General features: G+C 43.9%; 1 protein-coding gene and 1 non-coding gene across 4 annotated transcripts; one reads left to right on the top strand and one right to left on the bottom strand.

Annotated features, from left to right (window-relative positions):
- Positions 1 to 8,921: 8,921 nt before the first annotated feature.
- Positions 8,922 to 114,624, top strand: TRIM44 (tripartite motif containing 44). Of its 3 annotated transcripts, none has more exons than XM_032841041.1 (6): positions 8,922 to 9,741; positions 31,110 to 31,187; positions 33,170 to 33,235; positions 54,858 to 55,097; positions 67,973 to 67,992; positions 98,605 to 98,690. In XM_032841041.1, the coding sequence occupies exons 1-6, from the start codon at positions 9,073 to 9,075 to the stop codon at positions 98,621 to 98,623; spliced, it is 1,092 nt and encodes a 363-aa protein (XP_032696932.1). In that variant the 5' UTR covers positions 8,922 to 9,072; the 3' UTR covers positions 98,624 to 98,690. The 3 variants fall into 3 exon arrangements, with proteins under 3 accessions (XP_032696932.1, XP_032696931.1, XP_032696935.1); XM_032841040.1 differs by lacking the exon at positions 98,605 to 98,690 and adding an exon at positions 114,390 to 114,624 and having other exon boundaries at positions 8,928 to 9,741; XM_032841044.1 differs by lacking the exons at positions 33,170 to 33,235; positions 98,605 to 98,690 and adding an exon at positions 114,390 to 114,624 and having other exon boundaries at positions 8,932 to 9,741.
- TRNAG-GCC lies at positions 32,324 to 32,394 on the bottom strand. Its single transcript has one exon. It is a non-coding gene; the product is annotated as a tRNA-Gly (tRNA).
- Positions 114,625 to 144,179: the final 29,555 nt, after the last annotated feature.

Genomic DNA, 144,179 nt, shown 5'->3' on the forward strand with positions numbered 1-144,179 from the left:
CGTTGTCAGAGCTGCTGATGGAGTTAGTGCATGATTATTTCATGAAATTGGGGAGACGAAAGCAATAGATCTCTAAATGAATATTTCATGTAATATTCAACTTAAAACATTTTTAAGTTAATACGTTAAATATTACTAGTAGATGTTTAACATTTTCAGCTATATCCCCAAACACTGATACATTCAAGTTGGCTGTTAGAGCTTTTAGGGTCCTCATGAGAAGATGGGGGTCACATGGGGTCACCTAAGGTTTAGCATATGCAATGTTTTGTTCTATTGGGGACCAGCCTGTAGAGTGGGGGGGAGTAACAAGAGATGAAGTTGGGGAAGTGGGCCAGTGGTCAGATCAGGGATGATCTTGTGTGGCATGCTGCGTCTGCAGTAGGTAATGGAACTCTGATGAAATTTCAAAAGATCAGTGTGTCTTAGTCAAATTTGCATTTTGGAAGAATTATGTTGTTGGTAATGCAGAAGGGTAAGAATATCAACTTCTGGTGGAAATACAAGCGCACTGTCAGCGGCAGTCCCACTCGTCTTGTTTTGTGGTGGCATCCTCAGGGCCTGGAAGAGTGCATGATGGCTCATGGAAAGCCATCAAACCTTGGGAAATGAAGAAACGAGTGAATGAACCAATGACACACTCTGAAGTTCCTGTTCTTACCGCTCATCTCACCCTCATCAGTAGAAATGGGCTCAAGAATTTTCAGGATGGTTTTCCTACTTTTGACTCGGTGTCCCCTCTGGTTTAATGTCTTTCTCAAGTGGAGCCCCTTCTTCTAACCAATTCTACTCCTCTGATGTCTCATCAGTATAGTCTGAATGACTACTCTGGCAATCTACCACCTTAAAACTCTTGAGCTGGGACACCTGGGTGGCTCAGTTGGCTGAACGTCAGGCTCTTGGTTTCAGTTCAGGTCATGATCTTAAGGTCGTGAGATTGAGCCCCGTGTCAGGCTCTGTGTTAAGCATGGAGCCTCTTAAGAGTCTCTCTCTCCTTCTCCCTCTGTCCTCTTCTCATTCACACTCTTTCTACCAAGGGGGAAAAAAATAAGTAAAAATTTTAAAGAAATTAAAAACAACTTTTTTATAGTTTTTTTGTTTGTTTGTTTTTGTTTTGTACCACATAGTATAGTATAGTATAGTATAGTAGAAATACAAAAAAAAAAAATTTGTAGAAAGATTTAGGGAGCATATTTAGGGGGAATAAGTCAACTTGCCCAGAACCCTCTACTCTTAGTCACTTCATTATGGCATCTCTCGTAATACAAATTCCTTCATTTCTGTTTGGGGTTAGAAACTGAATCAGGATATTGAGAAAATTGTCTCACTCTAGGGACTAAAATAAAGTTGGATCATTATCCCAAACTGTATACAAAGGTGCCCTCCAGGTGGGCCTCGCTGTGAAAAGTGAAAACATGGAAAGATCAAAGAAGTTGTATGATCTTGAGGCAGAGCAGGACTTCTTAAACAAGACGGATCTGACTCCATCAAAACATCAGATTTCCACTCAAAAAGGACACTGCTATAGATAATGTTAATAGACGGGTGACAGATCAGAAGATACTTATAATGTCTAAACTGACTGGAGTTAATATCTGGACAGTACAAGAACATCTTGCAAAACAGTAAGAAAATGGCAGATCATTTAAAAAAAAGACAAAAGCTAAACATAGATTATTTATTGTAGAAGTAAGTTTTTAGGCACCACATGGGGCCACTCGGCCCTCAGCCAATCCGCAAACACCAATCCAACTGTGGGTTCTCTACTTATCTCCTTGTTCCTTGATTTTTCTAAGTAAGGCCAGACATGAAAGGCAAGCCAGTCATGCCGTGTTTCTGCAGTATTGCTTCTAACGCTCTGTCTAACTTCCTGTTGCCCAAAATCCCTCGGGAAGAGGGTTCCACTGCCTATGAGGCAATGTACTCACCCAATCCATGGATTGTTTTCCCTGGAATAAAGTTTTTGTTTTGTCATTTGACATCACATAACAAGAGTATGAAGAGCTATTCATCTTGACTAGTGACCCCCCGAAATACACGTATAATACCACTATGAGTTATCACTTTATTCCCATTAGGTAGCAAAACATTAGAAATTCAGGTAATATCAAATGTCAAAGACTGGTTGTCCAAGGTTTTAGCAGTCATAGCATTTGGAGAAGAAAGGAAGGAAAGAAGGAAGGAAGGAGGGAAGGAAGGAAGGAAAGAAGAGGGAAGGGAAGGAGAAACAAAGAAAAAGAAAGAGGGAGAGAGAAAGAAAAAGAGAAAGAGGGAGAGAAGAAGAAAGAGAGAAAGAACAAAGAAAAGAAAGAAAGAAGGAAAGAAAGAGAGAGAAAGGAAGAAAGAATTCTTGAGTGTCCTATTTATGTAAAGTTTAACACATACATAAACAAAACAATGGACTACTTTTTAAAGATATCTACATTTTCAAGGACATTAATCGAACATGTCAGAGAGAATTTCTGTCAGAAGAAGTTGAGGGAAAGGGAGATAAAGGGAAAATAAAATGAAGTTAAAACAAAGTGAAATGAAGTAAGAAAGCTCTCTTGCACGGACTGAAGGTCCTACACAGGCCGTGCACCTGTGTAGCGTGATTAACTAGTCCGTCTACACCTGAGTTCCAAAATAAATATATAAATGGAGAGAACAAGCCTCGGGGAGATTTCCCCTCATAATCCCTGATTTACAAGGGTATTGCATTAACTGCTGAAACACAAAGTCCTTAATTAGTTCCTGTCCATAGGTGACTGCTTTTCCAACTGGAGTAAATGCAAGGCAAATTTCAGGACTTTTCTCACTCCCGAGGAGTACTGCTCTTACAGATGATGAAGTGTTTGCCCTCCCTCCCTGAAGCCCACTCATGTAAAAGCCAAGACCACCCCTACGAAAACATTTCTGAGGAAAGAAGTTAGAAAACATGATTTTGCCAAGAAAAGAATTAGCATCACCCGGGGATTAGGGAGCTGGCTTGAAGACCGGGGAGGAAGTCAGAGATTAACTCACAACCGACTGGATGTTCTGTTTTTGTTTTGTTTTGTTTTTTAGTTTTCACTTTTTATTGCTTTAAGCAGCATACTTCCTATGTACACCTTTAAAAAAATTGTTTTGTTTTGTTTCTTATGACTGGGTGTTCTTTCAAGTAACTCTCTCCTCCCGCATGTTAAAATGGGGATGTCCACTATCAGGGACTTTGTAGGAAGTATCTAAAGAAAACTGAAACAAACACCGGACGGAATCTTGAATTCTGGGGCTGAATGAAATGATGATTATGAAAATGAGGTATTTTTGTTATTTGTTGTGGCTATAGAAGTTATTTAACGCTATTAAGCAAGTAAAATACTAAATGTGTTTTATGTATTAAGCAAGTAAAATATTAATTAAAATAGCTCCATCAGATCTAATCTGGGCTTGTCCTTACACATACTTTTTTTTTTTTTTTTTTTTTGAGGGGTGGAATGCTGAGGGCATTATAATATTAAGAAGAAGTGAACCATTCAGGGTGCCTGGGTGGCTCAGTGGGTTAAAGCTTCTGCCTTCGGCTCAGGTCATGATCCCAGGGTCCTAGGATCAAGGCCCGCACTGGGCTCTCTGCTCAGCAGGGAGCCTGCTTCCTCCTCTCTCTCTGCCTGTGTCTCTGCCTACTTGTGATCTCTGTTGTCAAATAAATAAATAAAATCTTAAAAAAAAAAAAAAAAGAAGTGAACCATTCACTTGTCAGAACTGGATGAAATGAAAGTCTCCAGAAGAGTGTTGGGCCAAGGCATCATTTCAACATTCAGCTTCAATGGGCTTTTGAGGAACAGAAAGAGGCCAAGCTTTAGAAGCTTTCTTGTTTATATTTCGGCCGGGCTGGGATTGGCTAGGGGATATGATATTTCAATGCACTGACTTTAATAGGAAAAGATGTTGGCTAATATGATCAGCATGAGATGAGATTGAGGTGATCTCAGGGCTTGGGGTGGGGGTGGTGGGGGGGAATAAAGCCAGTCACTAAAGTGACAGTCTAATTATGTAAGAATGGGACCAGCTGAGGGAGTGCAAATGCCTTCCCTGAAGCAGTGAACTTGGAAATTCCACATTTTCTCTTCCAACTTCTAGATGTTTTTTTCTGAAATTAAATGTACTATGTTATTTATCTTCTAAACACAGCTCATCTCTTTGGAACAGATAGAGAGATCTGAGTTTGAGTCCCAACGAGGCCATCTTTGGGCTGGATAACATTTAACAAGTTTCTTTGCCTCTCTGTACATAGGTTTCTTCATCTGTACAGAGTTTAAAATGTCTAATAATTGAAGAGCTATCACCCACATAAATTAACAGACTCTCTCTCTCTCTCTCTCTTTTTTTTTTTTTTAAATACAACATTTATTTCTACAAGTTCCACACATACTCACTGGCCAGGGTCAAACGCAAGCTGCCTTGTTCTCTACAAGAGTAGTGAGGAGTATCTTTGAGATGCCTTCCAGCTCTTGCTAACCATAATGAGAAGATAGCACCAATGTCAGTAAGACAGCCCCCAAGATGATTCAAAATTCTGGGGTAACTTATTATATACAAGTTTACAACGAATATATATTTTATTATGAAGAGTCAGGTGCTTCTGTAACAGAAACTTAAAATGTTGGAGTGGTTTTGGAACTGGGTAGGGAGAGAAGCTGGAAGGACTTGGGGGATAGTGTTAGCAAAAGCCTGAGGAGTCTTGAAGAAATTGTGAGCACAATCCTGATGGCTTTTGAGAAAGCTGTAGATGAAGGGTTAGGGAAAATAAGGGAAATATTGAAAACAGGAGGAAAACGGTCTCTATAATGTCGTGGCAGGAAGTTTAGTAACACTGTCACCTGTAGGAATGTGTAAGGTAGAAAAATGTGTCTAATTAATTGCATGTTCTAGCTAAGTGGATTTCCAGGTAGAGTGCTGAAGTTGATGACCAATGTCTTCTTCCCTATTACAGAAAAATGTGAGAAGAAAGAAAAAAAAAATCCAGAGAAGGACTAAAAAGAAAAATCCAGAACTTGCTAGACTTGAAAATTCTCATCTTCTCTAGATGAGGAATAATGCTAAAATGAAGAAATGGTTTCCAGTCAAAAATAAACTCTAGGATCCTGCAGGGAGCACACTGTCAAATGACAAAGCTGAGAGTGTAGCTATAAAACCCTTTGTTTGGACCTCAAAAAGATCTACAGCAGTAATTCAGAGAATCATTCAAACAATAGGGATTCAAAGAAGCTGATGAGTGTAGTATCTAAGCAGCTTCTGCAGAGGGACTTTTAAAAGTAGAGAAGGGCTTATCCAGAGAGACCTGTGGGTGTGGCTTCTGAGGAATGGAGTGGTGCCTCAATTACCTTCATAGGAGACTCACAATATTTGGAAAGATTCATACTAAGAGAAGCACTGCCAGCGTGGACTGAAGGGGACAGAGTCAGTACGAAACCTAAAGGGACCTTTTAACCCCCTAAATTCTACTGGTAGGAAGTAGACTGATAAACTACAGAGCTGCAAACATGGAAGATAGAAAAAGGGAGGATGACTCAGAGAGTGGAATCAAGCCCAAAGAGTAAAGTCAAAAGCCATGGAGAACCATTCCCTGGCATGAGTAGGACTGAGCCCAATCAAGGAATTTCTAACCTGTTTCCAAATGGATTTCAGGCTTGCTATAGACCAATGACTCTTTTACATCTCCTATCTTTTCTCCTTTTTGAACAGGAGTGTCTGTACTAGTTATCCTAAGCCTGCCCCACGTTGTAAGCTGGATGCAGGAACTTAATTATTCAGATGAAGAGGACCTATACTTTAGGAACTGCATTTAAGACACAAGAAGCTTCATCCCCAGCTGTACCTGATTTAAATAATAAAATTTTGGACTTTGAGCTGATGATGTAATGGGTTGAGATTTTAGGGGCTCTTGGGAGGAAGTAGACATATATTGCATATAAGAGAGATGTGAATCATTAGAGGCCAAAGGGCAGACTATGGTAGTCAGCATCAAAGATGGCTCCAAAGATTCCCACTCTTGACATTCATGCCCTTGTGTAGTATCCTCCCACGATGAATAGGGCTGATTTCTGTAACAGAGAGACTATGTTGGAACTGATGATGTGTGACTTCTGAGCTTAGAGCATAAAAGACACTGCATCTTCTACCTTGCCCTCTCTTGGATCATCACTAGCTTTGCAAGAATTCAGTTGCCATGTCATGAGGATGCTCGAGCAGCCCAATAGAAAGTGGTTGGCCTTCCCGACAATAGCCATGTAAGTAAGCCATCTTGAAAGCAAATCTTACTTTTCTAGTTAAGCCTTTATGTGACTATAGCCCCAGGTAATGTCTTCACTGAAATCTCTTAAAAGATTATGAGTTAGACCACCTAGCTAAGCCACTCCCATATTCCTGGCTCACAGAAATTATGCGAGATAATTAATATTTATTGTTTTAAGCTGTTACTTTTTGAGGTAATTTTCTATGCAATTATAGATTATATAACAAAGTTTCTGTCTCTGAATGCTACCAAAGATTCATGGGGAAATCAACCCATTCTGATTTCTGTGCAAAGCAGTACAGAAGGTCTGTCTCCCTGAGTCTGCCACACCTCATTGCCAGAATTTTATGAAGTCCGTTTTTAACAGTTCCATCAGCATCTTCCTCTTACCATAGAGGGTTCAAAGAAAAGATTGTGAAGTGTTCGATACTGAACAGCATAGTACAATCTTTTCACTTTCTGTCAGATAAAATTAAGAACAAACAACAACAACAATATGACCAAAAAAAGATATCCATCTCTCCCTACCAAACAGCCTGGACACAAAAATGTTCTTTTAAGACATTAAAAAATGTTTTCATTGAAAAAATATTTTCTAAATGTGATAACATTATGTTTTGCATAGGTTGTCATTTCCTTTTAAGCTCGGGGTGGTGGAAAAAGCCAAGCAAGAAACACTATTCACTAGGTATATTAATGTTGATATTTGAGTTGACATTTGTTGAATTTTTTTTTTTCCAAATGGTGCATCAGTCCCTGTTTCAAATGCAGACATAGAATTAATTTCCAAAGAAATGAACTGGAGAAAATAGAAATGAATATGGAATCAGAACAAAACAAAACTTCTGATTCTGCCCCCCCACCCCAACAGCCCAATATTCTATAGAATTGTTCTGAGGTTTAAAAAAACAAAAGATTTCAAAAATATAAATCCTTGACAAAAGCTGCACATGGATTAAGCATACATTATACATGTGGAGACATTGAAAATTATTTTAAATGATTTCTACCCCACCCCACGCCCTGGCATTTTTGTGAAAATCATATGGAAATTCTAGCTCAAAATTACCTAAGGGAAGTCAATGGAAAACAAACACTACTCCATTCCCCTCCATTCTGCTCAACCACACCTCAGCCTCAACCTGGACAAGTTCAAAATGCCCTTTTCCTCTCCTAAATACAAAACAAAAGCTCCAAAAAAAAAAAGAAAAAAGGGATGGATGTAGGGGTTGTTTGTACTACCAGCAGCCAGCCAAAAATACCTAATGTGTTAAAAATATGTTATGGGGCACCTGGCTGACTCAGAGATGAAGCCTGAAACTCTTTATCTCAGGGTGGTGAGTCTGAGCCCAACTCAGGGTATAGAGATTACTTAAATAAATACATTTTTTAAAAAGTGTTTAAAAAGTCCTTCAAAGGGTCATTATATGCACTACATATAATTTGTTCTAATAATAGTAGTTAAAATCTAGTGAATACTTCCAGAAGACAGGCACCTTTACATTTCATTCACAAAGGAGCTCCATCAGGTAGATATTACCATTATTTCTATTTTACCTATTTTTTTTTTTTTGAGAAGTGGAGAACGGAATGATCAATTAACGTCTCCATGGTCACAAAGCCAATTAAATTGTGGCACCAGGATTTGGGAGCCTTCAAGAGAGGATCTTCCAAAACCAGCTGTTAAAACGTCACAAAAAGATCTGGCCTGATTCTTGGGGCTTCAGTGGTTGGTTAATAAATAACAGTCCTTTTCATTTCTCTTGGAACCCAGTCTGGATGTAGGTTGTCTCCTTACATAAAGGAAAATGAGTGCACGTTGGAAGTCTCACTGGACAAATCCTCTCTCGCCACCTACTTCACCAGACATCTCAGAGGAACCCAAGGCAAGCTCTCAGAAAACGGCATAGAGGTTGCCACCCTCGAGATTCCAAGCCCCTAAGAAGCAGGAATGCAAATAGACTTCGCAAACAGACAAAGTGTAGTATTGCTTTAGATCGAAAACGTCTGTTTGCAGAGCCTGACTCTGAAACTCCCTGAGCCTGGGAAAACAAACACAACCCTTCCCGGGGCCGTCTGAAAATCCCAGAGATCAGGTACAGTCTGGTAAAAAAAAAAAAAAATCAACAGCCAGTCCCTGCACCTTGCAGAACACCTGGCGGTGGGGGCTGGGACGGGCGGCGACGGACCGTCGGGACAGAGACTAACATGCACGCGTACACCTGCCTAGCAGCCTTGAGAAGTCAGGTGGACACCTCCGGGGCCCTGGGAGGCGGAGCCCGACTCCCGCCTCGGGAGCGAGCGGGAGACCTCCTCCATCCTCCCCCTCCTTCCGCGGGGGCCGCGCGTCCCCTTCCCCGCCACCCCCTCCCCGGGCCGCGGAACGCGGAAAAGGGCCCTTGCCACTTTAAGTGACTCAGGAAGTGAAAGGAGGCCGCGGGCAGCGAAAGGGAAAGCGGAACCGGGGCGGCTGGGCCAACGGCGCGGCGATCTCGCCGCGGGCAGCGCGAAGCAAGGCGGCGCGCGGCGCGGGGGCCGACGGGGGCGCGGGCCCGCCGCGCCGGAAGTGCTCGCGCCGGCGGAGGAAGCGCAGCGGGTGCTGAGCCGACGAGCGGGCGGGAAGGCCTCTTGCTCCTCCGCCCGGCAGGGTCTGGCGGGAGCCGGCGGCAGCGGCGCCACGGCCTCAAGCCTGTCCCGATACCCGGCGCGGCCAGTGCCCGGGACGGGACCCGGGCGGCGCGGAGGTCGGGAGGAAGCCGCGAAGAGCTCCGGCGCCGAGCTCCGAGGCCCAGCGGCCTGGGCCGCGTCACCGCAGCCACATGGCCTCGGGAGGGGGCGCGGCCTTCGAGGAGCTGCCGCACGACGGCACGTGTGACGAGTGCGAACCCGACGAGGCCCCGGGGGCCGAGGAAGTGTGCGGAGAGTGCGCCTTCTGCTACTGCCGCCGCCACGCCGAGGCGCACGGGCAGAAGTTCCCCAGCCACCATCTGACCCCGTACGTCCACGGCGCTGCCCAGGCCTGGACCGCCGGGGCCCCGGGGCAGGGTGACGCGAAGGAAGAAGCCGGGGCCAAGGTGGAGAATGAGCGGGATCTAGAGAGCGAGGTGGGGGAGGAGAGCGAGTCCGAGGAAGACAGTGAATCGGAAGAAGAGAGCGAGACAGAGGAAGAGAGTGAGGACGAGAGCGATGAGGAGAGTGAAGAGGACAGTGAGGAGGAGATGGAGGACGAGCAAGAGAGCGAAGCAGAGGAAGACAACCAAGAAGGAGAATCCGAGGCGGAGGGAGAAACGGAGGCAGAAAGTGAGTTTGACCCAGAAATAGAAATGGAAGCGGAGAGAGTGGCCAAGAGGAAGTGTCCGGACCATGGGCTCGATTTGAGCACCTATTGCCAGGAAGATAAGCAGCTCATCTGTGTCCTGTGCCCTGTCATTGGGACTCACCAGGGCCACCAGCTCTCCACCCTAGACGAAGCCTTCGAAGAACTAAGAGTAAGTATTGGGCATTCAGAACATAGACCTAGAGGTCAGGACACCTGGGTTTCAGCTCACGTGGCCTGCTTGTGGCCACATTTGCCTTCACCATGACCTTAAAAAGCTAGTGTAGTCAACTTAATTGAGGCAGGGCTTACCCTCTTTTGGGTTGAACTCCTTTGAGAATCAGTTGCAAGTTCTGGACTCTGACTCGAGGAAAATATATGTATACACGAAGCCTAGTGTACGATTTCTGGAAAATTGCAAGCCTCTGGTCCGTGGATCCCAGTTAAAGCATTCTTTGGGAGTGTTGACCCCATAAGCCAATTCCCACAGCCAATTCCCATCACCGTTGTTGAGACTAGTGCCTGGACCCGGTAAGGCAGTCTCTTTGCCTCCTTGAGAATATGGGAAACTGTGCTTCAGCCAGATGAAACCAAGCAGACGGTTCCTTTGTAGTGAAGAGGTGGTGGTTTCCATATTAAGGTCATATGTGTCCCCGGTTTCTTTTAGGTTCTCCATGTGTGATAATTGTTTGGAAAGGAGGATGAGAGGTTGGAGACAAACTTAGAATGGGAATGGGAGTTCCTGTGTCCTCCATCTTTGGCAGGAGGACAGGACCTTCGTCTCTCTTGGACCTTGCTGATCTCCTAGAACAGTGTTTGGAAAGTCGTAGACATTATTAAATATTTTTTGGGCGAACAAATTTGCAAATGATTTGCCTTTTGTTTATGGTGTGGATGTTTGTAGTCAGAGAAATTGCTGGAGTTAACCAGGGAGGAAAGTTGGAGCAGAGTGACCAGTTCATTAGTGAATGTTGTCATAGTATGAGGACTTTTGTTTCCCTAAGCAACCTTGCAATTACTGGCACTGGGATAATAAATAGTTTGTTAACAAAAATCTCAACACAGGAGATTGTATTTTTTTTTATTGTAAAACACACAAAGTGTATAAAATCATATGCACAGTCTAACAAAAAAATTATAAAGCAAATTCTGATGTACTCTCTACCCAGATTAAGACATAGAATATTACTATCAATATTGAAGACCTCTGCTCTTTCCAATCATAACCATTTCCCTTCCCCATAGGAAACCATTTTCTGGACTTCTGTGGTAATATTTCCTTACTTATCTTTATACTTTTATCGCATATGTAGGCATTCCTAAACTTACTTGAGCTTGACACAGTTGATGTCGTATTGTGCGTTCTTGTGGGTTTTGCTTCATTATTTTCAGCATTGTGTCTGTGAGATTCATCCAGTGGGTAGCTGTGGTTTGTTCATTTTCATTGTGTAGAGTTCCATTTTATGATTATGCCACAAATCACCTATTCTGTCAGTGATGAGCATTCCATTTCCAGATTCTGAGGTTTCTGCCTATTATAAACAATATTGGTAGAGGCATTCTTGTTCTTTTCTCCTGGTGAACATCTTCATATATTTAAATGAAATGTAAACCTAGGAGTAAGATTGCTGGGTCACAGACTGGGTATGTCTTAAATAGCACCAGATTTTGCCAACTGTTTTCCAAAGTGGTTGTACCAGTTTGCGTTGCCATGAAGAATGTATGACAGTTCCTGTTCTGTATCATCACCGGCGCTTGATATTGGAGAGTTAAAATAAAATCTTTTTTTAAACATTTTTTTGAAGAATGTATTTATTTGACAGACAGAGATCACTAGTAGGCAGAGAGGCAGGCATAGAGAGAGGGGGGGAAGCAGGCTCCCTGCTGAACAGAGAGCCCGATGTGGGGCTCCATCCCAGGACCCTGGGATCATGACCTGAGCCAAAAGCAGAGGCTTTAACGCACTGAGCCACCCAGGCGCTCCGAGAATTAAAATTTTTGTCAATTTTGTGGATATGTATATCTTCTTGTGGTTTAAATTTGCATTCATCTAGTTACTCAGGACTTTGTGTATCTTTTGTATCTCACCTTTTGTGAAGTGCCTCATTCAGGGTTTTTTGTTCATTTTTCTCTTAGGTGGTCTGCCTTTCTCATTGACTTATAGAAGTTTATTCTGACTTCTTTGTTGTTTCTGTGGGTTGCAAATATCTTCTAGTCTGTTGTTGTTGTTTTTTTTTTTTAATTGTGCCTTGAGTAGAAGCTCTTCATGTTGATGTAGTAGAATTTATCAATAATTGTCTTTATTGTTAGTGCTTTTTGTGTCTTGTTCCACTTAACATTGATTTTCCCATAGTGGAAATAGGGGCTCAATTTCATTTTTTCCCCTTACAGGTAGCCAATTGCCCTAGCAGCATTTATTGAAAAGCTTGTCTTTTCTACACGGATCTGCTGTGCACGTGTCCATATGCCTGTGAATGTGTTTCTTGGGTCTTCTGTTCTGTACCATTGATCTGTTAGTGTATCTCTGTGTGAAAAACATGTTTTCTTGGTTACCATAGCTTTGTAACATGTCTTAATATCTGGTAGAGCAAGTCCTTCTATTTTGTTCTTCTAGAAGAGGGTCTCAGCCAATTTTGGCCTTATACATTTCTTAGGAGCATACTATAAAGTTGTATTAAGAAAGCCTGCAGAATGTTTTTTGTATTGCCTTGAGTTTATAAACCAATATATAGAGAATTAATACCATTCCAAGATAAAGTCTTCTCATATATTGAGGTCTAAATTGCCTCATGATAAAGTTTTATCTTTTTTTTTTTTTCCCCTGAAGGAACTTGTACATCATTTTGAAATTTATTCCTGGATACTTAAAATTTTATAGTATTGTAAAAAAAATTAAAAACTTTTTAACTGTATATAGGATAATGATAACTTTTATGTATTGATTTTTGTGTTAAGATGTCTGCTGAATTCTCATAAATATTCTAATGTGTAGATTCATTCTACATACATGATCATATTATCTGCAGAGAGGGACAGTTTTTGTTCTTTCCAATCCTTATATATGTTGTTTTTTTCTTGCCCTACTTTAGATAGGACCTCCAGTATAATGTTGAATAGAAGTGATAGTGGGTATTCTGACTTGGTTTTAACTGATGAATAATTTACAACATTTCACACTTAAGTGTGATAGTGGTTTGCTTTTTTTCACAGATATATTTCATCAGGATAGGAAAATTCCCTTTAATCTTGGCTTGGGAGTTTTTCTTAATTTTGAGTGGCTACTGAATTTTGTCAGGTGATTTTCCTGCATTTATCGGGGTGTTCATTTGATTTTATTCTTCTACTAGGTTAATGTGGTGAATTATGTCAATTGATTTTTTTAAATTTAAAAATCAGTAGTATGTTCACATGTCTCAGAAGTCTCTAGTTCACCTTTGTCTTTTTCACCTGGTTTTGTCCCCAACAACTATTAGTAACCACTTTTATTAGTTTTTTGCTCATCTTTCAAATGTTTCTTCTTGTTTTTGTACACAAAAACACGGGGTGGGGTGTGAAGGGTCTTATTTCCATCCCTTTACGTTACTGTATTTTACAATTAAAGCAGTTTTCATTTCTGGAATAAATGCAACTTGGTCATGGTGAAGTATCTTCATGTTTTAAAATTTGGTTTATTAATAATTTATGTAGGATTTTTTTTTTTTGTTTTTATTTATGGGAGAAATTAGCTTGTAAATTTTCTTTTCTGTACTGCCTGTATGAGATTTTGCTATCAGGGTTATGTTCGCTTCGTAGTATGAGGCATTGTGTATTGCTTCTCACATAGATTCTCTCTTTTAATGCTCTGGAAGTGTTTGTATAAGATTGATTGGTATGTCGTCTGGATCTGAAAAGAGAAAGAGATAATTTTGTTACTTTGTTTTCTACAGTATTTTTGGTGATGAATTCAATTTCTTTAATGGTTGTAGGTCTATCCAAGTTGTCTATTTTTCCTTAGGTCAGTTTTGATAAGTTACATTTTCCCAGAAGTTTGTCCATTTTTAACTTTTCATGTTTAACTTTTCAAATGTATTAGTATAAATTTGTGAACCATATTGTCTTACTATCTTTCTTTTTCGTACTGTAGCTATCCTCTTTATTCCTGTAAGAACAGTAAGCCTGTTGGTCATAATCTGTCTTTGATAATTCCAGTATATGAAGACTTTGTAGGTCTCCTCTGTTCTTTGTGTGGTTTTTTTTTTGTTTTTTTAAGATTTTATTTATTTACTTGACAGAGAGAGAGAGAGAGAGATCATAAGTAGGCAGAGAGGCAGGCAGAGAGAGAGAGAGAGGGAGAAGCAGGCTTCCTGCTGAGCAGAGAGCAGGATGAGGGGCTCCATCCCAGGATCCTGAGATCACGACCTGAGCCCAAGGCAGAGGCTTAACCCACTGAGCCACCCAGGTGCCCCTCTGCTGTTGTTTTTGATGGTATTTTTCACGTTTTTTCATTTCCTTTTGTGTTATGTTTGCACAGCTCTTCATTGCCTTTGAAAAATTATTTGTGGGGATTTCCCAAGCCTTGGCATGAAGCTGTATTCTTCGAAAGAGGATTGAGTTTGCTTGTGCTAAGGCCCAAGAGTACAATTTGTTTGGAACCCTCTTTAAACTAAATGAATTGCTTGAGATTTCATGGATCAGATTTTCAGGAGGTACCTGCCCAAGTTTGCAACTTCTTAAAGATTTCATTTTCAGGGCGCCTGGGTGGCTCAGTGGGTTAAGCCGCTGCCTTCGGCTCAGGTCGTGATCTCAGGTTCCTGGGATCGAGTCCCGCATTGGGCTCTCTGCTCAGCAGGGAGCCTGCTTCCCTCTCTCTCTCTCTCTGCCTGCCTCTCTGTCTGGTTGTGATCTCTGTCTGTCAAATAAATAAATAAATAAATCTTTAAAAAAAAAAAAAAGATTTCATTTTCAGGGCGCCTGGGTGGCTCATTCGCTCAGGTCATGATCCCAGGGTCCTGGGATCAAGCCCCGCATCAGGCTCCCTGCTCCACCGGATACCTGCTTCTCCCTCTCCCACTCCCCCTGCCTGTGTTCCCTCTCCTGCTGTGTCTCTCTCTGTCAAACAAATAAATAAAACCTAAAAAGAACAAAAAAAGAGATTTCATTTTCATCCAGCCTTGCAGCTCCGCACCTCCTACTGTTCAGCTCCAAGGCAACCCTCCCACAGTCCCCTTCAGAGGTGAGATAGCAGCAAGTTTCGTTTGTCTTTACCCTAGGATTTTACCCTGGTAGGGGTGAGAGCATCCCAAGTCCATGTGGAAAGGGTCTCTTTTAAATGTCTTACTCTGAGGGCACCTGGTCAGCTCAGTTGGTGGAGTATCCGACTCTTGATCTTAAGGTTGTGAGTTCGAGTCTTACATTGGGTGGAGACATTATTTAAAAAACAAATTAAAGAAAATGTCTCACTCTGAGCATGCCAACAGCTTTGCTTTCTCTCACCTTCTCCTCTTCCACCTCACTGTGCACCCCCTGTGAAATGCACAGCGCAGTTTAATGCAGATCAGTAATGTCCTCAGATCAAGAGCTGCTTCACGTGCTCTTCTTCTTTTTTAAAATATTTATCTGTATTGAGAGAGAGAGCGAGCACAAACGAGAGAGAGGGAGAGGCCCTCTCCCCACTGAGCAAGGTCCCCATGTGGCACTCGATCTCAGGACTCTGAGATCATGACCTGAGCTGAGGGTAGCTGCTCAGCCAACTGAGCCACCCAGACGCCCCTCCTGCACTCTTACTATGTCAACATTGGAACAGTATTGGTAACTAAACTATAGATATTATTAGAATTTCACCAGATTTTCCTCTAATAACTTTTGTTCCAGTACCCTGTGGTCTCATTACTTTTTTTTTTTTTTCTTTGCCTTTGATGACCTTGATAGTTTGGAGGAGTGCTAGTCCAGTGTTATGTAGAATGTCTCTTAGTTTGGATTCGTCTGATGTTTTCCTCATGCTGAAACTGAAATTAATGGGGTTTGGAGCGATATAAATTCTCTTTTTTGCTTTGCTTTTTTTACTTAGCAGTGTGTCTTGGAAATCACTCCATAGATATATCTGTTTGTTTATTTATTTATTTATTTATTTATTTTTACAGCTACAAATAACTCCATTGTACGTCATTCGTTTTAATCTTAATTTATGATACTCTATTTTTCAACTCTAGAATAGTTATTTGGTTATTTTTTAAAGCTCTATTTCTTTGAATCTTTTGGGATTTGGCTTTATGTTACATTTTCATGATTCTTTTCATGTCTCATAATTTTTCATCCAATACTAGACATTGTGTTTAAAAGAACTGTAGACACTAGAGTACTATTTTCTTTTCTCCCCCTCAGAAAGGGTATGCCATGTATTCTATTAGGCAGCTAGGATGAGAGGCTGATTATTTTGATCCAGTAAAGATTGGTGCTTGATCAGAGCTTGGTTGCAGCTTTAATTAGCTTCAGTGCATTCTGGTTTCAGATTTTTTGAGGCCAGTGTACATTTGCTTATTGGAAGAGAGTAAGGCTCCTGGAATATTAAAGGTAGCCCAGCATGATGATGGTGAGGGACCAGGGTCTTTGTTACGTTGCATTCATTCAGCAAGTATGTATGGAGTATTGCCCAAGGGCATGGGAGCTTGTAGCACTTGGGATATAAGAGTGAGCAGAATGGAAAAAGTCCCTAGTTCTATTGGAGCTTACATTATACTAGAAGGAAATAGAGAAAAATAAATTAGCAAATAAACATGTATAAGTGTTATAAAGAAAAAACGAAACAGTGCAGGGTTAGAAAGGGACAGAAAGTATCCTAGCTCTGCCATTTGCTTTTTGACATTGGGCAAGCTATGTAACAGTTTGGCCTTATTTCCGTATATCTGAAATGGGTATGAAGTTATGAAATGAAACAGGATTTTCATGTGGATAAAATGGTTTAGTTTGTGATAAGACACTTGAACAATGCTTAACACATTGTAAGTTCTCAGTTACAATGTAAGTTAGCTGCTGTTTTTATTACTAATATGAGGAGTCTGGTTAAACATACTTTTTTAAAAAAGATTTTATTTATCCATTTGACAGAGATCACAAGTAGGCAGAGAGGCAGGCAGAGAGAGAGGGGGAAGCGGGCTCCCCGCTGAGTAGAGAGCCTGAGGAGGAGGAGGATGGGAGCCTCGATCCCAGGACCCTGTGATAGTGACCTGAGTTAAAGGCAGAGGCTTAACCCACTGAGCCACCCAGGCACCCCTAAACATACATGTTTAGATAGCTTCATGCCTAACTGGGTCATGAGTGGCTGGTATTGGTGGAGGAAGGCCAGATTGTTGCCAGATTTACTTAGTGTAAAGCAAACTTCAGAATGGACAGAGAACCAAGGTGACTGTATGGAAAGAGGGACCTGAGGGCTGGGCCAAAAGAACCAAGGTGAGCACTTTGAAAGGACAAAATTTACACTTAGTCCTTGGAGTGACTTTTATTTTATTTTATTTTTTTAAGATTTTATTTATTTATTTGACAGTGAGAGCACAAGCAGGGCTGACAGCGGGGAGAGAGAGGGAGAAGCGGACTTCCTGCTGAGCAGGGAGTCTGATGCAGGGCTCCATCTCAGGACCCTGGGGTTGTGATCTGAGCCGAAGGCAGACACCTAACCATCTGAGCCACCCAGGCGCCCCTGGGATGACTTTTAAAGTCCTGCCTCTCCTCCTATGCTGTATTTATTTCTTCTTTGCTCGAGAGGATTCTGTCTCCAAGGATTTTTGTGGGTCCACATTTGAACTAACGTGTGTTCCAGCTTTATCATAGAAATATAGTTATACAGCCCAAATTATGACCTCTCTTTGAGTTACATAACCTCCCATTCAGATATGCAGGTTTCTCTTACCATAATTTCTGGCTCTGAAATGGGTCATTGGGTCTGACAAAGGAACTTGATCTGGCTTATGGATTTATTCATAAGAAAATTCTTATATTGTCAAGGGGATTTGCAGTCATAGCTACTTAATGAGTCATTTTTGTTGAACAATAAAAGTGCAATTAGATGTTCTCAGAACTCTAGACCAGTAGTTTAAAAAAAAATTGAACTTAATCTACAATGAGAGAGGTATATTTTACATTGTAGCTTTGTTTACACACACACACACACACACACACACACTTTTAAATAACTCAGATGGAACATTGTATGTCTTACGAGATATGATGTTTTCTGTTTTTGTTCTATTCTGTTAAAAACTTCTAGATTCTCGCACTAAACTGATTATATTGCATATTAATGGGTATGTCCTGTGATTTGAAAAGTATGTGTCCAGTGCACTGTAGAATCACTGAAGGAAAGGCAGAGTTATAAAATGGCTAAGGGACAAGTGGTAGGCAGAGTTCCCAGCAAATGCTTGTGAGCATCTGTGGAGTTCTTAACATGACTCTATTATGGGTAGATCTGAAGGGTTTGAAGCCACACCCTTTGCCCTCAAGTGTGCCTTTAAGATGGTTATTTGGGGAGAAGAATGTTTGGTTAAGGGCATGGGGAACAACTGCAGAGAAGAGCTAGTGAGGGAGCACTATTAGTGAGGTGGTTAGAAGGATCCAGGCATATGCTCCGAACAGCTGTGGCTTTAGGTATGTCAGTGCCGCATCCTGTAATGGTCCATGACTGGCTGTTTAGTCAGCTCGTAAGAAGTAGCTCTGGTAGGGGGGCAGAAGGTTGAAGGTCTGCCAAAATGTGCCTATTTATATTATTTTTAATTGTCTGAAGGGTTGGGTTATCTTCTAATAAAACCATGAAGCACTGGCCACAGAATGATTCTGTGTCTTATTTATTTGTTTAGAATAAGACACACTAAGACTAAGGTAAAGGGAATGGCTTCCTGTCAGTTGGAGCAGCCCTGTATGGTTCTGTGGAAGATTTATGAGAGAGGCCTGCAGTTCTGGGATTGCTCATGTGAGTCTACCCTTCAAAATGTACTTTCTTAAGCTGTGATAAGTCTTGAAGTTAATACAGTGAAGAGGACAGAGAGGGCCTTAACTTTCACGGAGTTCACCCTCCAGCTGGGGAGAAAGAGAGGTAATTTGGGATGGTAGTGTGTCCTGTGAAATCAGCAAGTCATAGTCGTGAGGGAGTGAGTGGCAGGGCAGTGGCATAGCAGACCATTTTGATGAGGTAGTTATGGAAAGCATCTCTGAGCATATGATTTTGGGTAGAGACCTGAGTTCATGAGATCTAGCAAAGATCTAGGAAAACCCTTCTTTTGTGTTGCCAGTTGAGTACTGCTTGTGCAAAGTTCAGTGATTCGTAGCAGAGACGATTGCTTTGGTTCCTGCAACTTTTCATGAAAGGATAGTTGGCTCTTGAAGTGAGAAGAATAACACAATTCTAGGAATTGTAATGTTCTGTTAGCACAGGTGACAGTAGTACTGTTGTGGAGGGAGTACCCTGTGGAGGGAGTATGAGCTTGTGGGGAGGGCCTGGAGGGCTTCTGCAAGATTAAACACAGGAGAAAAGCTGTCTCATTGTGCCCTGTTCAAGTGTAGACGCTTTGTATGATCTTCATTATTAAAGTTATACCTTATAATCTAAAACTTAAGAAAAATTGTGGGAAGGACACCTGGGTGGCTCAGTCCGTTGAGCGGCTGCCTTTGGCTCAGGCCATGATCTCAGGGTCCTGGGATCGAGTCCCTCATTGGGCTCCTTGCTCATGGGGAGCCTGCTTCTCCCTCTCCCTCTGCCCCTGCTCATGTGCACTCTCTCCCCCGTCACTCTCTGTCAAATAAATAAATAAATAAAATCTTTAAAAAAAAAAATTCTGGGAGAAGAGTGGTTAAGGCAGAAAGAATAGTGAATGCGAAGTTGGTTTTTTTTTTTTAATTTTATTTATTTATTTGACAGACAGAAATCACAAGTGGGCAGAGAGGCATGTGGGGAGGGTGGGGAAGCAGGCTCCCCACTGAGCAGAGAGCCCGATGCAGGGCTTGATCCCAGGACCCTGAGATCATGACCTGAGCCAAAGGCAGAGGCTTAACCCACTGAGCCACCCAGGCACCCCGTGAGTGCAAAGGTTCTAAGGTGGAGGTGAACTCTCGGTATTAGAGGGGCAACAAATAGGTCATTTGTTGGGGAGTGAAAGAGGAGTAGGAGGTGAGGTCAGCAAAGTAAACGGTGTGTTTCTCACCTTGGTATCACATTTCTGAATAATCTGTGAAGGGTAATTCTTCAGAAAATACCTGTGACTGGCCCCATCCCTGCCAGTTAAATCAAAATCTCCGGGATTTATCAGGTATTTTGTAGAAGGTCCTTTTATTGAGATTCGTCTTGTGTTCATCTCATGATTAGACTAGAGTTAGTGGTTTGGGGGAGGAAGACCACAGAGTTAAGGGTGCATACTATCAAGATCACTATCAGGGTTGGTGTCTGGGAGCCATAACAGATTAATAGCTTGCACTTATTATATATTACTTATGGTTAGGCACTGTTCTAAGCTCTTTATCATATTATTAATTTGATCCTCATAACAATCCTAGAGGTCCATTATTTATTTTTATTTAAAGATTTATTTATGTGAGAGAGAGAAAGCACGCGTGTGAGCATGAGCTGGAGGGGCAAGAGGGAGAGGGAGAGAGAATGTCAAGCAGATTCCTCACTGAGTACAGAGGCAATGCAGGGCTTAGTTTTGCCATCATGACTTGAGCTGAAACCAAGAGTCAGACACTTAACCAACTGTGCATCAAGGTGCCCCAAGGTACATTTTATTATTATCTCTATTTTAAGGAGGAAGGAAACTGAGGCATAGGGAGATCACATAACTTTCCCAGGGTCATAGTTGGAAAGTGGCAGAGCTTAGCCAGGAGTCTTAACAGCTGATTCCTGAGAAAAGGTCCAAGCTTTTCCTTCTCTCTCCCCCAAGAATCCAGTGCCTTCTTTTTCTCTTCCTGACCTCTTGATCAAAACAGAATGGGTTAATGGGGATTATAGATTACTAGATTATTGCTTTTCAGGGTAAGGTTGCTGATGAGTAGTCTTACTGTTCTTAAACCCCTCTGCGAATAAAGGACCGTGTGCCTGTGGCACCAGCTTTTCTTGGCTACAGCCCACAATACAGAAGTTGCCCTGTCTATTCATTGGTGTACCTTTTCTCCTCCCTTGCATCTGACCCAAGATTGGGAAGCCAGAGGTGAATCTGTGTCAGTGTTCAGTGTGTCTTCTGCTTGAACTTACAGTTCAGTCTGAGATGACCAGCTCAGTTTCATATTCCTGTCCCAGTTGGTTCTTTTAATATCCAGAGCCACAGTCTACTCTTGTGTGGCAGGTAGGAGCACAGGTGCTCATAGACTCTCTGAAGAGAGGACAGAAGATATACAAGGAATGGGTGGAACAAAAGCTTTGGTCCTGATACGTGGGGTAGAGAGGAGAATGCGATAGGAAACACAGAACTCTGGCCCTGGAGGACTTAAATCCTTTGTATGTGTGCTTTATTTTTGGTTTTGGTTGTGTGTGTATCACTGTCATAGGGATCAAGCCAACATGGCATCAAAGAAAAAATATTAATATTGATGTCCTTTACAGATGTCACAAAATGAATGAAGAATTAAAAAATCCTTCAAATATGCTAAAGCCTTAATCCATACCATAGGCCAGATAACCATATTCTTGTTGAACATTAATTATATATTAAACTCACTTCGGATGTGTTTAGCTAGTTTTTGATCAGGTAGCAGTGTAATCTGCTTTTAACTTCAGTAGAGTATTAGAGAAAATATTCATTTTAATGTTACAAGCTATAGCATATGGTTAACATTAAAGACTGGTAGTTTAAGTTAATCCTACTTATCTGAATAATTTTTGAGCATTTGTCGTGAGCTGTGTGATGAATATGGAGAATAAAGAAAAGCTTTTGACATCAGGAAGCTTATAGTCTAATAGGAAAGATAGTCTTTTCAAGTGCTTATTTGTGTGTAAATAGAGGAGCAGTACAAACATCAAGCTATGCGGGGCTCAAAGAAAAGAGAAATTAATTTCGGGTGAAAACACGGAATCAGGAAAACATGGAATCAGGAAAAATTTATGGCAGGAATGATATTCAAGGTGGACCAGATGGGTAGGATTTTACTAGGTAAATACAAACTAGACTGTTAGATAGCCCTCCTGTGTTCCCATAGCAACAGCCTATACACTTTCACTGTAGCATTAGTTACAGTATACTCTATCGATGTTACTTCTTTCCATGTCTGACATGGGTTATAAACTCTTCTGGGGTCACTACTTTAAGTTATCTTTATGTTCCCAGTACCTAGCACAGTGCCTGTTGAGTAGTAGATGTACATGGAATATTTGGTGAATATATGAAATGAAATATGTCATCTAGTCCCAGCGTGTTGATGAACTGAAAGAGATAGTATTGCAGAATCATTTAGTGTTTCAATGTTTACATTAGTTCACCTGCATCTAATACAAGGAAATAATTTGGAAAAATCCAAAATAATAGCAACTCAAACAAGATATTCATTTCTCTCTGTAAATGGAGTCTGTATATAAGCAGTTTAAGGCTGGTGTGGAGAAACTGTGACGTTCTTAGGAAGGTAGGCTCTTTCTAGCTCCACTCTGCTACCCTTAAGGTGTAGCGCTTGTCATGGACCAAGTTGACTGCCGGAGTTGAGCCAGCACGTCCAAGTTCCAGGATAGCAGGCATAGGAAAGTGAAGAAGGGCACGCCCTTCTGTTTTAAGGAAACCCCCCAAAAGTTGCACATGTTGCCGCTTATGTTTCACTGGCTAGAGTCAGTCCTGTGGCCTCATTTAGTTGAAAGGGAGGCTAGGAAACAGTCTTTTCTCTAGGCTACACTACGTCCAGCTGAAAGCTGGTGTCTGTTGCTAAGGAACAATGGGACAATGAATATAAAGGACCAAGCAGTCTTGCATCAGTCGGCTTTGCGGTCTATGAACTTGAGTACTTACTAGCTGTGTCGTGTTGGCTAATTCACTCAGCCCCTCTGAGTCTTGGTTTCCTCACCTGTAACATTGGCATAATAGTTGTTTCTCCTTGTCGGGTTATAGTGAGGAACAAAGATCATACGTGTAAGGAGCTTAGTTAGCATAGTGCCTGGAAGATAGTAAGCCCTCAGCTGTTGTGGCTCATTCTTAGTACCATTATAAAGCCATCTAAGGTTCTATTCCGAGTTCAGTTCCAAACCAGTTAGTCTGGCGGCAGTAGAAGTTCTGGACACCAAGTTTCTTTGGGTGGAAAGTGTTCAGCCCCCTCTCCTTCTGCTCCTTCTGCCTGCTTTATTCTGGTGGGGAGATAGGCTGGTGAAAAAGTTGTCTTTGAGAAGAGGCTCCTGTATGTTTCAGTGTCCTGCTGGTGCCTTATGCACTAGCTAACCAAAACACAGCTGGTAGGTCTAATTTTAGGTTCACAAGTCTTGCCGGTTGTCCTCTTTAAATTCTGTTTTACATTCTGAACTGTGGGAAATTTTTATAGAAGCAGAGGGGAGGCAGGGGCGATACGCTCTTTATTTTCTGGTTAGGAAATAGCCTCCATTTTCTTTCCAGGAGGCAGTCATGGGGAGAGAGATTATAGACACCCCTCTGTTCTCCTCTCTGTCCTTTGGGTCAGTATGAATGCTGGTGGGGTGTAACCTGTGTTGAGTGGTAGACTCTGACTTCACGTGTGTGAAGTATGAAAATACTGGTCTTCAGCTGAGGTTATAAAACTAAGACAGTCTAGAAACTCTGTCTGCTGTTGGATTTTGAGGCTCTTTACAGCGATGAGAGTATAGTAATAATAGTTATTGAGTGGTTTTAGTTCAGGTGCTTTTCACTCATTGTTTCCGTCGATCTCAGTACAACTCCCATAATACACTATGTTACTATGATTGTCATTTTTTGGATGAGGAAACTGATGCTCAAAGAGGTTGAGTTTTTTGGTAGGTCACCTAGCTAGTAAGTAGGAGGACTAGAGTTTAATCCCAGGTCTGATGCCCAAGTACGTGTTCTTTCCCCCCCATGTTGACTCTACTCCCCCATTTAAATTATTCCCACTTATATCTAAACTTTAAAGTTGTACTAACAGTCTTCTCATGTTTACCTTCCGTATGAAAGTACTTAATAGATACTTTCTGAATATTCTAAAACTGTTTCTTTTCTACCTGAAATTTTCTTCCTAGATATTTTACAAAGTATTTTGATTAATAACAGACTGTTTTGTCATTTTTTTCTGTTCAACCTTCTCTAGCTCAGTACTTGGTACTTAGTAGTGCCCCAATATGTTGTTATTCAATTAATAACAACAACAACAATGTTAACTAAAACTTACTGAGAACTTAGTATGTGCCAGGTTCTGTACATGTTACCTCATCCAATTTTTACCACAGTTCTTTGAGGTAGAGTATTTATTAAGATATTTTTATATAGTGTTCGAAGTTAGTAGCATGATGATTTTTTCTTTGATTCAGTCATTCAATCAGGTACAGTATTTGGAGCAGTAGGGAATTTACCAGTGAGTAATTCTAAATTCCTGTTTTCTTAGAGCTTATATGGTATGAGCAAAACAGACGTAAGGAAGTTCAACAGTAAAGTATTTCAAATGATGATAAGATAAATACTAGGAATAACAAACTAGGGGAAGGAGGAGGAGAATGACTGGATGGGGGAAAGGAGTGGGGAGCTATTTAAGGCTGTGAGGAGGAGTTGTTTGAGATAGTGACTTGGGTAGAGTTAAAGCCAGTGATGGGAAGCTCTGGGGGCATAGTGACCCAAATGGAAGGAATAACCTGTGAAGAGGATCCAAGATGAAGTGAGCTGCTGGGAGATAAAAAGGATGGGTGGAGGATAACTTAGTAAGGGTGGAGATGAGGCATTAGTAGTTGAGGTCAGATTACCTAGTAGGTCATGATGAGGACTTTGGATTTTATTCTGAGTAGCCACAGACTATTTAAGCAAGGGAGGGAGGGGTGTGACTTACGTTCTTAGAATTTCACTCTGGTGTCTGTGTGGAGGTGGATGGTAGGGTAGCAAGAACGAGAACAGTGCTGTTGCTTGGCCTGGGGAGTAGTACCGGTGATGAATGATGAAGAGTAGTTGGAGGTGGCATGTGTTTTTGAATTAGCTTGAGAAAGACTTGATGATGGGGTTCTCAGAACCAAAAATGATTTCAGATCTGAGCAACTGTATAAAGGTAGTTGCCTGACGTAGGAATGGACTTGGAGTTGGAAAATCAAGTACCAAAAAAAAAAAAATGTTGGTAAAGAATTTTTATACATGACATGGTGATAAAGAAATTCAGTTTTGGGGTGCCTGGGTGGCTCAGTGGGTTAAAGCCTCTGCCTTCGGCTCAGGTCATGATCCCAGTGTCCTGGGATCAAGCCCCGCGTCGGGCTCTCTGCTCGGCGGGGAGCCTGCTTCCTCCTCTCTCTCTGCCTGTTGTGATCTCTGTCAAATAAATAAATAAAAATCTTAAAAAAAAAAAAAAAGGAAATTCAGTTTCGTTTTCTTTTGACAAGGCCTTAGCTTTCTGATTTGATTCCTTAGGAGGACTTGTATATTCTATCTTTTGGGCCTTTTCCACTGTTTCCCCCCCAAAAACCTTTTTTTGTAAAAAAGTTGGGTTGTTTTTTTTTTAAAGCATGTTACCAACACAAGGCCAGTGGAATAGGAAAAAAAAACAAAACAGCCAGCCAGTATTCTTTCTGAATGCAGCATCTTCTGATTTTTTATAATACACAATTCAATATTTAGGAGCCAGTTTAGGATGTTTAAGTGATTAACATTTACAGTTCTACGGACAAATTACTGTTCTTTTGGTGCCCAGCTAGTTATTGGCATTAGACTAGACTAACTCCCATAAACCTACAGAGATAATTCTTGTCAGAGGACAAGTCAAGAGACACTTCCTGTCACCTACCATATTCCACCTTTGTTTCCGTTCCTCACGCATTTTCAAAGGACGTTTACATTAAAATGAACTGTACTACTGTTTTGTTTTTGGAGTAAATGGATGGACATATGTTTATGAGGTGTTCTCAACCCCTTTGAAGAGAGACATCCCAGGTTTTTGGAGTTCAAATACAAGAACCCTTGGAGGTATAAAACCTTCAGAGTGCTACTTCCAGGGATAGCAACTTCAGATGCCTGCAGGGAGTGGAAAGGTAGTGGAAATGCAGGAAGCAAACCCGGGGTAACTGTGGCAAACTGGAGGGAGCGCGCCTGGTGTAAAGTGGGTAGCTGCCGGCTTGGCTTCTGCCAGTTGCTGCTATTGGGAACGGGAGCCCAGTATAGTCCCATCTTTCAGATTTTCAAAAGAAGCTAGAAATCTTTTCTGTTAGGTCATATCTCCTGATTTTTAAATGCTGGCAACTTATTTAAAATTCCCAGTATGCTGTGTGGGATAAGACTCTACAAGTCCAGAAAAAAAAAAAATGTTCTGTAGGCTGTAGGCTGCAGGCTACAAATCTGTAGATTCTGATTTGGTCCATTTTCTTTCTTCACAGATTGAGAAATAGAAATCCAAAGATACAAAATGACTTTTCCAGGCTCACATAGATAGAGGCGGAAGTAGGAGTAGAGCCTGGGTCTTTTTTCTCTGGATGCAGTTGTCTTAAAATGGAAAGTTAAACTGTTTGGGTACTCAGAGGAAAAGTAATGTCTCTTTCCCAAGAAAAGTGCATGTACATTCTAAATTTTGTATACAGTTTTAGGGGTTTTAAACTCCCTGAAATCTGTACATAAACACCAGGTAAAGAACTCTCTCTTGTAGCTGCTGGTTCATATGTTTGCAGTGTAAGGGGAACAGTGCTCCAGTATTTATTTAAGCAGACTCACGTAGAGAGGCACTGTAGAAGCTGTAGGTCTGTCCTCCCTTGCTCACTCCCACCTTTATGTGTTCTAAATCTTAGACAGTAGGACCACCTTTAGCTAAGTCCAAGACCCTTCCTACTACTGTCTGCAATACCAGTCCCTCCAATCATTTCTTTTTTTTTTTTTCAAAGATTTTATTTATTTATTTGACAGAGAGAGAGAGAGATCACAAGTAGGCAGAGAGGCAGGCAGAGAGGGGGAAGCAGGCTCCCTGCTGAGCAGAGAGCCCAATGTGGGGCTTGATTCCAGGACCCTGAGATCATGACCTGAGCTGAAGGCAGAGGCTTAACCCACTGAGCCACCCAGGCGCCCCTGATTAAGAAATATCTTAAATTGCTAGTAAGTTTGAGCACTTTTTACACCTTTTAATATGTATCTTAGCCATTCTGCATTTCTGTTATGTTCGGATTTCTTTTGGGCTTATTTGACTTTTTCTTATTTATAAGAATACCTTTCTGTATTTCCGTATGTGTTGTTGACACCAGCCCCTTCTGTTGTATGTATGTAAATCTTTTTCATTTGGATAGTTCTGATCCTGGTTTTGATCCTGACTGACTAGCTTTGTGATTTGGCCGGGAATCATTTGACTTCCACAGAGCCGTTGTTGACCAGTGTAGTGAGAACACACCACCTCTTAGTTACTGTGTAATTGCGAATTGCCAGTGTGTATGAGCCCTGTGATTTGTAGGTTCCTCATTTGATTTCCATGAGCCATTTTCTCAGCTGTGAAGTGTGAATACCCTAAGTTTTTAGGTTTATCCTGAAATGCCAGTGAAAGAGCATATAAAAGTGCTTTGAAGAATAAAGAATAACATTTAAAGTGTAAGGCGTTTTGTCCTTTTCTTGGCTTTGTAACAACTCGTCCCTAGGAGTTGGCTTTTGTGAAGCATGCTACATCTTCACAGGTTAATCAGAATCTGAGAGGTGGGTGTCACAGCAGAGCACTTGTTTCTTTTTATTCTACACTCTTTCAGGGCAGGAAAGAGGTGTGTAAACAGATATGTTTACATTGAACTCCTGTGTTCTTGGAAGGTATTGGGTGGGATGGAGGTGGAGAAGAGCGATATCAGGAGACTCGGAGTTCACACCCATAGTGCTGGCTGCAAGGGCTGACACAGTAGAACCCGAACATTTATGGAACCAAATGTCTATAAGGTTAGAATTAGCCGCCCTTTGTTACTGTCACGGTCCACCTCTCAATTAGAACACAGGTTTCAGAGGCAATTGTTCTGCTCCACCACAGTAGGGAAGTATGAGGGTGTAATTTCTGACCCTGGTTATTACCTTTTGGCTGATGACTGCCTTTTCAGACAGATAATTCACTAAAACATGATAACCACCCTTTGCTCTGGGGACACTCAATCTCCGAGACCACCTTAGACCTAGATAACCCTGCGCCCCTGCCCTATGCTGCATGCTTTGGAGGGCCCTTCCTGTAGAGGGCCGTGCCTGTCCCCTTCTGGACGACTCTCCCAAGTACCCAGGACCCAAGAATTACCAGACAGAATGTCTTGAACCTGCTTTCGAGGCCTGCAGAGCCTTTTTCTGAGTCTGTCTTCCCAAAGATGGATCAAGCCATTAGCCTCTCCCCCTGATGTGTGCATTACTAGGTCCCAGGGGTGGCCAAGGGTGACTACTTAGTACACCCACAGCTGAGGTGTACTAGCGTGACATCTGTATACAAGGCTTCTCGAGGTGCAGAACGTGTGTGGGGGAAAGAAAGGAGGTGAATCTGGGGCCAGGGTCTTCCACTTAATACTTTTGCTCCAGCCCTGCAGCTGTTGGAGGCAGGTCTGCCCAGGGAAGCCTCCCTTTTCTGACCATCTGCTTATTTGACGAGTAAAACAAAAACAAAAACAAAAAAACACTGAGAATGTTTTCTTCACCAACCATTTTAGACACTGAGTATAGCTGACTCAACAGAGACCCCAGTTAGTCTCTGAGAATAATTCTCAAAGCAGGGGTATGGGTTGGAATGGGTAAATTTCCTGAAGGGAGAGTACCCGTGCACCTTCTGTCTCTCCCCTGGGCAGGCGCTGCTGATGCTTGGTGAAAAGGAGGGAGGATTCTGCTGACACACTGTATTTTTATAAAAGAAGGCTAAGGTTTCCCTTATCTCTCCACACAAGGCACATCTGCCTGCAAACGTGCTGTCTGCTTCTGAGGGATGCCTTCGTCGTTCTGTTTCTTTTCTGAATGTTTTAAGGCACAGTTTTGGTGCATTCCTTTCTGTTCTCTAGAGCCGGTGGGGGGAAGTCATAATATATCAGGGCTCTTGCTGAAGAGCTTAAAATGGGCGCTGGCAGCTGGGATGTGGGGGAAGAGAGCTTTCCAGAGACAAGTGACCTGCTTGTTCAGCCAATGAGAAGCAGGTTACAGAAGTGATATCACCAGACAGGCTTTATTGTCTGATCATCTCATAAAAGCAGGATTGTGTCTGGCAACTTAACCCTTTTTTAGGTACATCAGGTCTCACCCACTCTCTGGTATGTGACCTCCAGATTCTTTTTCCCAGCTGTCTGCTATGAGATCACAGAGATTAAAGATTTAAATTGGTGATGAAATTTGGAGAGTTGTAAACCACTATTTTAAAACTACAAACTATTAAAATTTAGAACCCCAGCTAGAATGGGAATGTCAGCTATGCTGTGTTTGGAGAGCATATCTAAAGCAGATACCCATCTAGTCATGTTACACCAGGCTTTTGCTGGATAGACTTGGGAGAGAAAGGGAGTTAGAGGGAAAACGAGACTGAGCCTTTAGTCTATTTTAATCTACATAAAGGGTCTTAGTAAGAATTTCCTGTTTTAGAGGAATTGGAATTGGTTCTGCAAATTTGGAAAATCGTATTGATTCTGAGACCAATTTTGAGTAACACATATTTGTAGTGTTTGTTTATATTGTACCTGTTGATTATCCTTTCCCCCATAAAAATGTCAGTCATTTTACTTCTTTGTGCTTCCATATCATCATTGGTAAGATGCAGGTGATGATCCTACCAGATCCTACACAGGAGTAGAGATAAGAAAATAAACTAATTTATATGATTTTGGAATGTCTACATATATGTATCCTAATTAGGTCATTCATGTCTTAAGATTGTGTATTCGTTCATTCATTTGTTCAGCCGGCTTTTTCAAAACCTTCTTGATGCTGGGCACAGATACAGAGATAGAAGCTGTAGTTCTTACTCTTAAGGAGTTTAAAACATTTTGAGGCAGATAGACAATAATAAAAATGTCTCAGGAATCTGTTGCATATACCGTGTTCCAGGTCCTTTTCTAAGCACCTTAACGTGTATTAGTTCATTTAATCTTACCATAACACTGTGAAGTAAGTACTGTTATTAGCTTCGTATTACAGATAAAGAAATAGAAGCAGAGAGAGGCGAAGTGACTTGCCTAAGTTCACGTGACCAGTGGTAGAGTTGAGACTTGAATCCAGGCTGTGTGGCTCTAGAGTGTGTTCTCTGAATCTCTCTTTACCAGTGCAGTAGTTACTAGCTGTATATAGCTTTGGAGGACTTGAAATGTGGTTTGTCTAAACTGAATAGTGTATATGTGAAATACACACTGGATTTCAAAGACTTAGTATGAAAAATGTATCTAATGTCTCATGTTGAAATCACATGTTGCAGAGATAATATTTTAGATATACTGAGTTAAGTAAAATCTATTAGAATTAGTTTCACTTTATTTTTGTGGCTACTTAAAATTACCTGTGTGGCTTGGATTTGTGGCTTACATTTCTCTTGGACTGTTCTACTCTAAATTGTTATAATACAGGGGTACCTGGGTGGCTCAGTCAGTTAAGGGTCTGCCTTCTTCGGCTCAGGTCATGATCCCAGGATCCTGGGATTGACCCTGCATCAGGCTCCCTGCTTGGTGAGGAGTGTACTTCTCCCTCTCTCTCGGTTGCTCCTCCTGCTTGCGCACACACGTGTTCTGTTTCAAATAAATAAATAAAATCTTAAAAAAAATAAATCATTGTAATGCAATAATTATAAGAGGAGACATTTGTTGAGCACTTCCTATGTGCCACATACTGGGCAATACCTTGACACTGTTCCAGTTAAGCCTCAAAATAACCCTATTTATTATTCACATTTTATAGAAGGGACAGGAGGTTTGGAGAAAGTCTGTAATTTACCTAAGGTTAATCCACTAGTAAATGACAGATCCCAGATTTGAAACCTTGTATGTCTGACTCAAAAACCTGTACTCAACCAGTACACTACACTGTAATACCATTTCCAATGAAATCTTTCATTTTCTTTGTTTTTATTTCTATAAGAATGTTTAATACTGCATACTTCTGTATTTGGTATGTAGAAGTTTACGTTAAAAATCACTAGGTCATAAAATGGACATCCTAGATCGAAATCTCTTCTCAGAGCCTCGGCCCTCAGTGAACGGTCAGCAGTGAACAGTTGAACCCTGAGATGAAGCAGTGAGTCAGCCTGTGCAGATGGCATCTAATTTTCATTCAAGTAGTTCTCTCAGGTCACTGGGCAATTTATGCCCCGACCCTCTTTGTCCAGTAGAGCGAGGAAGAGGGGCAGTGCAGCTTTCCTCAGTCATTTAGTTCTTTTGGCTAATAAGAAGAAAAAATTGCTTTTCATTTCATTGTCCCATGAAATGCTGTTTGTGTTTGAGAGAGCATCAAAATGCTAACGATCCCTGTCTTTTCTTTCTTTCAGAGCAAAGACTCAGGCGGACTGAAGGCAGCTATGATAGAGTTGGTGGAAAGGTTGAAGTTCAAGAGCTCAGATCCTAAGGCAAGTATTGTTTTGGAATTGATTGGGTATCATGTTTCGTTCTCCTTGAGCTAGGTTTGAGGGATATTAGTGATCATCTATCTGAACATCACATCGAGATCTAATAAAGCCTACCTGTTCAGAAGCCATGTTTTAATATGCCTGGAGATAAGTCATCTGTTTTTTCCCTTCTCTATGACTTACAACGTATAATCATTGTTTTCCCTGAACTGCGGACAAGTGCATTTTTAATCCTCCTGTACCGGGCCTTTGAGACTACTGTCTTCTGGGTCCATTAAACTCAGTCAAAGGCATCCATGGTACTGACCATCTTAATGGGGACTGGAACAGGCTCCAGACCCATCCAGTTGGTGTTCAGCACTAGTGTCTTGTCTCTCTCCTACTTACAGGAACCAGTGGCCACTGTGAATGCTTTTGTCCTCATGACCTGGAGTGTGGTCTGGGAAATGGTTTCAGCTTCCTGGCTTTCTTCGAAATATGTTGGGAGCTATAAGACTGATATTCTGGGAGACTCCATACCAGGGTGGGGGTGGTCTGGGATCAGAACATAACACAGCTTCCCTTCTCCTACCCAGAGACCTCCTGTAGCACTACTGGGTATTGGTCCCAGCTGGCTCTGCCTGAGAGTCAAAGCCTCTCACAATCAGATAGGGAAAGGAGCACAAATTTGTTTGACTTTTTGTATTCCCACCCCCCCTTTTTTTAATTTAAAGTCCTTTATATTGGGAAAAGACTAGCATTTCTTGAGTACTCACTGAGAGCCAGACACTGTGCTAGGAGCCTTACATATCTTTTTTAAAAATTGTGGTAAAATATACATAATGAAATTTACCACTTTAACCATTTTTTTTAAAAGATTTTATTTATTTATTTGACAGAGATCACAAGTAGGCAGAGAGGCAGGCAGAGAGAGAGGAGGAAGCAGGCTCCCCGCCGAGCAGAGAGCCTGATGCGGGGCTTGATCCCAGGACACTGGGATCATGACCTGAGCCGAAGGCAGAGGCTTTAACCCACTGAGCCACCCAGGCGCCCCTTATTTTTATTTTTAAAGATTTTATTTATTTATTTGACACAAAGAGATAGATAGATCACAAGTAGGCAGAGAGACAGGCCGGGGGCGGGGGGGATCTGCTGTTTGCATTGGCCGGGAATTGAACCCCAGCCTCCCGCGTGGCAGGCGAGAATTCTGCCATTGAACCACCAATGCTAACCATTTTTAAATGTGTAGTTCAGTGGCATTAAGTATTCGTATTGTGTCCAGCCATCATCACCACCTCCATCCATCTCCAGAACTTTTTCAGTCATTCCAAACTGAAACTCTCTACCCACTAACTTCTTTTCCCCCCTCTGCTCTTACATACTTATGATTTTTTGTAACAACCTGGTAGAGTAGCTTATTATTCCCATTTTATTGATAAGGACATGGAGGCTTAGAGAGGTAGGGCCATTTGCCTTGACTGTAGTATAATTTAGGGCTGGGATTCAAATTGACTTCACTCCCTGTGCTCTTTCTTTTATGTCACATTGCAGACCAAGCATTGGTGTTCATCTCCTTTCTACCATCTAATCACCTTGTGCCCCAATTTTCTAATCTGAAGCACTTTTGAGGCAGACTAACGATGATAGGCTTTACAAAAGGTGGCTTCAGTCTTCATTCTACAAAATAACTTTCTCTCCATACAGCATTGAAAGCATTGGGACATTGGTCATATCTCTTGTCTTCTGGTGTAGTTAGAACTCCAGAGATAGAGAGTATCTTGATAGAAAAAAATTGGTGTAACCTTTATCAATTTTCTTAGCTCAAAGTAAAGATTCCTGGTATAAGTAGTTTTCCTTTAGTGAAGATGAACTAGTTAATTATTAAGGATTACTGAAAGCTTTTTTTTTTTTTTTAACTGAGTTTTTCTGGTTTCTGGGGCAAAACAGCTATCCTGAAGGAGACAACTGTATTTTCTGTTTCTGCCCCACCCATATGCTTGTAGGCAGTGAAGAGCAAGAGGATGTATACAGATTACACTGAGTGGCTTCTGTGCATGATGATAATACAGGTAAAGTGCTTCGGGGTCCTTTATGAATGCATAGAATGCTTCTAATAGGAAACTTGCCAGAGGTGAAAAAATTGAATGATCCCATGAGAACAGCTCGTTGAAGCCTCAAGATTTTCCCATGGTACATCATGAGCTAAAGAATATTTCTTAGGACCAGACTTGATCTTAGATATGTACATACACACTCACCTCTTTTCTCTTCTCTTTATCTTGTTCTGGAATATTTCTACCAGTCTCCTTTATTTTCAGACCCCGTTCTGGTCTGCCATATGCATATACTGTATACCTGGAGCCAGGTTGAGGAAGGACTAAGGTAATTGCAGAATGACTGCAAGATCACAAACAGAGCTGGGGAGTGGGGTGGTGGAAAATGGGACACTCTATACATAATTTTTGCAACAAATAATTGTCTTCCAAGGGAAGTTTTTAATCTGTTCTGCTTTCCCTCAGAACTCTACCATCTCTTTGTTAAGTTGGCCTATTTAAGATGGGCAGAATCTCTCAGGCTTTATGACCTGTCATTTCCAGACACAGGAGCTTTTCATAGAAACACTGATTTGAGTCATGAAGCACTGAGCACTATCTCTGCCTCACTTCCTCTAGAATTCCCTAAAGCATCACAAAACTTCATTAGTCCAGACACTGAAATCTATTGGGGACTGAGTTAATGTTTACCTCCGAGTTTTGTCAGAGAGGAGTGGAAGATGACTAGATTAACCATTTTTTAAAATTAGGAAATAATATATGCTTATAGATTAGAAAATACAGATATCCATAAAGGAAAAGTCAAATGACTTTTCCCCAAGCTAACCACTATTAACAATTCGGTGTGTAACCTTCTAGACATTTTTCCATGTGGAAATATACTTCTAAGATATTTTACAAGAATTATACTGCACTTATGGTTTTAGTACATAGAATATTTTGGACATTCTTCTCTGTCATTGATTATTAATTTTTCTTAATGAGAAGCCTCATTTTGTCCAAAATATTTGTCAGATGCCCTTTTTTCTTCCAGACCAGTTGTTCTTAACCTTTAATGTTCATAAAAATCACCTGGAGGACCTCCAAACTGCAGAGTGCTGGGCCCACCCCTGCAGTTGCTGATTCAGTGGGTCTGGCGTGACTAGAGGCTGTGCTGACCCTGGTGATCTGGTGATGTTCCTTCTCTTTTATTTTGATTTTTTTTTTTCATTCCTTTCAGTAAATAATCAGAAGAGCCCTTGTAAATAAGTCTAGAAGGAGCAGGGGAGAGGAAAGGTATCCTGAGGCTGCCTCAGAGGCAGGGTTCCTGCAAGGCCCAAGAGAGTGAGAGGAGTTCTAGTCGGGATTTACGAGGATGATCAAGGCTCATGCTATGGGACAGGAGTGGGTTGAATTATAAAACCAGAGGAATAGCAGGAGACACCAAATCCCAGCCACTAGGGGTGAGCCTGAGAACAGGAACAGAGCCAGTGGTGGCTGGGAAATAAGGCACAGGTTAAGTTGTGTACATGCAGGTTGCTATGGTGAGCCCTGTTTTAAAGGATACATATCTCCAGGGATCTAGAACTTTCTATATAACGGAGAGAGTATTTTTTTAAAGATTATTTATTTATTTATTTGACAGAGAGAGAGAGGGAGATCACAAGTAGGCAGAGAGGCAGGCAGAGAGACCGGGGGAAGCAGGCTCCCTGCTGAGCAGAGAGCCTGGTGCGGGGCTCAATCCTAGGAACCTGAGATCATGAACTGAGCTGAAGGCAGAGGCTTAACCCACTGAGCCACCCAGGCGCTCCTGGAGAGAGTATTTTTAATACCAATCTTTAGTTTATTTAATTGAAAGTCTTTTAAATAATAAGGCATCCCAATGTGTGTGATATGGTCCAGTTTATAAACACATTTTTTTTCGGTCATACTTTTCAGAAACATTTATTGTGCCAAGTAGGGTTTTTGTTTGTAGATTTCTTATATTTATGCTAGACTTTAGGAAAATTAAAAGATGTAGTTAATCAGGTATGTGTGTATGCATATCTGTGTCCATTCCTGGGATTTTTAAGAAATTGAAGGTATTCTGGGTTATTTACAACTCTCCTGTGAAGTGACTGTGCAGTTATCTTTCTTAGTATACCCAGAGGAAACTGAGGCTCAGAAAGCACATTGATTTCTTTCCCTTCCTTCCCCTTGCCAAGCCTCTCAGAAAGCATTGAACCAAAAACATAACATGCTAAACTCAATCCAACTAATGTCTCATTATGCAGTTAATAACAGCCACTCTCTCTATTAGTATTGATTCCATCTAACATGTGCTGTTCCTTGTTTCCTATGGCTTATGTGCTCGAAACGAACAGAAACACAGCTGTGTATCATGAAATCATACTAATGTTACGAGAAGTTATTCTCAAGAAAAGTACCTTAAACTCAAGTCAAGTGGCTCATAGTATTCTCTCAGATTGGAGTGGGATTGAAGATGGGACTTAGCCATACTAATACTGCCTAAAACATATCAAGGTTTGTTTTTTTGTTCCAGTATCCGGTTTCTAAAGGTGTTCTTACTTAAGTTTAAAACAGGAGAGTTGTCTAACAACATGAAATTAAATAGATCTGAGAATTGTTTTATTTTTATTTAGCATTTACATAGCATTTTATAACTGCAAAAGAACTTTACAGCCCATTTTAGTAGCTGATATCATTGACATGGAACATAGCCCAGTCCTTCACTCTCCTGTGCTAATCAGACTCTTGTTAAAATGATAGGTTTTAGGGTACCTGGGTGGCTCAGTCAGTTAACTGTGTACCTTTGGCTCAGGTCATCGTCGGGGTTCTGGAATCAAGCCCTGTGTCAGCCTCCCCACTCAGCGGGGAGTTGGCTTCTCCCTTTGCCCCTCTCCCTGCTTGTGTTTTCTCTCTCTCTCTTAAATAAAATGAATAAAATCTTAAAAAAAAGAAAATCTTTAAAAAAATAGTAAAACTTTTATAAAAAGACTCATTAAAAAATGATAAGTTTTGCATGTACAAAGAGTAATGAGATATAAGCAAAACCTATTTGAATTCTTGTTGTTAGTGTCCTGTTGTTTCCCAGGGGGAAGCCAGGCCTCATGCTGTCCTTGCCTTGCCCCAGGACAGAAGTGTTCTCTAGGACAGTGTTTAAGCACCCAACTGAAGCAGAGAATTGAGCTGCTTCAGTTATCAAGTTGATTCATTTAAAAGTGTTCCTTTGGTTAGTAAGTTATTAGAATTATTGGCCTATTTATATACTTTTCCTAAAAAAAGAAGTTGTAATAGCATTCTTTAAGGGCGTGCATAGTGTTTTGTTTTATCTCTGTGCCCTCAAGCTCTAGTCTGGTGGGTACTAGGTGATGTAATAGTAATAGATATGCATGGTAATAGATGCGCATTATCCAGTACAGTAACACTGTGAAAGGAAATATTATTTGTCCTGTTTTGTGGAGGAGCAATCCAAGGTTTAGAGGGGTTAAAGAGCTTGCTGGTAAGTGATGGGACTAGGACTTCACATGTGTCATACTTCCCGTTCTTTCCCTGCCCACGATTGTTGAACCCATGGATGAGTAAATATAGAGGTATGTGCTGCCCTCCTTAGCAGTATGACTTCACTGACTATTTTTCCCTCACATTCTCCTTCTACCTGCCTTTACTGGATACTGCAGCCCGCAGTCCCAGGGTCCAGGACCGGAGAATGGCCTTTTCCGACAGACAGTATGGGGAGATGGGGAGAGCCGTGACAGCCGAGAGCATTTAGCACCGGCTAAATGAAGAACCGAGGCTAGTGCTTCGGTAGTTTCCCGTTAGTGATAGAAGACACCAGATGGGAAAGTACCTGTGGTGTCTCAGGCCCGAGCCGTGCTCTGAGGCATGGTATCCGCCAAGGACCAGATGTGGCCCCTTCTCATCCTCTGTAGACACTTGGGCAGTAGAAAGAGGAGAAACAAGCTCTTTGCCCTCCTTTACCATCTCCCTGCCTTTATGAAAACAAAATGAAACAACTTCCTGTTTTCCCCATCCCCCAATTATAAAAGTAATACATGCCATCTGTAGAAAACTGTGGGACAAACAGACATGTATATAGAAGAAGAAAAGAAATCTGCTACCTGCAGTCATTTGTAAACTTTGAGTACCTCTTTTTTCAATTTAATTTAATCTTATTTAAATTTAATTAATTAACATATGGTGTGTTATGAGTTTCAGAGGGAGAGTTCAGTGATCCATTAGTTGTATATAGTACCCAGTGCTCATTCCATCATGTGCCCTCCGCAGTGCCCATCACCCAGTTACCCCATCCCCCACCCACCTCCCCTCCAGCAACCCTCAGTTGGTTTCCTGTAGTTAAGTCTCTTATAGTTTGTCTCCCTCTCTGATTTCGTCTTACTTTATTTTTCCCTTCTTTCCCCTAAGACCCTCTATTTTGTGTCTTAAATTCCACCTATGAGTAAGATCATATGATGATTATCTTTTTCTGACTTACTTCGCTTAGCATAATACCTTCTAGTTCCATCCACATGAGTACCTCTTTTTTTAAATGCAGATTCTTGAGCCTCACCCAGAACATCTAATTTGGTAGTTCTGAGACTGCTTTTTTAGTATACAGCCTTGATGATTCTAATGCACATGGTCAATGCATCACACTTTAAGATACATCTATGAGAAAACTGGTTAATATCATGGTGCTTTGCCTTTCAAATAGAGAATTAGTATTCTCTCTCTAGATAATTATTGTTCTATGTGTGTAAGTATATATACAATTGGATAACTGTATGTATTTTTGTGTGTATAGACATGCATACATAGTTTGTATCCTGCTTTTTTTCACCTGACGTCATCCCTTATAAACATTTTTATCATTTGAATACACTTCAGTCTTTGAACTGCCCCTTGGAAAACTAAAATCCTGAAGGCCAGTCTGCTGTTATTACCAAATGGCAGTTTTACCCAATATGGCATTTCTGTTTTCTTCCTAATAGCATAAGCACACTCTGGAGTTTTTTTTCCTCAGACATGCCTGTCATAGTCTAAGATTATTTGGGTACAGTGGAAATTTAGTTAATGCAAAGTCAGACACACAGTCATGAAGTCAGTCCCCAGCTGTCCCTTTGACAGCGTTCCCACCGCCCCCCACCGCCAGGGTGTCTCACAGGATGGGATTAAATGAATACATGGAGGGCTCAGTGGGAAATCTGAGGCTGTCTCCCATCCCCCGCTTTACAGCAGAGGAAACTGAGGTGCCCGGAGACAAGCGTTCCTGCCCGAGGTGACGTGACCCAGGCAATAAGGGCAGAGCTGAAGCAGGTTGATGGTTTTTAGGACTACAGTTCTACAGTTCTGTAGTTTTCTCAATAAAGTGAAGTTTCCTGTTTGGCAAGGATGTGGAAAAATTGGAAGTGGTACAGTCACTTTGGCAGTTCCCCAGCAGGTTAAACATAGAGTTGCCATATGACCCAGCAATTCCATTTTTGGGTATATACCCAAGAGACATGAAAACTTGTCCACACAAAAACTGGACCCCAATGTTCATAGCAGCACGAGGCATACCACCCAGACTGTGGAAGCAAGCCAGCAGACGACTGGGTAAGTAGGAGCTGGTTTAGCCATACAGCAGGCCCCTGTCTGGCAGGAAGGAAGCGCAGTGCAGATACATGCTTCAGGAAGGCTAACCCGCGAAAACGGTGCTCCGTGGAAGAGGCCATTCCCAGAAGACTACATACTGAGTGATTCCATTTGTGTGACATGTCCAAAATAGGCAGATTTCTACAGGTAGGAAATAGACTCGGGACTGGGGCTGAGGGAGCTGGAGAGATGGTGTGGGAGTGACTGCTAAAGGCCATGGAGTTTCTTTTTGATGTGATGAAAATAAAATGTTCAGACTGATCGTGGGGTGATTGCACAACCCTGGGAATATACTAAAAACCACTGGATTGTGCACTTTAAATGGGTGAGTTACATGATACAAGAATTACATCTCAGTAAAGTTACTGAGAGAAGGTGAGAGATTTCCGTCTGAATCACTTTTCTTAGCTCTTCACTTAAAGTTCCTCAGAAGGTTAAACAGAGTGGCCATGTGACCCAGTAATTCCATTCATCAGTGAATAGTCTGTCTTTCTCCTTTCTTCCAGGCAGGGATGAGGGGCAGAAACCCGATGTTACCTGTCAGGGAGAGGCAGTATTCTACAGTTAGTACCCACGTGGGCTCTGGATTAGATCGCACCTGGTCAGATTACCTCCAGTGCTGACCACCAGTTCTGCCTCAGGCAGATCCTATGCTTAATCTCTTCAGGTCTCAGGTTTTTCATTTCTTTTCGGCTGTGAAAGGGGAGATAATGGTACGTGCTTCATAGGGTCGTTAGGAAGATTAAATGAGATAATCCATTTAAAGTGGTTAGTACAGCCTCCTGTCCCGGGTGGCTGCTGCTAGCTTTCTCCTAGTTCTGAGATCCAGCCCCGCTTCCAGCAGGAGGCCGGGGTCCCTGGACACAGCAAACACACCCCCCATAGTTCAGGCGGTCTTTGGATCCTTGCAGAGAAAAAGAAGCCATGAGTTTACAACTAAGTAGATTCTGGGGGCGCCTGAGTGGCTCATTGTTAAGCGTCTGCCTTGGGTTCAGGTCATGATCACAGGGTCCCATGGTCCTGGAATGGAGCCCCACATCAGGCTCCCTGCTCAGTGGGAAGCCTGCTTCACCCTCTCCCGCTCCCCCTGCTTATATTCCCTCTATTGCTATCTCTCTCTGTCAAATGAATAAATGAAGGTCTAGAAACTAGATTCCATACTTTGATCAATTAACACTTCGCAGGATTTGTGACACTTTAAAGGACCACTGCTTCCTCTTCTGAGTGATAATAGCGTACAGATAAATTGAGTTAAATCTCCAGAGTTGGAGCCCCTTGGTCTTGCTGCTTGGCTGGCTGGCTGACTCTGGGCCTTGTGTAGCTGCCTCGCCTGGGGTTAGTTCATTAGCTCCATTGCCCGTTCAAGTTAAGGCAAATATATCTGCCTTGGGAGTTTGCAGCTGTGTGTCCATATATTCCCAATATAAGAAACAAGAAATCAATGCATAGAAGCAATTATGTTTATTGTTACAGAGCAAACTCTCCAGTTAGCAAAACTGCCTGGTTCCAAATTAAAAGAAAAATAAATTAAGAGTCACAAAAGAAAGTAAGTGTCACATTTAAGAGACACATTAGGAGATACGTCCTCACTGTAAACACCACTGAGATTCTTATTCTCTTCCTGCTTCCCCTTCCTGCTTCTCCTGCAGCTTTACCCTTTGGCCATCCTCTTTCTACCGGGGCACCAGAGCTCTTAATTGAAGTACTGTACAAATCAGCTCTAGGCAGTTCGATACTAGGGTAGGCATGGTTTCTGAGCTGCCTGGTGTGCTGGAGCATTGTTAGAAAGCAAAGGCATTGAGCTTTAAACAGCTTAATAAAATTAACACATTGTGATGTCCTTCTCCCCCTGCTCCAGCTCCTGTCTGCACTGACAGGAGCCTTGGTAATACACTCTCTGCCAAAGCTTGAAAGGCCTGTTACATGACCAACATAGACAGGGGAGTGGAGCTGTCAGGACTCCTCCAAAGCAGCTACACTTCATGTTGCCAGTGCAGGATTGTATTTGACATTTAATTTAGGAGCCTGGGTGCCTACATATAAAACTTATGGTGATGATAGTGATAAAAACCACCCAGACTTTTATTTAAGGGCCTCCTTCTCTCCTGTCTCCCTTCTTTCCCTTTTCCTGCTTAACCTCTCATTCAGCTCAGAAATAAAACTCAGTCTGCTCAAGGAAAAAGGTGTTTTCTTTGATAACTTAAGGCTGAAGTTACAGAGTGCAACTCTCAGTCTACCTCAGGTCTGTATGTAGATGCTTGTTTGTGTATATAAACAGCAAAATTTGAGAATCATATCTCTTCTGACTGCGTTTAGCCAAAGGACAAAATCCATCTGTAGCTGCGGAGAATGTCCATTCAACCCAGTGATTTAGTTGATGACTATGCTTTGTTGAATGGCTTCTGTTTACTTCTGTGGCCAGTGAAATAGAGTCTTTGATAGCTCCTTACTTCCTAACTCAACCTGATTAGCTAGACATTATAATCTCCATTTTACAGATCAAGAAACAAAGATTGAAGAGGTTTAATAACTTGTCTAAGGCTAATGATGCCAATAAATTGCCTTTCTATGATTGCTGTATAGAATTGTTAGTAGTTGTAGGAGATAACTAACTTTTACCTATGGAAGATGGGTTGGGAATAGTATACCAATAGAGCATTTGTTCAGACTTTCAGAGAAAAAAAACTATTGAGTATGGCGTGCTTTCTTTTACTTCTATGGTGGAATAGCTCAGATGTTGGAATCAGATGACCTGAGTCCTCTGGTACTTATTACCTGTCCCTCTAGATTTGTCTGCGCCTTTAGTGTCATCCATAAGCTAGGCTAATCATATTACGCTTTATTACTAAGTACCCTGAAAATGGGAACTTTTGAGGAGGAGATAAAAATAATAATGGAGGATTGGGCACCTGGATGGCTCAGTTGGTTAAGCATCTGCCTTCAGCTTCAGGTCCTGATCCCGGGATGGAACCCCGCTTGGGGCTCCCTGCTCAGCAAAGAGGCTGCTTCTCCTTCTGCCCCTAACCCCACTCGTGCTGTCTCTCAAATAAGTAAATGAAATCTTGAAGGAAGGAAGGAAGAAGGGAGGATGGTTAGCATGGCCTTTGGGGGCCCAGAAAGTATTTTAGCAACTATAGTTAGTTAACAAGCCCTGTGGTTCTTAGGTAAGCAGGTTGTTAGCTGTTCCAGTAGCTAACAGTCATAGGGTTTTAGTCTGCAGAAGAGAGACATCTAATAGAAGCAGGTTGGGCTGTTGAGGAGATGACTATACCTATAGACTGCTTGTGGCAGCTGAGGGGCAGAATGTGATCTCTCCGTCCTGCACTCTGTTCTTTGCCTCCGTATGGTTGAAGTAGACTGTATCTGATTGTATCAAACTAGAAAAGGCAAACATTGCTCCTTGACAGCCTGTGGCCATTTACTAAGACTGAGGCAGGGAGCCTCTGGTTGACATCCTTAGTCTTCATGCCTAGGTTCTATGAGAAAGTCCTTCCTGTGTTCCTTTGGGAAATTAAAATCTGCTCTCCCAAGGTTGTAGGCTTGCTTTCTTTAAGAAAACTAATTGGGGAGTCTTTATCTGTGAACGCTCAGTGGGTACCATGTGAAAAGCACACAATAAATGTCTGTGGTTCCTGTGATCTGGACCAGCAGAATAGTTCTGCTGATGCTCCTATGTGCCCAGAGAATACTGAGTGCTTTTTATGTATTATTTTGTGTAAACGTCACAAGATCTGTGAGCATGATATTACTACCTCTGTTTGACAAATAAAATTTTCACCTTCTGAGCTTCAGAAGCATTGAGTTACAGCAGAGTCAGCACTCACACCTCTGTCTCCACCACAACAGACTCCCTGAGGTGTGCCATTTGGACGGTTGTAGCAAGAAAGACTGACACCCGCACCCCAGCGCCCTTTCCTGAGCGTTCCTGGTGGTGCGCGTTGTTCAGTTTCGATAGTATACAGATAGCGGCGGCTTTGCAGGGCAAGTGTTCTCATAGAGAAGTGGAGTGAAGGTGGAGGGGTGAGTCTTGTTCTAAAATTGCTCTAATCTTCAGCAGGTAATATAGGCGTGCTTTGTGTGTTCAAGTCTAAAATGCTTAAAAATAGTATAATTTCTGTTTAGTTGCCCCTGAAACTTTCCACGTCAGTTCCTACCTCCCACTTCCTACAGGATAATTTCTGAAGCACAAGCTGTCTTACTGGCTTATGCACAGGTTAAGAAGGAAGAAGAGCGAGAAAACAAGGTGAAATAGAAGTTCTCACTCTTCTTCCTGTACAGGCCCTGGGTGTCTCCGGGGACTCCTACTTTCACATTTCTATAGGGGAGGTCACCCAGAATTATTTTCCTGTTCGTTCAGGAAGAGTGGTGCTCAGAAGTCTGTGATTGCTTTCTTTATTGCCACCCCAGGGTCAGGTAAGAAGACAAGCATCCAAAGCACAAGCAGTTGTATCGATTCAAAGGGAGCCTCGCATTCCTGTTGCACTTTTCTCTGGTGAGTCCAGTTCAGTGGCACGACATGGGGTTCCACATCGAGTTGTCATGGCAATAGAGTCGTAGCCGCTGATAGCGCGAACAGGAGGGCATGCTCATAGCGGCTGGATCTCCATCTCTCACAGGAAGGGCTGGTCCGCTGTTGGCTGTGACCGTGTCTCTTTCAGACGGCTGGGGGTGCACAGTCGCTCTCTGCTTCCTAGCTGATTAGCAGCTTCAGTTCAAGTGTTTGTTAGGATCCTTCCAGTACAAAGCCTTTAGGAGACAGTCCTGAGCTTCCAGTGCTGCGTGTCTGTGTGCACGCGCTTGTTGCGTGTATGTGTGTATTCATATTTGTATTTGGGGATGGAAAACGGTGAAAGGGAGGAGATTCAGAAGAAGCATACTATGGGTTCATACGCATGAAGCTATTAAAGAAAATGAGTAGTTAGGCCCAAGGACCAACGTTTATAGTCTTAGGAAGAAGCACTCTGGCAGAAATAGAGGAAGGCTGGAGTATTCTGACTGAAATATGAGGCTCCTACCTGAGTTGAAGGTACAGGCCAAACCAAAGACTATGTAAGATAAAGATAAGGTCTAAACACCAAGGAGGAGATTGGGGGATCACCCGGCATCTCTTTGGGACTTACGATTTTATTCAGCAAATTAGAGTGTGAGTGACAGTGGGAGTGAGCTGAAAGGCCCTGGGGCAAGGGGGCAGGTGGAGCTAAAATGGAGCATTTGGGTCTAGAGACCAGCTAGAGCTATCTAGTGGAGAGTAGTGGAAGAGAATGCAGAGAAGGGGGTGTTCACAGACACAAGGGCAGGCTTCTTCAGCCAGTGTGGTGGAGAGGCAGATGTGGCACGGCTCCTGACGGTTTAATGTATTGACCGCCATTTCGTGCAAGAGCTCAAGCAGAGGTGTCACTTCTCCTCCAGATGCTAAGTCAGGAGACCTGTTCCTGGTGGAGAAAGTAAAACTTACCTCCAGAACTTAGAGTCTGGGTGATTTCCTAAACCGTGGTGGTGTTAAGGGGAAAGGCAGGAAATAGGACGAGGTCTGAAGGGAAGACATGGAAGAATAATATTGTGGTTAAAAGGAAGCTTATGTAGTCAGACTGTGTGGGTGCACATTCCAGCTCTGCCACTAATTCTGTGTATGAATTTGGGCAGGTTTTTCACCCCATCTGAACCTCAGTCTCTTCATTTATAAAATTGATAGAATAATAATTGTTACCACTGGGTATCCTGACGATTGAGGTAACACATGTGGAATGCTTATGGTAGTACCTGCTATCTGGGCACTCAGAAAAGGCAGCAGTGCTAACAGTGAGGAGGTGGGAGAGAACTCAGTTTGAGCCTTCATAGTTCGAGTAGTAGAAGAATATCTAGGCAGAGACACACATCAAAAGGAATTGTGAGGCTGGAGGCCTGGAGAGGAAAATCCAGGTGTAGGAGCCATCTCTGTGGAGGGAGGAGTTGAATCATAAAAGTGGGATGAAATTACTTAGGGGGAAGGTGTGAAGAGGAAGTGGTTTGGGTCCCAGAGGATATTTGACAATGTCTGGAGGTGAGGGGTGATGCTGCTATCACCTTCTGTGTAGAGGCCAGGGGTGCTGCTGCATATTTCACAAGGCACAGGACATTTTCCCTATACCAAAAGCTATCTGCTCCAAGTATACGTAGTGCTGAGGTTGAAAAAACCCTGGTTAGAGGAGTTTTTCCTATCATAGTCACCTAGAGAGAGTTTGTAAAATTGTAGGGATGGAGCTGATAGAAAGCCAGAGAAGACCAGGCTCACAGAAACCCTGGAAGGAAATTAAAGACTGAGGGGCATCAGTAGTGCTAAATGCTACAGACAGGTGAGTAGTGAGATTAAATAGAGTTGGCGACTGGTAGACTCTTCACTGGTGTTTATGACAGCAGACTTTATGTGACCTTCCAAATAAACTTGGTGGTTAAAGGTAGGAGAAAGGGTAATTGCTTGATAGAGTAGCATCGTCAAAGGAAAAAGGTTATTTTATTCTCTTTACACTCATTTTGTGTCACCTTTAGAATTTCTAAGGCAGATTTCTCATCCCCCAAAGCCGCTCTTGTTTTGGCGACAGTTGTGATTAGAGACAAATCCGGACTGGTGAATTAATTGCTCCAAGAATGCAAAATGTATGCAGTTGTATCATTTTAGAGATAAAAGGAAAACTGGCTTTTTATTTTTAGTAGCTCAGGAGCCTGAGGCTCTGAGAGATTCAGTGATTTGCCCCAAGTTACATAGCTGGTTGGTTCCAAAAAACAGGACTGACTAACACTCAGGGCCTCTGACTTCTCATCCTGAGGGTGCTCCTCTGTGGAGTTGCTTTCCGGTGGTCTAACACTGCTTCTCAGGCGCTCAGTTTCCTTGTCAGTAGCAGGGTGCTCTGTGGAGTGGTTGCCAGCGCACTGACCTGGAGCAGGGCTGACCTGAGGTGAATCTTTGCTCCATAGCTTACCTGCTGCATGACACCGGCCAGGTGACTACGTCGCTGTGGGCTTCAGTTTCCCTAACATAAAATGAAAATATCATTACCTATCTGAATGTTAGATGAGAAACACATATGTAATAGCCCTGGTACACTGCCCACACATGGTGGCTCTTGATATTTTCATTTCATTATTCATAAGGCCCTGTCTTTGTCACAGATTAGAGGACAAGAGAATGTCCAGTGATGGAATCAGGCCAAAGTTAGGCATGCCTTCTCTTTTCACACAGCGTTGCTCCTAACTCCATCTCCCACTTGATCACATGAGCTGTATCCCTAGGGTTAGGGCCACTGTGCTTGTATAACGTCCTGAAGCCAGTGTGCCTCTAATGTCCTGAAGAATGTCCATTTCTCATTGATGAGCCTGGTAGTTCTCTAAAGTAAGTGGCTTCATACTTTGGTCACTTATTGGATCACCGAGTTAGATGTTCTTTAGAGTTTTTCAAGACACTAAAATCTGCTCTTCTGAGGGGCCTCAGGATGACTGAAGCTCCCATAGGAGAACCTTCAAATGACAGCAGCAGCTTGCGCTCGGCTCTTATGGAAGCCATTATTTTAATGGGCTTAAGTTGAAAAGGGCTTTAAAAAAACCTTGATTTATTATAGAAAACAGAAATCAGATTAGGAAGGAAGGGTCTAGTATTAACTGGGAAGGCAAAGAATGAAAATGTTGACATGCTTGAGATGAAGGTTGAGGTGGAGGAACCACGTGGCCCTTTGGATGCTCACTCCACCTCCACGTGCCCCTCCCCCACCTTCTCTAGGCTCCATTTCAGGGGCTATTTAGTTTTCTCTTTTAATTGTATTAACTTTTTTTTTTTAAGATTTTATTTATTTATTTGACAGAGATCACAAGAAGGCAGAAAGGCAGGCAGAGAGAGATAGAGAAGGAAGTAGGCTCCCCGCTGAGCAGAGAGCCCGATGTGCGGCTCCATCCCAGGACCCTGGGATCATGACAGGAGCCAAAGGCAGAGGCTTAATCCACTGAGCCACCCAGGCGCCCCTAATTGTATTAATTTTTTAAAAAATGGACTTTTTAAGAGCAGTTTTAGATTCAAAGTTGAGCAAAAAATACTGAGTTCCCATATACTTCCTGCCTCCACACACTTAGCCTCTTCCACTATCAACATCTCATACCGGCGTGGTAGATAAATTTGTTATAATCAATGAACCTGATTTCAGGTTGACTGATAATGACTCCTCATTATCACCCTAAGTCCATGGTTTACATTCGGGTTCACTTTTGGTGTTGTATATTCTGTGGATTTGGACAAATGTGTATGTTATTTACCATGATAGTATCGTACAGAGTATTTTCACTGCCCTAAAAAGTCCTCTGTGTTCATATACTCATCTTTCCTTCCTCCTAAACTTATGACATCTACTGATCTTTTCACTGTCTCCATAGCCTTTCCAGAATGTCATGTAGTTGGAATCATACCATGTGTAGCCTTTTCTTTTTTTTTTTAAGATTTATTTATTTATTTATTTGACAGACAGAGATCACAAGTAGGCAGAGGGGAAAGCAGGCTCCCTGCTGAGCAGAGAGCCCAATGCGGGACTCGATCCCAGGACCCTGGGATCGTGACCGGAGCCAACGGCAGAGGCTTAACCCACTGAGCCACCCAGGCGCCCCTGTGTAGCCTTTTCATATTAAATTCTTTAATTTAGTAAGAGGCATTTAATGTTCCTTCATGTCTTTTCATGGCTTGGTAGCTCATTTCTTTTTAGTGTTGAATAATATTTCATTGTGTAAATGTATCATGTTTTATTCATATATTCACCTAACTTCAAGACATCTTGGTTGCTTCCAGGTTTTGGCAGTTATGAATAAAGCTGCTGTAATACCCATGTGCAGGTTTTTGTTTCAACACACATTTTCATCTCCTTTGGGTAAATATCAAAGAGCTTAATTGCTGGATCATATGGTAAAAGTATGTTTAGTTTTGTAAGAAACTGCCTAACTATCTTCTAAAAGTGGCTATACTATTTGGCATTCTCATCAGCACTGAATGAGAATCCCTCATGCTCTAAATCCTTGTCAGCTTTTGGTGTTGTCAGTGTTTGGAATTTGGCCATATTAGTACATGTGTAGTGGTACTTCATTGTTGTTTTAATTTGCATTTCCCTAATGACAAATGATGTACATCCTTCGTGTGCTTATTTGCCATGTGTATATCTTTGGTGAGATGTCTGTTCTGGTTGTTGGCCCATTTTTTAATTGGATTCTTTATTATTGTATTTTAAGAGTTCTTTGTATATTTTAGGAACAGTGCTTTATCAGATGTATCTTCTGCAGATATATCTGGGGCTAAGTCTATGGCTTATCTTCTCATTCTTTTAACTGTGTCTTTCACAGAGAAGCTTTTAATTTTAATGAAATCCGGTTTATCAAGTATTTCTTTCATGGATAGCGCCTTTGAAATTGTATTTAAAAAGTCATCACCGGGGCACCTGGGTGGCTCAGTGGGTTAAGCCTTCTGCCTTCAGCTCAGGTCATGATCCCAGGGTCCTGGGATCGAGCCCCGCATCGGGCTCTCTGCTCAGCGGGGAGCCTGCTTCCTCCTCTCTGTCTCTCTGCCTGCCTTTCTGCCTACTTGTGATCTCTGTCAAATAAATAAATAAAATCTTTAAAAAAAAAAAAAAGTCATCACCATAACCACGGTCATCTAGATTTTCTCCTGTATTATCTTTTAGGAGTTTTATAGTTTTGCATTTTACATTTAGGTCTGTGATCCATTTTGAGTTAATTTTGGTGAATGATGAAAGTTCTGTGGCTAGGTTAAATTTTTTTTGCACATGGATGTCCAGTTGTTGTAGCACTATTTGTTAAAAACTCTTTTTCTGTTGTATTGCCTGTGCTCCTGTGTTCAGGATCAATTGACTGCATTTATGTGGGTCTATTTCTAGGCTCTGTATTCTGTTCTATTGATATTTTTGTTTGTCCTTTCCTCAGTTCCACACTGTCTTGATTACTGTGGCTTTATAGTAAGTCTTAAAGTTAAGTAGTATCCTCCAACTCTGTTCTTTTCCTTTGATATTATGTTGACTATTCTGCATCTTTTGTCTCTCCATGTAAACTTTAGAAACATTTTTATTAATATCCACAAAATAACTTGCTGGGATTTTTATTGGAGTTGTAGTATACCTATAGATCAAGTTGGGAGAACTGACATCTGACAATATATAGCATTCCTATCCATGAATATGGGGTATCTTTATATTTATTTAGTTCTCCTTTGATTTCTTTCATCAGAATTTTGTAGTTTCCTTCATTCATATTTTCTTAGGTTTATACCTAAGTATTTCACTTTGGAGGTATTAATGTAAATGGTATTGTATTTTTATATTCAAATTCCACTTGTTCATTGCTAGTATATAGGAAAGTGATTGACGTTTATATATGAACTCTGTATCTGGCAACCTTGCTGTAATTGCTTATTAGTTCCAGGAGGGTTTTTTGGCCAGTTCTTTCAGATTTTCTACATAAACATCCATGTTATTTGTGAACAAAGACAGCTTTATTTCTACCTTCCCAGTCTGCAAACCTTTTATTTCCTTTTTTGTCTTATTACACTACCTAGGACTTTTTAGTATGTTGAAAAGGAGTTGTAAGAAGGGACATCCTTGCCTTGTTCCTGATCTTAGCAGGAAAACTATAGATTTTCACTACTTTTTTTTTTTTTTAAAGATTTTAATTTTAAGCAATCCCTATACCTAGTGTGGAGCTCGAACTCACAACTCGAAGGTCAGGAGTCACATGCTCCATCAACTGGGGCAGCTAGGCACCCCTGTAGTTTTTTATTACAAGGTGTGATGTTAGCTGTTGATTATTTATAGATATTTTTCATGAAGTTAAGAATATTTCCCTCTAATCTTGGTTTGTTGAGAGTTTTTATCATAAATGGATCTTAGATTTTATCAGATGATTCTTCTGCATCTATCGATAGGATAATGTGATTTTTCTTCTTTAGCCTATTGACATGATAGATTATATGAACTGATTTTCAAATGTTGAAGCAGCCTTGAATACCTGGGATAAATCCTGCTTGGTCATGGTGTATAATTTTTTGTATACACTGTTGGATTCAATTAGCTAATATCTTATTCAGGATTTAACTTTTTCTTTGAACTTCATTTCTTTTTAAAAATTACTCTTCAAGAAAAAATAAGTGTGATACATTATTACAGAAAATTTGGACTGAAAGTGAAAAAAAAAGTACTCAATCCCATCACTCAGAGGTAATCACTGTCCAACATTCTCGTGTATTTCTTACGGTCTTTTTTAACAGAAATATTAATATCAGCAACAGTAAATACTATTATTACTTCTTTGGGTAGATATAGAGGTAGAGACCTCATGATGCTGTATTTACATGCAGTGGGCTAATGAAAGGAGGTAAAGAGGATCATGTGACTGGTTTTGTCTGCATTTTCTGATGAAGATGAGAAAATTGGTTTAAAGAAGAGATTAAATGCTCACTTCAGTAACCTTTTCTTTTCTCAATACCCCCACTGTAAAAGCCAAGCAACAGAGGCTTCTAACCAGGTTGTCAGGAAAATATTTGACTGCACTCAACAATGTTAGTAATGGAATGTAGTTCATAGTTCGTGAACTATTTTATTATTGTATTTTAGGTTAAAATACAACAATTTCTAGGTTGCTGGATAATTTTCCAAGCCTTAGGAATGAACATTGGTTTTATTCACAAATAGTGGCTATTCTTCTCATACACGAAAGATACTGAAAAAGGACTTTGTCCCTGTTGATGAAGCTCTTCCCTCACCTGCCCTCACTGGAGCCTGATAGAGATTTGGAAAGCGCTGTCTTTGAGCAAAATGCCAGAATACATACGAGAGGCTGTACAGAAGCCTTAACTTTGAGATTCCCAACCTGAAAGTTTCCATGGACACTGGCATGCTGGGAAGGTACTGTGCTGGTGGGAGTGAAGACAGCTTGTCGCATCTGAAAAAATTGCATTTCCTGCCTTTTTATTTTTCTGTTTTAGAACAGTGGCCATTCAGAAGAGGAAAGGGGGAGTGAAAGTGTACTTCTTGACATTTGGGGAGGTATTTAGAGTCTTCACAAACTATTTCATACAGTTCACACTTTTTAAGATCATTTTTTGAATAGCCTCCTTTAAACTTACTCGCAGGGAATTTGGCTAGTAGAACAAGTATTTCTGAACTCTTCAACCAATGTAGACTCAGAGGCTTTTCTTTTGTGTGGCTTCCTGCTCCTGATCCTGTACCATCTTTCTCGGTTCACATCAGCAACGCTTTTCTGGAACAAATCTTTCTTAAGGTATGATGCTTTCTAGCTAGTATGCCTTTTTTTGTTGTTGTTTTTAATAATCTGCCTGTAATAGAAAACGAAATAAAACCTTCGTTTCCTGTAAGCCAGCTAGCTAGGAGTTAATGGCTTACAACCCATGTCAAGCACATCGAATGGTATTGTTTTTAAGTACAAGCTCTTAATTCAAGGTTTTATGTGTTTAATTATGTATGTGTAAAGTGCCAGTCTGTATGACTCTTGGGTCCATCCTAGCTTGGAAATATTAACTACAAGAGCATATAGAAAGTAGCATGGGATGAAACGTAACTCTTCAGATGCTCATCCTTTATCCCAAGATTCACTTAGGAGGGAATAACATCTCAGTGGGGATAATAACAGAGCTGCCTGTTGACCAAGGAAACGTCTCAATTAAGAAGAAATAAGTTTGAAGGACCTGAAGCAGGCAGAAAGGGATCATGACAGGCAGTATATTGTAGCACAGAGTATGCTGGATTAGACGAAAGGAAAGCTGGTTTCTAAGCTTGACTTTATTATTGCACGTGTGTGTGTGTGTGTGTGTGTGTGTGTGTGTGTCCGTGGGAGGCTGAACTCCGCTCTAGTGAGAACAGTCAGCTCTTCACTGGCTAGTTATGACTGTTCGCAAATAAGCCCCTCAATTTCTCAAATTATAATGTTGTGTTTAGGTAATTTTAGTTAAAGTGCTATCTTTAAGTAGTAATGTAGATTTTCATCCTAATGCAATGATAACAAAGATATATCAACTGGCGCATGCCCTAGGACTTTAAAGTGTCATCAACTTAGGGGCCAGCTGACCAAAGGGAGGCAGCTTCTGTTAGGGTTTCATTTGTGTAGGGGACCCAGGTATTGCAGGGAGATTTTCCTGGAGACCACTACCAGTGCCCAGGCATCACCTCAAGGAGGAGGGAGAAATTTTTCTTTTAACCAGAGTACTTCTACTTTCGGCTCTGTTGTGTTTTAGGGTTCTACATTAAGATTTTGTTTAGGGTAAGTGAAGCTCTGTGGCTCTAAAAAAGCTTAACAGCGCCAGTTTTATTGTTCTGTGATACACCCAGCCTTCTTTTGTCTGCATATGTAGAATTTTCTTTTTACTAACACTGTGTGTAGTACAGTCAGGAATATGAGACTGTCACTCTCACCTTTGGGGAGCTGTAGGATAGAGGCCGAAGAAATTCTAAGAAACCTACACAGAAATGATGTCAGTGGCTCTCAGGTAGCCGGGGCTGATGGAAGGGGTCTGCTGCTCTTGGAGAACTGTGAAGTTTGTAGCAGGATGGAGTTTTGGTGGCAGGGAGGTGAAATGAACCTGAAAGGGAGTTTTGAAAGCTCTTTCACTCCTGCTATTGGGAAGAGTCCATTCTCCAGAGTACTGAACCTACTATATGCCAGGTTCCCCAGGGAGTCTGTCCTTTGGCCTCGGAATTTGAATGGAAGCTATGACCCAAAAATGTGTTCTTCCCATTTTGAACTAGGTTGGGGAATATCTTTTTGTTGATTAGTAGAGCACGGGGGTTTAAAGGATACAGGTTTTGGAGAGTAGATTATTCTGGCTTCAGTTCTTATTTGTGGCCTGATCTGTATGAGATTAAACTGTACAAAATAAAGGTTGAAAAACCTGTGTAAAACAAGAAATAGAGAATTTGATTTTTTTTTTTTTTTTTTTAAAGCCCCATGATTTAGTCACCTACTGCAGTCTGGCCACACCTTCCCTGACTGACGTCAGCTTCTGACCTGAACCACATGTGTGTGTGAGGGCTGGGAAAATAGGTTACGAGTCCGTTTTTATCATGTTCCCCATTTTCAGTCACTTGCAACTGTTAAAGAGATTTTCTCAGGCATTCAGAAAAGTTCATCTCTTAGCTAAAATTTCCTAGGTTTAGTCTCTAAGAGAAGGTCTCAGGTCTTTATAATACCTAATTTATTTCAAAGTTCGAGATCCATTCATAAAAGGTCATCATAAAGCATAACAGCCTTGAAATTAACACACTAAAAATAAAAAGGAACTACATAAATAAACACAAATCACAGTTCTCAATCTGATACAGATTTGCAGAGACATTAATAACATTTAACACTCCCCCTCCCCTTTTCTTTCACACCAGGGATAGTACCTGCAGAGAGTATAATGAATTCCTGAGGGCTTATGTCACTTAGTCACTTGATGTGTGAATAGAGACAGGTCCTGTGGGCCTTATTTTGTATGGACGTTCTTATGGCAGTGTTACAAAAGCTGCTTAAAGTATCAAGGCTCTTTCAGTTTTTAAGAGGCTAATTAGAAATGGCCCATCGTCCCCTCTTCTGTAGACTTTCTCTTCCTCAGTCTCAGTTTTAGCTCTTCCCAGTTTGGTTTTCCTTCCCGGAGACTGTTCTAGCCTGGAGCACCAGCCTGGGAGCAGGAAGATTGGTGGCCCCTGCATCTTCTACAGGTGTCCTGCCGCTGCATCTCTTCCCTTATCTGTCAAAGAAAGGATTCACCTTAATGACAGCTGCTTTTTCTCTCAGCTCTAAAATTCTCGCATGGCCTTTCTCCTTTTGTCCACTGCACCGCCCTTTCCCTTTACCCTGCCGTAGTTACTCACCGTACACAGTTGTTTGAAAATATTCCTAAAATGCATGTAGTTGGGAAAAAGCATCAGTAAGTGTAGTTACTGGTAGGATACAGAGTTTAGAAGTTCTTATTTTGGTAGTTTCTCACTTTGTTTACCTTATGCCCCAGCCAGATAGAGCCTATAGTCATGTTTTATTTGATCTGCTCAGTGGTTGCTACAAAATAAATCAATAATATATTTTTACTTATCAGAGAATAAACATTTTAAGGCTTGACATGATCTAATATTGGTGAATGTATAAAGAAATGCCTGTTTTCACACATTCTTGAATGTAATTGGTACATCTGTTTTGGAGGGCAGTTTGGCTGTATCAGTCAGTATTTTTAGAGTATGAAATAAATGGACTCAGTGACTCCAGAAGTCTCTAAAAAAAAACTCATGCGAATATTAAGAGATGTATCCAAGGATGTTCATTACAATGTTGTTTGTAATAGCAAAAATCTGAAAATATCCTGTATTTCCATTGAGAAGGAAAATAATTAATGTTTATGCTCTATCTTTTTATTTATATATTTATAAATATTTATATTTGTATATATCCACCTCGTGTAGATGTTAAAAATAATATAATGAGTGAAGTTGATCTGTATGTACTAACATACTTTAAATAGAAAAACAAGACCCAGAACCTAATGTTCACTATGACCCATTTATATAAAAACCAACATAACTGTCTGTGTACATGTATGTGTGTAACTAGAAAGAAAAATGGCTGGAAGTATACATACCAAAATGTTAATAGTAACTACCCTCCAAAGAGAAAAATGGTATCCAGATGGAGAGAGAAGAATTTCATTTTTTATAATCTACACTCACCTATTAAATTGTTAAAAAGTAATTAGGTATTGCTGGTGTAAAAAATGAACAAAAGGAAGAGCAAAAAGGGAAAGATAAGGAATTACTTCCTAAAGACTAAAAAGGCAAAAGGATTACCAAGAAATTCATCAACAGTATTATGGGAACATTGTTTAGAGGATATTCCAAAATTTCTGGACCGCGCAAGAACCTGGTTGGTTTATATTTTGGCCAGGACTGCCTAGCACTTACAGTAGCAGTTCTATCTTCCATTTCTCTGTAAGTCCAACTTATTATCTTTACTTGTTTGTGTTCTGCAGGTAACCCGGGACCAGATGAAGGTGTTCATACAGCAGGAATTTAAGAAAGTTCAGAAAGTGATTGCTGATGAGGAGCAGAAGGCCCTTCATCTGGTGGACATCCAGGAAGCAATGGCCACTGCTCATGTGACTGAGATACTGGCAGACATCCAGTCCCACATGGACAGGTTGATGACTCAGATGGCCCAAGCCAAGGAACAACTTGATACCTCTAATGAATCAGCTGAGCCAAAGGCAGAGGTAAAGGAGAATGCCTACAATTTTTAGTAGCAGGGGAACAGTAGAAAACTGACTGTTGTGTTTGTTAGCTCTGGAAATTCTCTTTTGTGGTCCCTAAACATGAATGAATTGAAAGCTTAGGCTGTAGGTGGTTAGACTGGTGTCTAAACCAGTGTGGAAGTATTGACTGCGAGGGCCTGCACCCAGCAACTGGGTCTGGCAAAATATTTGTCCACCATGACTTAAAGGAGTATAGTCAGTAGGGCAAATACTAATCACAGTTAAGGAAGGAAGCCAGAAATTAGAGCCAGAGAAGAAGGCAATTGACAGATTCCAAGTTGTGAAATGAGCCTATAAATAAAGTCATCATAGGGATGAGAACAGGGTGAATGAGAATGTCAGGAAGTGGCACATAAAGCAGGCCAGAATGAAAGGCTTTGGACCGATTGTGTGAGTAGTGAAAAGGTGCCTCAGCCTGGTTTTTATGTGGAGCCAGCTGCATAAATTGCGGGCATAACTGTTAGATTAAAGGAGGCATGTGGCGCTGGAACGATCAAAAAAGGTGTGAATGAAAGACACCAGGTGAATGTTGAATCACTACAAATATATCTGTATTCATTGTTCTTTCCTAACAGACAAAAAAAAGTCTGACGCATTTTACCAAACAACATTTTCAGGCATTTAGAAAGTAATTCTAAAATAAAATTTAAGATAGCCATTTAAAGAAAATATTATAGAACCTATATTTCAGCCACTGGGGAAAAGCTTTTTTTCATAAGGTTTCATAGTGTTATGTTGAAAATTCTGGTCAAGCTTATGCCAGAAGGGTAGGCCCTTCTAGAAGAAAACATAGGGGAGTCCTGTGCACTCTCCAGGACTGCTCCTGACTCACGGTACTTACTGTTTAGCTAGCAGTCTTGCCTTGGCCCAGGAGAGCCTGGGTGTACAGAATAAATACAGAATAAGTGAGCCAACAGAAGAGCCAGATTATCATTCAGGAGACAGGTGTTGTCCAAGCCATCCTGACAGAAAATGTCAGAGACCATTGGACAGTTACCTGCTTCACTCATCCAGGGTTCTTGATTAATTTTCTTCAGTGGGTGAAAAGAGTTGAATAAGTCTTGTTCATTTTATCCTCCGCAGAATTAAGAAAGTATGTGCCTAAATAAGTTTCTAGATAATCAAGAGAGCACTTTATATTCATCATTTCATTTAACCCTTATATCAGCATTATCTCTGTTTTACAGATGGGATGTTGAGATGCAGAGAACTGCAGAGACCCTGAGCTAGTGTCATTTAGTTAGAAAATGGAGTGAGGATTCAGATTGAAGTCTGGGCTATCCCAATGCCTGTGTTGTTTTCCCTACTATGTGCAGTATGTCAAGTGTCCATTTGTATAGGTGGGAAAAATGACGAGAATCAGTGCCCTAGACAGCTTTGCATTCCTGAGACCTTTGATTTTACTTTTTTTTTTTTTTTTAAGATTTTTCATTTATTTATCTTTATGGGAAAGAGAGCACGTGTCAGGGGAGGGGACAGAAGGAGAAGCAAACTCCCCACTGAGCAGGGGGTCTGATGTAGTATTTGATCCCAGGACCCTGGGATATGACCCAAGCCAAAGGCAGATGCTTAACTGACTGAGCCACACAGGTGCTCTCCTGAGAACTTTTATAGTGTAGAAGTAATCACTGTGTGTCTTAAACAAAAAATTCAACCAGAGTTAACTCAAGGGATCAGTGGCATAACTCTGTCCCCAATTCCCCCCAAATCGGAACTCCACATTTATTATTATTAGGTTTTTTCAAAAATAAAGATTTATTTTTGAGAGATAGCCTCCTCTCTTTTATTTTCATATCAAGTAATGAATTTAGTCCCTCCCCAGTATTTAACCATCCTCTAACCACTTTAGGTGCTCAACTGCACTATGCCTGTTAACTCTGATGGAATTACCCTTAGGGATGCAAAACTGACAAGGCCTAAGGACCAGGCTATGGACAAAATAAGATATTAAAAACAAAATATAGCATTCAGCTGGCTAGAGCTTTTACAAAGAGCTGTTCTCATCTAACAGCCTCTCGTTCCAGCTAATCTGGTAACTTATTGATCAGAGAAAATCTCCAGTACCTCTCTTTCACTCAGCAGAGGAATTCTTTTTCTTTCTTTTGCACGTTATGGGTTTTTTTTTAATCACCTGCATTTCAAACTTGGCCAAAAGATTCTTCCCCCTAACATTTTATTATGAAAATTTTTGAACATACAGCAAAGTTGAAAAGAGTCTACAGATTACACCCATATACTTCCACGTAGATTCTACCATTAACATTTTAATATACTTGAATCAAGATTTATACATAGCCATCTTTCCAGCCTTCCACTCTTCAGTGCATCTTATTTTTTGATGCATTTAAAATCAGATTGCAGCTTCTGATTCTGAACAAGATGAGTAAACATATTTTACTTTATTACTTGTACTAATCACAGCAAAAATTCCTGGACAAAATATTTATTTATTTATTTATTTGTTTGTTTGTAAAAGATTTTATTTATTAGAAAGGGAAAGAGCATGAGTGGGAGATGGGGCAGAGGGAGAAGCAGACTCCCTGGTGACCTGGAAGCCTGCACAGGGTTCAATCCCGGGACCCTGAGATCATGACCTGAGCTGAAGGCAGATGCTTAACCAACCGAGCCATCCAGGTGCCCCTGGACAAAATATTTAAATCACCTACTAGAAGACTCCCCAAAGTGAGAAAAGATGGTCCTGACCAGGGATCTTGGAATTTGAGGACTTACATGGCAGAGTTCCCTTGGGTTTTTCTTGCTTCCTGTATATCCTGGCCTGGGTGCCTTGCAAACTGGAAACTATAATGAGCATGGGCAGAAAGAAAATTTCCAAGAAAAGTCTGCTCTCTGTAGCCAAAGAACTAGGAAAAGGACAGTTCAGCTATAGAGAAACCTTTTGACCAATCCTGCTTATTCTGGAGACACACACCATGAATATAGCTATACCCCTTCCCAGCCCCAGTTGGCTTTGCAGTAGTGGAGCCAATGGGGTGGATACCTATTTTTTTCTTTTTTAAAGACTTTATTTAGTTATTTGACACAGAGCACAAGTAGGCAGAGCGGCAGACAGAGGGAGAGGGAGAAGCAGGCTCTTTGTTGAGCAGCGAGCCCAATTCGGGCCTCGATCCCAGGAATCTGGGATCATAACCTGAGCCACAGGCAGCAGCTTAACCAACTGAGCCACCCAGGCGCCCCAGGAAACGCACTTTTTTGTCTTCTTCTGCAGTAACGAGTTATCATTCCTTTCCCCTGGAGCCTTTAGGTAAATGTCAGATTTCTGTCATCATCCCTGCCCATCTCAGTAGTCAGTGCTGTCTGTCTCCCTTGGAGCCTAAAGGTAGAACTCTTACATCTACCCCTTGCCTGCAGTGTCAGGAAGGAAATAGTATCCCTCCCCTTTGGAGACTGTAGATGGAGCTCTAACTCCTCCCTCCCACCCCTACCTTAACTAGGCAATATACCTCCCCAGCTGGGTCAGTGGGTAGAACTTTATCCTTGCACTTTTTCCTATAGTAATGAGTTGGGCCCCTCCTACTCCCCAGCCAGCACTGTGGAGATGGTAGTGTGGAATTTTGTCATCTTAGGGGGGCAGATCAGAATAGCACTGCAGAATCTTTTAAACTAAATTGACATTTGAACCACAATCCACAAACCTGATCCAGGACATATGTTCTGCTTTCTTCTTCTTCTTCTCCTCCTCCTCCTCCTCCTTCTTCTGTTTTTTAATTCTAATTTTTATTTTTATTTTCATTTCATTTTGTCTATTTTTTTTTAATTGAAGTATAGCTGACACACAGTGTCTCATTAATGTAATAGGATATGTGTTCTGAATTTAAATAGGTTGACTTCTTGCTGGAATAAAAGATTTAAATAGGAACCAGCTTCTTAAATACTCAGAAGGTTCAGGATACAGTCCCAAATCAGTCATTATACCAAGAACCAATAGATCTCAACTCTAATGAGAAAAGACTATCTAATGAGAAGAGATGCCATCACCAAGAGGACACAGAGTATAGAATTATCAAACAAGGGTTTTAAAGCTACTATTTTGAAAATGACTTAGCAGTAACAAACTCTGGAAACCGATGAAAAATAAAAAAATCTCAGCAAAGAAATAGGAGATATAAAGAAGGACCAAAGGAAAATTTTAGAATTGGAAAATATAATAACTGACATAAAAGATTCACTAGCTTGGCTCAGTGGCAAATTGGGGATAAGAGAGGAAAGAATTGGTGAATTTGAAGATAGAGATCCAATCTGAACAACCAAGAAAAAAGATTGAAAACAATTGAAATTGAGTCTTAAGGACCTGTTGGACAATAAAGAAAGATCCATCATACATGTCGCCCATGTCCAGTAGGGGAGGAAAAGGATTGCGGTGCTGAAAAAATTGAAGAAATAATGGCTTAAAACTTCTAAAATTTGGTTGAAAGACAAACCTAGAGATTTAAGAAGTTGAGCAAGATAAATTCTAAGAAATCCATACCTAGACATATCAAAATCAAAGTAGTGAAAAGGAAGGACAAAGAAAAAGTCTTGAAAGCAAAGTAGCCAGAGAGAAATGACACTATTAGCTATGGGGAACAAAAATGTGAATGAATGTAGTATATATGAGATTTGCTCTGTATCTGTTGAAATGATTACATGGGTTTTTTTCATTATTTGATTGTAATGGCTGATTATATCGTAATTTTACGATATTAGATCAGCATGGCATTCTTGAAATAAACTCCCATTTTGTCATTATGTATAATTTGGGTTCAATTCATTAATTTTTTAAAAAAGATTTTTATTTATTTATTTATTTGACAGACAAAGATCACAAGTAGGCAGAGAGAGAGAGAGGAGGAAGCAGGCTCCCCGTTGAGCAGAGAGCCCGATGCAGGGCTCGATCCCAGTACCCTGAGACCATGACCTGAGCTGAGGCAGAGGCTTTAACCCACTGAGCCACCCAGGCGCCCCTCAATTCATTAATTTTTTATTTTATTTTATTTTATTTTTTTAAGATTTTATTTGAGAGAGAGCAAAGAGACAGAGTGCAGGTGGGGTGGGGGAGGGGAGAGGGAAAAGCAGACTCCCTGCTAAGCAGGGAACCCACTCCATTCCAGCACCCTGGGATGGTGACCTGAGTCGAAGGTAGGTGTTTAACGAACTGAGCCACGCAAGTGCCCCTCAATTCACTAATTTTTTAAAAAGATTTTTAGGTCTGTGTTCAATGAGGGATAGTCATCTGTAGGTTTTGTTTGTTTGGGTTTTTTTCCCTGAGATTTTATTTATTTTTTTATTTGACACAGAGAGAGGGAGATAACAAATAGGCAGACAGAGAGGCAGGCAAAGATAGAAGGTGAAGCAGGCTCACTGCTGAGCAGAGAGCCTGATGCCAGGCTCCATCCCAGGGCCCCGAGATCATGACGTAAGCTGAAGGCAGGGGCTTAACCCACTGAGCTACCCAGGCATCCCTGTAGTTTTATATTTTTATAACATCATTGTCAGGCTTTGGTATTAGGGTTTGCTAGCTTCAGAAAACAAGCTGAGAAGTATTCCTTCCTCACCTATTTTCTGGAAGTTTATGTACAATTTGTGTTATTTCTCCCTTAAATATTTGGGAATATTTGCAGCAAAATCATCTGTCCTGGAGTTTATGTGAAAGTTTTTGATAACCAGTTTAATTTCTTTAATATAGAGCTATTCAGGTTTTGTTTGATCTCATGTTTATTTAAATTTTAATTTGTGTTGTATTTAAGTTGTGTTATTTGTTTAAATTGTATTGTAATTTTCAAAGAATTTGTTGGTTTCATTTAAGTTATACTTTTTAGTGTAAAGTTGTTCATACTGTTTTCTTTGATTTTTTTTAACTGTAGCATCTAGAATGATAACCTGTCTTTCGTTTCTGATATTGATAATTTGTGACTTTCTCCTTTTTATCCTTGACAGTCTAATTACCATTTTAATTTTGTTAGTGTTAAAGAACTTTTTGATTTGCTAATTTTATTCTTTTCCATTTTGTTTAAATGTGCTCTTCCTTTTTTCTGCTTATTTTGAGTTTACTTGTTCTTTTTTCTAGCTTTGTAGATGTTTGCTTTTACTACTTTTTTATGTCAGCTGTCAAAACTATACTTTTCTCTCTAAACACTGCTTTAGTTGAATCTAAACTTTGGCAATGTTTTATTTTCACTATCATTCAGTTTGAAATATTATTCATTTACTTTGAGATTTTTTTCTCTGCTCATTGATTATTTGTGTCTTGTTTAGTTTCTAAGTACTAGGGATTTTCTTACATGTCGTACTATTGCTCATTTTTAATTTTTTCCATTGTGATCAGAGAACATGTTTTGAATGGTTTCAAGCTTTTAACATTTATTGAGATTTGTTTTATGGCCCAGCATATATTCTATCTTGGTAAACGCGTATGTGCACCTATTTTATAGTTTGGGGTATAGTGTTCTGTTAAATATCAATTAGGTATTCAAATAACTTACATTTTTACTGAATTTTGTGTATAGTTCTGTCAAGTGCTGAGAGGTGTTAAATTTCCAAGGATGTTTAAGGAATTACTTATCTCTCCATTTAATTCTATCAACTTCAGGTGTCTTGAAAGTCTCTTTAAGCAAATACATACTTATGATTGTTATATCTTTCTGATGAACTGACTCTTTAATCATTATGAAAGTCCCTCTTTTTCTCTGATAATACTGTTGGTCTTCATGTCTATTTTATCTAACATTAGTAGAGCCAATCCAGTCTTATGCTTGCTGTTCTCATGGTATGTCCCCATCAATTTGTTTTTGATCTATCTATTGTTAAAGTGTGTGTCTCTTAGGCAATGTATGGCTGGGTTCTTATAATTTTTTATCCATTCTGATAATCTCTGCCTTTTAATTGAAGTGTGCAGTTCATTCACATTTAATGTTATTAATATGGTTAAATTCAAGTCCGCCATTTTATGATTTGTTTCTGCTTGTCCTCCTATTTCTGTTCCTCTTGTCTTTTCCTGCCTTCTTTTAGACTTTTGAAAGTTATTTGAATTCCATTTTAATATATTTTTGGCCTCTTAGCTCTATTACTTTGTTCTTAATTCGTAACAGTTTCTATGTGGATTGTAACATATGTATTGTAATATATGTAACATATACAATATACATATAAGTCCTTAAGTTTTCTGCCTACTAAAAATTAATACAGTACCACTTCACATAAAATGTAGATACCTTGAGGGGCACCTGGGTGACTCAGTTGGTTAAGCATCTGCCTTCAGGGGTCGAGTCTCATGTCGGGCTCCCTGCTCAGTGGGGAGTCTGCTTTTCCCTTCACCCTACTTGTGCTCTCTCTCGCTTGCTCTCTGTCTCTCAAATAAATAAATAAAATCTTTAAAAAATTGTAGATACCTTGAAACTATATAGACCAATTAACACTCTTTTTATTCCCTTTTATGTTACAGTTGTTAAGTAGAAAATCTACATATGCTATAAACACTGTAAGACAGTGATGATTTTAATCAAGCATATGCTGCTAAGGAAATAAAGGAAAGTATAATCATAATTTTATATCTGTATATGTATATAGTTTTTAAGCAAGTTTGTGATAATAGTTGCATAACTATAAATTTAAAATCACTGAATATACACTGAAAATAGGTAATTTTATGGTATTATAAATTTTACCTCAGTAAAGCTGTTAAAAACAAAAATTGTAAATAGTCCACCTGCTGAAGTGCTATTTGCCTTTGATTTATGAAAATCATTTTAAAACCAGTTCATTAACATGTGTTTATTTTAAGAAATCTTTGGTACAGATGAATTTGATTACGCTAAGTAGAATCACAGAGCTTCTGGTTGAAGAAGTCCAGAGATTACAAGGTTTCCTGGTCACATTTCTTTCTAAAAATGTGTTTTTAATAAATCTTTTTGGGTCCTCTTAGAGAATATAGCGTAGAAGAGGAGTTTCAATACCATTCCCACAGGCCTAATGAGATATGGTCTATTTCCTCTTCAAATAACTAAAGTTATTTCCTTCTTACTTGTTTTGGAATGTTAAAAACTTATAGACAGAGCAGAAAGCAAACACACTAAATTGATTCAGGTATTTTTTTCTTCTTTTTTCTTTTTAGTCTATGTGTTTTGTTCTTTTCCCAACTTTTTTTGAGATAAAATAGGCATATATGTAAGTTCAAGGTATACAGTGTGATGATTTTGATATACACATACACTGCAAAATGATTATCACAGTAAGCTTAGTTAATATCTTCATCCCCTCATGCTATTTTTTTCTTAACATTATATTTTAAATTTTCTTCATATTACCAGAAATTGTCCAGAAACATAATGTATGAATCCCGAATCAATGGTGCAAACTTAACTTTTATGTTATTTTAAGTTATTTCCAACTTCCTTATGCCATTTATTACATTATAGTTCATGCCTTTGTTTATAAATCATATGTAATTACTAAGTGAAAAGTATGGATGTTTCTTAGTCTTTTGTACATATTTGTAAACTGTCCACAGAACGGTTACATCAGTGTACATTTTCATCACCAGTTTTGACAGTCTCTCATTTTTTTGCCTGAATTTTATAACTTCTTTGCCAAAGTCAGTATTAAAAAATGGTGTCTTTATTTTTATTTGCATGTCATGATACTTCCATCTTTTGTCTAGTTTTGAGAGAAAAGTACTGAACAACGTGAGATAATTTTTAGGAAAAGTTCAAATGAGCAAATCATTAAAAATGATACATGCAGGGATGTCTGGGTGGCTCAGTTTTTAAGTGTCTGCCTTCAACTCAGGTCATGATCCCAGGGTTCTGGGATTGAGCCCTGTATCGGGCTCCTTGCCAGCAGAGAGCCCGCTGCTTCTCCAACTCTCCCTGCTTATATTCCCTCTCTTGCTGTCTCTCTCCGTCAAATAAATAAATAAATAAATGTCTTTAAAGAATGATATGTGCATACCCTAAACATATATTTTAAACTTGAGATACACATTTGTATATTTCTTTGATTTTCGACTCACGGCCTTTGAGAGTATGGGTTTGCTGCTTGGAGTGGAATGTTATTTTTCTGACATAAACCACATCCCTACTGCACTGTTTATAAGGTCCAGTTTCAGGATAACATTCGAAGCAAGCTGAATGTGGAATCCTAGACTTTCATACTTTATTTTTTCTAATATTTTGCATGTGTCTCACCTGCATCAAAGTTGACAGCAGTTTTTAAGTAACTCATCTTTATTGAATGCTTTGGAAGCATTCAGCTTAGTTTGGATGGAACCAGTGGTTCCCTCTTGCATTCACTTTTTTGTTATTTAGTAAAATGTGTTGTAATAATTACAAACTCAACTGATTTAAACAGCCTTAGGAGCAAAATTATTTGGTTGTGGGTGAACAGACATTTCCACTGGTGGAAGTAGCAACAAGGTGGCAAGGTACTAGAATGTAGCCTGCCAGCCAAGAGCATTGAGGATAATTGATCGAGGGATTTGGGAACATTGCTTAACCTGAGAAGTCATTTAAATAGAAACCGGTGTTCAGCAAATAGAAGCTGGTGTTTAGCAAACTTTCAGTTTTAATATTCTCTGAAACCAAGATCCACTTGTAATGGGGGGGTAGAAATTAATCTTAAGTCCTACTTATATCTTGCCTTCCCTCCTTTCCATTTTTGAATAATTATTAATTATGGGCCTTGTGCTGTGTAAGGTGCAGTGAATAAAGAGATTAATGTTACACAGTTTCTTTTCTCAAGGGATTGAAATCCGAAGAGGGAGACACTGTATGGTGCCGTCACTTGGTTTTCTGCTCTAAGTACCAACCCAGTAGTATGATTGTGGAGGACAGAGTAGGATTGATTACTCCACTACACTCAAAACAGTCTGTCAGTGAGAAAAAATTTCCAAGTGAGGCTTGATCTTCAAGAATAGATAGGAATCAAATAAATAAATAAAAATCTTAAAAAAAAAAAAAAAAAGGGTGGTGGTGGGGGTGCCTGGGTGTCTCAGTTGGTTGAGAGTGCCTTCAGCTTCGGTCATGATCCTAGGGTCCTGGGATCGAGTCCCACGTCGGGCTCTCTCCTCAGTGGAGAGCCTGTTTCTCCCTCTTTATCTGCCTGTTGCTCTGCCCACTTATGCTCCTTCTCTTTCTGTCAAATAAATAAACAAAAATCTTAAAAAAAAAAAGAATGGATAGGAGTTATGTAGGCTTTCAGAGTAGGAGGGAATAGCATGCACATCTTTTACAAGGAAGAGCAATCTTCTGAGTGTCTGATGACCTATTCAGAATTGCCGTGTGTGTCTGTGTGTGTGTCTGTGTGTGTGTTTTCTTTCATTTGTTTATTCATTCCTTCACCAGTGAAACTCTCACCCTAGTCTTCCCCCATGCTTTGTGGTAGTCTTATTGCTTCTGAACAGCCACATATCTGGAAGCTGCAGAAATGGATGCATTTGAAGCAGTCTTGTATCCCATCTTCTCTGTCCTTCCTCACTCTCCCTAGAGATGTTAGTAATTAATTCAGGGGAAAATACAATAATGAGCACCATTTGTTGAACACTTACAGTATACCAGACATTTGCTTAGTGTTTTACATATTTTCTCATTTATTTTAATCCATATTGCCACCCTGTAAGGTAGGAATTAGGATCTCCATGTGGAGATCAGGAAACTGAACCTTCGAAAAGTTAAGGCAAATGTCAAAAGCTTTACCGTTGGAATTGATGAACGTAAATATGAAGCCATGTTTCGGTATGTCAGAGAGATCATCTCTTAACCCCTGTACCAAGACACACAGTTGTGAGGACTCTAAAGCACAGGAGAAAGTTTAGGTACTTTTTTCCATAAGATTCTCCTAGACAATTATGTTTGAGTACCCAAAGATAATTGAAAACTTGTGTTGAGGTTTAATTAAGTCACTGATAGTTACGTAAGTCATATTAAATTTAAATTATATGAATTTTTTCTTGCTAGATTATAGTTCCCATAAGACATCCACTCGATCAAAATGCAAAGAAAGCTCTCAGCATCCCTCTACCCTCCTTCCACTACCCGCCCCGCTTCTCTCTCATTAGAGTGTGGATGATTAGCACCCTGACCAGTACTGCAAATCCTGACCGGTCTAGCAAATGCTCTCCTAATCCAACGTCCAGTGTATAATCTGACTTAAATCACCTTTCTGGCTATAGCTGTCCTTATAGGCTTGGGGCCTGGCAATCTCCCTTTACCTCAACTGCACTACCAGCCCTCCAACCCACAGCACTGCCGTCTCTGCCACAACCCCTATCCGAGACACACAGACACATCCCCGTTCTCTAGTATCATCAAACTCAAAATTCCTTTAACATACCTTTTTTTTTTAATTGCTGTGCATTTGCTCTTGCTAGTCCAGTGCCCTTCCCACTCATCCTCTGTTGCCATCCAGGGACCTGCTTATCCCTCAGGTTCCAATATAAGTATCACCTTCTCTGTGAAGTGCTCTCTTCCTCCTTCTCCAGAAGCAACTGTGTTTATCAATTTCCTTCTGACTTTCAAACATTCTGTTTATGTCTTTGGTAGAGCCCTTAACATAAGTCATTTTTTATCTCTGTGTTTCTCCTGCTCCTGAATGGGAGTTCCTAGATTAGGTCTTATCCTTTACCCTTACTGTTCACCTATAGTAGCTTATGATACTGAATTGTTACAGATAGCGAAACTAAGCTCTATTAAGTGCATCCTGTGTCTTAGGCACTGTGCTAGATGTTTGTATGTATTAATTCGTTTAATCCTCCTTTCATCCTATGATACAGGGGCTGTTATTACCCCCATTTTACAAAGTAGAAAGTTAATCGAGGCAAAAAAACATGACCAGGATAACACAGCAAGTGAGTTGATGGAGTCAAGATTTGAACCTAGAGTGTCTGACTCTGGAGTTCATTCTTTATCCCCATAAGAACAATCAAATCGATTAAGTGTCCTGGGGAATTATCAACAACTAGGAGTTACATTCTCTACTGAGTCCAACCCTGAAAGGCTAAAAAGAAAGGATGTAAAATACCCCATCACCAAATGAAGGAGTGGGGTCCCTTGGAAAGGGCTTCAGAATCCTTTGAAAAATTGTGTGTGATCATAAGAAGGGAGTGAAAGGACTCTGGTTTGGTCACTGGTGAAGTTAGGTTCAGAGCACGCAGTACCTGCACAGATAGCCCACACACATTGTTTTTGCAGACGGTGAATGAGAAAAAGTGAAAAACCAGTGTTGGGCAGAAGGATGTTGGAGATCATCAAATGCCAGAGCTCTCCTTTTCTAAAGGAGAAGACCAAGGTTCAGATTAATTAATTAACTTGCCCAAGGGCACATAGCTAATAAATAATAGAGCTTGGACTAGAATCCCAATTTTCTGAGTCCCAGTTCCGTGCCCTTTTTTTACCACAGTGTGCCCTATATTTGAGTTGCTGTGTTCATGTTTGGAGAGAAAAATGCTAGACCAAGGCAGAAATGAGTCTTTGAAGGAAACAGCTTGATGCTTTTGGAGCTGGTCAGCTTTTGCCTAAGACCTACAGCTATTTTGGGCTCTCCGTTTGCTCAGAACTAAATACCGCCAGCCACACAAATAAAAAGGCAAGTCTATTATTTAGGCCTCCTACCTGTGCATTCACTTATCTGCTTGCAAGGGCAAATTATCAGTTGATCTCTGCTGGGCATTTCCAGCACATGATTATATTAGCCCTTGTCTTAGCCCTTGGACACCTGCTGGCTTGTCTCTGTTAAAGTAAATGCACAAGCTTTGCTTTCAGGTTGTGAGAGGAGAGGGAAAAGAAAGAAATCTAAAACTGTCTGCACCACTGTTGATTTCTAATTCTGTTTCTTTCTGCTTCTTTCAGGGTGACGAGGAAGGACCCAGGTAAGATCACATTATTGCTGCTAGTCTGTTCTCAGAATTGAAGTAGAGTGACGTTTGTGACCTTTTAATGCCCCATGAAATATGGACAACCAAAGAACAGCACAGAAAAGGGATCAGCATCTTGAGCCAGGGCTGTGAAAATCTTATTTTCTAAGATTCCCATCTCCCTCCCCATCTGTGCCATTTCCTGCCTGTAACCTTCAGATAAAGGTGGACTGTAAAGTGTGTAATGACAGTAACTTCAGAATACCTTGTTAGGAAGAGTAGGCACTATATTTGAATGGTAATTAGGCTATCAGGTGGACTGCCTAGATAAACTTTTGCATTGTTCTTTCTTGATTAGAATTGGATTGCTTTTTTTAATGGGCTTTAGATCCAATACTCTTTGTTTCTGAGTATAACAACTTTGTGACTGGCTGGAGACACTGATACAGTGAATCCTAGGTCATTGGTATTACATTTCCTAACTTAGTTTAGGGGAAAAAAAAAAAAGATGCTCCCTTCTGCTTCTGTATCACCACACGAAATTTGGAAGTGTGTTTCATTATTGCCTCAGCCTTGCAGTAACCCTAGAGTTTGGTTTCCTTACCTTTGCTGTCACGCTGCTCAGTGAGAACAGGCTCTAGAACATGCTGCAGCTTTGCCATCCACACAGCCCAGGGATATTTGTACAAGTACAGAGTAGAATAAAACATCCAGGTGGGTCCTGTGTCATACAGGGTCAAAGACTGTTCTGGTTGGAAGGTGTCGGAGAGTTCATTTAGGCTGCTGCTATTCAAGCTTTAGTTTTAACAGATGTGCCCCCCCCCACCTTTTTTTTTTTTTTTTTTCAAACGAGCTTTAAGTAGAACTCCAATATGCAAAGTTTTTCTCTGGCTATAGTTTGGGGCCAGATACATTGGTGAACCTTCTCTCTTCAATACAGTAAATTTTATTGAATTTATTCAATAAATTCTGCAGAATGGTGTTCTGCAGAAACCTAGGGTTCCAGAGAACTCAGTTTGAAAATCACTTATCTAGTTCAAATTTCTCATTGAAAGAAGGTACATGAATTGTCCAAAGTTACCTTACTGGAACCAAAATTCAGTACTCCTTTGGTTTTATTTATAAACCAACAAAGTTTCTTCTGTTTTGTTCTCCGTCCCCACATCCTCTGCCGGTTTCTTAGTGCCAGACATTATCCCACATCTGCATCTCCTGGTGCTTCTCTCCCTTGGGAACTGTGGTTCTCAGCCTAGATCTATCTCCTGTCTACTGTGGCTAAAGCCACAGGCACCCTGCATTAGAACCGCAAAGCCTCAGGAAATTTCTCCAAACTCACCTTCCAGCCATTCTCAGAACAGGCTCCCTCTGAGTTGCAGTTCATTTCTTTCCTCCCTCTCTTCTTCCTTCCACTCCCTCCCTTTCTTTTCTTATGACCTACTATGCATCAGGCACTGTGTTATTCACTGGGTATATAGTAATAACTAAGACAGACATTGTTCCTATCCCTGTGGGAGAAACAAGCATATCACCAGGACCTTATGCTGTGGGACAGGTGCTGTGACTAAGGGAAGTTTAGGTTGCTTTAGGAAGGCTCCCAAGTCAGTCTTGGAGGATAAGGGAAGGCTTACCAAAAAAGGTCATATATAAACAGGGATCTGAAAGATGAGAAGGCAGGCAAAGCAGAGCAGGGGTAGTGTTGTTCTGGGTAGAGAACAACTTGTGCAAAAGCTCTAGACGAGAGTTGAGGAAGAAAACAATCTAGAACCTTTAGGGACTTATAGGCCTTCTAAGGTGTTTGAGCTCTGTCTTGAGGCAATGGGAAAGCATGAAAGCATTGTAAACTGGAATTAACTGGAGTAGATCTGCACTTTAGAAGTCTCCCCTGCCTTAACTGGAGTAAATTTGCATTTTAGAAGTCTCCCCTGCCTGCCTTAATTGGAAGTAGATCAACACCAGAGTGTGGGAGACTAGTTAAAGTAGTGATGATGGGAGCCTAAATCCACATCTTTTCTAGTTCTTGACCAGGTTTTTACCATTTTGCACAGACCTTTGGTTTCGACAGACTCTAAATTATCTCCTTGGCACTCTCTCTTCCTACTCTCTAAACTAGTTCTAGCTCCTTCAAATCCAGGCCCAGCAGAGCCCTAGACCTTCTTCTTCCCCAGAAAGCGCATTCAGACAAGACCAATGTAATGCAGACATCTTAGCAGATGTTATGTGGCTTGGAGGAACCTGACTGGGATGAACACAGCCATTTGTCTTCATGGTTACATGTCAGAGTCACATTGAGTAGAAGAATACAGGGACCTTATGAAGAGATTAGCTTGCTTTAAAGATACTATTTAGTGTAAGATGCTGGTTTTAGAGTTTAATTGCAGATACCTTCATGTCATTTTGACAAGGCAGTCGTGAAGCATAGTTTCTTTACTAGCAACCAAGATGTCAAGCTGTCTCCTTCGAGCTAGGCTATCATGGATGTCAGCAGGGAATCTGTTGGACTGGGCACTGATAGAACCCTCTTTTGGTACAATGAATGGCCCCTTTTTTGGTATAATGAGCCCTTTGGTACAATAAAGAGCATGTTCTAATTTGACAGAAAGAAGAAAATGGAGTCAAATTTTCTTTCTGAACTTTAACTTTATATTTGTTGGTTCCATTTGGTTTGTGTTGAACTGCCGTTTGGCTCAGTTAATTCCAATTAACACTTCAGGGCAGATTGCCTTTGATCTGAAATTCTCTCATTGATGTTCTGTGTTTTACCATTTCAGTAAGCCAAACAGAGTTTTGTCCCAGAGGCTTCTGTATTGCTGACAGTACTGAATGAGAGTTTGACGTGTAAGGGAGATAGAAGGGAAGTGTGGGTGTGCCCGCGCAGGGCATGGGGGAGTGAATCGGGACCCTGCGTCCGGGGCTTGCGGATTATTACACCCATGTCTCCTTGCTGGCATTCTTTCCATTCAGCCGCTTGTCCTCCATCTGTCTGGAAGCCCAGGGAGCCTGGGTTCCAGCCACTGCACAGGAAGGAAGGAAGGAACACCGGGAAGTAAATCCCTGTGCTATGGATGCGTACTTCTCTGTAGCAGAACTTGTGTCCTCCCTTCCTGCCAGCCTCCCTGCCTTCTTTCCTCCACTTGGTTCTGACTCCCCAGCCATTTGACTGAAGCATCCCAGTATTGTGCTGTTCGTCGTGTCTCTTCCTGTCCCTGAATTTTATTGTGTAGTTGCCCTGCTAATTAATAACAATAATTGGAGCTATCATTTATTGAAGGCTTACTGTGTACGGTGTTTTATATCTCTTCTCATTTAATCCTCATGTAAAGCTTATGATATAGTCCTTATCCCACTTGTAAAATGAGGAAATTAAAGCTCAGAAAGATGAACTTGCCCTAGATCCCAGAGCCAGTAAGTAGCAGAGCTAGGAGTTGAATTTCCTCTGGCTTCAGGGTTCATGCTCTCCACCACCGTTTGGACTATCTGCCTTTACCTGCCCACATCCGCTGGCGCATTTCTCTCCGCAATCAGGAAGGAAAGCCAGGAGGATTCACACATAACTCCTCAGAGAATCGCTTTGCTTTTATTCCTCTAACCTGGTGGGAGGTCTTATTTGCTTTGACATTGAATTGCTAGGGCCTCTGTTTTCTGCAAGGTACAGCTCCTCTCCTTAGCCTCTGTCACTATAAAGGGTTAGTTCTTCATCTCACCATCACACAGTGCCGTTTCAGGGTCAGCGGCAAAAGGAGTACTTTCAGACTCCCTGGGGAGTGGACAGCCAAGCCTTCCTTTGACCCCGCAGAATTCCCTGACTGTTGCCCCTGTGTTTGGTGGTTTACTCTTCAAATCCATGCTACAGTTACATAGACAGTAGGGATTCTTGGAGGGCATGGATGAACAGAAATCCTCATGTGTAGAACATGGATATTAACCACCATGGAGTCATCTTTTAAGAGCGTGTCTTTGAAGCCCAGAGTGATTTTTATTTTTCAAGCAAAAAAAAAAAAAAAAAAAAAGGCAATTTACACTTTTGGGAGCAATTTTCTGTCTTCTCGGTGCTATTATGGGAGATCTTGCGTTCACTCCCTCACAGATTGGCTCCTCAACTCCTGCCGGAGCCTGCTGAGAAATAATACATATTCCAAGAGAGGGGGTGGTGTAGGATCTGCTGCCTCAAAGCTGTTTTGTAGTGGGAGGAAGTTAGAGAGGGAAGGACCCTGAAACTCTTGTGCTCAGAGGAAGAAGGAGCAAGATCAATATTAAATCTTGATTTGCTATTGAGATTTTCTGTGCCTTTTTTTTTTTTTTTTTAAACTTAGAGGAAGATGGCTTTTTAATAGTAACAACCATATTTGGGACTTCTGTAGAATTTTTTTTATCTTCAGAGCTGGCTTTTATTCAGGCAGAAAGCTCCTGCTGAGATCAGTGTGAATCTGACCCATGCTGAGTCTGTGATCAAACAGGCCCTGAGTTCTGAAGGAGTAGGAGCTCAAGGAGAGTCAACAGACCTACCTTCTATTCCTGGTCTGCCTGAGACTGACTGTGTGACCTTGGGCTAGTCATTCAACCTCATTGCCTCTTTGTAAGCTGTTTTTATTTCTCTGTGAACACTAGGCTTTCTTTCCCCTGCTCCCCACCCAGTTTTTTTGGCTACCATTGTACGAAGGAATAGTCTTAGATCACTTATGGAGTGGAAGGAATCTGCCTGTGATTCTGTAATTTAGTAGATTTTTTAAAAATCTTCTCAATTTTGTTTCTTTAAAAATTTTCTTGGGGCTGTATGCTAGGTATTCTCCTGCCCCCCACCAAATAATAACCATATGTTCTTAGATACAACAGTTCTCTTCTTGACAACTTAGTTTGGAAACATAAAAGGAACTAAGTCAATGATACACTTAGGTTTCTTTTGTTTTCTGATTGCAAATTCCTGGTTTGGTTTTTGTATTGTCTTCATTTCAGAAGTCCTAGCTAGAAGCCAAAGAACAGGGCTCTGATACTTGTGGCATGGAACGGAGATGTCGGGGCTGTTTATTATACAGAAGTGGGATTCCAGCATCTACGTTGGCCTTCAGCATACAGAATCTCCTGATCTCATTTCCCTGTTTCAGAACCTGGGCTGACTTTGTTTACCCCTGCTGATGTCAGTTGTTTATCCTCTTCTCATCTAGACAAGGGATAAGACTATGTTATGCATGGTCACCTATCTACAATAAAAGCAAGCGTCCTTTGCTAAAGTAATTGCTTTTCAGAAATTTACCTGTGATAGTCACTTTATTTTATTTTGTGCATTTTGATGTATAACCAGAGAATCTGTTTGCAGCTGGAAAATTCCGCCAAGGTGCCTTTAGTTTGTGTCCATCTGTCTCACACTAGAGATGCTAGCTAGGAGCAGCCTGTTCTCCAACATCCGCCTGCCTTCTTGGCTCTGTAATGCTAAAAAGGAAAGGAGAAGAGAAGGCCCAGTAGAAGGGGCCTGAATATCACTTTGCATGCTGTGGTTTTCCTCAGAATATTTGCATATATTATCTCATTTATTTCTCTTACCAGCCCTAGTAGGTGCTTAATACGTTACCTAGAGTTGCAGAGAGGTTATATATGCAGGAGGTGGCACAGCAAATAAGTGGTAGAATGCGTGTTCAGACTCATGTCTCTGACTCAGTCATGTGGCCTCTTAATTGGGAGAGTGCTCTGGAATGAGTACTTCGGAGGTGGAGTAGGGTACAACGTCCTGGTGTGGTGGACCCTGAAGAGCAGGGAGGAGGAGGCTTTTCCAGTTGGAAGCAGTAGGAAGGGCACCCAGGTAGAGGGACCAGCATGCCTAAAAGCTCAGAGGAAGAACGCCTGTGCTGTGTGGGGAATGGTGAGCCCCCTGCGTGCCTGTGCAGTGGCAGGAGAGGAGACTGAAAGATGGTTGAGTCCACCTTGAGGAGGGTCTCACGTGCTATGCTGAGGTGCCAGAAGGTTTGTACTACCCCTTTGTCCTTTCTTCAGAAGAAGCAGACAGAATCCTCAATCTTATTGGCCTCTTGCTGTAGTCACATCTTGTGATTTGTTGTGGGTGAATTGTCTGCTTGCTTTGTGCCTCAGTTTCCCCACCAAAATAGCACATCCCGTTACACTTAACAGACAAATATGCTGTGAAGCATTGAAAGTGTTCTCCTTTGGGGTTTCTTTTTTTAGATGGAAAAACAAGCAACTGAGTTAAAGCAGCTGAAGAGGGAAACTGTTTGTTTGATTTGTATCTCATACCCCTATTTTGACAGCTCCTGCCTCCCTCGAATTTAAAATCAGGTTTGGCAAGTAGTTATCTAGTTCCTTCCAAATTAATAGAGAAAAGGAATCCTAAAGCCTCAACATTTTCCAAATAGATTTAAGACCGAAGGTATTTTTTAAAAGCTAGTTTAAGAATTAAATCAATGTTACATTTGTCCCGGAATTAGATCTGGTGCTGAAGAGTCTGGCTGGAGCTGAGTTCTCTTCTTTGTTTGTCTTCGTAGCCATTCTGGACTGGCTAAAGTCCTAAATTCCTAAACAGAATCAGTTTTAGGTAGTCCTAAAACTCCAGTCTGTGTTTTAAGAATAATTAAATTTGATGTCTTGCGTATGCCGCCTCAACTGTGGCAGCCACAGTGAAATTGTTGTCAGCGGTATCTTTGTCATTTTAGGAGAAACCTGCTGGTCTCTAGCATCTTCTCACTTCCTCCCAGTGAGCGGCAGGCAAGAGGTCAATAATTGCATTTTCCAAACAGCTTCCAAGGGTCCTTGCCTTTTTTTGTAGCTCCATGTGGCTGAACTGCTTTCGCCTCTATCCCCAGAAACCCATAGCAGGCATCTGTAACAGATGCTGGGAGCAGAAACTGGTGTGTTTCTGTATTTTGGCTTGTTTGTTTGTTTTCTCTTTTAAAGATGTGAGTTTTAGAGTCAACTAGTGTAGGTTTCTTTAAACTAGAACTCCAGAAGGTAGCTTCAAAACATTAAGAGATATGGCTGAAGGCTGAGATAAAACTTGGGTAGCTTACATGGTGAGATCTTTGCCAAGGACCAGTATTCATGTATGTGCCTGTGCTTGTTTAGACCTAGGACCTAACTATGAGTGGTTGTACATTCATAAGAGAAATACTTTCTTATCCACAGGCACGGGTTTCAGGGAAGAAAAGCACTTTCTTATATAAATGCCTCATCCTCCACACCCCCAGCACCACTACCAATTGCTCCCCGTAGGTTGCAGTGTGGTTGTAAAACGGAAAAGCATTTTGTTTCCTTGGTGAGTACATGTCTCCTTCCCCTCTGGTTCCACCAATTCTATTTAAAGGAAAGTGAGATTGAGCACGAGGAACACAGCCCAGAGAAGGAGGAGCTGTGAGAGTTGTGGTGAAGGTCGGGAGAGAAACATCTCTCAGCTGTCCCTGGCTGCTCGGCACTTTTTGGTCTAGAAGCAATGGGACCATACGCTGTGGCACTGCAGACCGCAGGGGCTGCCCCTCAGACCGGGACCGCTGACAGCTGACCATGCTGCTGGCTTTACCCTGACTTTACGGCGGCTCGGATGTGGTGGTGCTGCCTGCTTATAGGAACTAGACCTACATGGAGTCCTCAGAGCTTCAAAACCACTCCGTGAGCTATAGTGATTCTATTCTTCTTTTTACAGATAAGGAAATTTACATTACAGGAGGTTATATGATTAAGCCATGGTCATACAGTCAGAAAGTGAGTTCACCAGGATTAGAACCCAGATCTCTCAGGCTTAAAATTCTGTGCTTTCAACCATTGCACCATACTGCCCTTTCTCAGGAGATACAAGATTCGTATCTTCTAACATCTTGGCTAGGAGTAAGTGACAAGCCAACAGGGATGTGGCATTTTTATCAGGAATTCTTTTCATTTTCTTTGTTGAATGGCAAAAAACAGTTTGCCTGAGACAGAAGTTGAGATGGAGCTTGCCAGGAAAATGCCGGAGGTAGAACGAACCAGAACTTCTCTCCCCAGACAGGTAAACATGAGTTTACTCCCTGGCTTTTGTGGAACCAGTAGCTGCCATCGCCTTTTCTAAAAGAGCCACTGTTCACCCAGTGGCAGGTGCAGGCCAACTGTTGTCATGGCAACGGCAGGAGAGGCGAGCATGTTTAATTCCAGAACTGATAATTAACTGGGGGGTGGGGTGGGGGCAGGGAGAGAAATGGGGGGATAATTGTTTCAGGAGGGAAAACTTCGCAATTACTGGCAAGCTGCATAGTTGAAAAGGCCAGGCACAGATGCTCCAGCCCAGCGTGGCCCCTAGAATTCAGCACTCACCCCCTCTGGTTGGGAATTTTTGATAAACTGAAAGGAAGGGTCAAGTCCCCAGCCAACCAAGACTCTTAAAGGAACCAGATGAGGAAAGAAGAATGTTACACCAAAGTGCAGGAGGGTCAGAGGGATGACTGCCCTAAACGGTGTCACCCAGCCAGGAGCAATCCAGAAATGCTGTCTAAGCTCTGTGGGAAGAGTTCATGCTGGGGAGAAAGCAAGCCTGTTTGGAGCTTCTGCTTCTGTGGATGGAGTGAGGGAGACTGGCTTATTAGAGAGTGAGAAGGACTACTCGTAGAGACGGAGCGCTTGTTGAGGCCCTTGATGTGGCTGATAGTCTGTAAGCCCTCAGACACTGTAATACTGGACATAAGCTAGGGGCACCTGGGTGGCTCAGTCAATTAAGCATCTCCCTTCAGGTCAGGTCATGATCCCAGGGTCCTGGGATCGAGTCCCACGTCGGGCTCCCTGCTCAGTGAGGAGCCTGCTTCTCTCTCTGCCTGCTGTTGCCCTTGCTTGTACTCTCTCTCTCTCTCACCGGACAAATAAATAAATCTTTAAAAAAAAAGAAAGTAAGCTAAGCGTTCCACATGGATTATCCATCTCATTTAATCCTTACAGCAGCCTAATACGAAGGTATTTATTTTTCTCATATCTGACTTTGATATATTAGTACCTTGCTCAAGGTCACAGAGCTAATAAGTCACTGTACTGAATCCTATTGTCCTATTGATTTCTGTTTATAAGATAAAACCTGTATTACTCTATAGGGAAGTCATGATCCCAATCTAGAATAAAATCAGACTTAAGTAGATATAAACAATTTACAGATTCTATTTATTCATTTGACAGCACAAGCAGAGGGAGTGGCAAGCAGAGGGAGAGGGAGAAGCAGGCTTCCCACTGAGCAGAGAGCCCAACCTGGGGCTCGATCCCAGGACCCTGGGATCATGACCTGAACCCAAAGGCAGATGCTTAACCGACTGAGCCACCCAGGCGTCCCAGGAATAGTTTTCAACAAAGTCCTCAAAGAGGTTATATCCTAGAGTCTCAAGTAAGGACTGAGAAATGTAAGTTGGTGTGTAATTTAAAAACACATTTTAAAGAAACCTATTGGTTTCCCTCTTAAAACCAATTATAGGAAATAAAATTTGCCTGGTCCTTCTGGCTGGAAGGAAAATATGTGTAAGGTAGAATAAAAGAGAAGTATAGGTTGATAATCACTACTTAAAACTATGAGTTTCCCCTCAATTTTCCAGAGGTTTAACAAACTCTAGTAAGCTGATGTTGCCTTTGCAAGTGAAACAATTAATATCAAAATTTGGAAGTTCGATTGACACAATAATTATGCTGGAAAATGTAATTTTGTCTACATAATAGAGGTGGGATTATTTCAAGGAGATCTCATTAATGTGCTGTTCATCAACAAAGAGCAGTGTAACCTTTCTTTTATTAGATTAATACAGGGTCATGATGCAAAAGGCTGTTGGAATAATTCTCAGTCTTTTGTTCTAAGAAAATAAATTAAGCACTGTCTAGAAGTCTGGATATGGAAATTGAAATCATTGAAGATAGAAAAACAGTGTGGCCAGTCTTACTGAAATCAACATAACCTTCTTTCCTTTCTGGAAGTTTCATCCCTTTATCGATTTATTTAACAGATTTTACCAAGTAACCAGGCAGTGCTAGCTATTGGAGCTATAGTGGAAGTCAAAACCAAAAACAGTCCTTGTTTACGCATAGCGATTGGTTTCTCCTCCACATTTCAGGGGCATACATCTGTTCTGTCTACTCAACTCTCTGCAAGCTTGAAGAATCAGCAACCTACTTTAAAAAAATGCATGTCCCGTGTGGTTATAAATGGAAATCCCTCATTGTGAGGCTTCCCGCACTGTAGTAGACTGAACACTAATTATTTGAATTGTTGAGTTACCCTTCTAAACTAGGGTTCCATTGTCCAGTAAGTGTGGCACATGCTGTTGACTGACCCGCCTCTTGGGCTTTCACAAGTACCGTGGTATAATGGAGAGTTTGAGAAGGCTTCTGATAATGAGACCTGTCTCTTTGTTTATTCCAGCATTCCCAAAATTACTGCTTATAAGACTCTTTAAACTCCTGTCACATAAGTATACTCTAGTAACAGTGTTCCTCAACTGGAGGAATGTACTCATTCTCCACTCTATGTTGAGATCTGCTGCTAAAAATTTGCTACCCAGAAAGAGGGTCTAGAGATGTAAGGCAATATATTAGGAGTTCACACCTTTCAGGCTGAAATCTCCCCCTCATTGTACTTCAAATAACTGGGGCTTTTGAACTACTATTATTGATATAATTTATTTCCAGTATAGTTGGAAGTGGAGTTACCAGGGGTACAAATAATTGAAGCTGATAAATGTTCCTGAGAAAAGCCAAGAAAGGGCCACTGGGATATATTTTTTAATTGACATGGGGAAAAAAGAACAACTTGGATGTCCATAATTTCATTAAAAGTAAGATATCCATCATAAATAAGTTTTTTGTTCTTTTCATCTTAATGTAACTCCTTTCACTTTTTTTTTTAAGATTTTATTTATTTATTTGACAGAGAGAGATCACAAGTAGACAGAGAGGCAGGCAGAGAGAGAGAGAGAGAGAGAGAGAGAAGCAGGCCCCCTGCTGAGCAGAGAGCCCGATGCGGGACTCGATCCCAAGACCCTGAGATCATGACCTGAGCCGAAGGCAGCGGCTTAACCCACTGAGCCACCCAGGCGCCCCACTCCTTTCACTTTTTAACAGAGTATTGTGGTACCAATGTATACCAAGCACCCAGCACATTGCCTAGTATGGAACAGACCCTTAAATATTGATTGAATGAAGGAAGGAATGAATGAATCAGACAATGACAAGGAGTATTACTAAATACAAAACACTGCAGAGGAAGGTCATTTTTGGTTTATTTGTACACTGACATAGACAGTGTATAAAGTAGGTCTATCCTTTTGTCACATGATAGTGCCTCTTACATCCGGTAGCAATCATGTGCTTATCACAGGTTTGGAGGAATGAGGAAAATATATAAGAGTATTTTGCCAACTGTTAAGTGCTGCATCCAAGGGTAGTTGCGGTTTTTTTCACTAATGATTATGAAAGTGCTCAGCATTCTATTTCAGAAATTTTCTTGATATGACCAAGCAGTAATGCCAAATGGATTATACACCGGGATCACAGTATTTTTATTTAAAGGCTGAGAGGGGCGCCTGGGTGGCTCAGTTGTTTAAGCGTCTGACTCAGGTCATGATCTCAGGGTTGTGAGTTTAAACCCTGTGTGAGACTCCATGCTCAGCACAGAATCTGCTTGGGATTCTCTCTCCCTCGACCCCGCTCATGTTCTCTCTCGCTGTCTCTCAAAATAAATAAATAAATCCTTAAAGAAAAATAAAGGCCAAGAGAGGAAGGCAGTGAAACCAAGATGTCAGGCCTTCAGTAGAACTCTCTGTCCCTCAGTTTCCTCATCAGTCATCTAGGGGCAGTGGCGCCCACTCTGTCTGTATTAAGGACCAAGTGAGATAATATATGTGAATAGGATGTAGTATGTAGTATGTGAGAAATGCAAAAAAAAAAAATGGAAATGATGCTCTGTGCCCTTCAGAAGTATAAAGCACCAAACAAGTGAAACAGGATTGAATGATATGAAGTCTTTTTATAATGGTATTTGTTAAAAACATAATTGTATTCCAACTTGAGATTCATTTATTCATTTAAATAAGTAAAAAAAAAAATGTTTTAAGATGAATGAATGAACATTTACCAGCAGTAATGAAGGAAACAAGAAGATTGACCTTGATTTAGCACTTCACAACTTATCAGGTGCACACAGAAATCTCATTTCCTTATTCTAATAAGACTGAGAGATGGTTTTGCTATCCTCCTATTACATAATTAGCAGATGGGATGAGAGTAAGTGACTTGTCTGTGGTCTCCCAGATAGAGCTGGAAGTGGTGAGAGTTAGCCCCATTTGAAGTAAGGCCTTCTTGTTTACGTTCTCGACGTTTGTTCTCACAGCTGCTTTGGTTCAGAACGTAACTCTTGTTCTCTCCTCCCTCTCTGGTGTGCTTCTGCACTTGACTTCACCTTCTCAGTAAATGGTTTCACCATGTCTCAATATCAGTGTTCAGTATCTTTTTCTTCCCACATTCCATGTCCAGTTAATCAGCAAATCCCGTCAGATCTGCCCCCAATATACATCAAATCCGAGGACTTTTCACCACCACTCCCCCATCATCCTGGTCCAGTCATATACTTACTCCCCTAGAATCGTCCTGCTTTCCCCCATCACTGCCCTTTTTCACTCTCCATCCTCCCCACATTGCATTCTTCACATAGATTCTAGAGTGATCTTTTAGGATACAAAGATCATATAACTTACACATTCAGATTGCTCCAGTCTGAGTGCTGTCATGTCTGGAATTTGCTTCAGAGTAACCTGAGGGAAAGGGAGCTTGTAAAGTACAAGATATGGCTCCCACTTGCCTCTCCCTCCCCACATACCTGCCGCTCACCCCATTGGTCACTTTAGCCGCACTGCCTTCTTACTCTTCCTTAAACAGGTGCGCTGTTCCTTCTGACTCAGGGCCTCCATGCTTGTGTTCCCTTCTGCCCACATGTTCATCCCCAGATGGTCATACATAGCCTGCTCTCTCACCTTATGTAGGCCTTTGCCAAAACACTACCTCTTTAGATCTCTGTTCCTTACCCTGTTTTGATTCTCTGCATGCACTTTGATTTTTACTACATGAAAATATATTATGTATTTAACATAGTATTTTCTTTCTTCCTCACTAGAAAATAAGTGTCATGAGGGTAAAAGCTTTGCTTTTTTCACCACTATATTCTCAGTGCCTGGAACATCATAGGCACACAGTGCATTTCTTGAATGAACAAATAGCTCTGCAAAATCCATTTTCTGAGTTGTGGAGGGAACCCTGGTTTGGAATAGAGTCACTTGAGAGCCTTCTGAGTTTGTCACCTTTTCAGGTCGTTTACCTTCAGCTGTTATTTGTGGGTCTGCTTTTGTTATCCACAAAACTGTGCAGAGTGAGGATAAGAAGGTCATAGGATTCAGAGTGGGAGGAGCGGGTGGAGAAGAAAGGAGCAGATGTATATGCCCTCTTTGAAAAGACATGGAAGAGAAAGCTTGTGTGTGACTTTGAGAGTCTGAGCTGCTCAAGGGCAGCACTGGTAGGGGACTTACATGAATCCTTTTCTTCAGTGCTGCTCTGGAGCTCTGTACCCATAAGGCTTGCCAGAGACTCTAATGGCGATGTTAACATCCTTAAGCCTAGGCCCTTTCATTCATCCTCAAACCCTGGCCCAAAGAACACTTTGCCCAAGCTAGAAGGTTCCCAAATGACTATCAAAATGATGCTTATGCATCGTACTTTTTCCTTAGAACCAACTCCTCGAGTATTTAGGGGCGGCTCACTTACACTTACACAGGGCTACCCTAACGATGGGAAAATCTTCTCTTGATTATGTTCAGTCTTGTTTTGTTTCTCTGAACACGCCCGTGTTTAAATGAATGAGTAACCCTGTCATTTCTCCAACCAGATCTAACCTTAATGCTCTTTGGAATGGGCAAGGGTCCTCCTTTGTAGTTAACAAATTGACTGAAAGGAACTGACCTCCAGTCTCAAACACTGTTTGTCGACACCGCCGGCAGTTAGGACTCCTTTCAGAGACTCGTTCTCTGCTGTCTTTCTGCCCCTGGCCAGTCAGCCTTTATGTGGTCTTAGTAGTTGCAACATCCTTCTCCCATACCTCGCTGAAGGGGCCGTCTTGCTTCCCTTCTGACCCATTCGTCATTCTGAACCATTTCTTCTCAGTAGAAGCTGACCAGTAAGGCAGTGAAATCTCCAGTTGCTGCAAGTTGTGTTGACAGTTGTAGCATGAATCCTGCGGCAATGAAGGTCCTTTCCGAGTAAAATAGTTGTTCACACAAAAGAAGGACGGGGGATGGTTTGTTGGTGAAGAGGAAGGACTAGACTATCCTAAGAGCCTAACCTGTTGCTACTAGCACCTTCAGGTTGAGGGGAAGCAGTATGGGGGGGGGCATACCTCCTTCCCGAGCAGGTTCTGGAGCCAGCGTGATGGCGGAGACCGACAGTAACCCCAAGAGTTGTTTCTGTGGAGGAGGCCGTCTCTCTGAAGTGTGAAACTGAGAGAATCATGCCTTCCTGCTTCCACTTTAGGTCCTTTCATTCTTTCTGAACTGAATCAAATTGAAGTAAAGAGCACAGGGAAGAGTCTGCCTTCCTACCGGCCCCGCAGACACACCACCATTCTGGCTCCAGGGCCGCGCTCCGTCCCTGCCGCCCCATTTGTAACAGCTTCTCTGGCTTCCCCTAGTGCTCCACTGTTTTGGAGACTCAGCTGTCTGTCTCCTTTCTAACCTGGACCATCCCTACCTTTCCTTCAGGGTCCAGCTCTGTTCCCTCTTCTTCCATGAATCCTTCTTTGAGCCTCTCTCTGGTTTTTATGGTTCATCTGTGGACTTAGCACTTTCTTCCCTGTCTTGTAATGAGGTGCGTGCTCTGTCATGCCAACGGCCTATGAGCTCCGGAAGGGCAACGTCTGTGCTTGATTTTTCTTTCTCTCAAACACGCATAGCAGGACTGTTACACTGCTTGCTAATGACATACACGAGTAATATTTTGCCATGGTTCCAGACTTGGGAAATGCCTGCTGACCAGGACTCAGGAGCCCTTGACCATTCCTTAGATAATCTCGTGACCATAATAGCTGACACTGGTCGAAGGCTTACTGTGTACCAGGCACTGTCCTAAGGGTGTTATGTGTCATGATTTCATTTAATTCTTACGATAGCCCCTTAAGGGTAGAGACTGTTACCATCCCTGTTTTCCAGATAAGGAAAATTAAATTCAGAAGATTGAATAATGTGCCCAAGGACACACAGCCAGGAAGTGGCAGAGAGCTAGGGTTTGAACCAGAGCCATCTGGAGAGCCAGCTCTTTCTACTGCCTTCTCAAATCTCCATTGTAGGCTTACACTGAAATAAATACATTAATAAATAAACAAAAATTTTAAATATTTAATAAATAAAATTTAGGAAATGAAATTTCTCCCATGAACATCTGCTCTAATGCGGGGTTTTAACCTAATTGTTGGAGGCTAGTTTCTTGGCTGTTTTCACTTAAAGCTACACATTTGCCCTCTCTGCTGTGCTTGGGCCTTCTGAGAAGGGCAGGGTTGCGGCAGGGAGAGCTTTGGAAAGGAGTAAATTGTGCTCTCAGGACTGTGGTAGGAGAGCTGCTGGACACATTTGGGCAGTGCTTTTTTCTGTCCTTGGCCAGTAATGGGCTGCAGAGGTGCCCTCTGACCGTGGCTGCCCATTCGCTTCAGACCTGTGTGCACGTGCCTGAGGAGACTAGAGAACAGCAGCCCATCTGAGCCAGCCTCAGTGCGAGCCGCTGTCCGGAGAAGCCAGGGCGAAGTCAGATGTATCCTCACAAGATACTTCCCAAGATGAATAGACTTTTTGTTCTGATCCTGCTTTTCCAGCTGAGGCCTGGCTGTGTCCTCTTTCTTCTCTTAAAACACTCTCTCTTGAAGGCATTTCTCTTCCTTCCTGCCTTTGAGTGATAGGACTGACATCTGGGAAGAAGGAAGTGATCCCCTCCGTCAAAGGGTATATCTCCATCAGACCTGCAAGTTGTTTAAAATAAGATGTTGCCGCTGGAGCTCTGAGTCAAGGTGTGGAGTGCGCAAGCCAGACTTCTGGCTCCCAGGGGACTGGAGATAAGAAGGTGAGCTCTTGCCCTGAATCAGCTATCATCAGTCAATAAACAAGTCTTTACCCAGGTGACTAGGCTTGTGATAGGATGCCAGTTGCTTACAACCAAGAGGAAATGGTGGGCGATAGTCAAGATTATAATAGATGAAGACATAAGACAACAGTGAGATAATACATCATTAGAAAGCCGAATGTATGTTTTAAACTCTCATAATTTTAAGAGTTCTCGGAATCAGTGTGATGCACAGGTTAAAGAACGTGAGCTTCAGGATCAGAGGTTCTGGGTCTGAATTCCAGCTTTATCATCCAGTGGCTCTAGAACTTTAGTCCTACTACTTAAACTCCCTAGGCCATCTGCAAGATGGAGATGCTGGTGGTGTCTAAAGTAAGGTTACTGTGAAGATTCATGAGATGATGTATTTACTCTTTAACAAAAATGATCTGTGGAGAGCCTTCTTTGTCCAAGGCAGCGTTGCGAGTGCATGGGGTATGCACTTGCATGCACGACAGGCATTTCCTTTTCTCACTTATTGCCATGTCCACCATGGATTAGCTTTAACTCTGCTCCCTTCTCCTCCATTCCGAGACCAAGGCTAAGGAGTAACTCCTGTGTGAAGCATGCCAACAAAGGGAAACAAGCAATAGCGAAACCGCCCACCCCCTCCCAGTAGAGCAGGGGATGGCTACTGGGGCAGTGTGTGAAGTGATTTCAGATGGAGAGGAGAATCTTGGCCCAAACAGCATTGCAGTGATTCAGGTGAAAGATGTTGAAGTTCTAGGCCTGGGTAAGAACAGGAGCACTGGGGAGAAGAGAATAGTTGGGGACTGCATGGGCTAGGCCAGGGAGATGGAGAGGAGGGAGTGAATGGGTGTATTGGAGGAATAAAGGAGAAAGCTGGAGCTGAATCAGGAGTCCTGGCTTCCACGCCCAGTGCGGCCACTGCTTCCGTATGTGCACTTGGACAAGTCGCTGAGCCTCGCTGGGCTTCAATTTGAACATTTATAAAACGAGAGGCCTGAGTCTGATGTGTGGCCCCTTAGGTTCCTTTCAGCTCTATCCCTCTATGGCTCTAAGGCTCCAGGGTCTTTGTCTCAGGAGGCCACAGTCTGAGGGGAGCTGTGCTGTTGGGACAAAATGTTGGTTTGGAGAGGAAGATGTGATAACTCCGTTTTACATTAATCTCAGCCCACTGGATTATGTGCCTTTCCACGGGGCCTCTGCTCATAGCCTTCCCTTCTCCCGGGCTTTGTTATGAATCCAAAACAGGAGATCGAATTTATTTTTCATGTCCAAAGTGGGATCCGTGGACACACACGGCCTTGAGGTCATGGGACTTACGGAGCCTTGTGCACAGTGTTTCTCCAGCATCTGTGGTGTGCTGGCATCATCATATGCTTCCTCCAGCATATCTCACATTACGATAACCTCTTCACAGTGTCAGCCTGGGAGTCTCCTCGAGGAGAAGACTTATTTTCTCCTACCGCATATATCCTCAGAATAAGAAACTTCTGACAACTCTTCCTCTCGAGGGCACACTTCTGCCTCTCTTGGCCTTTACTTGCCCCCTCCCTCGGGAAGGGGGCAACCTGTCTGATGGGTGAGAGTCTGGCCGCCATTTGGCTTTTCTCTGTTGTGCAGGATAATACATTAACGGTCACTGCGCCACAAAGAGCACAGGCAGATCTGTCTCTCTTCTTTTTGCTTTCTTGGGTCACTTGGTTCAGGCAGGATGGCCGGTCCTTGCTCTTCTGATCTCCTTTGCAGTAAGCAGATTAGGAAGGAATTGCCTCGGATGGACGCAGATAGCAGATAGGTCTTTGTTCCAACTTGTCCTGTTAGGGTCCGTGATCAAAGGAACGAGACTGATATAAAGCGAAAATCAAAGCTTTATTTCATGCCAAGCATCAAAAATCAAACTGACCGGTCAGGGCTGTCTCTTACGAAAAGACGACGACGATGATTCTGACAAGGTCACTCCCAAGAAGGCCGCTCCGGACAAGGCTGCTCCACAGATGAGGCCTCTTCCCGGTTGGAGCTGCTCCCAAGAAGAGGTCGCTCCCCGGAGAGGGCCGCTCCCAAGAAGAGGCCACTCTGGAGGAAGCCACTCCCAGGATGAGGCCGCTTCCAACGACGAAGAGGTGATGACGACCGTGACGATGACAAGGAGGACAACACCGATGACACAGACTCTGCTCCCCATGACGCCATTCTGACAAGGCTGCTCCCCAGAGGAGGCCACCGCTCCAGATGAGGCCGCTCACCGACAAGGCCACTCCCCAGTCGAGGCCGCTGCTAATGAGGTCGCTCCCTGGACAGGGCTGCTCCCCGGACAAGGCTGCTCCGGCGAGGCTGCTCTGGAGGAAGCCTCTTCCCTGATGATGCTGCTCCCGCAGGGTCGCTCACCAAGGAGGCCTCTTCCCAGACGAAGCTGCTCCCCAGAATGACACAGCTCCAGCAAGGCAGCGTCTCAGGGTTCGCGGCGAGGTTGCTGGCATCTAGGCCGTTCCCCGCGGCGCCGCTGCTGAGGGTCGCGGTGTGTGGGCGGGGCCGCTGGCGTCTGGGCCGCGGGTGTCCGCAGGCGTGTCGGGGCTGCTGGCGTCTGGACCTCTGGTTTCTGGACCGCTGGTGGCTTGGGGCCACAGGCGTCGGGACTGCTGGCAGTTCTTATAGCTCTTACAAGAGCTGTTACAGCCCTTTTTCTGCTCCCGCCGACTCTTCTCTCTGCTGCTCCCGCCGACTCTTCTCTCTGCTGCTCCCGCCGACTCTTCTCTCTGCTGCTCCCGCCGACTCTTCTTCTGCTGCTGCTTCTTCCTTCTTCTTCCTTCTTCTTCCTCTGACAGCTCTACTTCTGCTGCTGGACAGCCTCGCAGACTAACCTTTATGGGGGTGGTTGAGCCCCGCCCCTACACAGGCGGCCAATTGAATCCCAATTCACCCCAGTGGATATACGCGCGCCCCACCGATTGGACGTCTCCACCCGGCCTGCCCCCGCCCCTACATCTGGGGTCCACAAGCCAGTTCCTCTGGGAGGGGCAGGCCTTTACAGTCCAGCAGGGACAAGATGAGTAAGTTAAGTCACTCTTCCCCTGGGATTCCGAAAACGTTGACAGAGTGGCTGGAGTGGCAGGAGGCGCCCCGTGTAGCCTCAGGCACCATCCTTCTCAGTCAGCACGGCATTGAATTGAGTCTCCATTAACAGAAGTAGCACCTTGATGGCCATTTAGCTCAAGTCTTTGCTCTGCTTGTTTGAAATGAGAATACGGTGATAAGTGACACCATGGCCTTCGACAGAATACTTCCGGCATTGCATCGCAGTTGTTCATGACTTTCCAGCCCCCGTCCTTGGCTTTTCTAGGGGCCAAGAGACTTTTCCTCACTGTGCATCATAGGAAGTAGTTTATTTACAAAGCTGAGTTCCCATCAGCCAGTGTCTGCTTGACCTGGAAGCTGTGTTTCTGGGAAACGTAGTCTAGCTCTGGGTCTGCCATTTTAACCATTTCACCCAGAATGCTGGGTGTGGTGCTTTTTTCATGTGGTCATTTCAGTTAAATGGCTCCCTTGACTTTTCAGTATTGACTTTATTGTACAGTCTAAGCTCTCCAAAGATGAGAGTTGTACCAAATGAGTTTGAGGTTTTAAACCGCTTTCCTATCTCCATCACCAGGCAGTGTTTTGAAATATACTTTTTAACTGGCAGATACTCAAATCCTGATGTGGTATTGGCACTTTGGTTTTAACTGTAGGCTTTGTTTAAGTTACAGGCTCACTCACTTGAAATGGTTAAACCAATTTGTATGCGTAGTTGTGACCTCAGTTAATTTGTTACAGAAAAAGTTTAAATCCTGATCGTTGTCTGCAGGAATCCTCCCATGAGGCACAGCTAGTGGGCCTTGGTTCCTCCACCCGCATGTGTACCAGACATGGTGCGAGGCACAGTAGAATAAAGGACCAGCCACGGACCTCCTCGCAAGGCACTCGCTTGTCCAGTTGAGATATGAAACTTGTAAGCAGAGAATTACACTGTACAAGTATGAGAACCATGTGGGGAAATGGGATAAGTGCTATGGGAGGCAGAGTAAAAAGTAACTAGTTCTTCCTAACAAGTTGGGAAAGTGTCACAGATGGTAACCCATTCAAACCAGCTACCTGCCCAGAGCTCTGCGGCTGGAAATGGATTGGGGAAGGTGGAGAATGGACATCACAACAGTAAGCTCTGTTCATTACAAGGGGATTTGGAGCTATGGTTCTTTCACAAGGGGAAACTGTATGCTCTATCACTAGTTAAGTCCTTGGTTGGCATTGTGCTTTATTCAGTATGAAGAGAGCTTTGCCAGCATTCATTCTTCTGGTTCTAAAAAGAGCGTGAACATAATAGAAATAGGTTTGGCCTATATTGAGGCCTTACCTGGGGGCCTGGTCAACTTGGAAATTTCATTTGTTCATTCGTTTGTTTGTTCATTTATTTATTCTCGCCTTCTCTGCAATCTAAAAGAAAGAGAGTTAGTTTCTCTTTAACAACCTCCTAGTCTTCCAAGTGTTCTGTGTTGTAACTACGTCTTCCTATTAGAGATTGTGGGTGAGGAGCAGAAACCCACCCACACTAGTTCAGACGTACAGTGGGGCTTGGAAAGGGCGTTTCACAGAACCCAATTCTAAGGAGGTATTTCTGTGCCTGGTGGAGACAGCCTGGGAACTGGTTAAGACTCTTGGGCTCCATTCTTTGTCTTTCTGTCCTTCCTGCTTTTCTTTCCTCGTGACAGAGCAGCCTGCTGTGTTTACTTCTGTCCGTCATCTTCCCTTGTAATTGGCATGCCCTGGCACCACTCCGGGTCCAGCTGTGTAGCAGTTTTCTGATGTAGGATTCAATATCACCTCGTTACAGTCTCAAGAGAAAACCCAGCTAATTCTCATCTAGTAATTAGCTGCCTTTGAGTTACATGGTCATACCTCAGGCAGACCGCACCAGTAACGAAGGGTACGTTGGGGTGGACGAGGTGTGTGGTTTGTAGGGCTTCTCCCCAAGGAGGGGGCAGGGCAGCAGAGTAAATTGGGAAAGGGAGGCAAAATTGAATGAAATTCTGCTCTGCTACCCTAGAGGCAAACTATACATAATCTAAGATGACAATTTAGTCTTTCTTAACACAGTTTTTGATAATTGGACAAAGGAATACCCCTAAGTGCCTATATCTAGTGTCCGTCACAGACAAGTTCCGTTTCTCATACAGTTAACATCTCACAGATAAACAGAATAATGATCGCTCAACCAACATGTGGCTCTACATAGCACTCTTGTTTCTCATTTGCTGCAACCAGGCCAGGGAATATGAGAAAAACGGAATTTGAAATCTCAGGAGCTACTTCCTTCCTTATCTTACTAATTTGGTGACTATGAACAGTTCCAAGCTCTTAGACGCCGTTCCTTGATTCACAGGATGGGGTTAACTTGTGGTTTTCAAATCTCAAGAGGAGCTATGAAGATAGAAATAAAAGTCTGTGGACTGTATTTCCACAGTATTTCAAAAGTTGTAATGGGAAATCTTCCATTTAACTATGACAGGGCAGAGTTATGTTAGCTGTTTCCCCTCCTTCTGACCTAATTTGTCAGTTATTGATTATTTAATTCATACAAGAAAACTAATTAAATATTCAGAAATGCTATTTGTTAGACAAAGAGTTTCCAATTCTGAAGCCCCCAGAGGGTATATAGGGGTCATTAGTGGTTAAAAGATTGTGAAATATAGTCTGATCCAAAGACTGTAAACTGATGGGTCATTAGCCAAATGTAGTCTAAGGAAGTGGTTTGTTTAGCTCATGAAGTATTTTTTTAATCTATGAGTTACTGACCAGCATTTAAAAATTGGACAGTTCCACATCAAAAAATAGAAATTTTTAGCTTCTTTTGAAAATTCAAACGTTCTGACAATACTAGATCCATATTTTCCCATGACATTGGCCAGCCTTAGGACATGCTCTTTCCAATTTACCAGTCTTCACCTGGCCCAGTTTATTCATTTCATTTGTTCACATTACCTACCAGATCCTAGAAGCATTTGAGTCTGTAATGTCTGGGCTAGTCCAATCCCCTCAGTTTTTTGCTTGGTTTTAAAGTTAAACCCATTCCCTAATTGTGATCACTCACATCTTTTGTACCCTGTACAGTTTTGTGTCTTGGCCTTTTTATGTTGCTGTTTTAAGGTCTTTCATGCCAGCTGTGTGTTCGGCTCGGCTGTATCTTTGAGAACAGGAGCCACATGCTCATCATCAGTTCAGCAAACGCTCTTGGCATAATTTGGGGGGTCGGGAATGCAAAGAAGAGTAAGATGGAAATCCTCGCCTGAGGAAGATCACAGCCCAGCCTTGTTTCTTTATAATGCATGAAAGTGGCTGTCACCTTGATAAGTACCAAGTGCATTTTCAAGGCCTATTTACTAGAATATTGTGATTAATAGAGTGGGGTTTGATGTCAGAAAGACTTAGGTCAGAGCAGTGACCCACCTTTTATTGCCCACTTAAGCAATTTATCTAAACTCTCCAGCTTTAGTTTTCTGGTATTAAATGGGGATAATCTTGATGCCTGTGGGGTGAAATTCGGCTTTGTTAACCTGATGTTCATAAGAGGTTAGGCGTGGTGTTTAACATTTAATAACTGCCAATGTGTGCTGACTGATTACTAGGGCTAGGCATCCAGTTGGCACTCAATTAATGCTTGTTGAATTAACAAATGAATGGGCAGAATAAATTCAGCGTGAAGAATTAAATGTGTTTAAATAGGCAAATAGCTGTCAAGGATGATTTCACCAAAAGTGTCTCTGGCAGGCCTGGAAGACAACAGATTTTTGATGGCTTTGAATGTTCTGGTTTTAGTGAGCCTAGAGGAAGCACATGTTGTGGCAGAATCAGCACCCAGAGTTCTTTAAAACAGATTCATAAGCTTACCTCTGTGGAATAACATCAACCCCCAGGTTAATGTAAGTTGATACAGAGTTGAGAAGAGAGGAATACATCTCTACTAATCTTGCAAAGTACACTTGTGAGTAGTGTCAGGACTTGAGAATTGGCCTGTAGGCTAAGACTCCCTGAAGCAGCAGGTAGACGTTATCTCTGTGAACAACCATAGGGTTGCTAAGGTGACTGCCCAAACGGGAAAAAGCATTAGACCACCTTCCCAGAGCTACTGGGCTGCTTCCTCTTTGTTAACAGCCTTAAGGGACAGGCTGAGGGGAACTGACTTATTTACTGTGTGCTGTCACTGTCTCATTTAACTGTTACACTGATCCTGTGACACACTTTACTATGCAGATGATAAAACTGAAGCTCAGAGAGATTAAGGGACACAATTCAGTTCTCCTACAGCTTATAAGCGGCAGGACAGGACTATGGTTCTTTCCATAATTGCACAGAGCCTCTCAGAACCAACCTCACCATCTCAGAGTGTTCCCTGTGGCCACCAAACCCATCCTCCTTCCCACTCCCAAAAGGAAGCTCAAGTAAAGGCCAGCAAAGTAGACTGACTAAACTGCTCATTTTCTTCTTATCCCTACTGAGCACATGTTTAGCAAGCATCCACATTATGCCCCGCATTGCTCCTGTTGCTAAGGATACAGGGCAAACAAGACAGAGATGAGGTCCCTTCTCTAGGAGAATTTAACTCTAGTGGAAAGAGACAAAAAACAAACAAACAAAAGCACTAGTAAACCACTAAATACACAAAATAATTTCAGATATTGTTAGGACATGGAATAAGGTGATTTGATTAGAAGGGACTGGGTAGAAGAAACTACTGTAGACAAGGTATTCAGAGAAGAGCTGAGGAGGCCACTTTGGAGCTGAAACCTGACTGAACAAAGGCTCCAGCCAAGTAGCAGTGGGCACGGGGAGCACTTCAGGCAAAGGGAACAGGAAGTTCAGTCTAGATGCTGACTAGAGGCTGGCCTCTGGTGAAGACCAGTCTGAATGATGACTATTTTGCTTGATATGATTATTTTTCTGAGTATTTTGGCAAAGGGCTGGTAATCTTTAAGTAGGCTATGATCTATACGAGTCATGGACCTAAGTTGGCTTTATAGGAAAAGGGTGGACACAGGGGTTTACATCTGCTTCTTGGCAGAGAACCACATACCCTAGGCTCTGCCTGGGCAGTGGCACACTGCATTCGAGACTGGTAAGGACCCAGATATGGCAGGATCAGCAGGAAGCCTCCAGAAGCCCTGGTCACACAGACAGATCTCAGACACCTAGGAAGGGAGCTGCTGGATGATGTCAACATTTGTTTTGGTGCCAAATGAGATTATTCCCAGGATGGTTTTGGTTATCAGAAGGGATAAATTCTAAAACAACAAAGAAGGAAATAAATTATTATTATTATTATTTTTATTTTTTGTAGAAAAGTATAGACTAAATACACAGCCTAAAATAATTTGGGGAGTAGAAGAAGAGGGAGTGCCACAAACTCAAACAAGGTTCGAGCGGAATAACTTTTTTAAAATGTTAAAAATCACTGCCTAGACCAAAGCTTCCCTAACCTAGATACCCTTCACATAGTAATAGGAATTAGAAAGCTATTTGCCCTGTTTCAGACACGTGAATGGATAATAAGGCTAGACAGGCTATCATTTACTCTGTGCCTTTCAGGTCACTCTTTCATTGGTTTATTCAGTATTGCAGTAAACCCTTAATGAGTTATCCACTTGGTGCCAGGTACAATGTGAAGTGCTAGGAAATTTTTTAAATTACTGAAATAAGAATCCTTGCTTTTGAGACATTTTAACCATCTGGAGAGCAAAGAGACAAGTAAATGGATCATTACAGAGCAGTGTAACGTACCCATATAGGTGTTTATGAAGTGTTTTGAGAAGTTGACACAGTGGGACAAATCCTAGGGATAGGGTTTTGGAAAGCTTCCTAGAGGAGATCTTACTAAATCTATGTTTAAAGGACATATATAAATTACCAGATGGGTCCAAGGGAATGAAATTCTTGGCAGAGGAGTCATCATACACTTACAACACGTAAGGCTTTGAATTCTCCAGAGTACTTATGCATTGTATCAGAATTATGTTCAGCTTCAAGGAAAACTCTGGTGTAAGTAGCTTAAGCAAATAGAGGTTTATTTGTTTCACATATTAAGTTTGGAAGGAGGTGACTGCTGGCTTTGGTTCGGTGCCTCATGATGTCAGTACCGCCACGTGTCTCTGAGACTCCCTGGGCTTGTTGCCTTATGACTGAAAAGGAGCTGCAGCTTTGGGTATCATATCTGTGCTCAAGCATGAAACAGGGGTCAGAAAAAGGGCCATGTCTGTTAATCACAAAAGTAAACATATCCCCCAGGAGCACCCCACCCAAACTAGAAGACTTATCCTTCCATGTCGTGGGCTTGGACCAGGCACGTGCCCCCTGCCCCGCACTGCAGTACGGGCTTTGTGTGTAGATACTTAACCCTTCCACCCTCCAGAGTAGAAACCAGCAAGGGAACGCAAGTGAGCAGTCACTAAATCAACCCAGCGGTGGTATCGGCCACACCGTTTCATTTTACTTGCTCCTCATGATAACCTTGTCGGTAGGAAGAGCAGGTGTTACCAGCTTCACTTTACAGAAAAGAAACTGAGATGGTGCCGTCACAGGGCAATACCTTTATGTAGCAATAACAACACAAAAATTTAAAGCTAGTGTTGATTGTGTGCTTAGTACAACCCAGACTGTGCTAAGCACTTCACGTTGTTCTCTTCCTTCCTCCCTTGCAGTCCCGGGAGGGAGGCTGTCCTTGTTTGATAGGTGAGCAATCTGAGGTGTGAGAAGATGTTGCCATAACTCGCATGGGATCGCAAAGCTGGCGTAGCTCAGAGCCGGGTCTCCAACCTCAGTTCTCCAAAATGCCAGCCCGGTGCTCTTCTCGCCTCTTCTACCTTTATACTCTCATAACTTCCTCCCTGTAGATCAAGTCTCATTGTCATGGCCCCAGAGGCCTTGAAGCCACCCCATGCCCCTATGACTCTTGTTAATTTATTTGACCCACTCCTGTTTCTTCATTATTGCTTTTATGAACAGAGAATCCAGCAACACATTATTTCAAATGTCTTGCCATTATGAATGCATTTCCTTTCATTGTAATAGCACCGACCATAATGAGTACATTTTGTATCCGTGCAGATGTCACTGGTGTTTTCGATGCTCCATTCTAATTTATGTTGGAAAATGAATACTTAAAGTATTGCCCAGGCTCCCATTACTCCAGAGGAAATGAGGGACACCCTGTGTGTATGCATATGTTTTTGCATTCATGCGGCAGATAGAATGTTTTGGTCAGAATGAATTGTGTGCCTGAAATGAGTCTGGCCCTTTCCTGGAAGGACACACTGGAGGTAATTTGCCATGCATGTCAGCAAACCTGTGCAAGCAGGTTTCTTTATGACTGTGTGTCTGGGCCTGCTGAAGGGGCGCAAATTATAGTCCAATTATTTTAGAAAGGGAGGACGGAAAGCTTAGCTGATTGAGGGATCCAGGTCCTGGAGTACCCCAAGATCTTCTTGACTTCATATGCGCAGCCTACAAGGTTGCTGTTGTGCTTGGTGCCAACAGATCACCCCATCAGTCAGCCACACAGTTCGACGGCTTTTTGACATTGAGGGTAAACAGTGAGACAGGAACAGAAGGTGCTCGGTTTGGGGCTAGTTGCATGAACTGATCTTTATGTTGAGAGTCTGTGAGGTAGAGGGATGATTGTAGGCAGAGAATTTGAAATGCCAGCTTGTGGTAGAATGTGCCTCCTTTGTGGAAAGAGGCTGAGGTACGTAGCTATCCAAGAAATGGTTTTCCCTACATTTGAAACAATATTTGGGCCGTAAGTCTCTAGACCCTGAGCCTGGCTGTCAGGGATACTTGGGGTGTCTATTCCAAACATATCATTTCCAAGGCCCAGGATTGCAGTGGTAAAGGGGGACCTGGAAGGTAGTCGGTGAGACCCGTTCTTAGGAATCTTCATTCATAGGTTCTGGGAACTAAAAAGGAGGTAACCTGGTGGTTTACAGAATAGAAGAGGAGTCTAAATATCTATAAAATCCTACATTTTTATGTCATGTATTCCAGCTAAATCTTTTAAATATCCAGGAGTTGCCCCTTAAAAAAAATGGTCCACTCGGTTTAGGACTACTAACTTAGTATACACACAGATATACACTATGCACAAAGATGAGGGCATCTGGAAAAGTTTTTCTTCTAACAAAAATTTTCTAAAATTTGGCTTGGGGGAGAACAAAATTTTTTTTATATCTAAGTGATCTTAAATCTCACCAGCTTCTTATTGCTAAAAAATCTATCAGAATCTAGACTGGAATTTCAGGAGTTGTCCTTTTCTGTTTCACAAGGAGTGCTTTCCCCTCCCAGTCTCTGAAGCCTTAATTTTTGCTCAGGGCGTCCCCTGGCTCCTCTGTCAATACCCAAAAGACAGACTTGAAAGAACCAGTTTTTCCAAATCTACCTAGAAATCTAAGCCCAGATAAGACCAATGCAATAACCTTAAAGAACTTATTGTTCTTTGCTTCTTTGATGCCAAAAATCTGCTAACACTTGTCCTATACTAAAAAAGTCTACTATTTTACAGGAGATTCTGTAGGACCAAATATACTGTTAAAACACTAATGTATCTAGCTCCAGATTGAATTTCCGCGTCCTGTATTCTCCATTATTGCAAACTCAAATGCCAGTAATGCCCGCTGCAGCCTCTGAAAGGAAACAGCAAGAGGAAAACACTTTCCAAGCTCTGCGCGCCGGGGCGGTCTGTGCCACTGTTCACCATTCGCTCTGGGGCAGCGATGTGAAGCACATTCTACTTCACCTAGGGCAGGGTGAGTCTCTGGAAGGTGTGCAGAAACGAGGGTACAGCTAGAAGCCGCGTCCTGCAGTGGCGGCATCAGGTTTCCATGGACAGATCACAGAAGAAGATGCAGTTTACCACCAGAGCCATTTTGAGTCAGAAATGGAGGAGACCGAAACCCAAGAACCTCTGGGTCTCCACGCCACCATTAGGGTTCGAGTGAGGAGCCAGGGTGAGAACACGGTATCCGCACGGTGCCCCTTCCAGCCGCTGCTGCCTGTGCGGTTCAGCTGGCTGGCCAGCCTGGGAGCCGTCTGCACTGCTCTCCCGAGGAGCTCCCAGCTGAAGAGAGCTCCTCCAGCCAGTGTGCCTTCAGGGGACGGTAGAACCAGAGGCAAAGCCACTTGCATTAATTCATCCAAACAGGTCTTTTGCCTCCTAAAACGTTCAAGGTTCCCACCATATGTATATATAAGTTTCTTGTCTCCAAATAGCTGTGCTTATAGTCTCCTCTGAGATGGCTGAGCAGCGAGGGAGAGGATAGGCCCAGGGAGAATATGGCTCGCTCTTTCTTGAATCAAGTTGTCTGCGCTTCCACGGCCATTCTTTAGTTATTGGTGTCCTTAGCCATGAAACAGATGCAAAGTCTTTATATTTTTCCTCAACAAGAAATGGCACCTACTGAATGAGAACAAGTTGATACCATATCTCTGTAGTTTCTGAAACCGTTTATCTGAAATCAGGCAGAAATTACTCCAATAGCTATCATTTATGTTGACTTGTGCCAGGTATAGCATTAAGGACTTTAATAAGGTATCTTATTTAGTGTTCACAGCTGCTCTCTGACATAGGGTTAATTGGACCCATTTTATATGAGGATTTAAAACATAGGAAAGTGACATTCCCAGCGTGACAGTATCTACTTGTTTCAGAACCCAGCCCTTACCTTTCACGTGGTCATTGACAACTCTAGAAGACTGAAGAAGGAATCCCTCAGAGAGACTCCACTAGCCCACTTAACGTAGCTGAGTTCCCTCTTCCTTTCATCAGGTGCACAGGACAGGCCACGGTGCTGTCCACACTAGCCGCTACTGCCTGATGTACCAGGGGCTTAAGAACTGACAATGGGCGGCTCAGCACCACGCACACCCAGCCAGGGGCCCAGCCTAGCCCAGTGCTGTCTTTGGTGGCAAGAACAGTGGCTTTGCTGTGGGACAAACCTGGGCTCCGGACACGATTGGGGCACTGACCTCTCTGAGCCTCAGTTTCCACATCTGTAAAACAAGGAGTCATAATGCCTTCTTCACAGAGATGTGGTCCACATGGGATGAGAGATTATATATAACTACCTAATATAATGCAGAGCTCACTAGATAATTTTTTTAAAAGTACATAGTTGCTTCAAATGTCATTTTACTGTGTGTTAACAAAAGGTTTCCCAGGCACCCCGAAATGTTTTGGCCTCAGCAGGAGCAGGGTTGAAAGATACAGTGTTCTGCAGTTTTCCCAAAGGCAGGTTCATTCTTTAGAACCAGTTCTGCTTTTTATGGCCTGTTCTTCCCTCCAAGGTAGGAGGTGGGCTGATGCCTTCCCTTCTGTTCTCCCTATCCTATAGCTCTTCCCCAAGAATTCTCTCACCTCCCTTTCGTGATTTCCTTAAGTGCTTTGAATGGCTGCTTGACACTAGAAAGATATTCCCAGCAGGCACTCAATTTGTAATTGCCGCTTGTTGCTAGATGTGAACTTGCGGCTGACCTCTGGGAAAGCAGTGGGGACTGGAGGAGGGAGCCAGGCTCTGCTCCAGCAAAGCAAGGCGATGGGTCCCTGAGCAGCTTCAGAGAGAGGCCTCCAAGCCCACCGCAGCTCCCACGCTCCCTCCTGATCTCTCAGTCCCGCTCCCCTTGCACTGCACTTCCTGGCCTGCCTGGACCTTGCCCAGTTTGAACTTCGTGATGAATTGGCCTGTTCATGGACATGGCTCGCTGCTTAAGCCTGCCGCTCTGCCCCTCGCGCCAGCTCAGACTCGTTGCTCGTGCGGATTTCCCTAATGAGGCCGCTTCTAGCTCGGCTGGGCTCCCCAGGCCTCCGGATTCTCCATTCGTCCCGCACCCCCGGGAGCAGTAGCTCCCCGTGGCCCTACAAGCAGGGCCAGGCTCTGTGAGCCTGAGAGGTGAACTCGGAATAGTCTCTGGAGGCCGGAGGGCTCGGCTCAGCCTCGGGGAAGGACGTACGTTCGAAGGCCGGTTCTGGTCTGGGGAGGGCAAGGGCGACGAGATGGCTGTTCCAGGCGGGGCATGAGAGGTCCTTGTTATGACTTGTTAACAGCTGTTAGAGCCGGCAGCGTGAAGGAAAAGTTTAGAACTGGAGCTGCCACCGAGATTTAAGGATTATCTGTGGATTTCAATGCCATTACTGTTCTTTACTGGAGGGGAGGGGAGGGGGAGTTGGAGTGAAAGAGAAAATAAAGCCTCTAGTACAGAGTTCTGTCAGATTCATGGAGTCCTGTACTCCTCCTCCAGGCAGCTTTTACCTTCCTCTGGTGAGCCTGACTTGAGAGTCGCCTGTTAACCCCCAGCACAGGTGCCCATTACAGCCATGTTGTGACCGTTCGTTTTAGTTGAGATGAGTAAGAGCTAAGTGGGCGATCATCTTTCCTTTTACAGAGAGACCAGTCATTCCCGCCTTGGTTTCTAGGCCCCTACAGTTACTCTAATCCCATTTCTAAAGCCTGGTCTTCCCATCCTCTCCAGTGGGCAAGAAGAGCCGTAGGATTAGGCACCAGAGTCCTTCATCCCAGTGGGACTCCAGGCACCGTCAGCTATCAGACTGACATCATGTGAGCAACAACACAATGGCAAGTATGTGAGGTAAAGGATGTGTTAACCTTATTGCGGCAGACATTTTAAAGCATACATGTGCCAGATTATGAGAGCGTGTACCTTAGACTGGCACAGTGTTCCATGCCAGTTAGATCTCAGTAAAGCTGGTGGGGAGTGAGACTCCAGAGATCCGAGAAGCAGTTTGGGAAGGAGAAAAGCCTTCTCTTCCCAGCTGAGCATAAAGCAAACAGTTCCATAGGCTTTGCTGAAACTCCCATCTATAGAATTGTCCTCTTTTTTAAACTTCTTTTTTTCTTTCTTGCATGTATTTCAGTCAGGGGCCCTAAAAATAGTTCTTAGAGAGGAGTAACTTTATTGTCTCACAGCAAATGTTTTTTAATTTAAAAACAAACCCTGAAAGAATTCTCTCATCTTTTCCCCGAAGTGGTTAGCTGGAATGTTTATTTTGCTGTCATTCCCTCCCTCTACCCCTCGGCGCCAGGCAGAGTGAAGACTGCAGTGGAACGTTTTAAGTAGCCAGTGGGGGAGTGGGTGGGGAAAGCAAAAGATCTGTACGCGTCTCGTTAGTTTCTCATGCGGGCGTAGAAGAGCCGTCTGATATAGTACATATCGTGTATGTGATGGAGTTCTGATTGGGACTCAGAAGCGAGAGCCGGAACCGTCCTCTAATCCAGGAAGGAGGAAGGGAACAGAGCAAGACGGAGTGGAGGTCTGATGTGTCAGGCACTGTCTTACACACCGTTTCCCGAGAGAAACAGTCACTTTGGGAGCATTTGCCATGTGCCATATGCTTTTACTTTGATAAAGGGCCTGGAATCATTGACCCCGTTTGACAGATGAGGAAACTGAGGCTCAGTGGAGTAAGTTTTGCCCAAGGGGACTCACTTAATAGGTGGAAGGACTGGATTCAGACCTTGGTTTCTCTGTCCCCTTCCTGCTCCTCTCCGTCTGAAAGCCAGGGTGGAAAGTCTGACAGCAGAAAGCCATCTAGATTATAGACAGGTGCCTCTCAACTCTGCAGCTTTGGAGGGTGACTGGGCCTTATTCGATGCTAAGGGGAACATTCCCTGGTGCCCATCAGGGTATTCGGATTATCTTGCTCTGGCTAGGCCCTCACATTGGGCCAGTGGAGAGCAATTGCTTTTCAGGTATTATGAATAAATGTTATGACATCTGATTTATGTTGAGAAGTGAGCCACAGTCAGGTTCTCCTGCAGATGGATGGGACAGGTCTGAAGTGGCAGGATGATGTCATTTGAGTGTCACAGCCGAGCTGGCTTCAGAAAAAGCCAGGAGGAAGGCAGAATGTGTCTTTAATGATCTTTATGTGCTTCCTTCTGCACCCTCTGCTTAGACCCTAATCCTGGGCCTTTAAAGGTGATCATTTCTCCTTCCCTAGCAAAACTCAACCATCTGCCTTGTCCCCCATCAGCTTCTAAGAGGACCGCTGGCTCACCCAGAAACTCATCTGTTCTCACGTGGCATATGGTAGCCCCACAACCTACTCTCGTCTTATAGTAGCTACTGATTTTTCACGTGGGGGCTCAGCCAGAAGTCAGTACCTCAGAACCGGTAAGTTCCTCAGGTTTCGTGGCTTATGGGGAGATTTTGTGAACACGACAAAGACTGCAGCTGCCTTTTACCCGTGTCATGTGTGCCAGTGCCTAGGACAGCCCTCTGATTCAGAGCAGTGGGCTTTGTTCAGTCTTGACATTGGGTGATGGTATGTGAAGGGTGGAGAGCTTCAGTGTTCCTTCCTCTTTTGTCTCTCTGTTTCGGGCTGTCTCCTGTTTGGTGTGTTCATGTATTTGGGGTCATCTTCTGGCCAGGCCAGCGCCTGTCTCTCATCTGACAGAATTGATGTGGAATCCGGGGACAGCCTCTGGTAAGATTGGCTGACTGTAAATTGGATGTGATGTTCATCTCCTTGGCTGTCTCTGTCGACAGGGGCAGATTCCTACAGTCCAGACCTGTTGGCTGTATCGTGAGCTTTTGGAATAGTGAGGTGGGGATAGCTTTTCTTACCTTCTCCATTTCCTGGGGAGACTCCTAGCAAGAGTGTTTACTGCAAGGGCAGGGATAGGACAGAGTAAATAAATAGGGAACCAGGCCTCCATCCGAATGGTTCCCTTTTATAAACTTCTTCGTAGTTATACTCATCTCAAAGAAGGTTAGCTGGCAGACACGCAGGAGTTATTAATTAGGCACAAGAAACATCCTTGTAGTTCACTATCTCCCTAATTCCAAGCCCTCTCACTGTCCCTAGCATAGGCCTTAGACTCTTGGACAAGTGAGTCTGACTTTGGCAAAGAAGGAGTCCTTGGCTGTGCTGGGGAGTGTGTGCACTCCCTCCGGACCCCCGCATCGAACACTGGCACCTCGGCTACCCTTCCAAGCGGAGTGTCAGACTTGCACTGAAGATCCGGATCGCACTGGAGCAGCCTGATGCATGCCGGGCCCCCGAGCAGGCTTGATAGTGAGCTACCGCTAGGTGTTTGTTTTTTCTTGCTTCTCTGAAATAGCTGTTTTTGCTGCCTTGGGGAGTGTCACACAGAACCCAGGCTGGATATTTTAAGCACAGCCCTGGTTCACAGTTTGGCGTGCTGGCAGTGTGGTAGACGCCATATGGAGCCCTGACACCCTTCTCTCCCGCTCTTTCCCATCTTCTTAGGAGACACTTAGACATGACCCATGGAGCGAAGTACTAGGAGCTGGCGGTGAGAAACGCTTTCTCCCAGGTACCCTCCCACATGCTCTCTCCAGCCTCCACGAACGTCTCACGGCTCCTGAACGCGCTGAGCCGGCGCACACCTTCAGGACTCTGTTCAGGCTGTTCCCTCCACCTGGCATGCCCTCCCTCTGGCCCCACAGGCTTCCTGGAAAATTCCAGCCCATCTGTCCACATCGAGTGGCAGTCTTCGCTGACTCCACAGGTGGAATGTATCATCTCTTCCTCTTCCCGTAGAACATTGGCTGCATTCTTTGCTTGCGCTTGAGCTCTAGCTGAGTCCCCTCTGTGTTCCCCTCCCTGGCATGTCATACGGGCTCAGCCATCGTGAGGCGAAATGGAAGCAGTCGGCTTTGGGATGGGAGCAATCTAGAAACAGTTGAATCTGGTTGAGTGCCCGTTACTTGGTAGTAAGGCAGCTAAACACGAGAGCTCATTGAGTATTCCTGTCCACTCTAGGAGGTACATCCTGGTATTTCCCCTGCCTCAGTTGCCGTCCAAAACCCATGCGCCCATCATTCTCTGTCCCAGTATCCTGCTTGACCTTCTCCACAGTACTTCCCTCTATGTGAAGTTATCTGTTTCCTCGTTTATTAGATGTCTCCCTCACTAGAAATGAAGCTCCATGAGAACAGGGACCTTGTCAGTCTTACTCCCTGCAGTGACGCTGACAGCCCATACGGCGCCTTGTATACTGTGGGTGCTCAGTAAGCATTTGTTCCCTGAAACCGTGAATGAATGAATGATAACCCATGTCACAGACAAGCAGATTGAAGCTTACAGAGGTTTAGTAGCTGTGCCAAAGTCAACCTAGCTCAGAAGGGCCTAGATGTGAATCCTGGTGTTACTCCAATGTGGACAATCCTAACAGATTCTTTTACCTCCTTTAGGCGTTTTCCAGGAAGACAGATCTTAGTGCTCCTGGGAGAAAAGTCTGCTTTTCTCCTGGTCATAGTTACCGCCTTGAGGGCCAGTCTTCCCCATCTTGCTCTTTATCTGCTAAATCCTTTCTCCTAGGCCAGTGGAGGTTGTGTGAGATCCCGTGTGGCAGCCACCAGAATGCCTCCTAAGTGCCCGGCGTGGTGCTACACACTGGACATACGATGGTGAGTGAGAAACAGGGCCAGCCTCCCAGGAGCTCAGGCGGTAAAGACATTTACAGTATTACCACACGAAGGGATGCTGAATCCCTGAACCCCGGGAGGCTGCAGGGACAAAGCAGGGATCTGTCAGACCACCTTCATCGCCATTTCTCTGCAGGCAGACAAGGGGGCATCATTCCAGCTGAACTCACATTTTATCTTCTAGTGACGTGGTGGGGGGCGGGAATCGGCCGAAGCCTGTAAAGACTTTCTCTGCATCCTAAGTAAAAGCGTGAGAGGTGGGTGCCTCTCACGTCAGGACAGATAGGGTTGAAACTGAAACCGGTGTCTGACCCAGAGACCTTCTGTCCTGAGCCCAGGGGGCAGTGTCTTGGTGGCAGGCCCTTTTGCAGGGCTGTGTGGCCCACAAGCACCAAATTAAGAATCTGAGGGAAACCGCTACCTTGCAGCCAGGTGGCTACAGGGAAGTCACAGGCAGATCACAGTTGTCGACATGGAAGACATCTGGCTATACTTTTTTTTTTAAAGACACTATTGGGATGCCTTACGGCAGGGAGGAAGTCTGCTGGTAATTGGTGTCCAAACTGGAGTCTGAGTCTGCTGAGGCCTTGGATGGTCTTCAGCGATCCTCAGAGGTCTCGCGTCTGCTGCCGGCAGTGAGGAGTGCAGCCAGGCTGACGGGACAAGCTCGGGACCCCCCGCCCCCACCTGGGGGGGAAGAACACAGGCCAGGCCTCAGGTGTCCTTCCAGCCCTGCCTCGCTGTGGGACTTTGGGATGTCACTTCATTTCTGTGCTCTTTGGGTTTTTTCATCTGTAAAAGGGAGTGTGCATTCTGTTAGAGTTATTATTATGAAAACCGAACGTGAAAATGTTGGTGAGGTGACGAGTTCAGAGCCTAGCTGATAATAACGATAGCACCCATTTAGTGAGTCCTTCCATGTATCACTGTCCGTTTTACACACGTGGAAATCTTTGTTTAAAAAGGCAGCCGTCAAAAACTAATGATGTACTATATGTTGGCTAATTGAACATAATAAATAAGTAAAGACATTCTACCCAAGGTCGTATGCTAATATGCTGGCCTGGGGTCTTGAAGCCATGTCGCTGAGTCTCACTTGTGCACTTGTCCCACTGTCACCACCATTACGACAGCTAACCCTGCTCTCCCACTTGCGCACCCACGCCTCAGCTGGCATTTCTCCTGAGGGGAGGGAGGGGAACAGTGATAAGCACCCTTTACTTCCATCTTGGCTGGGTGTCTCCCTCCCTCCATGGACCACTGGTGTGAAGCCCAGCTTGGGTTAAAGTCTTAGAACCCAAGCCTGCGTGGAGCACAGCTCACAGCTAGATTGTGGAGGGCTGGAAGTTGCCAGACGTGCAGCTGTTTTATAAGGAAGCCAGATGAGAACATTTCCTCCGCAGATGAATTGGTTCTTCATATTTCCTTGCCTGGGAAGGGCGGATCTGAGCTTGCTTCTGCTTTGCCCTCTGTGACACAGCGTTCCTTGGACACACCCAGCCTTTACCAGTAAGGCTTAGTCATTTGTAAGAGCAATGTTGTTTATGATACAACATTTTCATCCACGCATTGTACCTCCCCCCCACCCCGCCTTGTGGTTATATGTGCACAGTGATTGCAGTGACAGAAAAGAAAGAGAGTCTGGGCTCACCTCTAGAAATACACTGTCCATGAGATGCCTGGGTAGTATCTCCAAGACCAGTAAGCTTCCCACAGTTAGCTTGGGAAGGCTTGGAAGGTTTCTAGAACAATGATACCTTAAGGAGTCGTTTTGATAATCACTTAGTCATTCGTTCAGAAAAGATTTGGGGAGGCTTCACTGGTGCCAGGCATATTACCCGGTGCTGGTGATCGAGCCGGGGACAAAATACTTAAGGACCCTTAGCATCTCAGAATAACTTTAGACAGTGACAAGCACCGTGAAGAGAGCACAGCAGCCTGACCCCACAGTGTGGGGCTGGGGCGGCCGCTCCAGACGGCTTGGACAGGGGAAGCATCTGAGAAGGTGACATTGAAGCTGACACCTGAATGTTAAGGAACCAGCCAGTCATTCCAAGCCAGGAGGGGAGGAGCTTCTGGAACAGAACAGCAAATGCCAAAGCCTTCATGCAGGAACAGACTCTGCTTATTTAAGAAGCAGGAAGAAAGCCAGTGCGGCCGGCAGGTGGCCTGAAATAGGTTAGAGAGGTAGGCAGAAGCCAAATCCTGTAGGGATTTGAGGGCCATGGGCTTTCTTCTAAGGCTATAGGAAGCCATTAAAGGATTTTTAAGTGGGACAGTGGCATAATCGGTTGCACATTTAAGAAGTATTACTCTGAATGGAGCTTGAAAATGAAACTGTAGGGAGTGGACAGGTAGAAGTAGGAAGACCAGTCAGAAGGCAGTGGCAGTAGGAGGTGGTGGTGGCCATGGAGAAGCTGAGGGGACAGGTGGGGAACAGAACTTGCCATGGACCCTGTGGGATAGGGAGATGGTGCTTCTAATGTTTAGACCACAATCATCAGCACACAGAAAGTACTGAATAAGCTGCAGGTGTTTATTGCCATTATGAACAAATGGCCTGTTACCAAACACCGAGGGAACGGGGCTCAGGAAGGAATCTTGAGCCCATTTACATAACCGCATGATGCCTGTAGCACCTGTGTGACATCAGTGTTAGCTCTTCTCTTCTGTTAAGAAATGGCTTTCTTGGGGTGCCTGGGTAGCTCAGTGGGTTAAAGCCTCTGCCTTCAGCTCAGGTCATGGTCTCAGGGTCCTGGGATCAGGCCCCAAATTGGGCTCTCTGCTCAGTGGGGAGCCTGCTTCCCCTTCTCTCTCTGCCTGCCTCTCTGCCTACTTGTGATCTCTCTCTGTCTAAATGAATAAAATTTAAAAAGAAAGAAAGAGAGAAAAGAAAGAAATGGCTTTCTTGGGGCGCCTTGGTGGCTTAGTTTGTTAAACCTCTGCCTTCGGCTCAGGTCATGATCTAAGGGTCCTGGGATTGACCCCACATCGGGCTTTCTGTTCAGCGGGGAGCCTGCTTCCCCCTCTCTCTCTGCCTGCCTCTCCGTCTACTTGTGATCTCTTGTCTGTCAAATGGATGGATAAAATCTTTAAAAAAAAAAGAAAAAAGAAATGGCATTCTTCAAGAAAATGGGGCTTGCAAGTTTGACGATGCATTCAGGAGCAGAGGTGTTGACTTCCAGTTAATCCTACTGCCATCAACTCACTCTATGAGTTTAGCCCCTCTTAGGCTTGATTTCTTCCTATAGCTATAAAATGTATCGAGCACTTTCTCATGCCATGTACCATGCCAAGCTCTTCATATATATAGATATATATGCCAGGCACTCTGTATATGCTCATCCCCACTTAGTCTTTCCTGCAGCTCTTCCAAGTAGACACTAAATAGTCCTTATTTCCAGGTAGGAGCACTGAGCTCACAATCCCACAGCTAGTAAATGGCAAAGTTGTGGCTCAAGCCTAGGTGCTTCTAACTCTTAAATCCACATTTATAACCCTCTGCGATATAAGATAGTCACAGGAGGTCTTGAGAGTTGGTTTGCTTCCAGTTTCCAACTTCCGGACCTCAATTCAAGGTCACCGGTGGGACTCAAAGCTATTGAGAACTAATCTGGAATACATTAAAAAAAAAAAAAAAAGCCTACTATTCATATAGAGATTAGAGATTAGTGTCAAGTGTGTATTTATTTATCGATCCTTTCTCCCTCTCCCTTTGGTAACCTGTAAGATACAGCAGCTGAGGCAACAGGAAATTTGAAGTCCAGCATTTTATTAAATCGTAAGTTTATGATTTCTGTGGATGGAGACTGCTTGAGAAAGATTGGATTTCCATTATTCACTTGCCAAGAAAAAATGAGAAAACTGGGTGGTGGGGGGAGGGGTTTCCTGAAGATGTAGGGAGCAGGGAAGGTAAGCCCTTTGGCTGTTTTCTGCTTTTCAGTTCCTCCACCCCCTGGAGTGCCTGGGCTCTAACAGGGGTTTAGGAAAGGTTCCTTTCCAGCCCTCACCACAGGAGGTGGTCAGTTAGGTGAAATCCCACTGTGCTGGAGGGAGGAAGGGAGGTTGAGGAAGGCCCACAGAAAGAGAAATATCCCCATGGCATCTTCCTCTTGAAGTTCAGTGGAACCCAAAGAATAACATGGAAGTTATTTCAGAGAGGAGACACACACGAACACATTCCCCCCATCCCCACAGACACTTTGCAACTGCTTAGTGTCGGAAAGGGTGTAGGGAAATGGGGCACACTCACAACTGTAAATCAGTATAAGGTGATTTCTCAAGGGCAATTTAACAATGATATATCAAATACCTTTAAAAGTACATCTCCTTTGCTTGTTGGAGAAATATCTCATTCTAGGACTAGGGAAGGAAATCTACACGATATTAGGATGCCAGAAAGTAAGAAAGTACTCAAAACAAATCCCCACGCAAACCCCACACTGATGAGGGTATGTCTGGGACCATAGGGACTGATGGAGCTCCCAAAGGCCAAAGCTGAACAATTTTAGCAACAATAAATAGAGTAGTATTGGGTTGTGACCCAGAGTGTAAAAATAAACATCCATGAGTCCATAGTGATACAAGTAAACTATTGGATAAATAAAGGAGAAGAGACTGCTCTCTTGTTCAAAAGAATTTACAGTAATGTATGCAAATATTTTGCCCTCCGTGATGGGGGAACAGCTCCTCACTCCGTAGGTATGGTTTGCTCAGAGTCACTGCCTTCCAAAACCTACAGTATGGGAAGCAGGGGAAGAGTAACCTTCCAGTGAGAAATGTTAACAAGCACAGCCTGGCCAGGCGACCAAGGTCGGCATCCACAGTGCTAAGTCAGACTAATGGTGTCCTGGCTATGACGTGATGAGAATGGCAGGGTCCCTCTGTGGTTCCCTCTCAAAGAGCCTGTAACCACGGCCTAATCGGGACAAAAACATCAGACAAATCCCATCCAAGGGACACTCTACAAAATCCTTGCCCAGTACTCCTCAGAGCTGTCAGGGTAATCAGAAATAAGGAATCTGAGACACTGTCACAGCCAAGAAGAGACCAAGGAGACATGATGTTTAAATGTAGTGTGGTTCTTGGGTAGAATCTGGACTGGCATGAGAGTATCAGGGCAAGACCAAGGAGATCTGAATAGAATACAGACCTCAGTTAATGCTAGCATACCATTGCTAGCATTGGTAGCAATGCTATTGCTATTGGCTCATCATAACAAATATACTTTAATAATGTAAGATGTTAATAGTAGAGGAAACTACATGTTAGAACCCTCAGTGCTACCTTTGTAATTTTTCTGTAGATCTAAAGTTGCTGTTAAAAAATTAAGTTTATTGGGAGGGAAGGGGTGGTTGGGTGATGGGCATCGGGGAGGGTATATACTATGCTGAGTGCTGTGAATTGTGGTAAGACTGATGATTCACAGATCTGTACCCCTGAAACAAATAATACATTTTGTGTTAATAAATAAATAAATGTTATGACCCAGCTGTTTACCTTCCCACTCCCTTTGGAAATAGTTAAGGATGAAGCTAAGGACTCATCCACATGGGTATATGTCACGGAGGTGTGGGTAATAAATGAAAAGCTAGAAATAATTTATATGTTCAGTAATGGGTACGGTAAGTCCATACAATTCAATCAAGAATCACAATCTTACAGAAATATATTTCTTGATAAGGAAAGGTATTTATGATTGCTAGTTGAGTGGAAAAAGCAGATTTTGAAAGAGCCTGTAAAATACATATTTTTATATATGCATGAGGAGGTATAGATAAATATATTTCAGTGTGTTAATGGTAATTATCACTGATGCATAATGCTATGGATTTTTCTTTTCATGGAAGCAGTACTTGTTACAGAAAGTACAGGTAGGCAAAAAATAAAATGTTACTTTCTGAATTTAAAAGAAAAAAAAAGGCTGGAAGTGATTCCATATAAATCCAGCAGCAGTAACAGGAAACTCAGTCCTAAAGAAGGCAGTTCTGAGAGCAGATGGGAGGTTGGCAGGCTAGCAAGCCTGCCTGTTCCTTCGTTCAAGTGTCTCCCTACAGACGTGCCGCTGCCTGAACAGACCCTCGTGTGGCCTTCCATCTTCCACAGAAACAGGCCACCACCCACTTAGCCCTTGTGGGGTGCAAGAAGAGTGACCACCTGTAAAAACGGTAAACAGGTTACAAGTACATGGAGATCAGGCTTGGCAGTGCGGTCCAGTGTGGACCTGAGGCCATGCTGGAGCCCCACACCTCCCTCACAGGTGCCTACGTGGGTCAGTAAGCTGGAGAGCTGAGAGACAAACCTAGGGTCTGTTGCCTTCTCTTTCTGTAGTAATCCTGTCATTAGCTAGCATTGTTTTGTCTTAAAAAGAATTTGCATGTACCTCCCATCTCATTTTATCAACCCTTGGAGGTAGATATCACTATTTTTCAGGTGAAAAAAACTGAGTCTTAGAGGACTTCATGGCTCTCACTATGGACTGGGTAACCGGGGGTCAAAAGATACAGGCCCATGTCCTACTCTTCCGATTGAGCTGGAGAGGAACAGGGAGAGGGACCCACAACAAAAACACGAGAGCCAGCGAATTAGCTCAGCAAGTGTGTAAGTCAGAAAGGAGCTGATTAGCTTTTGTCTGGTTTGGAATTTTCCTAAATTTTACTGGTAATGCAACACATCCTGATTTCCCAGAGTCACTAGCAAAAGCCAGGATTAAAACTTTATAAAGCCCTCTCATGTTTTTCTCTGTTAGCCCAGGATAAATGGAGGACATTTCAACTTATTTTATATTTAGACCTCATTTATATCCCTAGACAGCAGCTCTGGTAAGATCTGATTCCTTCCAGCACCATGACCCCCCTCACTGGCAGGTGGGCTTGCTGGGACAGGTCGGGGGAGGACACAGAAGTGGCAGCTGTGCTCTGTCTGGTGGAGGAGAGTCTCTGGGTTGGGACATGTGGTCCAGCCCCGAAGGCAGACTGACCACACGCCTCCCAGCACTGGGTGGCCACAGCGTCGGATGGTGAATGGACACTGCCCATGAGCTCCTTGACAAGCCCCGCATGGCTTCATTCTTGGAGAATACTCAGTCTATCTTTTCGAATCTAACCTTCCTCCCTTGTTGATACCTCTTAATTTCTCTATCCTCTTGAGTTGAATAATCCTTTTACAGCAATAATGAATTAATAAATAGCCAAAGACTCCACAGATAGGAGTGATGCCAAATCAAATTAAGTTGTATTCTATTCTCAGGAAAAGAAACTATTAAACTTGCGAGGTTGTAGTGCCTTCCACCTCATTTACGAACGTCTTCTCATAAGCTGCCATCTCTGGGGAAGACGTGGAAAGGCTGAGCTGCCTCTCTGTGCGGACGGGCTGAAAACTGCCAGGCAGGGAAACACGCCTCCATCGCAGCCACTTTTTCAGCTGGTGTTTGGGGGCTAGATGGGGTGTAGGAGAGGAGGAGGCGCAGTGTACCCCTAACAGCGCCCGCAACAGTTCTCATCCCACAGGACAGTGGGCCACATGTGTGACACAGTGTGCTGGCTGGCTGCTGGCTGGGGCTCCCTAGTCCCACCCCGCCTCCCTCCCCCTGCAGCTGCCCCAACCCTAGCCCCAGTCAGGAGCTCTTGGCTCCTCAGCTAAACTTTGGGTTCTTATACCCCCTAGAATTTAGAAAAAGTTATGTGTCTCCTTGCCCATTTTAAAGTTAAGTCCTAAAAATATATATCAAGTTTAAATGGTTGAAAAGGGTGTGTTATCTGATCTATTACGTGGTATGAGCTTTACATAACATTTTTGGCAAAGCTTTGGCACTGCTCATTAAATGTACAGGCAAGATTTATTGTATAATCTAATTGCAAAGGTTTTTATGGTCAAACCATCCAGGCAAATTAGTCTTGCTTTCTGTCAGACCCCAGTCTGGTTTCATTTTTTCAACTCAAATAAACGTATTACTACATACCTCATGACAACCATCTGACTTCTGAATGTGAATTCTTGGGTCTGTGGACAGACAGGAGCACACAACCATGCCAAGAGTTTATTGACTGGGCAAAATAAATATTTCTTGCCCTGCTCTCATAGGACTCCTCTTAGAAGGATTTTAAAATTGTCCCCTGGTAAGGTTCAGGAGGGGAAGAGGTGTGTATTTCTTTTCTGAAGTGCAGTACAGTGATTGTGAGAGTGGGAAAGTGGGAGTGGCTGCAGAGAGAACGTGTAGATGACTGGCCATGTTCTTGGAAAGGTCAGTTTTAAGAAGGAGTGTATACGGAAATTGAGGATCTGGACGTGTATTTCCTTAAGATTACACATGCCCAGATACCCCCCAAGGAAACTGAGACTCAGAGAGGTTGAGTAACTCACTCAAGGCTCCACAGCTCATTAGTGCCAGAGCAGAGATTTGAACCTATTTCAGTCTTGGTCACCTCAGAGCCATTAGATAATACTGCCTCTCTCATCGGTAAATACCTACTACAGAGTGGGCTGGCCTTTCTTTTTTTTTTTTTTTTTTTTTAAGATTATATTTATTTATTTAATTGACAGAGAGACAGTGAGAGAGGGAGCACAAGCAAGGGGGTTGGGAGAGGGAGAGAAGCAGGTTCCCCACTGAGCAGGAAGCCCGATGTGGGGCTTAATCACAGAACCCTGGGATCATGACCTGAGCCAAAGGCAGACGCTTAGCGACCTAGCCACCCAGGTGCCCCCCCTTTTTAAAGATTTTTATTTATTTATTTGACAGACAGAGATCACAAGTAGTCAGAGAAGCAGGCAGAGAGAGAGGAAGGGAAGCAGGCTCCCCGCCGAGCGGAGAGCCCAACGTGGTGCTCGATCCCAGGAGCCTGAGACCATGACCTGAGCCGAAGGCAGAGGCTTTAACCCACTGAGCCACCCAGGCGCCCCTGCCCCCTCCCTTTTTAATGAATTTTGTAATTTTAATTCCGGTATGGTTAACATGAATGGGCTGTCTTTCTAACACCATTAGTTCATTCTCAAAACAGCAACAGTGACCTCAACAACAACACAGTGGAAAGAATTTCAGTAAGCTCTGAGTACTGATCCAATTATAAATCTAAATGTGGGTGGTAGATATGTCAAAGGAGGATCGTAAGTGTCTGAGGTAGAAGGCTGTTACCTCCCTTGGACAAAGTAAAGACTTTTATAGACTATTTAAGATAAAATCTTACGAACACAGACCAGCTTATATACAAAGTGAAGAAGCATTCAGGAGATGCTATCTCATACTAATTACATTGTGTAACCCTCCAGGAAGAGACCACACACAGGGTGACCAAAGTTCTGTGTTAATCCATTCACTTAAGATCCTTTTTCTTCTTCATTATTGTGAAAAACAGTTTGCTAGTTAATTAGGAAAATGGATGTGCTGTATTTGAAGATGCTAATTGTGGGGGAAAATTCTCTCCCTCACTATTTCTTTCCTCTTACATCTCTCCTTTCCTCTCCCTGCTCCTCCACCTCTCTCCCCCATCCCCTACTAGGCTGTAAAGTCTATGAGGGCAACTGCTGTGTCCATCATTCATTGTTGTGCCTAGCATCATGCGTAACACATAGTAGACAGTCAATAAATGTTTAGCAAATGAAAGAATCAGTGATATGCCGGAATCCCAAGATCTCATGCTTTTAAACCATGAGATGAACTGTATCAGACCCAAGAACAAATCTCTTTGAGGGTCATGAGAAAAGATTTTATCAATCAGGACTCCTGATCTTTTCCCCAAGCCAACGCACAAGTCTTAGAGTAGAGAACCTAGCAACTAGGAAAGCACTTAATTTATTCTCAACTTTATTATACTCAGTTTGGGGGGAAGGGCTGTTGACCTTTTTGTGAATATGATGAAAATTACGGCCTTTCTCAAACAAAGGAACACACAGACAAAATTTTATGTACAATTTAAGTAGGTTCATGAACCCTTTAAAGTATGCATCTCAAGAATGCTGAGAAGTGAACCACAGCTTAAGGAAAGGGCACAGCCATCATGCTGGACCTCTCGTATTTGCAGGAAAATTGACACGAGAACAATAAGAGCTCACTTTGGGTATAATACCAAAGGGGAGAACATGGCGCCAGTTCCAACTGTGCCTTGATTCTAGTGAGACACTTTCATGAAAGGCCCTTTGTTCCCTTTGGGACAGATGCCACCAAACACTGCTTTTTTTAATGACAGTCCACTGTCCAGCCCTTCCCAGCATGCACCCTTCATCCTGTGGTTGGACAACAGGCAGGGAGAGGGAATGGAAATAGGGCAGAGTTTTGGATGGTGAAGGTTGCTGAGTTGGTTCTTTTGGCTGCTGGAGTACACTTACATTCATTTCAGCCTCTGTGTCTTGAAATGTTTTCGCCCTTAGTGGACGTACTACAAGTCTGTTGCCTAGGATATGTTCCCTTAAAGTCTCTCCCAAATGGATGCAAAAAAACAGATTTTATATAGACAGAGATAATCCCTCGTGAGATAAAAAATTTCTAGGTCATCGCTGGGAGCCAATACACCCCAGGCCTTCCCTTCCTCCCAGAGGAAGGAGACTTTTCCTCTCTTCCAAACACCCCCACTTGATTACTTCAGACTTCATCTAGCCAGAACTCATCCTTGAGTGTTAAGGGCACAGACTTCACTGGTGACCAAGGGTTTTCTGTCTCAGCTTTACTTTCTTCATCTGCAAAGTGGGGATAACAACACCAGTCCCTATCCTGGGGTCGTGGTGAGGGGCGCTTAGCTCAGTGTCCCTGGCATGCAGTAGACACTTGGCCAAGCTGGCTGTCTTTTAAGGACAGGGGCCTCTAGAAGTGGAGGAGGAGAAACTGGGCAAGTTTGCTACGTTCATGCTTCTCAGTGCGCTTGCTTCTGCCCCATCCCTGTCTGGCCCTGCTTTTTCCCCACCCCAGTCCCTGGATCAGTAGGACCAAGCCAGGGAGGTTCTGAGCTTAGGCTCCTGAGGTCCTGGCCATGCCTCTGGGACTCATAGCTCACGTTTTGGCCACTGAAATATCACTGACATTGTGGACGCCCTGGCCAGGGCAGTAATGACGGACTATTCCTTTCAGCTCCCTCCTTCCCTCCCTTCCTGTTGTTTTGATATCTCAAAATCAAACCCTTTTTGAAAACAATGATTTATTGAACACTTTTACTAGCAACACTAATACTTTATTAATCCTAGTGCTGGTGCTAATAAACAGTATTGTTAGTGTTTTACGCTCTAGTTGTAGGTAGAGGGAAGGGTAAATAGCAAAGAACATATAGGGTGTGATAAGGACGATGAACGAAATAAAATGGAGAATAACCAGGGAATCCTACTTAGAATACCTTCTCTAAAGGGGCGACATTTGAACGCTGTGATTGTCCCTGGGCAGGAACTGAAACCCTGACTTGATTCCAAGTGAGAAGCTCTGTTGGGAGTGCCAAGCCATAGCTTCTCCTGGTTTTCTCTCCTGACAATAGAGGGTTTAAGGCTAAGGGGAAGTCAAACTCCTGATTTTTACCAATTCTTTATTTTGTCAAGCTTTAAAAATATTATGACCCTCACATGTGCCTTTATAGATAAACTCACTTACCGTGTGCCAGGCATTGTGTGTTGTATATGTATCCTCTGAGTTAATCCTCCAGTAACCCAAGCAAGTAGATCAAAGTTATCAGAATTATCCCTGTAGTCAAATAAAGAAACCAGAACTTAGAGAAGCTAAGTAACTTGCCCATGGCCAACGGCTAACCAGTGGTAGGTTTAGGACCAGGATCCGGATAGCTCTGAGAACAGAGCCTGTGTCTTTGGCAAGTAGATTAGGCCGCTCCCATCTCGTGATGTCTTAACTCACCTGGTTCTCCTTTCCTCTGCAGTGGTGTCAGTGAAGAAGAGGACACATGAAGGCTTGCCATCCCCCATGGAAACTCATCCCTTCCCCCCCGTGTGTATGTGATGGCGTGTATGTAGCGGCTTCTGAGTTCTGTGAAAGCTGCCCACCAACAACCGTACTTCCACCGGATACATCCCCAGGTCCACTGCAGGCACAGATCTCTCCAAGGGATGACCGACTTTATTGTTACTGACTGTGCTTTTCATTCTCTCGTCATGGTAGGTCAAGAAAAAGTGACCCTATGATCAACCAGGAACAGTTAATTAAGAAGCGTCCTTCAGGTAGTCCTTCAATGGCTGCTTTGAACTTACTCAGGAAAGCCAGCCCCCATGAGAGTGTATACTCAGCATCGCTTTAGCTGGAAGTTTCTGGAATAATCTTGAAGGGCAGTCAGAATTTTTTTTCCTACCTGCTACTAAAACCCCACTTTATTTATATTGCAGCATGGAACAGTGGGGAGCACAGTAGGGCTCTGTAGATAGTCTCTAAAAGTCCAGTTATACATTTGTGAAAATGTGGCTCCACGAAGTAAGATGGGTGGCATGAAGACGGGGTGGGAGAAAGAGTTAAAAGTTCAAAATACAGGGATATTTTTAGTACATGAGGTTATCTAGCACTTCAGATCCATAATTCAGTGCTGTGGAAATGAAAAAAATGATTGAAGAGGTAGAAAGGAAATGACTTTAAAAAAAAAAAAAAAGGACCAAAGAGATCTGATTAAAAGTTGAAATCAGTATTTCTGAACTCAAATTGCCTGAATTTCCAAAATAGTTACTAAAGGATCTGATGGAACCTGACGATTTGGGTGAATTCTGCCAGTTTTCTGGGTCTTGCTACAACATGAAGGCTGGGATGTGTATTACCAAGTGGGAATTTTCAGTGTATGTTTTTGTCACCCCCGCTCTAGCCCCCTTGGCCTCATTTGGCTTAAATGCAGTATAGGGAGAGTTCTCGTCACTCCGGTCTGCTGAATCAAGCCCCATCTCCCAGCAGGCACACCCATCTCTCCCTCCAGCTGGAACCCCTCTTCCCATGGCACCTACCGCAGGCCTTCAGCCCTGCCCGCACACGCAGCCTCTCCCCTTTTAAGTACCATGAGCAGAGACACGCCCGGGTGGGACTTGTGGCCTTTCCCCTCCCAAGTCCCATTTCCTTACAACCAAGTTTTCTCCTCCCAAGTAAGCGGTGATTACCAGGGAATACAAACCTGCAAGTTAAAAAGCCTGCATTTTCTGAAAACATCAGTTTTACTTAACTGGTTTGGAGTCAAGGGATGACCTTATTTTTAGATAAAACAGCTACATCATGAAATCGAGTGTTCATACACAAAGTTGAGAGGAAACGGGACACTTCACAGGGAATTCGTATTTACAGGTGGGGTGCGTGTTCCCTCTTGTCTGCCTGTAGTGGTGTTTTGGGGTTCACTTCTGAGAAGTCCAGTTGGTACTTATCTAAGCAGCTGACTGAGGGCATAGACCTCTATTCGCCTCTGATGTGGAATTGAAGGCGCCTGCACCAGGAGGAGTCCCTGTCTTCCTGCCTGCCTGCAACTCATGTACCTGTCACAGAGCATTAGGGCCAGCTGGCATGTGCACGCGTGGTTTTGAGGCAGAAACAGTACTTACTGCAGGAACCCTATTTATATCCTTGTTCAGTCCTGGGCTAGCTATGAAATTATTTCTTTGAGGCCAGGAAGCTACCGGTCATATGTGCTTCTGGGTTAAGATTATTCTAGCTCACTAAATATGTTAGGATGTCAGGACTGAGAGTACTTTGGGCTGTTAAAAATTATATATATATATATATTTATATATACATATATATATATTTTTTTTTTAACTCTCACACTGGTGCCCCACCAATGGGTAAGACAATTTTGGTGCTTTACCTATCCACCTGCAAAGACTGGAGAATTTGGCATACCACTAATTACAGCCCCCCACTGTATCCCACAGAACTACCCATAAAGAGGGACCAGTGGCTACTCTTACAGGAGTTTACGAGCCAAAAGATGAAGACCGTAGGATCTAGACGCTTGTGTTTGTCTCTCCCCAATAATTATTGTTTAATCTCCAAATAGCAGCCTTATCTTCACAATGGACAGACCATTGGCTCCTCCCTACCACACTGTATGTTACTACAGTCCCTGCCAGCAGCATTTATCAGTGTAAGAACTAGGGTGCTTCCTGCCGTGACATCAGCTTCCCTCAAAGCTGGACCATGCTGCCCGGCCTTACGCCCCAGCAGGATGAGGCTTCCCTCTTCCAGGACAGTAACAGAGTGCTCAGAAGTGTGTGCTGGCTGTCTGGAGGCTCTAGGTTTGCAGAAATCCCCGGGGAGAAGTCATCAAGGGCGGCAGGTAATGAATGTCTCCGGAATGAATTGGGTCCTCACAGCAATCCCTGTCTGCTTTCCAAATTTGGGTTCTCCGGAGGCTGAGAGTGGGTTTGTCCTTTGATTTGATGTCATGAAATCCAGGGCAGTTCCAAGAAGTTCTCTTAGGAATTTCGGCTCTGACAGCCCAGGAGGGAAAATGACCTGTATTGAAGACCAGCTGTGAGCCAGGCTCTGTACTCGGCCCCCATTTGTCCGATGATAGAACGGATGTGGAGTAATAGGGCCCCTTGTCTCCAGTTACACAGCGAGGAAGTACTGGAGCTCTCCCTCACTTTGTGGTGGGCTGTGGGACATCAACAGGACGGAGGGAAGGAAAGGCTTCCGGGTCCCCCACTGCAGTCTATCTATCCATAGCCAGAATCCCACTGACTCTGGATTCTTTTTTGAAGTTGCACTTCATGGCCACCGTTTGGGCTCAGAGATGGCCTCGGGGTGGCCTCACTCTTCCACCTTAGCAGGCATGTGAAATACACATTGCTAACTTAAGCCTGCCCCCAGGAGTTGGGGGAGCCTTTCCTTTCTGGGGCCATCCCCCATAAATAAAGTGATTCTAGGCCTTCAAGAATATAGAAGTTCTCAGAGGTTGTAAAAGCGGAGGGTGTTCTGCTCTCTAAGTTTATCTGAAAATGTCTGGCACTGCACTCCTGCAGAAGAGGACACCTTCACTTGTGAGCCCAGCCGGTGCTGTCCTGTCTGAGGGGGTGTTAGCTCAGAGGCCAGTGGATCTGGACTTTCCTGCTGACAGCTGATGAGTCTCTGTGCATGTGCACAAATGTACGTGTGCACGTGGATATGCACATACATAAATATATGCGCGTGCACACGCAACTTAAGAACTAAGGGGAATTCAGAGCAGGCCCTCATTACCTTGCATGCCCCTGCAGAGGTTTCTGCTAGCCCTGATCACGAGCATCACCGGACCGTCCCAGCTTACCAGGTGCTAACGAGAACAGCTTCTCCACAAAGGTCGTCAGCCCCTAAAGCACTGAGCCGACGCGGCAGCCCTGAGGGGACTTGCACTCCGGACCTGCTCCAGGATGTCTGACGGCTTGCGGAATTTGGATGACCCAGCCATTTTTGTGGCCCGGGGGTCTGCCCACTCTGGTCAGGCCTGAGGGCACAGCTGCTGAGTTTATGACTTGTGGTCATGGCAGGGCACAGGAAGTCCTCTCCCCCACCTAGAAAATACTCCCTTGCCAATACTCAAAATTCCATACTCACATCATAGCCGCCCAATACATGCTTTGTACTAAGAAAATGGGTTGCATGTTTACCGTGTACCTAGCACATCTGGAATTTTCTATTTAAAACACAAATCTCATTATGGATGAACTCAGCCCAGCCTTAGGAGAGAAAGAAGGTCCATAGGGGAGAGTTGTGATCCCGTTACTATTGCCTCTGCCTAGCAGCGTTCTGAAACCCCCACCCCAGGCTATTCTAAGATCTGGAGGCCCAGGGGATCTGCCTGGTAGAACAGTAGCATTGGGAACTGAGAACACATCAGAAACAGCAGACCAAGTGCCAGAGCAGGAGAAGGAAAATGAATGAAGACACTTGTGGGTATGTTGGTGCAAAAAATGCCACAGAGCCCGTGCTGGCTTGATAGGACCTTGAGGGGACAGTAGATTTAGACTAACGGCAGTCAAACCTGACCAGTCTTTGTACAGTGACAGGCCATACTGCATGGTGGGTGGGGGGACAGCCAACGAACCCATTGTCCTCTGCCTGTTTTTCCGTGCCCAGTCACATTCCTTCCTTAGTCACCTTCCCCTTTCACCCTTCACAGTAAACGAGGGAACAGTCGATCTTTCAAGGGAATTACACATTTGAGTTAATGTTTCACTATATCATTTTCATACTGTAAATTATTTTGTAAGAGAGATTTACCGCTATCCCAGGATGTTTGGACTCAGCGCCCCTGTGCATTTGGAAATCAATAAACTATTACTGGAAATACCATTTGTCTCTGAGAGTTGTGCACAAAGGAACCTGCTAGGCGTAAATATTCATGATGATCTCCACTCTTAACTGTGGTAATGCCGGAGATGGTGGTGTTTGATTATCAGATACAGGACACTCGTTTACTCCTGACTTCTCCAGAGCGACTTAGGAGATCTCCGGGAAGGGGCACGCAAGCACACGTAACATCATTGTTATTTAGGGATATGTTTTCTCCTCAAAGTAAAACAGTCTGTGCCCAGGTTAAAGTTTCTGAGCCAAGTTAGATTATAGCCTAAAGAACACTTGATCCTGAATGATGTTTTCAAGTGGCATTAAATCTTTACCATTTGGATTAACCAGATTTTAATTTTTATCATATTTTCTAGAAATAACTCTTTGTAGAACAAATTACAGGTAGGCCAGCAAAACCATCATGGTGGAATATTAGAACCATTTACTTGCTACGATTGATACAGAGATCGAATCAAGCTGTCAGGGAAGCTGTTCTGGTCCAGTTGGTCATATGAGGACCAGAGGCTGCACGGAACCAACAGTCCTACACACGGAGGCAAAATGTAAGGCCCCACCCTGCCCTGCCCCCCACCCACCCAGCAGGTGGCTCTCGGGGCACTGTGGTCTATGAACCCTGCTCTGAATCGCCTTTGAATAAATTTGTCTCCATCAGACCTCGTTAGCTAGCCAGAGAACTGTGTGAACTTCAGAGAAATTGTCCAAGATGAGCAGAGTCCGTCGCTGGAGGTCAGCCAGCAAGCCGCACGGATGGAGCTGGGGCAGCAGACTCTCTGTCTCCTGGAGCCATCATTAGGCCCTCCTCCCTCCCTCCCCAGTGGCCGAGGCCATTTCTGCTTGATGGGGTGGGATTGCCAAGCCCTGGGGCACCGGGGAGTCTCAGTGTTTTAACAAACCACAATGTGTTTGGAAGTTTTCTTCCCTCCTGCCTGGTGCCAGTACATCAACACCACATCCCACTGCCCTGGGCCTTTCACATTGTATGGACTTCCCCTCTGGGAGCTCTAACTCTCTTTTTGGTTCCATTGATCTTCCCCTGGGCCAACTTACAGGTGGCCCCATTTCCTTTGTACATTTCCTTTGAAACAGTGAAATTGCAGCTCTGGAATATCTCCTGGTCTTCACGAGGCACAGAGGTATCTGCACCCAGCACAAAGCCAGGCTGCCCATCTTAATCAGAGAAGAAGATGTCACAGAAAAAAAACAAGAAACCAAAAGACTGCTTGAAGTCCATTATTGGCCACGCTGGGTATGTAGCCGTACTTGTTAAATACTGCAATCTCCAGGGTTAAATCCTTTTGTTAATAATTCCGGCTACCAGTTAGGGAGCTCTTTCTCTGGGCCAGGAGCTGGCCTAGTTTCTTTTCATGTGATCTTACTGGATTCTCGGAGCACTGATAGGACCATCTCCTATTTCATTGCATGGGAATCAGATTGAGAGAGTTAAACACTCTGTCAGGTCACATCCTAATAAACGGGGAGCCAGAATTTAAATCTGGCCTTTAACAGGCCTGGCAACCCCTGCTCTTAATCTCTCCTTCCCAGCCGCGTGCGTTCCTCCTTGGATTGGTGGAGGCCTCGGGGGCAGAGGACTTCGCCCTTTCTCTTAGACCTTGCTTTGTGCCATCTGCAAAGTACATGTACAGTGACTGCGCTTTTGGAGGGAAGGAACTATTAGAGTCTCTGTGTCCCCTTTATTCCAAGGCCATGAATAATGAAATCACCAGGAGAGGCGAAGCCATGGCCTCTTCTGCCATAGTCTCAGAATCTCGAAAGTCAGCCACCTCTGACATGGAGTCTGTAATCTAATTAAACATCTTGAAGACGTCTACCACAGCCTGACGTGGGGCCAGCTTCACATTCTTGGAAGGGGCCTGTGGAAGGAGCCCACCTAGAGTACAGTCCGGTTACTGAGTGTAGCCATCATGGCCACAGCCCATCGTGGACCACGCGCCTCTAAACCTCACACCAGGGGCGCCTGGGTGGCTCAGTGGGTTAAGCCGCTGCCTTCAGCTCAGGTCATGATCCCAGGGTCCTGGGATCGAGCCCCGCATCGGGCTCTCTGCTCAGCAGGAAGCCTGCTTCCTCCTCTCTCTGCCTGCCTCTCTGCCTACTTGTGATCTCTGCCTGTCAAATAAATAAAATCTTAAAACAAAAAAAAACCTCACACCGGTTCAGGGACTTAGGAGCAATGCGTTCACCTATGGCTCAGCCACCTGTGAGCCTCACCTCGCCTCATCTCCATAACTGGAAACCAAACAAGTGCTTTGACAACAAGTAATTGAACTGAAACTGGAAAAATCTGGCGCCTCTTCTAGACCCATTCAAAAGCGAGCACCAGGCTCTGTCCGGCTGAGACAAACACCATGAAGCGCGTAGGGAGGAGAAAGTCCATATGTCTCCCCCACAAGCCGCTCCTCAGAAACTACTCCTGCACCACACCTAATTCTACGTGTTTGACGGTTTCCAAGCCTACAGCCGATGGAAATGTCAAGCGTGGGGAACAGATCCCTAGAAGCAACTCAGGTCAAGAAGGAAAAAGAACAACGGAAAATTGTATGTATACCGAAGAGTTGAAAAAGCACGGTCTTTAGGGAAGCGTTTAGTGCCCCAGACAGCCCAGGCAGCTCAGCCCCTAACGGGGACTTTCGTATTACAGGACAAGTTAATCAGATTAACCACATCCAGAATGATGACCCGGAGCATCGCACCTAAAGAAATGAAAGGGTGCTGAGAATAAGGCAAGAATTTGCACATCAAACATTGTAGAGTTGTTTGAAGATAGAAATGGTAGAAAACAACACAAAACAAATACCTTTCAGGGGTGAAAAGCAATACACCTCTGACCATCCAGAGCGCGTAGCTAAACAAAACAAAACATCCCCCTACCTGAGGTTTTATTGTTCCTTGAGCCTCTTGTGTTTAGAGAGGTTTTCTCGTAGCTTTCTAAGTGACTTTCATGCTACAGTGCTTTGCATATAATGGCATGAACAATGGAAGTGCCAAGCTTCCAACGTGATGAATAAAACTAATAACCAGGATACAGGTCAGATTCTTTTACAACAAATACTGCTACTATAAAGATCACTAAAGCATCCCTGTTATCTCTAAGGCCAGTCAATTGCCCGTTTATTTCAAGCAGTAGTCATTACAACAAAATTGGGAGTATAAGAAACAGAAATTGGACCTTCACCACAAGTTGGGTAGAATGCAATTGAACCTGTAATAACAGATTCTCCCTTGTGTTTCTCCGGTTCTTTGCTGCAGGAAGAATAAAGCTTGCATAGCCATAATACAAGCCTGGGAAGCTGGTGTTTCGTAGTTGTTGCTAGGAGAACAAAACTCAGAAGCAAAGGACACGCAGAGTTGTGTGGCGAGCCCTCTCTAGGGAATTTGGTCTCCAGGGCCACTTTTGACCTTAATCCACGCCGGAGCCATCAACCACAGAGTCCCTTACTTCTAATAGTGATGTAATGCATATATTAAGCCCTGGAATGAAGACATGATTCATTTCCCATGGATCACTGAGCACTTTGTGGCAACCTGGCCCTGCTCTGATGACCCTAAGATAAATCGAGAAGCATGCGACTGGAACCATCCTTTCTCCCATGATGCTCTGCTGTCAACACTGCATCATTGTAAAAGCACGTGCCGCATTGATTCTATATAGAAATTATCTAAGTTAGCTGCATTCCATTTGGTATCCAGGCAAAGATTTTTCCGTGCCTATCCATCTTTTGCTGGTGGCAATGATGAGTTTTGTCGTTTGCTACGTTTTCTTTCCTTCCTTCCTTCCTGCCTTCCTGCCTCTTTCTGCTTTTCTCTTCCTTTTACTTTAATATTTATGACTACAATGCACCCAACACTTTGTAACACCATTAGCACGGAAGGGATTAAATCGTATTTCACTTCTGAATAGTACAGTCAGCAATAGGACAAGCAGTGGGGAGGAAAATTGTCCACCTTTTCCTGATGTTATAATACCTGGCTTGGACCCCAGATTCACATCATGTTCTGAAGAAGTTCATAAATTCTGGGCCCTGCTCGGCTTGTGGAAGCAGGCAGCATCCCTTCCTACCTCCGGGTGAAATGAGGGGTCTGGGGAAGTTACGCCATTACAGGATGGGCTCAGCACTGCTTGTGTTCTCCCCTAAGCCAGAGTGGCGTTAGACATTGACACGTCCCGGGCCAGGAGACCGGGTTGAGGGGAGAGCTTGAATACTTCGCTTGGCTCTTGAAAACGCTGAGTCCAAGTGTGGTTCTCTGGCTCTTTGCTGCCTCGCCGTTTTGATTAGGACATCTAGAGATTACAGGCGTAGTTAGGAAATAGTTTTTCTCTGTGTGGTTTCTCCCCACGCATTCAGCCTTCCGGGACCTTCTGGACCCCGTTGGATGGCTATATCCTGGTATCCAACTCAGCCTATTCCAAATGGGAAGAACCATGACAGAGGAACAAGATTGCTCTTCAGCTTGGAGGCAGTGGTGGTGGCGGGGACACCAGTGGAGTGCTGGCAGGTGGTGGGGGAAGATAAAGAAACCATTACTTAAGAATAAAAACGGAGGGGCACCTGGGTGGCTCAGTGGGTTGAAGCCTCTGCCTTCGGCTCAGGTTATGATCCTGGGGACCTGGGATCGAGCCCCGCATCGGGCTCTCTGCTCAGCCGGAGCCTGCTTCCTCCTCTCTCTCTGCCTGCCTCTCTGCCTGCTTGTGATCTCTCTCTGTCTGTCAAATAAATAAATAAAATCTTAAAAAATAAATAAATAAAAACATATTTTTTTCATCACTTAAACCAATTTCCCATTTGCTAACAGGTGGTTCTTACCTATTTTCCCTAGAAAATACAGGCCTGTCTGATCAAACAAGGGCATTCCTTCTGAGATCATACATCACACACTTATGACCAAACTATACTTACCTGTTGTTTTACTCAAACCCAGGTTTCCTGTTACGGCGCCTTCCCCACCTCTGTCGTAAGGACAAGAGATTTAAAGGAAGAATTAGGTCACCTGGGGTCCGTTGCTGCACATGGTTTCATGGTGTAAAGAAGCCAAAATTTCTAAGGAGTATCTGTCTTTTGCCATTTCTGGGATGGTGAGAAAACCCATCTGGAGTATCTATGCTCCTCCTGATAGCCAAGCCATAAGCTTGCTTTTATACTGTGCTACGAGGTCAGTTGCTTCCCTCAGAAAAGACAATGTCACGATAACTTCCTTCCTAATAATCACAGAAGCAGTCTTACGAGGATGTGCAGACTGCCGCCTTCCTTAGGGCCTGGCACATCGTCAAATGGCGAAGTTGGCAGAGCAAGTAGGAACCCGGGCCCAGTTCACAAGGCCGTCAGAAGTGATCCAGAGTTCAGGCTTCCCCTGCCTTTTATCCGCCCACCCTCCTTCCTCCCCGCCTCCACCTCCTCTCCTTCCGGTCCCTCCATCTGGAAACCATGAGCCTCGTGGATTCCAGATGCAAATTCTCAGATTTCAGATGTTTGGGAAATTTCTCTGCTTGGGTCATTCTTCAAGGGTAAGAGAATTCATTTGGGGAGGAAAACCAGCTGAGACCCTTCCACAGAAAACAAATAAGGTGTGTTTATCCATGTCCTCTGCCAACTCGGCTCCGAACTCACAACAATGTCTAAGCTCAGAAAAAGTGTTAAGATTCGCCCCTCCCCCACACCTGCCCCGGGAAAGAATAGAAAGGAAAAACAAAATCTCCACGCGTAAAAACGCACTTTTCTCCCTTGTGAGGTTTAAATACAACTGGTGTCAGATAATAGGACCTAATGGATTTTGTGTGTGTTATTGGGGAGGGGAAGGGTTTCTGGAGGGCAGACCCACCAGCGATGGAATGAAGTGAGAGGTAAAATTCAGCCAAAATTGTTAGGGAGAAATTGTTAACATTACAAACCACTTAACCCCGGTGTCTAATCTCCAGGAAAAAGCAATGTGTGGTCTTTGGAAAATGAGCTTGCTCTTGATACTGGGTTCTAGACGCAGACAACCCCGGTTCTGGTACCAGCTCTGCCTTGAACTAACTCAGGGCTTCCATGAGCAGCTCGATCTACAGGGCTCAGAACAGCACGTGAACTTGGTGAGCAGCAGCCTGTGACTGCTACTTACTGTGACGGCCATCATGGGTTCAAACGGAGCCGTCTTGGAAGCTGGAGCCTGCCCTTAGCTTGCCCGCACTGGCTTCTCCACGAGGCTCCTTTGCAGCCCTCGCTCCCACACCCACCCAATTACACGTCCGTATCAGTCATATGCATTCATTCGTTCATACAGTTACTGGCTGTGACTTTTTGAAGGTTGTGCTGTTTGTTCCCTGCCGTATCCCCGATGCTGACAAAATTACCCGCTGGGGAATAGATGCTTGAGAAGTACTTGTGGACTCGTGACTCCCATCTCGACCGCATTCATTTCCAGAGTCATTCTGGAAATTACGTCTCGATGCAGAAAACTGGGAGCCGCCCTTAGCTACATCGACGCCCGCATGAGTGTCCGAAGCACGTGGGGCCACTGAAAGCCACCTGCTCTTCCTAGGAGAAGGGGGACAAGGACTGGGAAACCCAGCTGCTAATCACCCCCATGCCATTAACAACCTGTGCAGCACTTGGCAGGTCAGCTTCCCCATCTAAATGCTCCTAAAATGAGGGGCGGAGGCCGCTGGATTGGAGGATCTCTCCACCTCCGCCGGCTCTAATGCTGTGAGATCTCAGCGAAGGGAGAGCTGACAGTGGGAATGGAAACAGGCTTCCTCAAAGAAACCCCGACTCTTCTTCTTTCTTCTTCTCCATGACCGTGTGTGTATGTGTGTGTGCATGTGTGCACACACAGGTGTGATGTGTGTGTCCACAGGTGAAACGTGTGTGCACGCATGTGCACGTGCTGGGTCTATGCCAGCAGAACTGGTCTCATACATACACAGACTTGATGGAGAGCAGCAATTCCCCAAATGGTTTAGGGAACATTTGTGCACCCCTAAAATTCATATGTTGCCACTTTCACCCCCAGGGTGACAGTATTGGGGGGGTATGTGTGGAATAATTAGGTCATAAAGGTGGAAACCTTATGAATGGGATCAGTGCCCTTAGAAAAGGGACCCCGGGGAGCTGGCTCCCTTCCAAATCAGCAGGCTGCCGCCTGGAGGAGGCCCTCACCAGAACCTGTGACGTCCAACTTCCAGCCTCCAGAATTGTGAGGAGTCAACCTTTGTTGACAAGCCGTCCAGTTTACGGTGTTTGGTTAAAGCAGCCTGGGCAGACAGAGCCCACAAATGCGCATGAGCCGTGAGACGATGAGCTGTAGTCAAGCGATCTGGAAAGTGGACCGGGAGGCCACCCAAAGTTGAGCTGGTTTCTTCCCCGTGACTCCTCAGACCTTTGAATATACTCGTGAGCACCAGGGAAAGTCAGGGAGGGGACAGGGTATGGTTTCCTGGTGTTCCCTGTAACAGTGACACAAAACCCAGATTCGGAAAGGCGTCCCAAAGACCTCATCTCACTGGTGAGGAAACTGAGGCCGAAAGAGAATGAATGACTTGCCTGAGGTCATATGGCCGCTGAGGGACCCGAGTTTGTATCCAGGTTTGGCCACTCTCTCCCCGAAGAGAAATTCTGGCTTGTGACCCAAGAGCCCACATTAGAACATTCTGGGAGACACCCCAAGCTTCCTTCTTTGATACTAAATGGAAGCATGCTTTCCACGGGCTGGGGTTTCTCATCTCAGGGCTTGCACAGACAGCGTTCACCGCAAGTGAATCTTTCCTGTGAGAGCGGCACTTTCCGGAATGTGGGGTGCTGCCCTGACAGGCTGTGCTTGTCTCTCTCTGGCTCTCTTCCTCCACCCCTGCCCCCCCAACCCCCTCATCCTGAGGGGACAGTTGTGGCAAGTGAGGACGGCACCGGTCTGCCTGCCTAAGATGTCTGGCCCCACAGAGCACCGGCCCCAGGGGGAAGGTGCTCAGGAAGCCTTGTGTGTTGGCAGGTCTCTTCAATCCAGCTGAACAGTCACATCCATTTTCTGAGGTATAAAGTCCCTGAAAATTGGGAGTTTGTGCCTGGCCTCTGACAGAGTTGACTGTGCAGGATTTTCAGATGCCTTCTCCGGCTTCCGGGTGGTGGCAGCAACATGGCGCCAGGACTCGCCCACGAGAGGGGGTGTGTATCATACCCGAGGGAACTGTGGGTATTTATATACATACCCACTGGAGGCCACACCCCCCACCTGCACACCACACTCAGAAGCAAAAGCCCTGACCCCCTTTTTAGAAAAGACCAGTGAGTGACCATCTGTTCTCATTCCAGAATCCCCTCTTGGAGGTTCCCACTCCCACCCACTTCCAAATGGCTTGCAACGTATTTCTTCCAACTCCATGCAACTGTCTCCCTGAAAGGAGTTCTCAGAAGTGCTGTTTTCCACTTCACTCCAGCTTTAGTGAGGTTTCTACGACCCCAGACGCATGACCCCACAGAATGCTTTATGTGTGCGTATGTGTGCATATCATCAGGCTGCTGATTTACTCGTGACCCCGTTCCTTATATAGAAAGTGTGCGTGACACCCTCCGTGTGGTTGCAGGCCGTCTGGGACAGAGCTCATGCCCTTCCGAGAGAAGAGGAGACACAGGTGGTATCTTCTTAGGAGATGAGTAGATCCACTGAAATGTAACAAGAGTATTTAGCAATGGTAAGGAATAAATATCCCCACTTGCGGGGACAGCTGTCTTCCCTCTGCCTCCTCCTTCTCACCCCTTCCCTTAGCCCACTCTGACCCTTTCTGTCCCAGCAAGAAGGCTGATCATTCAGAGGAGCTCGTGGTCACAGGCGTGTCTGGAAGAAGCCATCTCCCTAGGGGTCCCCAGTTCTCCCCGTGACATTTCATACTATGGAGGGATTCTGTTTCTAGGAATGCATAACACCTATGGCCTTGAACTGGATTTACCCACCATCTGATTTCATGTACTCTCAGCCTGAAACAGCAGAACACCAAGGCAGTCAGTTAATGTAACGGAGGAGAAAACCATGTCAACCAGCTGTTTGGGAGAAGTTAAATAGAACAGCTACAAAACTGATCAAATTATGCATCTGAAAGAGAGGTTTTGTAGGCACAGCTGGAATGAAATCCTCCTGTGACCTTGAGCTTAAGGTCTTGTATCAACACCAAAGTCAAAGATGTGTTAATGAAGACTCAAGATGGCGACATTTCCACCAATAAACTTCCCATTGGCTTCTCTTCATGGACAAGTTCACTATGCCTTTTGCTCAAACCTTTTCTTCCTGAAATGGAGGTAGGTTCTTTTTTGAGTGGAATAATGGATCAGAAAGTCTGGGCCTTGCATGTACTAAGTCCCTTTGTTTCTTTAAAAGATTTATTTATTTGTTTAAGAGAAAGAGCACAAGAACCAACGGCAGAGGAGAGAGAGAATCCCAAGCAAACTTGATACGAAGCACAGAGCCCAGTGCAGGGCTCCATCCCAGGACCCTGAGATGACAACCTGAGCAGAAACCAAGAGATGAATGCTTCACTGACTGTACCACCCAGGAGCCCCAAGTCACTTTAAATGAGCAACTTATATGCATGGTGTCTCCATTTCCCCATCTCTATAATGGGGATGATAATAATAGAACCTGCCATACTGAGTTGTTGAGATGATCAAATAAGATAATGCATGAAAAGCACTTAATACAGTGCCTGGTATGTAGTGAGCCCTCAAGAAATAAAATAGGTACGATCAATATTAGCATTATTATAACAAATTGAATGATAAAGTATAAAAAAGGAAGGAAGGAAGGAAAGGAAATTTGGTGGTATCCAATCCCATTTCCATATTTCTCTAGCAAAGAAATATGACACACATATAAAGCTTTTTGCATAAGAATGTTCACGTAGCATTGTTTCTAATGGCGAAAATGTGCTAACGACCTAAGTATTCATCAACAGGATAATAGCTAAGTATCTTAGAGTCCATCTGTATAGAAGAACACTCCACAGAAAATTGAGGGTGGGTTTCTCACTGCCCACTCAATGCAGCCAACAGTGCTTTTGAAAATCACCAAGTCCTCCGTGTTTAGATTGGCAATCACAGCTTTCCTTCCTGCAATCACAGAACATTCTTGGGATGCTAATGAGATGATGATTTTGTTTTATTGGGAAGAGTGGATTTGCATCACTCAAGCCAAACCAAAGAGGCACAAGCCATGAACAGGAAGGGATTGAGGGGCTTGACCGCAAGATACTCTTATGCCCACTGCAACCCTGTCTTCTTCCTGTGACCTTCAAGTCGTGGGGCCACAAGGGTGGACCAGATGAGTTAAGGCTCTGACTCTTGACCATTGGAAACCCTCCTTGGAGCTGTCTGCCATGAGAGGGAGAAGGAAGAAGAGTTCATCTTCTCGACCATGTTAAAGCAGAGAAAAGTGGAAGGACTTTCCCCATCCCTCGTGGCTCCCACCCCACCCCCACCCTGTGGCTTGCCCCCTGGGGTTTACCCACTCACTGCAGCCCAAACCACGAGGTTGGGAGTGGAGCAGGCCCTCAGCCACTTTGCCACTCTTCAACCTCTGTTCCTCCAAAATGGGTTCTTCATTCCTGCTCTGATTTCTACCAACCAGGAACACTAAGGAAGATCCTTTTCTTCAAAACAAGAGCTGTGCTCACTTCTTCTGAAATTCTTGTTTTGTTTGGGTTTCTTCTGCCCCTCCGCAGGCCGCTCTATGCTTCCCTTAGCCTGGACTCCCATTTTCCGTGCAGAGGCAGGCCCTGTTTTATTTCGGTTTCAAAAAGAACAGGAGAGAGCTCAGACCACGAGAAGGAAAAACCTTGTAATTCGAGGCAGTCCTTATACCTGAAGATTCCCATTCGAGTGGTCCCATTATGTATATGGTTGAGCACTCCATTTTGACCTTGACCCTCAGAGTCCTTCCTCCTTGCTTTTGAGAGGCAGAATAAAAAAGCTGGGGAGAAAGCTTCTCCCCCACTGGAGATTAGAACATGCAACAACAATGAGTTTGGAAGCATCATGAAGAGCAGTGCAACATCGTACATGCTCTTAGCAATGGAGGGTGAGCTGGTGGGACAGATTCAAGCTCCAAACTGCCCTGAAGGGAGATGATGATCCCCAGTTTCCCCTCAAGAGCCATTGTTCTCCATTGTAAGCCAAGTTCGACCCTTCTTCTTGCTCCCGTTTTGGCACACATTTTGATGTATAGTGACACCTAGAAATAAACCAAGGCAACACTGAATTCTTGGCATCTCCACTCTCTTGCCCCTGTGGCTAATACCCCATTAATAGAAGCGGGAGATTGTGTTCGCCCATGCAGTTCCAGATTCGGCCAGCAGGGGTCTGACATTAGTTGCTTTTAACCCACAATGACTGATGCTCCAGGGTCCTGGCTAGCTAGGAGAAGGAACTTGAAGTGAGAAGTTAACAGCCCATGGTTTGAGAGAGCAGAACTCTCAGGTATAAACCGCGCATCCATTTCTGTAGGAAGACTGTAAACAGTTCATCCCACAAGGCATTGATTTTTCCTTATCCACAATGAAGTGCCTGATTTAATCCGGTTTTCATGTTTACCCAGAAACTACATTCATAAAAGGAGCTACCTTAACCCAAGAACCTGGACCATCCAGATTTCTGACTGAAACAATCCACAAACTGCTGTTCAGTCCCTCACGAAGATGCGGTGGGGCCCAAGGTTGCTCTTAATCAGAAAGCATCCAAAAAAGCAAATTGAATGCCTCCAAGTTGTAGACGCTATTGTAAAGAAAACCACAAATTTAGTATTTCTGGTTCATTCTGAAGTTTGGTATTTCAAACAATGAGTCTTTATGATTTCCTTGAATACATTTTTATTGTGGATGATTAGTTGTGATGATTAGTTATGATAATTACAAAACACCTAAGGAAAGGATCGTGCTTTCCAGCTTTCAAAGCCCTTTCACACATTACCTCATCTGATCCTTTATTAGAAGAAAGAAATTAGTTGTCTCATTTTATAGCCAATGAAACTGAGGCTTAGAAAGCGGAAGATCCCTGAGATCACACAGCGAGTAGTAGCAGAACTGGCAATTTTTCATGCCGATGCATAGAAGTCCATGTATATTAAAGGACTTTTACATGTGCAAACATTTATATAATGCAACTATTATGAATGGTACTTTTTTCAGCAATTAACCTAATTTTACTTATTAGCATCTATTTATATCTTGTTGCTATGCTGGAAAGCAATAATACTGTAATCTCCTTACATTATGGAGTGCATGCTTTTCATTAAGCTGCGTGTCCCCTCCCTTCACATAACCCTATTCTGTGTTCTGCTCTTGGATGAGATGGCAGGACGTGGCAAGAATCCAATCCTGCGGGATTCGCAAATCGTCCCCCTTTCCAGTGACCTCTTCCAGACAGAGAAGAGCAAACTGTTTGTTGACCATCCCTACCAAGGGCTAGTACTTGTCTCCTAGGACCCATTGAGGACAAGCACAGCAAGCCTAGCTTGCCCACACTCATGAAGCCATGCACCACAGTGCTGGGTCTGTCCTCTGGTAGCCTGGCCCACCACGTTCACAGTCACAAGGGGCACCAATCACAGGACACCTCCAGACCGCACGAAACAGTAGCAGGAAGGACTCTAAATGGTCCCCAGGAGGAGCCCGGGTGCTTGTGAGGACTGAAGGAAAAGGGATAGGCTGTTACGCCCTGGTGAAGAGAGGAGGAAACAAAGTCATGGACTACGGATTTTAAAAGACTTTTTAGACAATGTTATGATTTTGATACCAACCACTCTGAGCTGCTCAGGTTCTCGCAGAATCTCGTTTTTGTTTTCTCTCATTCCTTTTATTTCGAGGTTTAGTGACCCAGACACCATCAAGGAAAGGGACCTTGAGCCCTGTGATCTGTGAGCTCCTCTACCATCTGAGACCCTGCTCCGAGAGCGCATTCTGCAAACTGTCTGCTTCGGGTCATGCACCCGGGGACAGCTAACCTTCTGTTCTCAGACGAGCAGCCGGTCCCCAACTCCTGGGTTGGAAGAGGCCCCACCTCCCAGCTCAGGGCCCAACCTGATTGGCCTAAGGGATGTCCCGACCCCTTGTCAATGAGTGCTTCCGAATGAGCGTGTGACCTGCAGGGGCTTCTGGAGATTTCCCCAGGCGCACAAGAGATTTCCCCACGCCACAGGAGCTTTCTCTTTTCTTTCTGCAAAGGTGCGTGGCTGTGAACCACGCTCCTGAGCCGGAAGCAGACCAAGGGGTGCAAAGTAGAAAGGCGAAGCGGCTTGGGACTCGCTATGACTTGCCCACAAAGTGCTCTGACACAAAGCTCTAACCCTCCCAGCGGCCCTGCTAGGGAAGCCTGGGGAAGGCCTTCCTGCAAGTGAGGAAACCCAGCCAAAAGAGGGAGGTTCAGAGAGGTGCCTTAAAATCAGTTAAGGTGGGCTAGAGTTTAATCCAGCCCAGCTCCATCTGCCCCCCGCCCCAAACCTGGGCACCCTCCATCGCGCCGATGGGTCACTTGTCCAGAGGGGAAGAAGTTAGAGCAGATCCTTAGTGCAGGTCAAACCAGGGCACTCACAGACCTCAGCTATACCTCCTTCCCTCCTCTTCACCTTCTTCATACAACTCCTTCCGCTCAGAATGTCCGTGGCCGTGCTCTCCCACCAAGGAAAGTCTTTCCTTCCTCCAAAGCGCACCTCTAGGATGATTTCTGGTTCTGCCTGCGAAGCACACCTCGTCTCCTCCCGCCCATTGCCAAGCTCTCCCCCAGCTGGACGTCTCACCTCTTCAACTGTGGCCAGGGCTTGGCAATTCCCCAAGTTTGTGTCATTCTTTGGGTTTTGGCTTACCAACATTTCACTCTTGCTGTTGACCATTGGGCTTTCCTGAGACCCATTTCTGGCTTACGTATACATCTCCCTATCTTCAGGAGCGAGGGCTGACCTGGGAGGGCAGGGAGAGGGGATTCCTCCCTGCCGGGACCTACTTTCTCTGTTTCTTTGTTCCCTGGAGCTCTGTGAGCCCGAGGCTCTTCCCCTTTCCCGTGTGTGTCAGTTTCCCCCCTCTAGGTCCTTGCTCGGGCCATTGTCCCTGCCCACAGTGCTCTCCCTTTCTTCCTTTCCCCGTAGAAGTTCATTACTTTGTGTCTTTTCTCTCTTTTAATGACTTGAGGACTCAGTGAGGGAAAGATCCTAGTCAGTCTCATCTCATATCCTCACACCACCCAGCACAGGGCCTGACACATGGGAGACATTCAATAAATGAATTTTCACAGATTCATTTGTGGAATGAATGACTTCTGCTCAGGTATGAGAAGATTGCGGGCACACATGTTATAACAGGACGTAGGAAAAGACTTGTCTTTGGACTGGATCTCCCAAGGAGGTAGTATTTTACAGCCGATGTAGTCTTGTCTTTTCTAAAGCTATTTAAATGACTATCAGTCTCTCTCATGTTTTTTTTAAAGATCTGTTTATTTATTTGAGAAAGAGAGAGAGAGGGCTTAAGTGGAGGAAGGGGCAAAGGGAGGGAGGGAACTTTAAGTGGACCCCCTGCTGAGCACAAAGCTCAGTCCCAAGACCCAAGCTGAACCCAAGAGTGTGAGGTTCGTCCATGCTCTGCGGCTTACTGGCCTGTGGTCCTGACTAATGGTCCCTCTCTGCACCTCGGGGATTTGAACAATTGAGCACTCATCCTTGGTGTTGGAAGGAAACGAGTATGTGTGGAACATCCTGTCCCAGAGATTGACTCCATGTTCGGGGTCTCCCTAACCCCCTAAGTCCACCAAAGGGCTCACCCCCCAGGAGGCCCAGGCCCCATCTCAGGTGGAGCTGCCCTCAGGAGCTCCTTGAGGAGCCCCATCTCAAGTTCTTCTCTTCCCTTCTGGTGGGAGGGAGCATCGATAGGACCGCCCTGGGCCAGACACTCCGCAGATACCTCTGCCTGCGTTTCTGCGTTCTCCTTTAAATGTACACACTCCCCCAAGCAAGAGTGAGCCCAAGGACAAAGGAGGTCACTGGGGTTGAAGGAAATGAGAAAAAGTCTTTCTGGGGTAGCAGGTGTAGGCTGGAGGTGAGAGGAAGGTGAGGAGAAATGGAGCAGCTGCTTCTCTTTAATGAGAGTAGAGCGGTTGTCCTCCCCCGGAGCGCATCATCAGTGCTAATGAACCTGGAAATCAATCCTTGTTGCTGTGTGTGTTTGGTGGGGGGGGGGGGCGGGGGTTGGACAGGGCCACCAGCAGCCCGTCTTTATGACTCAGCCCCCTGCAGGGAACCTTCCAGTCCCCCTTCCAGGTCAACATTAAGATAAGAAGAACAGTCGTCGAGTGGCTTCTCTCTGGGTGGCCCTCTGCGTTTATTGCCCAGCACTTGGCAGTTTGCTGGGGGGTTAGAATGTTGAAACAGCCCTTAAAGGTAGACAGTAGCAATACTTCCATTTTCCAGGTGAAAAAAAAAAATCTAGACTTAGAAACTCAAAGGGGTTTTCACAATGTCTCACAGCGACTGTACAGTCGGTCTTGAAGAGCAGTGGTCTTCAAACATCTCTGTCCCAGGGCCCCATCAGAAAAATGTTCTGAGCAATACCTCCAAGAGATGCATATGAAACTCATTTCTAGAATACAGCCATGGCCATTGTGTTAATGTAGTAAGTGAAGATATAAAACATGAAGATAAACATCAAGGATGAAGGGGATCAGACACAGTAACAGAAGATCAAATATTTGCTTCTCTCACCCCAGTAGGATCATCGTGTACCATCCGCAAGCCGTGGGGGTCCTTTGGAGACACAAACCCACGTGCCTTCTGGAGTCAAGCAGGCAACGCATGTAAGTGAGGTAGCCTGACTGTAAGGAACCGTGGCGCAGGCAGGGAAGGAGTGGCCACTGGTCTGCAGCCTCGGTGTTGGGGTGAGAGGGAGTGGTGAGGACTGTGGCCAAGTGAGAACAAATGTCCGGTTTAAAGGTGGCAGCTGTCACTCAGCTTCAGCCAACTGTGACCACGTGAGAATATGGGCCCAGGGTTTTCAATCTTCTACTTTTTACTAGAAGTCAGAAATTCAGATTTTTACGTGAAAGCATACAATTTTAAGATGTTGGCCGCTGATTTCATTTTGTCACGAAGTATTTGGGGTCCAAATGGATCAAAATCAGCTTGCAGGCCCCTGAAGGGCAACCGTTGGGATAAGGAAGGAACTTGGCCCTTGTATCCAGTCTTGCTTTTGAATCCTATCTCTACCTCTAACAAGTAATATAACCTCTCCGTGCTTCTGTTTGGGAGCCGGAAAATGAAAATAATAATACCTTCCTCTGAGGGTTATGACGGTGTGAGCACTGAGGACCGCGCCTGGCACATAACCAAGGGCTCCATCAGAAACACCTGTGGTCAGCGGGGGCCCACCGAACGCTCAGCCCTGCCCCCCACTGCCCCCGTTTTCTTGCCACTCCGAAAAAGCCTGAAACGGAACACCCCCACCCCTGTCTGCTAAGTTCCAATCTACACTTTGCAAAATTCATTTTCCTGCCAGAACGGCAGCCCTTTCCACCCCGGTGCCATGGGTCCCAGGAAGAATCCAGGAGAGGAAGGAACCAGGAGGCTCCCCCCCCCAGTCTACTGCTGGGGGCGGGGCTGAGGAGCCAGAAGCAAGCGCGGGAATGGGCGTCAGGGGGTTCCAGGCACTCGCCCTGTCTTGGCCACTAACAAGCTATGGGAACTTGGACGAATGCCTGGGCGACGCCAGTCTCCGTAGACCATGTGGGAGAGGGTGGTGATGTCCACCTCAGAGGGGACGTAAAGCTGTTACCCACTGGCCCCGGGGCAGAGCCTCCCTCCGCCCTTCCCCGTCGGGCTTTGTGCCCGGGACTGGGACTGCAGTAGCTCCCAGACCTGTGGTCCCCAGGAGGAATCTGGAAGGAAATGTGCCAACAGATGAGCAGCGGGTGGAAGGAAAGAGAGGTGCAGCGTTCCTTCCCTATCCCCCTCTATGTGCAGTGGCCGGTGGCCATGCTACCCTGTTTGGGGCCCCGGTTCCTGACAGCCCCTCCCGCTCTCTTCGTGTGTGTGGGGGGGTCCACTCCCTCCTCTTCCTCTCTGTGAGCCCCAAGGGCAGCCCCAGGAGACTCCACCACCCCTTGTCAGGTTCCCTTAAGCCTGCTGCCCCTGTGCCAGTGGAGCCTCACCGAGCCTCACCCTGACCAGGACCCAGACCCTGACCCTGACCCAGACCCTGACCTGTTCCCTGACCATACCATCTTTCTCACCAAGACCCTGATTGTTACACATGCATAGCACATGTGGTTTTAACTTGGATCTTTGGATGCAGAAGGCACTCGTGTTGCCGGCCTTAATTGGAAATCATAAGCTTTTCTGCTTTACCCTCAGGCTGCCAGAAAATCCAATTATCCACATCCCTCGTTCCCCAAGTGCCCCGTCCACTGAAATCCAGGCGCATGGGTGGGTGATTCATTCATTCACAAATGTTTGTCGTCCGGCTCTGATGGACCAGGCCTGGACCCAGGTTCTAGAGATCCAGGTAAGACTGAGCAAGCAGTATGCTTGTCTTTTTAGAATTTATAGTCTCATGAAATTATGTTGGAAATGTTCCCAGAGGAACAACCTCTGACTGGCCAGTGCTCCCTGTGGGTCTGAGGGCCCAGGGGGGCTCCCACAGGACAACGTAAGCTTGTGGTTAATGTTTGGAGTCGACAGCACAAGTTGCTGACCCAACTCCTATCCAGAACCTGTAGCCCCCTCCTAGCTGGGCCGCCGTGGAGAACAGCTCTGGTTAGTAAGACAGACGTAAATCATCAGGACGGGCTCCCAAGGAAGACTTTGATTTCCTTAAAAATAGAAACAGACTCTGTGAGTATAAACTTCTGCTCCCTTTTGGCCCCCTCCCTTTTTCCTGCCTATAACAAAGATGGGATGCTTGGAGGGACAGTGACTGCCTTGACACTGAGATGACAAGCCAGCCCTCTAAGGGGACAGAGCAGGGAGACAGCAGATATCACTGAGCCACGGCATGGGTCCTGGACTGCTTGGCCCTGGATTTGCAGCAGACCACCTCCATTTGTTTAAACCACAGGTAGGCCGGTAGTGTTACACATTTTCAAGGGAATCCATACCTGGAGGAACTTCTCAAGATGGCCTCTGATCCAGCGCTTCCCTTATATATGGAAACTGAGGCAGAGTGAGGGAAGGAACTTGCCCCGAATCCCACAGCCCAGCTGGACCAGAAATCATGTCTCACAGCCAGTCCCAGTCCATACTTACAAGCTCCTACCACCTGTACAAAGGTCTGTAAGCTTTGTGTGAATGTTTCCATTCTTTGTCTAGTTCACAGGCCCTTTGGAAACAGAGGTCATGTCTTTGGTCCTGCTGGGCCCCCAAAAAGAAACAACCCCCCCAAAACCCAAAACTTACAGGTAGATTCATGACCAATAATACATGCTTCTCATATAAGCCACTGAGCTGTTGGAGGACTGTTGTTACACGGCGAGAGCTTACTAGTACGTACCATTTCCTATAGGACAGACAATGCTGAGAGCATCACATAAATACGCCCATTTGTACAACAGGCCCATGAAGTGGATGTTGTCGTCCTCGTTGTGTAGATGAAGAAACAGAGACGTAGAACATTCCAGTAACTTGCCCTTAGTTACACAGTAAGAAGCAGACCAGGATTTTAATGCAAACTTTCCGACTCTAGAACCATCCTCCGATCTTTCTTTTAGTGGCCTCTGCCTTTTGCTCCTTCGAAGGCTGGTTTGGCTTTAAAAGCTTAGGAATTGTTGTTGTGGTGGTTGTGGTGGTGGTGGTTGTTGTGGTTGTGGTTGTTGTTGTTTGAGGGATCTTGTCACTGTACTCAGAACCTCTTGTGGGATAAAGGATGAATGATTTTGGCCAGTGCCTCAGTGGACATTCTGAACAAACCTAATCCATCCAGCATCTCCATTTCCTCTTTCCCAAAGTCCTGTTGGCTCTGCCTGTGGAGTCTGTCTGGATTCAGGACACTTGTCCTCACCTCTTTGCCTCCCAATGCAGCCCAGCCCACCACCCCTTTTCCCCTGGGTCACCACAGCAGCCCCTTAGTCAGCCTCCTCACCTCCACTCTTCCTCAGTGCGACTCTTCTTTCACAGCAGTCGAAGTGGTCATTTGGAAGTTAAACCCTGATTATGGCAATCTACGCTTTGATACCCTTCCTCTTTGTGTGTGTGTGTGGTGGCGGCGTTCGCCATGACAGAACAGCACAGAAGCGGGGCTCAAACAGCAGCTCTACTTCTCCCAGCTGTAGAGGCTGGGAGTCCAAGGTCAGGGCATCTGCAGTTTCAGTTTCCTCTTGAGCCTCTCTCCTTGACTTGTGGACGGCCGTGTCCTCAGACGGTCTTCTCTCTATGCGCGTGCATCTCGGGTGTTTTGTTCTGTCCCCGAATTTCCTCTTCTTATAAGGACATCCATCACATTAGATTGGGGCCCACCGTAATGGCCTCATTTCAGCTTCATCACTCTCCAAATGCCCTGTCTCCAGATACCGCCACATTCTGAGGTATTAGGGATTCAACATATTATTGGGGGGAATTAGGGAATTAGGGCTTCAATGTATTATTTGGGGGCAGTGTATAATTCATCCCTTTTATAACACCTATTAAATAGCACCTTGTAACAATGTCCCAACAAACTTAGAATAGAACCCCAGGTCCATACCACATCCACTAAAGGGCCGTGCAATCCGGGCCTGGCCACATCTCCAGCCTTATCCCTATCTACTCTTCCTGTGCTCAGTGTGCTCCGGTCACGGTCACAGTGGCCTCCTAGCTCCTCATGGCCCCAGTGCATGCTCCTGCCTTCACACCTTTGCACTTTCCACTTCCTGTGCCTAGAACATTCCTTCACTCCCAGATACCTAAAAGGCTTACTCTGCCTTTGTACTCAGTTACTTTGCCCAAATATTACCTCTGTGACTGTCTAGCTTCTTACTTTGCTTTCTTTTCCTTTGGAACATTTATTCCCGTGCACCACTGTCTTACGTTTGTTTATTGTTCCGCTGTCTCCCCCACTGGAGTATCAGCTCCATTCGGTGAAGACTTCATTTGTTTTGTTCCCAGATAAATCCCCAGGGCCAGGACACAGCTGTCCTACCCATGCCACTGCACCCATAAATGTTTGAAAGAAAATGAAATGAAATGAATGAATAAATGAAAGAAGTGAAGTAGAGTAGAATGAAATTAATTGAATAAAAAGAAATAAAAAATGAGAGAAAGTCCCATACAAGAAAAGATAAAAATTCCTTTCTCATGTCATGATGACCTTTATTCCTAATTTCAAGGTTTGGCCTAAGACTTAATCACTTCTTTTCCAGAAGCTCATTAAGCATCCCAGAACCTTTAGCAGAAAGTCTCTCCCCAAGGTGTCATCAACTGATCCCAAACGCAAGAAGCCAGAAACTTACAAAGGTTTTCTCCCTACTAGTTAACCCCAAGCCAAGATGCACCCCCACGACATTGACAATGAACCTACATGGCTCCTGGCTTACAGTGGTTCAACAGAAGATTTTTCGAATTTATGATGGTGTAAAAGTCTTAGGCATTTGATAGAAGCTGTACTTTGCATTTGGATCTTCTCCCGGGCGAGTGATAAGTGGGGCAGTCCTCTTTGGTGATGCTGGGCAGGGCAGCCACAGCTCCCCGTCGGCCTCATGATGACAATACACTCACGGCCATCCTGTACCCATACAGTTATTGTTTGTCACTTCTAGTACAGTACTCGATAAATGACATGAGGTGGCCTATACTTTATTATAGAACAGGCTTTGTGTGTGAAGATTTTGCCCAACTGTAGGCTAATGTAAGTATTCTTAGCACGTTTAAGGTACGGTAGGCTAAGCTATGATGTTTGGTAAGTCAGGTGTATTATGTGCATTTTTGACTTAGGATATCTTCAACTACAGTGGGGTTATTGGGATATAATTGTCGATCTTACTCAAGTTACTGAGCTATAACCCCATTGTACGTTGAGCGAGATCTGCAATTGGGAAACTGCTACACAAACGAATCCTTTTATTGTGGGTAAAGAAATTCAGATCATTTGAAGACAGAAAAATGGGGGAGGGGGTGTATGCGTAATTCCTGCACTCCTCAAAAGGAGGACCCAGTACCCTTCACCACAATTCTGACTTGACCCATTTCTCTAGCTCTGGTGGCCCCTTCTGGAATTGCTGGCAAGGATGAGGAAGTGAGAAGTAAAGAGAACCAACCTTTTTTTTTTTTAAGTTTTTAATTTTAATTTCAGTAGACTTAACATACAGTGTCATAGCTGTTTCAGGTGTGCAAAATAGTGATTCAACAATTGTCTTCTTTACTCAGTGCCCATCATGGTAAGCGTAGTTTTAATCCCCTTCACCCCCCATCCTTCCACCCAACTCCCCTCTGGTATTAAGAAACAGAACAAAGGAAGAAAGGGGGAAAAGGGAGAGAGAGAGAGAGAGAGAGAGAGAGAGAGAGAGAGGAACCAACTTTTTTGTTTTATTCAACAACTATTAGAGTGTGCTTAAGACAGAGTTGCCTCCCCTCAGGGAAATCAAAGCCTTATCTTCAGCAGAACAGGATCTAGAAGCATCTTCTTTCCTCTGTCCTGGAGATGCCCTTGATGGGAGCTTCTATTTGAACCCTCACAACAAACATGCAGGAGAGATGTGTCTTCTCTTATTGACAAGGAAACGAAGGCCCACAGGTAGGAAGTACTCACAGAGATAAAAGGGGGCAGGTTCTGAGCCTCGGTCAGGCTGTTTCTAAACCCCGTGATCGTCCCAGTGCTGACCGTTGGGGGCAAAGCTTGCAAGCTCAACTCATTTCATCCCACGTTGAATCTCCCAAGACTCTGGACTTTGAACTTCCCTGCCAGTTACAGCCTCATTAATTCAACAATCGCTATTGATTATCAGCTAGGTGCCAAGAACTGTGCTGTGCCCAGTGGCTCCCAGAGAATGATGAGTGAACAATGATAATGATATAATTTAAGTGGAGAGAAAGCAGCTCTTACGGGCGTCAGGGCTCTTTCGCAAATTGAGTTACTTTTTCACTATTGAATAAATGGTAATTTGAAAAGCTGGTAAAAGTGCCTTCTTTTGGTGAGCCAAGCCAATCAATATGTGCCATTTAAAATTCTCCTTTCCGCTTTTCTCCTTTTTATGCAGACTGGAGAAAATGGACACATTTGAAGCCGGAGATGACTGGACTGAACTTAATGGAGTGATTTTTTTTTTTTTTTTAAGTGATTTGTTTCTGAAGAATAGGCAGTCCAGGGTGAGCTAAGTGGACTGCTTTCCTGGAGAGAGCGGTAGACAGGGCTTGCTTGATGCCTGTCCACTGGTCATGGGGGAAGGGCAGGGGGAAAAGCCCCTGCCAAAATCTGCTTGAAGAGACATCCCCTCCCAGGGCCCCCACGGACCCCATCCCTGACAGCCATCATAGGTATTGATCAACCACAGAAGCAGATTTCTGGAATAATCCATGCCCATTATAGGACACACAGATTTACATGCAGAACTTGGATTCTCTGGTTCCAAAATCTTAAGAGGGTTATTTCTGGGAGGTGGGAATGTGAGTGGCTTTTTTTCCTTCCCGCTCCTCTGGAGTGCCTCATTTTCCTCTATAGACTTGAACCAGTTAGTATCAACAGGTGTCATGGGGCCACACCTCACCCCCTTCCCTCTGTCTTCACCTTCCCTCCACCCTCTTTACCCTGTCATTCCATTTCCACACTTGATCTTAGCCAAAAGTCCGAGAAGCCATGTCATTCCCTTTCCAAAGTGATGATTTAAAAAAAAAAAAAAAAAAAAAGTCTCTTTCCCGCATCTCCTCTCCCCTGCGGCCTCCTCCCTTCTCTCCCCTCACTTCTGCCCTCCTCACAGCTTTGCCAAGAATGCTCGGGGGTCCAGAGCATGAAAAACTCTCCCCTGACTTCCCCCTGTGCCCGCCAATCTGAGCCCCTAGATGTTTCCATTGGGAAGGAACTGTCCTCGGGCTCCAGCGAGGATACAAGGGCAGGAACCGGGAGGCCCAGGACAGTAAGGCCCAGTTTCTAGTCCCTGAGCTCCAGGTGCCGGGTGCCCCAGTCAGGCGGCCGGGACCCCGGATCCAGAGTACGGCCTCAGAAGTAAAGATTCAGAGACTTGCCTGTTTCTTCATTTGTCCCGTGGAGAGACCGCCGCCTTCCTCCCCACAGGTGCGTCATGAGGCCCTGATGGAACAGGGAACTCTCGGGGGTTCTAAGAGCTCGGAAGTCCTACAGCATGACTCACCTTCATCTGAGTCACCTTCTTTTCTCTCCCATCTGTCTTCCCCCTCATGGAGGCCTTCACCGGCCACTCCCAGATTGTTGGTCTCCTGTCTTCCCTCCTTCCACACCTCAGTCCCGACTGTAGGCTAACACCCAGGGATCATTTTACAACCCACCCTTCGGCTAGGTGCTTCCTCTACAAGACCTCCATCGAAGCTCCTTGACCAGCAAAGATCCCCAAATCCTTAGTCTGGGGCTGGTAGGCAGAGCCCACGTCTGACGCTGTCATCCAGCCTCCTGTGAGGGCCACCAAGCCCATCCATGGGACAAGCCACCCTTCCTGTGATTATGAACCACAGAGGGGGTTTGTGCAGGTGGGCCTAATAGAATCACGCGAGCCCCTTACGAGCAGCGTGTTTTCTCCAGCCGCTCACAGGAGAGGAGGGTTCCACAGGCAAGCAAGGGAGCAGGAACTCTGGTCCCCAGCCCCAAGGGACTGAGTTCAGCCAACAGCCTCATGGAGTTTGGATGCTGACTTTTTCCCCCAGAGTCTCCAGAGGAGAGCCCTGCCTGGTCCAAACCATGAGTGTAGCCTTGCGGGACCCTAACCAGAGACCCCAGATGAGTCTCCCTGGACCTCTGCCCCACAGGACCATGATACAATAAATGGGTATCATTTCAGTCTGTTAAATGTTTAGTAATTTGGTATGCAAGGCCTTCGGCGAAACAACTTTAACAAAATACCACAGTCCGGGTGGCTTAAATAACAGAAATGTATTTCTCATTGTTCTGGAGGCTGGGAAGTCCAAGATCAGGGTGCCAGCCTGGTCATGTCCTGGTGAGGACCCTTTTCCTGGTTTGCAGATGGGGTGGCATTCTTGCTGTGGGGTCACATATTGGAGAGAGAGATCATCTCCCTGGCATCTCTTTCTATGGGGCACCGGTCCTATTCATGAGGGCTCCCAAAGGCCTCGTTCCCAAATGCCATCACCCTAGGGGTGATGGCTTCAACACCCTGGGGGTTAGGCTTCAACATATGAACTGGGGAAGAGATACAAACATTCAGTCCATAACACGCAGCAGTAGAAAATTAATACATCTGATATTTCAAGGCCTTAAGAGCTCTTATCCCGCCTTCTTCTCCAATCCGCTCCTCCAACATGAGCTGTGCATTGTTGCGGGGTTGGAATCTGGACTCAGATGGCTTGCTGCCAAGTTACACGGCATCTCTTTCTTCCATGTCCTCATCTATACGTTTAGGATATTTACAGAACCTTCCTCATGAGATCATCGAGAGGATTAAATGTGATAATCCAGTAGAGGGCTGAGTACAATATCCAGCAAAAAAGCAAATGCTGCATAAATTATTTTTTTTTCTTTGTGCTGTGATTACACCCTCTCAAATGGGTTTATTTATTAACCTCAGAAAAGACACCTTTTGGCTTACATCATGCCTCCTTCTCTCTACCCCTCAAATACCCACCCTGCCAGGTCTCGCTCGGATTCCTCCCTCCTCCATGAAGCCTTCACTGACCAACTCCAGCTCATAGTGGTCTGTCCTTTATGCTAACTTCTAGAGTACCAGAGGCCGGTGCGAATTCCTAGCGCATCTCATATCTAATCCCTTTAAATGATTTTTTTTTTATAATAAAAGAAATGCCTGTTTGTTAGAGATAAGTGAGGAAATCCACAGAAGTTCAAGCAGGAAATAACCCACCTGCTGCCACTGTGACTATTTCCTCCCAGACTTCCTGTTTTGGTTGTTTGTGTAGAGATACACAGTATGTATACAGTTGGCCTTCTGAGAATAAATTTTTGCCCTAGTCCACCCAGGGCATCCATCTGCTGGAGAAGAGATTAGGATTTGTGCACAGAAGGAATCAAAGGGAAAATGCAGTGTGACATTCAGCTTTAATCATGCAAAATAGCATCATGCTGGAAACCAGGGCACTGAGAAATGTGTTAGCCAAGGTTCCTCTAAGAGTTTTCTACGGTGGCTACAGCAAATTACCACACACTCAGTGGCTTAAAACAACACACATTCATTCTCCCACAGTTCCGGGTGCCCAAAGTGTGAAGCGAGTCTTCGGGGGCTCAAAGTGTTGTTAGTGTTGTTCTAGAGACTCTAGGGGAGGCTGACCCTTTCCT

This window comes from Lontra canadensis, unplaced genomic scaffold (genome assembly GCF_010015895.1).
Source record: "Lontra canadensis isolate GAN:19392208 unplaced genomic scaffold, GSC_riverotter_1.0 scaffold118, whole genome shotgun sequence".
Lineage (NCBI taxonomy): Eukaryota > Metazoa > Chordata > Mammalia > Carnivora > Mustelidae > Lontra > Lontra canadensis.

What these genes read in the sequence shown, in the direction of transcription:
- TRIM44 (XM_032841040.1), top strand. Translation starts at nt 9,073, where the DNA reads ATGGCCTCGGGAGGGGGCGCGGCCTTCGAGGAGCTGCCGCACGACGGC. An exon ending in TCAAGAGCTCAGATCCTAAG is followed by an intron (nt 31,188 to 33,169) that starts GCAAGTATTGTT and finishes ATATGCTTGTAG; the next exon opens with GCAGTGAAGAGCAAGAGGAT. An exon ending in CAGCTGAGCCAAAGGCAGAG is followed by an intron (nt 55,098 to 67,972) that starts GTAAAGGAGAAT and finishes TGCTTCTTTCAG; the next exon opens with GGTGACGAGGAAGGACCCAG.